Below are 144179 nucleotides of genomic sequence, written 5' to 3' on the forward strand. Positions count from 1 at the left end.
ACAGGGCTGTAGCTAATGCTTTGGCATTCCTAAGGACCTCTACTGCTTGCTTAAGGCCTTGAGACCGAATTGGCAAAAGAGGCTGTCAAATGCTTTGGTTCTCTGTTCTCACTGAAAATACAACACTTTGCCACAGTGGTGAAATCTCTGCTGGATTCAGTGAGCTGAATCTCACCTGCAGTTCTCCAGGTCTAAGGGTGGTCTGCTTGGTTTTTGTAGGGAAAGATGAAACACACAATGTTTTCCCCTCCTGAGATAGAAAAATTGATTTTATCATAGGTGTAGGAGCAATTTATGCTTTATTTTTCTCCTGAATTCAGCTTGGTTCTGCAGAAGCTATTCCTCCTTGCCTTTCTCCCAAAGGCTGGAGTTCAAAGCTGACAGCTGTTTTAGCCTTGTAGCCTTGCCCTCAGCAAATATAGTTCAAGTTCAAAACATAGTTGCTCCTCTTGAGCCTCATGAAATGGCAGAAATCCCACTCAGAAAGTGTCCTGCAGCTTTAGAGAAACTTCAATGCTTAATGAGATGGGTTTTAAATGGGGAGAACAGTGGTGTTGCTGGAGTCTACTCTGTTGTATATCCACTATGGGGTTGGTGCCCCCCTGAGTAGGTAATTAGAAGTGTTCAGCAATACTGTGCTTAATTTGAATCAAACCAAACCTCAGATATGAAAAAAAATCTGTTCCTGTGTATGTATGTATTCTTCTAGCAGATTGATGCTGTTGCCAAGAGGAAAAAAACACTGTAAAGTTTCTAACAGCATTAGACTATTCAAATGGTATTGTTAAGGATGGAAGTCATTTTTTGTCATAATAGTATAATAAGTTAAAGAATCCATTCAGACTACAGAACACAGCAAAAGGCAAGAATTTCAACAGTCAACAACAGGAGAGAAAGTTGACAAACAAGCAAGACGGTACATCTCCTGTTTGCATTTCGGAAATGTCTTTGTCAGTTTGTGTTGCAGTTGAACACACAGCAAATGGGCCTTGGATCTCAGCTAACACAACGGCTCTTAAAATATTCTCACTTTGGTATCATCTGAGCAAACGCAGCCTCAACTCATGTGAATGAACTCTTGAGTTTTTAAAGAGCAGTTTTATTTTAAAAAAAAAAAAAAAGAAAAGAAGAAAAAAAGTAAATGTCTTCAGATGGCAAACTGCATCAAGAGAGCTAAATAAGGAAAAAATATTGTTACAGTGACAGTAATATTAGCTGCCGCAAACAAAATCAGTCAATAAAAGCACTTTGGAAAGTTAAAAAGCCAAATAAATGAATAAGCCTCTCCCTAAATTCAATATTCTCTTGTATAAAATATTAGCACTTGAACTAAAATCATCTCCTGAGTACAGTATTTTTTTCTGTTTTATCAGCAGTCTCTCTTTTCCTCCTAGTAGGTTCATTTATTTGTTCAAAACAGCAGTGTGTTGCCAGCATTTTCCAATACAGATATATAAGATAATACACTCTTCATCCACCCTAAAGCTCTCATTCCACAGGTTATTGATTCAGCTGTACTTCTGTAAAGACAAACAGCCAAATTCTCTGCCTTCCTCTGACACAAGTGACCACAGTGACTTCAACCAGCAGCAGAAAGTTGGAGAAAATCTCTGATAATGAGCACACTGGGGACTGCGTTAACACTTGGCCAAGCATGGAGCCTGTGCTCAGAGTCACTTACCACTGTCCCAGTGGCTGACAATTAAGGTTATGCTCTGATGCAGGTTCAGTTCATGCCATGGAGGCTTTCTGAAGAGGAAAAAGCCTGTATCTGTTGGTCCAAGATCATCATTCAGCTTGAGTAGAGGCAGGGTAGAGCTCTTCACCAGGAAATGTATCCCTATTTGTCTTTTTCTAGGGAACAGATGTAATAAGCTTCAACAGTGTAGGCTAATAATCAACATAATGGATAATGAAAAATATCGAATGAACTGAAATATTTGTGTTTGCTTTTGGGTTCTGTTTCTGGTACAAACACAGAAATCACACTTAAAACCATCAATTCTTTGAAGATGAGTTCACATACTGTGTATGTGAAGGTAAAGATTTTCTATTATAGTAGTGTGACAAAACACAAAGGAGATATGTCTGACCCCTCCTGTTGCCATTGACTCCATCCAGGACTGTGATCCAGCCAGCTCATCTTCCAGCCTCCTGTGTTTCATTACCCTTAGCTTCTGGGCTGCAGGAGATTGCAAGGTCTGTATCTTCAGGCACTTTTGAGTATACCTGGATCATTGAGGCTTATTGCTTCACTTTCTGTCTCCAAGTCAAATTGGAATTTTAAGCTAAGTTTAACCTAGTTGCTTGGGAAACGTTGACCCTGTCTTGCAGCTAAGAAGCTCGGTCGATGATCAAGGCCTCCTCCACCTCCAGGGAGGACTTCCAAGATCCAGTGTGTCAGAAGGTGAATTCAGAGAAGGTGCCTGGGATCCTGGTATCAGAGACAGTGGCTGATTCAATAGGGCATCTTTCTTTCATCAGCACACAGGCTCTCCCCCTGTCATACAGACCACATCTGCTATTTATAGACCTCTATGCTACACCCACTTCATAAATTCTCTGGTGATTGCCTGGAAATTTACACAAATGTGCCTCCTTGAAGTATATAACATGAACATTAAGAATTAACTGCAAAATCTTTTGGGGGCTGAGGGAAGGTAGAGAAGAGAGGCACTATGCCTCTCCTTAATGTTTCAACTCTTACAAGAGAAACCAGAAATGGAGCTCTGTACAACAGATTGACTTTTCATAGAAACATAGAATAATGTTGGAAAACACCACAAAGATCATCTAGTCCAACTGTCAACCCATCCCCACCCACTGAACCATGTCCCTCAGTGCCACATCTCCACAGATCTTCAACTCCTCCAGGGATGGTGACTGAGAAGGAGAGCAACTGGTCCTCTGGAATACATCACATGCCCTGAGGCATATGTTCTACATGGCCACACAGATGTGGTAATTTTCCTTTATTTATCAGCAGGTTTCCACTCCTGGATCACAGAATTGTTTGAGTTGAAAGGGAACCTTAAAGGCCATCTGGTTCAGCTCCCCTGCAGTGAAAATGGACACCTACGGCTCCATCAGATGCTCAAAGCCCCATCCAGCCTGACCTTGGGTGTCTCTATAGATGGGGATCCAGTGCCACATCTACCCATCCCTGCAGCAACTCAGAAAACAGAAAACCGTTTCCTATTCATTTCTAACTGCCAGATAGCACCAAGTGTAATGTTTATTCTGTTGTTGTTTATTTTCTCTGACAAGGACATCTGTTTACTAGAACTCATTTCCAGTTTTAGTGAACATCAAAAAGAATGTCTGTGTGACTGCAGCTGGATTTAGATGGTACAGAGCACTTCATGCAACTCTTTAAAATATATATATGTATATATGTATATATGTATATTTTCATCTTTTTATCCCTATCCGCAGATAGAGATTAGTTAATTTTAAAAGCACCTCCACCTTTTTCAAACTAATATGCGTATTTTGTGACTTTAACTGATCTAACCCTGCCCATGTCAGGGGGTTGGAGCTCAATGATCTGCAAGGTCCCATCCACCCTAAGCCATCCTATGATTCTATGAATTCATATTCCAGGATCACCTTTGGAATGAAAGCAAAACAAAAAGAAACAAAAGAAAACAAATGCAAATAAAACAAGCAGAAAAGAGTAACTGTCCTAAAATAAACACATATGTGCATTTTCTTAAATAAAAGTAGACGTCTGGGGAGGTCGGGAGAAATGAGTAAATGGAGAAGTATTCTTCTCTTATTCCTTCCCCTAATAGCAGCCAGCATACACTTAATCTTGGGAAAATCTGATTTGGAAGTGCTGTGCTTTCATGCTGTATGCTTATATGACTGTTTATTTAGTTGTGAGTTGATTGATTAGGAAATAAGTGCTTTTCAAGATGACAGTATAAATAATGAAACTTTATTAGCGATATATGTGACACATTTAACAATGCTAATTTTCCGTACCACTCTGTATAATTCACTTGCTGTTTTCAGTAGGCTGTAAACAATAGAAGTTTTGAGGGAAATCGCTAATTTGTTGGCTTTTTAAAAGGCAACAGAAAGGATTCTAGAATTTAGGAATATTTCCAGAGTGCCACCTAGTGGAAAAAGAAGTGAAGCCGCGAGAAAACTTGGACCGATAGATATTGTTTCAGACAGTACGTCTTAATACACGGAGCTGTCTCTTCATTGTACTCAGCAGCTAAACACAGGCAGCTGCTAATGGCTTTTATGCAGATTAGTGGTCATTTCTACACTGTACTTACTATTTTCTTTTTGAATTAAAAATATATGTGTGCCAGAAATGACAGAAAAGAATGTCTTCCCTGTTTTTTGCTGTTCTGAAACAAAACAGCCACAAAAACCAAACCAAACAAACAGAAAACAACAACCAACCAAACCAACAAACAACAAATATCTGACCGGAGCACAGACTTCAGGTTTGATTTAATCATCTCCTATTCTTCTGTTTAGGGGCTGCTCACATTTCGTATAAGGAAAAACTTTTCACCAAGAGCCGTGAGGCAGTGGCACAGCTGCCCAGGGAGGTGATGGAGTCCCCAGAGACATTCAAGAACCATGTGGATGTGGCACTGAGGAACGTGGTTAGTGGGCATGGTGGGGGTGGGTCAGTGCTTGGGCTGGATGATCATAATGGACTTGCCCAACCTTAACGATTTCATGATGATATAATTGTCATATCTCAAAAGCCTAAAATATCATTTAAAATATCGTTTCATTTTCACTCTTTTAACTAAAGCACAAATCTTCAAACTTTAAACGGTCATAACACGTTAGGAAAAACATGTCAGAGCTGATGCCTTCAGGTGTGTTTTTTATCACAGGTGGTACTCGTTAGTTGTTAGTAATGCCACGGCACCTGGAGCCCCGTGGTTATAAAAGGGCTCCTTGCAGCAGGTTTCTGTGACCACTTAGCATGTCATTAAGTGGGCCATCTCAAGGGTACTCAGAGAAAACTTAAACTCTGCCATTTAGTTTGTAATTGTGGCCCTCGGCTTGATGGGGGACAGTACCAGGGACTCATCGTTAAGTTCTCCTTGACTAAAGGAGGCATCTGTGAGGTGAGTGGGAGTTGTTATGGGTGGACTCGAGTGTCCGGAGCGTAGGGGAAAGCTGCAAGGAAGCCTGTACGTGCTAACACTTTAGAGTTCGTACGCCATGGGTAGATCGAGCGTAGTATTTTGTAACCCAGGCAGCTTTTTGTTATTGTTCTTGTGTAGTCCTAGTTTTTACAAGTAAGCCTGAGCCAGTCTAGGGTTGCAACTTATCTTCCCTTTTGCCCTGAGGGTTTGTAGTAGCTGGGACGTGAGGAAGTTGGCTTTTTTAGCAGGGATCTACTTTGTGCGTTGCCTTTCTTATTGTTCTCTGCTGAGAGGAGGATTTAAAGAGCTTAAAATGAGTTTCAGCTCCTACAGCTTGCTCTTAGGACAACTGCTAAGTGTCTTTGAGTGAAGCTGGGTGTGTTCGTTGGTCTAGTAGGGACTTACAGCAATACAAATCTTCACAGATATGTTTTGTCCTGGCTGTTTCCGTGATAGATTTTCTTGTATTTTCATTTAAGAACAGGAAAATGAAGTCTGCTTTTCTTTTATTTTAACACAGCTGTTAATGATTGCTTCTCTAATTTGGTTCGCACCTGTGATGCGTTGCAGGGAGCCCCGGCAAGGGGACTTAAAGGCACTCTGCAATTACTTTCATAAATAACACCTTTAGGACCTAGAAATAGTCTCAGTAGATGTGTCGTTTAGGTGGGGTGTGGGTCTGTGAGGGAGAGGTTGTTATTTGTGTTAAATGTTTACATTAGGGAGGCTAAATGAGATGTGTTGTCTTGTCCTTTTCTGTTTACAGCATTGGTAACTTCGTTGATGTTCAAGGTGAGAGAACGAGAAGAAGGAAATAACAGGAAAACTGTCAAGGAAAGCAACCTGAGGCTGAGGTAGGATTATTATTAATTTTTTTTTTTCTAATTCCTACATGAGCTCTGAAGGAGGAAACTTGAATCGGGCGTCATGAGTGATTAGCGGATAAAAGGAGTAAGAGGTGGCGGTGTGCTTAGTGTTGATTTCTGCCTGATTGGATCAAGCTCTGCTTTTGACTTTCTTGGGTGGAACAGAGTGAAAAACGATGTGGAAATCTCCCTTGTGGCGTCGATGGTTGCAGTGCTGGAAGAACAATTTGTCAATGAGAATGTTTGATGGTAGGGGGGAGAATTCTCTTTTGAAATGAGCATTAGCAGGAGTGAGCGAAGAATGGAAAGGGAAGGACTAGTAAAAAGGAGGGAATTTTGGTACTTGGGATGTGTGTTTTAAAAGGCCGTCTAAAAAGCAGGTCAAGCGTTATCTGCCCATAAAGCTGATAACGACTGCAGTGCAGACATTTTCCTTTGTTTAAGGGCTTTTGCATTCTGTTGAGAAATTAATCTGTTTGGAGGTATAGTCTGAGATATTGTCCATTGGTAGTGGTGTTTCTAGAAGGAAATTCTCCAGTACTAATACTATGTATTTTTATGGTTCCGTTTACTATGCACTGTAGGTTTGAGGTGTGTGTTATATCAGTAAACTGAAATCTGGAAATAAAGAAAGGGTTTGGAAAGGCAGCTGTAAACAGTGCAAACCTGTCTCGTGTGGTGCAATTGTGGAGGTTAAAAGCAGCAGTAAGCATAATAATCTTCTGAGAGTCCAAGTTTGGCTCTTAGTTCCCTGACCAAGTGTGTACGTGAGTAAATAACTGCTGGCAGGCCCCCAAAACAGCTTCTGTGACACCAACACAGCCCTTGCAGTAACTCTGTAAGTCTGCAGTTTTTGTGTGTGTTTTATTTCTGTTTCTCCTGATGTTGTTGATTCATTCAATTTCCAAAGAATGTGTTTGTTACTTCTTGGGTTGAACCTAAATTGTTAGATAAATGTTTTCAGTTTTCACTCTGATCTCCTACTCAGGTTCTGCCAAGTTTCTGATCAAGGTGTGCAGGCTGGTGGTGGTCTTGTGGAAGTGGGAGCTCAAACTTTATGCTCCTCAGTGTAAAATATGTAGATTTCAGCTTGTGACAAATGATTCTTTGAATCCTAGAAGATCCTCTGTTGTTTGATTCAAAGTATTTGATAGTGGTTTTATAGTAAGAAAACACCCTAAATCATGTCTGGAGATGTCTCCAGATGATTAGCTGTGGGTATTCTTACTCCCTCTGAGTCTGGTTTTATTTTGCTCATGGGAACTATTTGTACAAGCAGAACAACATGCATGCTATTGAGTTATTTTTGTTTGGCTAATATGTCTAAACTTTTCTTTAGTGTTTAAAATATGTGCACTTACTCAAAATGTATTTCTAAGTACGTTGAGATAAAAAGGTTTGTGTATTATATATCTTAAACTAACTCAGTGTGACAGAAGATGCTTTCTATCACAGCAGATATTCCTACCATTTTCCCCCCTTCTCTCACTGGTCATGGTCAGTGCAGAGGAATGCTTCCTCACTACTGAGTCTCTGCATCCAGTTGCATCTTCTCAACATCTTGTTTCTGATATTTTTCCAGCATACTCATATTTGCTGATCTTTTAACAGTTGTTTGTTTTTTCCATTTTAAGTTAGTCAGAATTATATTTACTGATGTATTATTCACTGGCAATTTTTCATAGTTGTCATTAAAGAGTGATGAGCTCAGCCCAAGACATTATGAAGTTAATGGAAGTCTTTGCATCGATTTTTTATTTTATTATTTTCCCTCCATACTTTTCAATGCTTGTGCACATACTCATTTTTATCTACTTAGGATCAATTCTCTCGAACTCTTTAAGGTTCTCCAAGAGTGGAAATAATATTCTGCAAAAGCCAAAGAAGCTTACATACAAGCCACACATAAGATTCTCATGGCATAAGTTTACATAGGCAACTTTTTGCAAGCACAAATATGAGAAGACATGTTAGTCCAGGTGTTAATGTAAGAGTTGTATCTTTTTTAATACTCTAGAGTGTGGAAGAAAATGAGTCTGGTAAGTATTTCATTAGTAACTGCAATAAAATATTGATTACTGTTTCTCTATTAATCCATATTACTTTGATTTTGTACATTTTACACTTTTAATAATTAAGTAGAATTTTAGCAGATGCTTCTTTAAATATCCCAGCACAGGAGGCAGTGAAAGTAAGCATGGAAACAGAGCACTTGTTCTTCCCCCCTGCCCTGTACCATCAGTTCTGATTCAGTTAATTGCACATCAAACCATAACCTCTGTTTTTGGTCTCTCTTTGTTGGGTATTAATACGAACAAAGCAGTTAATCTTTACAGTGGAATTTTTTCTTCAAGAACTTTTAAGCTTCTGAAATGACTGTTCATAATATAAGCTAATTAGGACAGCAGTACTCCTGAATGTATGGTATGCAAAGGATCTCAACCATTTTTAAAGTGGAAAATAGTTTATATTTCACAGAGAGGCTGGTGTATTTTGGTGAAGTTAAAATCTTGAAAGGGAGTAAAAAAACACCAATGAAGCAGCAGACAGGGACAAAGGATGATATGGAAGAGGAAGGATATCAGAATTCTTGTTCCTTTGCAAATTGCCTTGTAAATGTCTGTGCATAAGGGTTAACAATCATGATGCCTGATTATTCCCACTCCAGTCTTTTCAATTATAGAATTTTTTTCTTTTCCCCTTTTAAAGCAGCTGAAGTCAAAGCAGTGCTAGCCATTTACCATTACTTGTAATTGCAAAGGAATGAGTTTAATCTCATGGTATTTTCAGTAGTGCATTAGCAAAGAATCTGCAGCTTGCTTTCAATTTCTTTTCTTCTGGAAGTCAGAAAACCAGTTTCTCAGTGGCAACTGTGCTGTTGCCTGTTAATAAACATATGCATTAAATGCATTTCAATTGCCAAATAAACCTCTGAAAAAATGTATCTTCAGTGTGATCTTGTAAAATATAGTGTAAATAGCCAGTGGTAATTTACTGCCACGTGCTTTCCTTCAGAGTATTGAGGTTGTTGTTCAGTTCCTCTGAGTGCTGAAGTGGAATACCTACAGTGGATGCATCATAAATACAGCAACATAGGCATTCACTCTACCAGAGCCTAATTGGTGGACTTCTGGCACAGAGTTCATGGTGTGCTCTTGGTCATCAAACCAACGAAAGTACCAATTAATGCCCAATGTAGCAGCTAATTTCTGTCACATGGATATTTGTGTGAGAAATTAGCCTGGGACTGAGCCAGCTGGTGTTGCAGTTCCACTTGCTTTGCAGCACTATTAGTTTGAAATCAGGGATTGAAATGTGGCCTTGACAAGCATTTGATTCCATGCTGTACTGCCTGTCTTGGGTAGCTGCTCAGTTTTTCTATATTTAACAGATGAAAATGTCTCCAGAGTTCATCAAACATGTACTCAAGATATCACAAGCTGCAGCTGGCAGCTGTGGGCTTTGCAGTTCAAGGTGAAGGGGGGTACTGCTTATAAGTATATAGAGTTATTGGCACATGCAACACCTATTTCTTGGGTAGCAAAGAAAGATGAATTAAATCAGAAGCTGCTTCTCGCTCTGCTGTGACTCTTATTTCTGCTGTCTATCCACATACTGCCAGGATGAAGGCTAAAGAGAGCTTGTAGAGCTGTGAGCACCAGGGCAGCCTTTCACAGTTGTTTCCATGCAGAAAAGCCATACTACCCCCAGGAGATAGTCAGAGACAGACTCTGGATTTCTTTGTCCCATTCTAACCACTTTAAACACGCTGTAAGGCTAGCGATGTGGCAGGTTCCTAAAATATCAAGCAGCCCTGGATGTTTTGGTCCCAGGCTGTAGGAACTCTCCTAATATCAGTAAGACCTATGGGAGAGAAACAAACTAGCTGACAACTGACCTCTCCTGGTATCAGCAATAATAGAGGGTAGCAGAGGAGATAGGACTGAGATTTGCTGAAATGCAGAGTCGAGTAACAACCAGGGAACGATCTCTCTTTAAGTGAGAAAGGAGAAGATTAATGTGCATTTTACCAAGAGATAACATTTTTTGCAATTACTATTAAGTATCTAGAAGTTTCTAATTCAAAATACAGATAATTTACTGTAAATCTTTTCACTGGCTGCCGTATTTTTCAGCAACTCTTGGCTGTGAATTTAATAGCTGCAGGAAACTTTCAGTTCAATATATGTAGAATCACACACTTCTCAAATCTTTCCTTTCCTTGTCTGTGGTTCAGTAATTTTCCTGTTTCTCTGTGTAACTTACTGTTTCATTCTTACCCATCTGATTCTCCATTGCATGCCTACTACTAAAGTATATCTTCTGTGGTCTTGCAGTCAATGTTTGTAATGAGTGGGAGAGGAGGTGAAAGCTTCATGCATCACAGAAGTAGTACTGGAAAGAATAAGTTACTCAGATGTCAAAGCAATAGTAGTTCTAACAAAAATGATAGTACTGTTATCTGGGAGTATTCAGGGAAATGTAAAGAAAATCACAAGCCTAAGTCCTGCTATGAATATGTTTCTCTAACTGAAGCTGTCTTATGAATAGTAATGACTGAAGAATATGGTTACACCATTGATTCATGAATTATTTCAGGTTCTACTGTTAGTAAAAGACAGCTCTGCTCTCTCAGAGTTCTTTTGTAAGCCAGGAGCAGAAGTTGGGCTCTTCAGTAGGTTGCATTCAAAGGTAAGACCAAAAGGTCTTGGTATCAGGTAGGACGCATACAAATTTGAATCTTCTGACCCTTGAGAATTTCTGCCCTGGTGTTGTGAATTGCACTGAATCACACTTATGTACAGGTTTGCCTCTGGAAGATAACACCAGTTTCATGCTTGTGCTACTGCAGCACATGAGCACACCTGAGTTGTGGACCATGGTAGTCAGCCATGAAGAGCTGAAAGGGAAAAGGGAGGTCAAAGAAGCTTTACACAGTCACAGTGACCAAATAATAGAATACATAGACAGTATTCTGGGTCATAGGGTTCTGAGAAGTATGGATGGACTCCAGATATTGCCACATCATTCTATGTGGGAATGATATAGCTTTGAGCTTGAGTTGAAGAAGACTTCAGTCCAGTTAGAGGAAAAGGCTGAAACTACATCTAGTGTTTGATAAGCATTTGCAAAAATGCAAGCAGTGAAACTCAAGCCTGAGTTGGTTGCTTGAAAATCCTTTGGGATGCTGGGATTTGATAACTGGAATAACTTAGTGACTTTACAGAGATTTTATTTGTTAGAAAAATAGAGCCACAGTAGTCTCAACGTATAACGTTCTGCTGCCTTTTAGAATGTCTCTCTAGTTAATACCAAAGTGCAAAGTGGTGTTAACCACAATAATAAAATAGCAAATACTGATGGAAATTTGATTGCAAATGAGCAATTTGTGTAGCAAATAAGAATTAGATACCCTAATGTTTTAACCGAATAGGAGTTGGGAAACACTTGGGAAATTAATGTGTAAAGTAGACAAAATAAGCATTCAAAGCATGCTTTAAATCTGGTACCTGGGACTTTCTTCCGCTTTCCGTATTGCCAAGGCATAGGATGAATGTTATAAGGAAGGGAATATAGAGCCCTCTTTGTTTTGCTTCGATGTTGTTATCAGGAAATTAAAAGTAATTTTAGAAATATTCTGTACATGAATTTCCCGAGTAAGCCTGTGGTCCTCATAGCCATATCAGACAGATGTGCTTGTTCAGGCATTAGCTAACATCAACCCTACAGCTGCTGATGTTTCAGCAATTTTTCCAGCTACATTACCCAGTCTAGTATAAAATATGCTGTGTTTGAGTGCCTGAGAATCTCTTCATTGACTCAGTTTTGGGTAGAGCTTTCATTATCAGAATACTTTCTTCTATCCTTCTCCATTTCTGACTTTGTCCTTTTTTATGGTATGGCTATTTTGAATCCTCTGAATTATTTAGTATTGTTATTTTTGTCTTCTAATACACCAGAATCCTACCATATTGGTAGTTGAAGAAGGTGAATGTTCTACTGTTGTAGTTGCTAGATAAGTAGAATCAGATGCTGATCTCTCTAGAGGGGCTACTATTGGAAGGAAACCTGTTGTAAGCTGGATGCTGCATGCAAACCTCCCAGACTCGCAGACCAGAATTTTATCTATTCTTATATTAGGCATCTTATGCTGTCCTTTATCAGGGATCTTTGTTAACTAACAAAAGCTCTTTGTAAGAGGAGTTTCCTCAACAGAGGAGGCAAGTAATAAGGTTCAATTTATGACTTCCCATTCTTTTATTCTCCTTTTATTTGATAGTACATTAAAATTGCTTCAGAGCTTCTTACTGAATCCAGTGCTTTATCCTGTGCTGTAATTACTTTGGAAGTGTCTAAAAACACAGTCAATCTGTATTGTACGTTGTTTAAATGCAAGTAAAGCACTTATTTCTCTAGTAAGTCTGCTTCTCTAGCAGAAACTAATTTTAAAATGGCGGGGAGGGGTTGGAAGGTCACTAATATTCTTATAAGCTGTCTGCAAAGTACTATAGAAATAATTTCCAGCTAATCCAAGTTGTGTTTAGGAATACTTGGACTGCAGGAATTACGCATTAGAACTCAGATCATTTAAAAGCTGTATACTGGGATGTATAGGATCTTTGACTGAGACCAGGGCATGCCATTTAGTACAACAGATTCTTATGTTTTTGGAGCTGCTTTATGAGAAGTTTTTTCCCTTTCACACCTCTCCTGCAGCTAGTTGTTGGTGGCTTGTGGGGTGGGTGTTAGGGCAGATAAACAGTAGAATTTAATCCTGTGTTATGTTTAACAGATCAGCAGGTAGACAAAGTAGAATTAATGGCTTACTCCTGAAATACTTCAAGAAAAAGAATTTTGTAAATGTTCTATATAATTATATGCTCTCTTTCCAAAGCCACAAGAAGGCAATTGAAGAGTCATCACCAGGGGTTGTTTTTCTTTTTTGCCAGGACCAGAGATCATTTAAACTAAAGCCAATCAGTTAGTTGACCAAATCAGCATAAATATGACCAAAAAGTTCTGCAGTGCTGGATGTGGCAAAATTAAGAGACTTGTCTCCCTCGCTGCATTTGGTCTCTGGTGATTTGTGTTCAGATGTTCAGACTTTGGGACAAACCAATAGAGAGCAACTCCATATTGTTTATTGTTTTCTGCACCCAACTGGTCTTTAGAATAAACTGAGTTGGAAGGGACACTTAAGGATTGTCTAGTGCAACTCTCCTGTAATGAACAGGTATACCTACAGCTTGATCAAGGTACTCAGAGCCTGACCAGCATGCTACCGTGTTGTTTTGCCTGGAGATTAGCTTCTCCTCAACAGATTTCAGTGCAGGCATTTCCAGTGATGCCTTCTATTCAAAGGGGAGTGAACATTCTAGTGCAGAGTTGCTACTTGCTTACCTTTGGATTAAGCTCTGCTGATAGCTCACTTGCTCTGAACTGTAAATTGTAAATCTACTTAACAACTGGAGTTAATTTTGCGTTTGTCATCACCTTCAAAAGTAGCTCCTTTAAGCAGTCTAAGATTTTCGTTTTGATTATCTGAAGGGCTTTGGAGGTGGTTTTGACTGCTGTGCTGCTTGAGGTCTTTTGCTGTGCTGAGCAACACTTGGTGTTTCAAAGAGACTGGAATATCCATTTTCAAGTGGAAAATCCCCTTCATGTGGTGTTAGTATCTAAAGAAGAATCTGCATCATACCTTATGGAATTTACTGGGATCTGAACTTCTGCTCTCTGTGCTGTTATTTCCTATTAGTACTAGAGGACGTGATTTGTATTTTGCCTTCCTGTTCTCATATGACTAAAAAACACGGAAACAGGGAAAATCAGGGTGAGCCCTAGGATTTTGCTATCAATTGAACTGTGGAAGTACTTCTATACTTAGTTTTGTGTGAACTGTTTAGCTGCTGGAATCTCTTCTTGTTTGTGGGTGTTCCAGTGATCCTGGGCAACCTGCTGTAGATAGTCCTGCTTGAAGAGGTGGGTTGGACCAAGAGGCCTATGGAAGTCCCTTGTATGCTTAACAGTTCTCTCAGATCATTCCAGCTAAGCTTGGTGCAGTATAGAGGCCGTATTTTCTGTGTGATACAACCTTGATGGAGGGATAACCCTTCACAGATGAAGTGAAAGTCACTCTTGAGATCAAGAAACTGAAATCTAAAAGCATAAAGTAGTATTAAGACCAAAGGCTTTTCTTCAGCTTCTGGGGCTCAGATGTGAGACATGGATGTTCTGCTGGTGCAGGTGCATCTGGAGGGATGTGGGCAAGAAGGGATATGTGCTGGGCTATGCTCTCTTGGGGGTGCAGCCCTAAGAACGAATACCTTTGCTACATCACTGTTCTCTCCTACTCAGACTCTGCTTGTATCTATTGATCCAGTGGACAGGAGGAATGTGTTGTACAAAAAGTAAATTATAACAAATATGAATTCAGGTGTTCTTGGGATAAATCAGTTGGGAGATGCTTCTTTAACATATAAGATCACCCAGGTCTATATTTTTAGCACTCAGTTCTTTCTGTTGAAGAAGAATAATGTCAGTCCTGAAAGACTTCATGCAGGGGCTTAGGAAGTATCCATATGAGGGTAGATATCTCCTCCTGGGTTGAGTTTTCGAGTAGAAGCTCACTCTGGTATCTTCCTAAAAATACAGTCAAAAGAGTGTCACTTGCTTTTATCTATAAAAAGGAATCTGTGATGTTTTGGGGAGGGGAAGATATTTTTTTTTTCTTTAAGATTTGTTCCTTGCATCTTCTTCCTTTTGTATGAATCAATAAGTAATTTGAAAGCTAAAGTACAAGATCTGGTTGAATGGTCTGTATACAACAGCTGTGACAAAAGACAAAGGCATGGAAACAGCTCAGAAAATACTAAACAATAGCTGAACCTAATTGATTTGGTTGGGTCTGTTTGATACAGTTTAGCACTAGAACTTGCTATGAAAGTTGGAGAACTCCCTGGGATGTGTGTTTTAACCTTATAAACATGATTAGGTTGTAAAAAGACAAGCTGATGTGCAGAGGCTGCACTGCAGGAAAGGAGACAAGTTTCCTTTCACAGGCACAGATTCATCCATTAATGATCCCCAGCACATAGTGTGTTTGTTGCTGGCAACCCTTAGGTTGAAAGCCACCCACATGGGCAGGAGTATGGATTAGTTCTGGGGCTGAAACGTAAACATTCTGGTGCTAGAAATCCTGAATCTTCCAGATGATGGAGAAGCTTTTGTAATAAACTGGCTTAAGGATTAGGAATTTTTTTTTTTGAATGTGTTGGTGTATTCAAGTCTTTTAATTTGTCTTGACCTGGAATAAAGTAGCTGAGCCTTCTGCAGGTATTGGTGTGTTTTTCTGTACAATTTAAGCAAGTTCTAAATGCTTCACTGTTTGTTTTTTTTTTTGTTGTTGTTGTTGTTTTTTAAGAAGGGGATGTAGTCAATGCATCTTATCATATATATAATATTAAAAAACATACCTCTGATTTGGAAAAGTAATAAAGTTGACTAGGTTGGCAGGTACTAAATTTGCCAAAATCTGTCTCTTTAATGTAGTTCAAACGTTTTCACAAATAGCAAAGTAAATACTTTGGAAGAAACTTAGATAACACAAAGGAAGGGAGAAAAGAAGAAAGGGCTGCAGTGATATTTCTGTGTTTAACCTGTCAGCTTTTCAGGATATCACTGAGGTTTCCAATCCTAAAATTGTTTTGTTTAACATAATCCCATTTTATCCACAAGTTTGCTTTTCTTGTTATTGTCTGTCAACCTGCCATTCGTTAGTTCTGCTTAGGAAGGTCTGAGACTGGGACACCTGCTGTTGGCTGCTACTGGATTACTTTTTGTATTCTGATCTGCCCATGCTTTACAAAATAGATGATGGAAGTGTGAGATGAGAAAAGTTAGTCGACTTGTTTTTTTCCTTGTATGGCCTCTGCATGTCTGATAGCATAGGGTAGAGGTAAGGCCTGTTTCATTGTCAGTGCTAGATAAGCATCTTTTAGCTTTGAGAGCCTTTAAGGGAAATTATGCATAGAGGCAGCTTTATGATGTCCATATCTCTTGTATCAGTCCTACAAACCTATAAGTGGAATGTATGTTCTGGAGCTGAGGTCACTGCCTTGTACTTTGTGGTCTGACTTGAGGCGGGCATAAAGTTAAATGTGTGCTTCTGCAAGTGTAAAAAAAAAAATCATTAAAGAGGCATTTGCTCATGGTTTTGTTTTTGGTGTGATGGTTGTAGGTGTCTTTTTTTTTGATTGTTTTTCATTTCTGGATAACTTGGATAACTCTACTCACAGTTTGCAAAGCCACAAAAACATGTCACTGTCAGCACTTTTGAAAGTCAGTCTTCTCTCACGTAGTCTCTTTGAGAACAATTCAATAGCCATAGCTTTCCAAAGCTAACTGAAACCAACATTCCTGTAATTATTGCCAGTGTAATGGAATTACAGACTTGGTTTCAGTAGATTCCTGCTTTTGTGCCATGCTGGAGGAAGAATTGTAGCAACTTGCTTGCTAACACTGCAAGTGTGTGAATACACTTAAGTCTGAGACTTCTTTGTGAGGTTGCAGTCTGGCATAACAGATTCAGTTGGTGAAGAACCCACTGGCATTTCTTTTCCAGTGTAAGTTGTCTTTTTATAACCACTTATGTTTTCCTATTTTTCTGTTCTCCTTAAGTCTTAATACAGGTGAGCAGCCCACCTTCAATCAGAATGCCACCAGCCTGTAACTGAACTCATACATCTTAATTTTCTTTCTTTTTCCTTTCTGTTTCTTTTATTACTTTTTTTTCTTCCCTGGAGTTACTAGCTGCCTCTACTCCCTTGTGCTCTGGGTTGAAGTTCAAGAGTGCCCTAGAGCTACTTAGCTGAATTAATTACCTGTGATATGGCCTGTTGGTTCAAGGGTCAGAGAGGGAATTTTCTAAGATAATGTATAGTAAGCAAGCATTGTTCTTTTTTTTTTTTTTTTTTTTAGTGCCCCATTATTATCTTAATTAAATGGTTATAACATTCTGGCTTTAAGAAATGTACCCTATTACTGCAATGTAAAGATTATTCTTTCTTTATATCTCTGCAAATTGGGAAATGCTAAAGAACTCCCCTGCTGCAGACCTTGTAGACATATTTGTATGGAACTTCTCTTGACTCAAGAAAGGGTGTAAGCAGTGATCCAAGGAAAGAAATGGTTCGGTTTCATTTTAGTATCTTCTCTCTGTGAGGTAGAGTGGTTGTTTTTACATTCTCAGTATGACTGTGGATAGAGGTGCCAAGTGTTAATCTAAATGTCATTCAGAAGCACCACACCTTTTACAAAGTAGGGGAAAAACAGATAAAAGGGATATGAGGGGGGAGGGGTTAACAGGTTTTTGAATACATGTTATTCATTGCAATATGAATGGATACCAAAAAAGAGGAAGCCATAACTTGAATCGCAACAAAAAGGTCCTTGCATTGGAAGACCTATGACTCTATCACAGGAATACGTATCTTGAGTTTTTACATAGGTATTATTTACAGAAAGATAGTTTTCCTTAAGTAATGGAAATGTTGTGCTATTCCACTTCTACTGGTAGTGGAAAAAAAATTATAAAACCAATGCTATTACAACACCTACTGACTGAACAGTGGATGTGAGCACAGTGAGGTAGTAGGTGATATGTTTCAGCTGTGGCAGTTCGGTCACTTTGACTGGTGAAGGTTTTTAAGACTATGGCGTGCAGACTCTTGTTCATTGCTGGTGAAAATGTGTAGCTAATGGTGGTGGCTGTTTGAAAGATTGTTACTGTGTTCTTTGTATTTGTTATAGCTTTCAGGGAAGTAAATAGGAGACATTGCTTTCAAAGTGACCTAAGTACTGTCACTACCTGTCAAATCTAATTATTACTTTTTTTTCTCAACACCTAATTGTTCCTTGATTGAGTCAGGTAATCATAGAATGGCTTGGCTTGGATGGGACCTCAAGGTTTGTTGATCTTCAATACCTCCTGTCACACACAGGGCCTCCAACCTCCATATCTAATACTAGACCAATTATTTTAACACTAGAATCAAAAGTGTATTCATCACAAGCACTAAACAGTTTTGTTACCCCAAGGTAGTCTAAAGTTGGACAGAATTCTCTCATTCTAGATTTTTCTTCTCTGGACAGCTGTAGACTTGCAATGCAAAATATGCTCTAAAAATCATGTATGTACAAGATGCCAGGAGAGTGAGGGAGAGGGAGAGAACAATGAGTGGTTTTTTGGTAACCAACAGTACTGTAATGAAATACAGTTGAATTAAGCTGTTAAGTCAGAATTAATGGATAAAGTGTAAATCTTTAGGATGAAGGGGCAGACTTGCAGCTTGACACTCTAAACCTATTTTTATACCCTTCCACTCCTCTGAAATCATTTTGGAAGTCAACGCACCAACTTGGTTCAAGTGTTTAAGCATTACTGCTAAGATGGGACAGGTACAATTTTCTTCATTTGGGAGAACTTGAATCAAATCTGCTTTAATCAGATGTGTACAAAATAAAAGAAATACAGAACTCTAGTTTTGGATAGACAGGCAGCATTTCTACTAAATTCAGTGGAAAAGGACTCGTATTTACAATTGTGGAGACTTTTTGTGTATTGCTGACTTTCTCTGTCCAGTCAAGTGACAAACTACTGATCAAAGTCAGATTCAGCTGCTAGGAAATGCTCTTTCATGTCTTGAGAAAGATGAGCTGATGACAAATCATGGGAATGGAGGAGATAGTGGGATTGTGGAAAGCTGCTTATTAGAATCAAGCAAACCCAAAGTCCCTTTTTTCCTATTGCAAATATGAAAATGGAGAAGTGTCGGTGAATGCTAACAAATGTTAGTAAAGGAAATTAATGAGGATTTAGTAGGTCAGTCTCCTACCAGGACTTGCAGTTTTTTAGTCTTCTACCAGAACTGTCATTGTTAACAAATCTTTATTTTAAGTGTCAAGGCTTTGATTCAGTGCACCAAAAGGTGTGCATTATCTGCTAAACATCTATGTGGAAATAACATTGTTAATAGCAGACACAATAGAATAAGTCTCTCACATAACAGACGCAGACTTGATTCTTTCCTCTTCTGTTATAGAAATTCCTGTATCATTTTGCTTTAATCATGTAACAATGATAATGAAGTAGTTCTGGTGATCTGTCTTTCCAACTGCCTGTTTAGATTTTTTGACTTAGGGTACCCAGCTAGAAAGAATTGATGCACAGATCCACATAATAACTGATAAAAAGCATTAGCTCCACACAAGCGTTGGGCTCAATATTGCAGAGTAAAGGTGAAGGTAGACCTGAGTCAAGTTAGAAGCACAGACAAACTTGTTCATTGGTGTGTGCTGAGAACACTGAAGTGCATATTCTTCCCCATCAATTGATGGTCCTACGTGTTTATTTGGGGTGTGAGGACTCTGAAATCGAAACTATTAAGTGAATCACTTTCCCTTCTAACTACCAGTGTAATAAACAGTTTTTTGTTTGATTGTTTCAGTCACATAACCAGAAGAATTGTCTTTTCTGTTTAAAAAGTCATTAATTTTCCCTGGATTTTTATGTCTGAGGCACTGTTTATTTAATGTAGGCTGCTAAGTGCTTGGTGCAGAGGAAGTAGCTGTGTGTGCCTTTGGAAGGTTATGGTGTCATCTATGAGGCTGCTCCTTTTGCTCTCTATTTTTCCTCTTTTTAGCTTATAACATAATGGGAAAAGCTTGGGGGGAAAAAAAATTACTCTGTAGGAGAAGGTATAGATTTTGTTTGTTTCTTATTTAAATCTTCAAAATGTAAGAGAGAGACAGCTTAATGGTTACAATGACACTTGAACATAAAGCTCAACAAATAAGATACTTTTTTTATCTCCAATTTTAAAAAGAATTACACCTGGCCATTAATAAAGTAAAATAGGTTTAAACATGGCTTGATGTTGCAGAAATCACTTTTTGATGGCAATCCCATTAAGCCCAGATAACTTTTGCTGCTTTTCTTAGCTTTCATTTCTGAGTGCAGATGAATGAATTTTCCTCTGATTAGAACGCTGGCATTAAATAGCGTAGCACTCTGAACTCCAAAATTTTGAATCTATTTCCAAAAGAATTTTTTCCATACAAGTGTGTTTTGTCTGGCTGTGAAATCAAAAGATCTTTTTGTTCTCACAGTTGTAATTTGGGCTGCTGGTTATTATTGCTGAGGAATCTTATCACTGATCTCTTTAAAATGAGTGGTTGGCAGATGTGTGACAAATGCCAAGACCATCTATATGTACATGCAGAATAAGGGATCATGAAAATAACTCATAAAAGAACCTGCACCTTTGCAATGTTCTCATTCATTTCACCTTAATGTTTTTATGCACTTCCCTTTAACTCAAGGGAATCATAAGGATGGGTTTATAAGCATGCAGTTGTTTTTGTGTAGCAGTGCCTTTTTGGGGTTCAAAAGGTCTATTCTAATACTTTCAGTCTCTATAAAGAACATCAAGCTCACATCTTCTGCACAGCTGGCAGGTGCACAGCTGCAAGTAGGGAAGGGCTTGATGCCTCTTGCCCATGTGTCCTTCAGCACTGTGGTGGCCTTCAGTTCAGGCATCCTTTCTGCAGAGGAGGAGGAAGCAAACAGGCTGCCCAGGCCCCATCCACCCTGGCCTTGAACAGCTCCAGGGACAAGGTATCCACAGCATAAAATACTGAGACATAACTGATCTCACCTGTGCTTAAAGCAGGCACTTGCAGCATACTGAGAAGTGACTGGAAAACTTTGAGGCTATGCTCTGACCCTCGTGTTAAATTCCCTGTGCTCTCTGTCATAAAAGCACTTTCTTCCTGCACCCATGTTGATTCATTTCTGCTTGGGTGCTAGTATATTTGGAGGTTAATGGCATGTATAGTCAGAAAGATAGAAGGGGGTGGAAAAAGAAGAAAGGAGAAGAGGGGTGAGGGAAAATTCAGGATCAGGGTTTTTTGTGTGTGTTTTTTTTTTTTTTTTAAATCCAAGTTCTGGTGTTAGACTTCTTTCTTTGTTTGCTCAGCTACTTTTTACAACCACCTTATTGGCACAGACAAATATGAACAGCTTGCAGAGCCGAATGACAGGAAGACGGAATGGTAATGTGTTTTAAATATCAGTGACCAGCCTCTTCCATGTCACTCTCAGCATGAGGAAGCCTTGTTACATACTACTTCCTTTAATCATTTCAGACAGGCCTTTTCCTCTTGCCAATCAAGAAGAAAGAGGATCTTCCTCCAATTCGTAGTTAGCATGATGGGCAGGTGAATTATTAATAGTGCTTGCCATGGATTTTTTTCTTTTGTTATTCTTATTTGTTAAGTCCCCAGCCAGTGTGACCCTGAGGTTTCCTGGTCAGCTGCAAGCCTGACCCCTTTATCATGTGTAGACAGCATCACCAAATGGGTTTGAATTTGAGTGGCTTTGAATGAGTGCAGAATAAAGGAGAGACTTTGGTACCTGGAGCCCAGAAGCAAAGAGGAGCTGGAGGAAGGCAGATAAAGCACAGCCTCCAGTTAACGAACTTGCTGACAGGAAATGCTGTATCTATTTGATCCCTGGGGTACTGATGATTGTCAAAGTAAAAATCATGCACATTCTTACACCATCGATAAAATCAGACCTTTATTAGAACTGTCAGAGATTACTAAAATTTAAGCACATCAGTGATTGAGAGAAACAGAAAAGAGCCTTGCATTTAATTGGACACTATCTTTGCCTCTTGCTTCCTGATAAAGGAGGTTAGTTATTTTCTCAGGAAGGTTTTTCTGTGTGTAAGGATATACTTACTCACCTGTGCAGACATATACAAAGTTGGAGTGCTTGGCTCTAAATCAGGAACCATTGGCTGAAGGCTGCATAAACAGGCATAATTTGGCTCCTTTCATATCAGCATGAAGGTAGTGGTTTTGTTCTTCTATTTTAGAATTGGATCCAGTCTCAATTCTGAAGTGCTGATTTAAATGGCACATTTCTCAAGTAAGAAACACCGTTACCTCCAATTTACCGTAAAAAGAAATAAAACTGAGTTATGGGGAAATCATTTTTAACTTCATCTTAAGAGTACATGAAGTGAGTGCTTTTGTGTTCATACATTCAGGGCTGGACTCATCCATCCTATCATCCCAGAAGTTGCAGCAGAGGCCCCAGGCAGAGTGCTTAGGAAAGCCCTTCGAAGTAGTGGTCATTTATTTCTGCTATGAACCAAATCACCCTCCACTTATCCCAGAGCAAACCTCAGCTCCTCCAGGTGGGAATTTAAGGTAGCCATCTGAGAAAACTGAAGTGTCTATTCCAGAATTTTGAGCCACTGTAGTTTCCTTTCCACATGTCTGTGTGAAGAAGGCATTTTGTTTTAATATTCATTTTTGACTCAAACTATTCTGTCACCAGAAAGACCAGTATAAAGTACATTTCCAGCCTTAAAGTACTAAGGCTGCTGGGTAGGGAAGGCCTTACCTCTGTCTATACTAAGGCACGTACTTTAGGTAAAAGCATCAACTGAATTTAACGGTTATTTCTATTTAGAAAAGCACTTAACAAGCCTAATGTTAAGCGTATGCTTATGTAACTTGCTGAATGAGAGACTGTGCAATGTAAAACGCTCATGGAATAAAGATGTGAAGTGGGTAATAACCATAATGAACATCTATACAGCCTTCTGTACTTTCAGAGAGATGTAGGAGCTGTAAGTGTAGAGCATCAGGGTGGGAGGAGATATGTAAATATATGGTTGTATATTTAGCTTCCCCAGCTAAATCCTACTTTCAGTTACAAAACACAATCTCAGTAAATGCTATCAAGCTGGATTTACTAGCTATGCAGGAAGAGTAATTCAGTCCAGGGTTATAGCATGTAGATGAAGAGCTGCTTCAAAAAATGAAAGCCTCCTCTCTCTTATTATTAGTTATTTCAATTTTCCTATTAACTTACTACAAGAAATATAGCTTTACCATGATGATGTTCTGAGCTCTAATATAGATCAATCAAGTCAACCAAAGATGGTGTTCCTGGCCCTGGAGAGTAATTCACACAAATCCATAAAGGTACAAATCTGGAAGCAAAGGAGAGGGAATTAAAATAAGAAACCCACAACAAAAACAGTAAAGATTTTTAAGGATATAAGCACATAAATTAGCTTTCTTTTGGACTAGTAGCTGTATACTGCAAACCTTAAAACCAGTATTTAATTAACCTCTTTAAGAACAACGTTAAGCTCACTGGTGTGTGACAAACAGACACAGGAATGAGTGTTTGGTGGGATGCCAGGCAACAACAGTGGAGAAGCTTTGGAAAGAGGAGGTTGAAATTAAAGAGAGAAGTTTGCTTTGGGAAAGCATCTCATTCACTCTTCCTATTTTCATGGGCATCATAAACATGAGGCCGGGAGCGGTTTCACTGAGCCAAGTGCTGGGAGGTTCATAAATTGCTTTGTAGTCTAGCTGGATGGCCTGAATGACTCTCCTCAGAAATTAAATGAGGCAGCTCATAGTATCTGCTGCTTGAGGTAGAATACAGGGTCGGTGTGCTGGTGTACTTTAAGTGGAAAGCCAGAGCCTGGAGTGGATGGACCAGATCCTGCAGCTCTGGAGAGGCTGGATGCTTCCATGAGCCACAGCCGTGTTTGTCACAGTCCCTGATGGCTAAGCTTCATTAGGAAGAGTGAAAAGGATTTTTAAGAGGGGATTCATAGTTTAGATTATTTATATGGCTTTCTAGGATATCTTTGGTTTGTCTCCTGGTTCTGCTGAAGTCTTAATCCACCTTCCCAAAGTATGTGATTGGACTTCAGTTGTAATAAAATGAGGTAGTGATGGATGTGGAATGTCCAAGTCTCAGCTGTACTATGTAGCAAAAGAAACAGAATCAAATCATTGCTGTCAGCCAAGTCTGTCTGTCCAGCATCCTTCAGAGCAATGATGCTTGCAGAAGCACAACTTCCTCATTGGGAAACAAAGGACTGAACAGGTTTGTGCTGTGCTGGGCACATTCATGAAAAATAAATCCACTGATTGCTATTAAATATGTAGAAGCTATGTCTGGCTCAATAAGATTCCAACTCCCTAATAACTAGAGACTTGCTGTTGTTTGGGGGGTGGACCCTGTATACTTTCCTTGCTCCTTTGCTGTTTTCTAGGAGTCTGTGACCACTGTCAGAGATGAGAGCAGTCTGTGTGGGTCCCTGCTGTGATTCAGGAGAGCTGTTCTGTCCACTTTTCTGCCCTCATCTCAGGGCAGGTGTTAGCAAATAATACCAAACTTGTTTTGTAAACACTGGACTACCTGTGTCAGTTAACAGAAGGTAGCACTCTCAAAAGTTTAAGGTTTTTCAGTAGAGACATCAAGTTCAACTGAAAAGCAGCAGTGTGAGCTAAGCTCTACTGAAGTCATGGCTCTGAGGGCAATTCTGTCTTCTCACTGTGCCCTGAGAAATAAAGGGGCTGAACAATTGCACAGCCAAGGGAAGTCTGCTGCAGACCTGTAGCTCTCTGTCAGTTCTTGGAGTGGAGCCATGTAGTCCACAGCAATTTAGCAAAATGGAAAGTGGTGTTGCAGACCCTACGTCTCCAGAACAGGCTGTTTGTGGAGCCACTACTCTGTTGTAGATGAAAGTGCAACCGGCTCCATTTGACACATCAACTGTGCACTTGCCCCTGCTGAGCAGAGACCCTGTCTGCTGTGATTTGATCTTCTGTCAAGAAGGAAGGCAGTTTTCTAAAGGAGGCAAATTAATTAATCAGGTAAACCCTGATACATCTAATTGGCGCTATTGTATTTAACCACCAGTGAATCTAGCAAATAGTAAATAACATTTGAGCTCTCACTGTTGAAGGAAAAAAAGCAACACAACAAAACACAACAGTACAAGAGAAGTTGATTATGCCAGTTTACATTTAATTAAATTGGAGGGAAGAAGTAGCTGGAATTTGTAATGACCGCAGAGATGAAGCAGATAGGAGAACATTGTGCAAAACTGTGAAGTATACCAGCTTTTAATTAAAATTGTGGGTTTTTTTGATGTAACACTTTGTCAGATGAATTCCGGTTAATCTCTGTCTCTGTGGTTATATTGCCTGAAGGATTCCTCAGTGACTTACTGTCCTTAATAGAAGTCCGTGTGTCAGGGGGCATCTTTCTGTAAGGATGTATGCAGGATATATTGTGTGAGGTGCTACCTAGAAGCCCTTGCTGAAGCATCTACATGATGCTTCACATAGTAATGATGATATTGCAGCTGACTACCTCACAAGAATGTACAATTTGTAGACAGGATAAAAAAGAACAGAAATAAGCAAGCTCAGTGTCCCTTCACTTAAGAGCTTATACTTGTGAAAGCAAAAGTTGTTTGTGCTTGGTGTTGTATCGTACCAGTGTTTGTGTATTCCTGGGGTACCAATTTGGGAGTCAAGTTCTCAACTCTCTCATAGTTAATCTATTAATTTTATATCAGCTTTCTCATCCTAATCATAGAATGGTTTGTATTGGAAGGCATATTAAAGATCATCTAGTTCCAACCTTGCTTTTGTTGTCTGGGTTGTCAAACACTAAATCAAGCTGCCCAGGGCCCCATCCAACCTGGCTTTGAATACTTCTTGGATGGGGCACCCACAGCTCTCTGGGCAGCAGTGCCAGAGCATTACTGCACTCTGAGTAAAAAAAATTCTCCCTAACCTGTAATATATATTTCTTCTCTTTTAGTTTAAAACCATTCCTGCTTGTTCTGTCACTATCAGACCATGTGAAAAGTCAGCCTCCTTCCTGCTTATTAGCAACTTTTAAATACTGGGTGGCCATGAAGAGCTTTCTCTCTAGGCTTCTCTCCACTGAACAAGACAAGCTCTTTCAGCCTTTCTTTGTAGGAAAGGTCCTGCAGCCCTCCAAGCACATTCATAATCCTTCTCTGGACCCACACCAACCTTTCTTGTGCTGGGTACCTCATGTCTAGATACAGAACTCCAGTTGGGGCCTTACAATGATAGTGCAAAAGTGGACAGCCCCCTCCCTCGCCCTGCTGCCATACACTTGTTGCAGCCCAGGAGACCACTGGCCCTTCCAGGCTGCAAGCACAAGCTACTGGCCTATATCCAGCTTTTCATCCATGAGAATCCCCAAGAATTGCATTTGAGCTCTAAGTAAAATTATCGTTCTAGTGAATCCGTCAAATCTGCTATGTTCTGCCTGCATGTACACACAGAAGACGTGAGAGTATCAGGTGAATCTGCTGCAGCAATAAGCAGATCATGAGCTCCTTATGGGATTCTCAGAAGTTTAAGCTACCCAGAAAGGTGTTTGAAAAGCACTGACATAAACATACTGTGACATATGCTGACAAACATATATAACAGAATCCACTTGATTATTTCACTATCATGCCCATTCAAACCAGGTCAGAAAAAAACACCAGAATTTTAGCTCATGCTATCTTCCTTTAGGGGCAACTGCAGATTTTCTTAAGCTATCCTTAGGAGTTTGGTGGGTTTTGACATAAAATCTCTACCATAAATCTTTTTTCTTGGGCTGTCTTTGTACTTTCATTCTTTCACCTCCTTGATGTCCAGTTTTTCACTAAGAAAATAGTTGATGCTTTTTAATATTTATTTGTATAGAGTCTCATATTCTTCAAACTGTGCTGGAATTAGGGTATTTTCTTATTACTAGAGACAGAGTATACTCTGGAATTATTTAGCCATTGCCCTGCCAAACTCAATTACTTAATTTCTCTGGGGGTCAGTCCATGTCTGTGATATCACAATTTTAGGATTGGCTGTATTTATTTTTTGTTATTCCAGGCAGTATTATTTTGTTATGCTGGACCATTGTTATATACAGATAAAGCAATTAACCATTGTGGGTTGTCTTCTCAGTTCGCCACTGGATAGAAAATTGGCTAACAATTAACTTGTGTGATAAACAAGTGAACAGCAACAACATGAATGAATATTGTCAATTAAAGTATGAGAGTCTAAACTCTGAAAGAGTCTTCAGACTCAGTAGGTAATGTTCTCATACAGTATTTCATATGCTTACAAAGTTGTCTTTTTCCTATTTTGGGAGGAAACTTCTTTGAGGGAAGCTTAGGTCTTTGGTGTTTACCATAAAGAAGCCAAAAATGAAAAAGTAGGCCTGCATGTGTCTTTAATGTGCTTTTCTGACCATAGAGATTACATGTGCTTTTATTTATATAATGCATTTTCTAAGGAGCTAAAAATCCACAGTTAGTTCTAGGGAAACTTCATTAGCTTCCACTTTGAAATCCCTTGGTCAGATTATGCTCCTGCAGTCACAGCTGTAAACATGTTGTACATACACGGTAGTGCCTGTTTGTTCAACTCAATCTCAGGAAGACAGAACTGGACACCACATGATTTATTTATGGATATCACAACCCCGGCGTCACTTAAAAGTAGATGTTTGTATTTCATGTTCTTGATTTTCTTGATTTTTAATCATTCATAGGACATTATCAAATATTGATGCTCCATCTATTAAAAATGCCATAAATAAATAAGTTTTGTGTGCAGGCCTGACCAGGAACAGCATGGTCCGAGATAATACAGTTCTGTACACCAGAAACTGTCTTCTGTTTGATGAAGTATTCAGCAGAGCCTGGAAGGTTTTGGGTAGATGGCACTTTATTGGCTGCTGTGTCATAAACATACCTGAAATAAGAGATTTGTCTTGCTTCTTGGTTAAAATAACTGAAAGCATCTCTAAAAAGAAACAGGAATTAACATGCTCGGTTTTCATTTCATGAGCGCAAAATGAAGAAGTACTGATGGTGTTTTCTTACTGCTTTACTGCAGTCTATGTGCTGTTTCTTCACTTCCAGCTTTGGGGAAAGTGAAATCCGAAAGCATGCAGATCTCAGAGGCTATTTGAATGTCCAATTCTGCATTATTAATTTTTAAATCCAGTAATTAAAAAAATATCTTCATTAAAAATCAACAGTCTTTTTGGAGTTGGAAGGGACCCTTAAAGGCCACCTAGCCCAACTCCCCTGCAATGAACAGGGACATCTACAACTTGATCTGGTGTTCAGAGCTCTGTCCAGCCTGACCTTGGGTGTTTCTGTGGCTGCAAGGCCTTGATGCTGTCACTAAAATAATATAGTGGAGATACATAATCACCCATTGCAGTCAGCAGGGGAACAAATTGTCCTCTAAGTGGCTGTGGGATGGCTGCTTGTTGTGCCTGCATTCAAGCAGTACAATTTGATGTGAGGAATGCCGGTTGCCATGGGTTCCTTGTTAATTCAGACATGAGGGTCAATTGCCTTCCTCTATTCATATGAGATCACCTGAGGGCCTTTGTTGTCAACTCTGCTTCTGTACGTAGTTTTACATAAAGCACAGACAACGTTATTGCAGCTGGGTCTCAGCTGAAATTAAAAAAAAAAAAAAAAAAAAGGTCTAGACCAAAGGAATAGTTGCTGCTGTAGAGATCCACATGACTTTTAGGGAATTGGCTTTGCGGTAGAAACCTCTGCTCTTGTTAGTGTGAACAGGGTCATTATGACAGGGCTTGTGGGATGCAGGCATCTGGGGAGAGGTTGGCTGAGGGGGTTCACCAGCTGAAACAGGCTGATAGCCACGTTTCCTAAAGAAGCAGGCTCATGTATTTGCTCAGTGCTCATGGGTTTGGTGATTTTGACATCTCTCTGGACACTTCTTGCCTCCTGGCCTTCATTCTGTATTAATGAAGCTGCTGGGCAGTTTTAACCACGCTTGACAGGTCTTGGAGAATCAATTTCTTACAAACTTAATATGAAAAGGCAGCTGGGCAAAAGAAGTAGTCCAAAATTTGTCTTTTCATCCCCTGCCTCCAAGGAGGCCACAAAGTGGGTCACTCCAAGAACAGCTCATTTGCTGACATGGCTCCAGGAAAGAGCAGTGCCATGGGCTTTGATGTGCCCTCAGTTTCCCCATTTCCCTCTCATTATGGAGTGGCTCAACTCAAACCGTGGAGAGAAACTGAACGCTGAGTTTTCCTGTTGGCACGTTCTCTGAGTTCATGGGCAAATAAATTAATAAATCAGTGAAAATTCACACAGCTGGCTATGCAAACTCCCTCTCTGCCCTTTGATCTGTACACTCGTGGCTCCGTGGTGATGCTTACAGCTGCTGACAGGCGATTTGCTGGGGTCTCTGTTCTTTGTCTACTTGGTCCTCGCATGAATATTTCACAGTGGTTAATGAGATCCATTGGCCGTGGCAATCTATCCCCTGTGCATCGAGTGCTAATTAGTGTCATCCTGTCACAGTAGCAAGATGAGTTGCAAAATAAAACCATCAAGTGCACTCTGATTCTGATTTATTACTTATTTTCCTGCCACCGTGGCTGAACAATAATGTTATAAGAGAAAACATTGGTCAGGCCTCTTCTTTGGCTTCATGTGCAGTGGTGATGATTTCGCTGTAATTAATGAGGTGCATTATCTAACTTCCTCACCTTGCCGGGGGAAGAAAAGTTCTTATTTCACTCTTTCATTATTTCCAAAGAGAAACACTCTGAAAGCCTCGGGAAAATTATGCAGACTGTATGGCCTGAAAGGCAGGCTCCATTCATGTCCCTGCACATTCCAGAGTCCTTTTGTTCATCGATTTAATTAGATTTCGCGTGAAGTCCCTACCCACACCAGTAAACACAGCATCTGCGTGTTTCATGTTAATGCAGAGAAGTTTGTGAGATTTTGGGGGGCTGATTCTTTGACATCTAGCCTCCTTTCCACAGCTCTGTCCTCAGAATGCTGCACCTTTCCAAAGTGGCACTATTTTTTTTTCCATACAGAGGCTTCCTTTAAAAACAAATTGCATGTGTGGAACAATCCTGGGGCATGGACCCTCACTGCAGTTTTATCTCTGTAAGCCTGGCACATCTCGGTGACAGCTGATCGGAGATCAGCCTCACTTGCTCTATACATTACTGTGCCAGGCACTTTTTTTCTCCAGGAATATTCACTTGCAAGAATTTACTGCTGGAGGCAAGTGACTTTATTCATATTTATTATGTTTTGTAGACTCAAAACTACTCAAGAGAGTAGTGGTTGTGAAAAGAGTGAGTATCCTACTATTAATAAGCAAGCAGCAAGATGGGTGATGGCATACAATTTATGCATGTCTGTTCATCTGTGTGTCATGAACTATCTGGCAGCAATGAGAGAAATACTTTCCTTGCTGCCATTTCTCTCTTTTTTTCTCTTATTTTCTTATTTTTTGCTTTGAACATTATTTATGAGGTGAGAAATTTGTGTAAAAAATTGTAGGAGGGAAAATAATAATCTAGGTCATAAGAGTGGTGAATTATCTTTTAAGACACTCCTCTAGTTTGTTTTTCAAGTTTCTTTTCAGCAATACCGTGTTTAGAACCACTGAATAATCAATATTCTGGCTGCTAATTGGGCTTATATTTGAAGCCTGCTTCTTGCATTGCTCAGCTTCCTTTATACCACCAGCTTTTGTGATCAACTCGGTAGTAACAAGAACCAAAATGCATTCTCATCTGCTATCTTGGAATCATCCTGACTGTAATGCACTTAAAGTGAAGCAATTATAAATTACAGCATAGAGCAGGCCTCCTGGCTTAGGATGTTTCTGGCTTCCTTGTGGCATCCCAAAGTCCAAACTAATGCTGCTGTGATTTATTCTTTATTTACTAAGTTCAAAAGCTTTAATTTGGTGCGAAATCTCTGAATTTGAACTTTAAGTCGGGCTACTTGTTGGACAGTTTGCCTTTCCTTCTTATCTGCATTGAGCAATTTAGTATCCCGACAGCTTCTCCGACTGTTACTTTTTTGCAGCTTCCTGGTCTTGCTTTGCAAATAGGTCACTTCTCAGTCATGCACCAGCAGGCTGTCAGGAGGAGCAAAGAACTCTGTTGAGCCTTTCACATGTAAACTATGGAAACAAAACAGCCTCTCTGAAATGAAGAGATTAAACGAGCACAGTGGAGTGGAAGGTCCTCTGACTTAGAATACTGCTCCCATCCCTCTCTTTGGTTCCTTCCAGGTCCTTCTGTGTGTGATTTTTGTCTGTTCCTTTAGTTCTGATCAAAGAAAATGAGTTCCATTCTCTTTTTGTGTTATTTATGACTGTGAGGGGTATCTATTTGAGTTTTCTCAGTGGATATATATATATATTTGTTTCTTTGTTATTGTTTTTCTCCAGAAGGCAGACTGTCAGTTAACAGTTATGTTAACATCTAAGAGAACAAGCCCATGACAGGAAAATGCTAGTGTGTCCACGAGCTTTTCCTTACTAAGCTCCTTTACATCTCTGTGCTGTGTATTGCTGTAACAGCTAAAGAAGGTAACACCTTCCCGTGTTCTTTGAGTTTTCCTTGATGCAGCTAAAGATTTTACAAAAAATTGCCCTAAATCTTCCCGTCCCTTGCCTTGTATCTAAAGCCCGGTTTTGGCTTGACTGAGTCACATTGGGTGAAGATATAGTCATTCTATTTTCTTACTAACTATCTCATGAATAAATAAGCATAAGAAAGGGCTATAGTGATGAGAAAGTGAAGTAATGCATGGATTAACTGCAAAAGAGGCACATTGCAAATTAAGTACAGTCATCAAGATCAGTTTTATATAATTTGATATAGGCGAGATTTCAGTGGGGTTTATTATTATATTTTTTTTCATCTTTTATCTCTTGGCCTTTGAGAAATGACAAGACCAAGGTCACAAAATGATAATGTAGCATAGCCAGGTCATGAAATGAGATTATTTGTATCCCTCTACTTTATTTCAACAACAGACATATGACTTTTCAAGTGTGTTGGGCTATTGTGACTAATAGTTTCAGTTTTGAGTGATTTTGTTTGGTCTATCCTGAAACTTAAAAGATATTGCAAAGAACGTCCTCAGGTTCCTTTCTGAATCTGGAAAGTTTAGCAAATCAGAAGTGAATGACAAAGTCCAGTGCCCTCGTTTCTGTAGAGTTGGAATATATTTTAAATGAAGACTAGTTTATTATTGCCTGCTCACCCTGCAGGCTGCACATAGCAAGTATTTTATACAAGCTTAAATATTCAGAGCTTTTCTGTGCGTGACTGGTAATTTTACAAAAGGCATCTGTGCAAAAGCTGTGAAATTTTTCCATAAGTAGGTCAGAGAAAAGAACAATCCCATGTGACAAATTTGCTGTTTGTTTACATGTCCAAGAGATATCTAATTGTTTAAAAGAATGAGAGCTTACAAAGAAATAAACCCTATATGCCTAAACAAATAGCATTTGAAGGAAAACACTATTGTTTTCTAATGTGAGCTTTAATTTTTATCAGTTACGGCCCCGCATGTTCTATGCATTTTAGTTAATATAGTCTTGGATGAATGTAACTTGTTTTCTTTGTTTTGCATGGATTTAGACTATTTATATAAAACACTCTAGGAAAAGAGATTGGCAGAGTTTGTGTTGTAAATACAGGGATATACACAGTTAATTATATGCAAATAAGCTTTGTTAGCAAACACCCAAATAACTCTCCCTTGTCTTCATTAGCCTGGGAGATACAGTACATTTCTCCAGGAATTGGACAGGGAGTATTAATCAAAGTAACTTGTAAGTTTTAACAAGCGTATTAATTGTAGATTTCTGCATTTCCAAGATGCGGTATTAAAAGTGAAAGATAAGTAATATTTTTGTGTGAAAATATTATACAAGTATACATGGGAAAACATGTCATGGCTACACTTGGGTTGTGCACGGTGAAACTTCCTTTTCATAAAACATACTGATAACTCATCTTTTTTCTAACAAAGGAGATGTTGGCTGGTGAGATTTTAATGATAGTAACTTTCTTCTTTAGTAATTTTCAGAGTTGTAAAGTACCTTGAGAAAACTTGGAATAACGTTCAGTCTTACAGATAGTTTGGGTTTTGTGCTGGTGTTTTTGTTTCTTCGTTTTATTTGTTTTTTATTATTTCTTAATATACTTCCTGAATGCCTTACTTCTGGGTTTGGATGATTTCTTAAAGCAAATGTAAACTTGATGTATGCAAACAGAAAGTGAACATGGCAGCAAGGCTGGAAAAGAGCCCTACCCTGCATGGTTGGCTGCCCTTGTCACACTCTCCACAGCAAACCCATTAACAATGAGTGGAAGGGTGAGACAGCCTGAGGACTCTGCTAGTGAAGTTCTTTGATACTCCCTTAAGGGGAAGCTTTAGGTTTGACCCTCAGCAGTGATCAACCCTCACTACCATCCCTCCTAATAGAAGGAATGTACTGCTTTATAAAGCTGTCTCAATGATGTGGAAAAAGACAAAATCCTCTTGGATTTCCTCCTACTGTTTTCTTGACCTCAGCTGTGGAGATACCCTTCAGTGCTATATGCAGGAGTAGTCTTCGGTGTAATTAATCCTCTAATTGCTTTCTAATAGCCGTCTAGCCTCCTGTCAATAAACAGGAAGGATACATGACAATAAAACATCTGTCACAGTAACATGCAGTGTTGTTTTGGAGGGAGACAGGCAAGAAGAATGGAAAGTAATTAATTAAGCAAGAAAGAAAACAGGGCAAATCATGGACTGAGATTAAAGAGTCTAAATGAGAGAGACCAATCTCCTCTTGTTTCCAGACGATTTTCTCTAGTTTGATTTGTTCACTTCTAATTCTGAATGACAAATAAGTTTCCAGGGTGGAAGGATGACAGACAGGTGAGAGTTCTGCTGTACTTGAGTTGCTCTGGTCTCTGACCCTCCCGTGCCAACAATAGATAACACTGTCTCTTTACTTTGTACCATTGCTCTCCGTGTGAAGTCATCCTAAGTCCTTATATAAATGTTTGCTAACCCAAGAGGCAGTACCTGTGTACAATTACATTTGTAGCTGGCCCACAAAAATACCAAGGACAGGGTTGCAGCTCATTACAAAACTTTTCCATCAAAGCATTGTGGGGTGGAAAAGAATTGTGATCTTTCAGTGGTTTTTGTTTTTTGACCACTTTTCAATTTTGATAGCAGACAATCAAGCTAGAAATATTTTGACCAGTTCCACTGGCATCATTAAGGATAAAAAAATAAACAAGTATTGAAGAAAACAATTTACTGAATAATGCTAGAGATCTGGAAAGGCTCAGATGACCGTCCATCCAAAGATGACGCTGCTCAGAGCAAACACAGATACGATACAGCCCATAATATTTCTAATTACTCTGATCTCAATATTTCAAATCTTTCAGGCTTTAGATTTTTTCCTTTAGCTTCATAACATGTGTAACCAATCTTGGTTTGATGTCTGCAAAGTGCTTATGGCAATATCTCAGAGTGACATAAAACAGAAAAGTTACTTGTGGTCTTTTTTTCCTCCTTTTTTTCTTTTTCATTTATTTATTTATTTATTTCCTATATGGAGAAAAATAATAATAATCAGAAACGTTCTGCTCTCTACCAGCCTCAGAGTCTCAGGAAACTTTAAAAGGGTAATTCAGTCTCTTTTCCATTTTAAAACTCTTCAATCATTTCTTTCTTCCTAACATCCTTACTGCTATTGATTGACTTCAATTAAGATTCTCCTGTTCAAGTACCATAATTAGCCCCTGTCACTACTAATTCTCATGCCCTTGGATTATATAGATAGATCTAAAATCCTTGTGGACTAGTTCAGTGGCAAGAGAAAGAGCCCAGAATTTGGCAGTGAGGCAGACCCAGGGATATGAAAATGTTTCATTGCCTATCTCACTAAATTGATGAGTCTGCTTGGTTTGATAGGTTTTACGCACTTTCATTCTGATGTTATCTTCTGCAGGTCTTCCTGAAACTGTTTGTAAAGGATAGAAATGAACCAGAAAACAGCTCTTTCTATAAGGTCCCAAAGATGTCAGATATAGATCCATTACACAGAAGTGTCTGAGAGTTTAGAAAAAATGGGGGTTTTAGAGTGACTTGTTAAGCATTCTTTTATCTTCAGAAGTAAAGAATATGGATAAGTATGGATATGCAAGTTAGTGTAGGTAACTTAGGTATTTGTTAAAGTTGGCTTTTGCTCACTTCTGCAGTGGGCTGGTGTAAAAGGACATCAGTGAAAGGAAAGCCAAAACGGACTTTGCAGTACCATGAAGTGGACATAAAACACATAACATTGAAAAAAAATAAATGTAGAGATGCATCATTTTAAGTATTTCCTGGGTAATTTTAGGAGTTTGATTTTTATGTGCTGACTCTACTGGTTGATTTTTATCTTCTCTCTGCTTGCTAAAGCTTGGAAATATTATCCAGAATGGTATACTCAAGCAAAGTGACAAAAGATGTCACTTGCCTGGTCTAGAAGCCTACACTGTTTGAGATGTGACCTGCTTCTCTTGCTCTGTAACAGAAATCTGCAAGAACATGGATGCAACGAGGGAAAATGTGCGCCTCAAACTCCTCATATGCAGACAATTTATTGTAAAATTGTTGTTAAGCTTTATAAACATGGAATTCAGCCCTGTTACATCTGAGTCTTGCATAAAATGCTTTCAAAAGAGTCTGGTAGTCTTCAGGGAGAAGGCTGCGTTCATTATAAATGGTTAATGCTTCATAGGATAGAAATTCAGTGAAGCAGGAAAATGCTTGTTCGATTATTATTTTTTCTTTCCAGTGAGGCTCTGGAGGCTCACTCCTGTAGGAACTGAAGAATCTGGGATTTGTTGAATCAGAACCCGCTTCAGACCTTGAATATTCAGGTTCAGCATCAGGAGGGCTTGGGATGCCTTTTACTTTAGCAGAGCAGGCAGCATGAATCTTGCACCTTAAGTATTTATCCAGACCAGTGACTGACTCAAGAGATAAGGAGGCCTGTGATATCGATTGGATTAAGAAAATGTCAAATAGCCTTTCACCTCTATCTGATCAGCTTTCTACATCAAAATGTGAATGTGGAAATAAATGTGGAATGAAAATCTGAGCCTTTCTATCCATGTTCTGGAAAGCCTGGATGCACTAAATCCAGCATTTAGTGCCACAGGAAGCAGCAGGAATATCTGAACCCAGGACATATGTTTTTGGCCTATGTCAGAAATCTGTGTACAGAAATCTGTTTTTCTGATTCAGAAAAGGAGAAAGGCTCAGTTTTTCCTCTGAACTCAGAAATACATAAACGAGAGAATTGTGGAAATTATTTCTCTTGTTTTTGTTTCATTTCAGTTTCTCAAGGTACAAAATGAAGCTGAAAGTATTTGAAAAATTTAGACAGGCAAGAGAGGTTTCATTGCTTCCACAATTTGTGTGTCAGTTTCACATAGAAGCTACAAATCTTTAATTCAAGTGAATGCATTCAACACATGCATATATACATATATATATATTCACAAAATATTTCAGTTTTTAAAGAATTTGACCACTTCAGTGAGTAAACAGGCACAGGGTAGACTGGGTTCTGGTTCAACAGGCATCCTTTTGGTGTGACAGATGTTTAGGAGGGGAGAGCAAAGAATGTCCTTAACTTTGTCACTAAAGAGGGCAGTGAGTTTTTTTGGAGGGGATGGTGGTTAAGTGTACAAGGACGTGGGTTTAAAAGGTATCAAAGTAATGTCAGGTGAAAAACTAGGAGATCTTCATCTGAGGGGAAAGGTGGAAATGGATTTCCTGGGAAGGCTGGAAATCTCCATCATTGCAGGCACCAAACAGCTGCTTATACTGCTTTGTGTTGTGTTCTGTGCATGGACATACGTAGGTCTGATTTCATGAAAGTTTTAAGCTCTGCTTCTACAAACTCAAATTTGCTTTTGTCTGTGCATGATCACAGAATCACAGAATCACAGAATTATAGGGGTTGGAAGGGACCTCTAGAGATCATCGAGTCCAACCCCCCTGCCAAAGCAGGCTCCCTACACCACGTCGCACAGGTAGGCGTCCAGGCGGGTCTTGAATATCTCCAGAGAAGGAGACTCCACCACCTCCCTGGGCAGCCTGTTCCAGTGCTCCGTCACCCTCACTGTAAAGAAGTTCTTGCGCACATTCGTGCGGAACTTCCTATGCTGGAGTTTCAGCCCGTTGCCCCTAGTCCTGTCCCCACGCACTACTGAAAAGAGACCAGCCTCGCCACTATAGCTCCCACACCTCAGGTATTTATAAACCTGGATCAAGTCCCCTCTCAGCCTTCTTTTCTCAAGGCTAAACAGACCCAGTTCCCTAAGTCTCTCCTCGTAGGGGAGATGGTCCAGGCCCTTCACCATCTTTGTGGCCCTCCGCTGGACTCTTTCCAAGAGATCCCTGTCTTTTTTGTACTGGGGAGCCCAGAACTGGACACAGTATTCCAGATGAGGCCTCACCAGGGCAGAGAAGAGGGGGAGGATCACCTCCCTCGACCTGCTGGCCATGCTCTTTTTAATGCACCCCAGTATGCCATTGGCCTTTTTGGCTACAAGGGCACACTGCTGGCTCATGGCCAACCTGTCGTCCACCAGGACGCCCAGGTCCCTCTCAGCAGAGCTCCTCTCCAGCAGGTCTTCCCCCAACCTGTACTGGTGTATGCAATTATTTCTACCGAGATGCAAGACTCTACACTTGCTTATGTTAAACCTCATCCGGTTTCTTACTGCCCAGCTCTCCAGCCTGTCCAGGTCTCTCTGAATGGCCGCACAGCCTTCAGGCGTGTCAGCCAATCCTCCCAGCTTCGTGTCATCAGCAAACTTGCTGAGGGTGGCCACTATCCCCTCATCAAGGTCGTTGATGAAGATGTTGAACAAGACTGGACCCAGCACAGACCCCTGGGGGACACCACTAGTCACAGGCCTCAAATGATATCAGTGTAAATGGCATCATCAAATGATGCCTTTTGCCAGCCATGAAACGGTGCTCTCCATATTCTTTCCCAGTTGTGTCCTGTGTGTGGACATATGTAAGCTGAATCTTGGAGAACCTGCTTTTCTTTCCACAGATGTTAATAAGTGGTTTCATTTGCTTTCAGAAATACCAAATGTTATTTCGGTGCAGCTGTTCCAAGCCTTATGTACAGCCTGTGGTATGGCATTAGCTCTTTTCCAGCTATGAAAATCATATTTGCTGTAACTGAATATATATTTTCCAGCTTACCTTTGAACTCATGAGCTAACTTTAATGAAATGATGATGGAAGAAGGGTATCTTAAAGACATTGGATTTTTACCTCTTTAGGTAGTACAAGCAGTGTAAAGAGTATAGGAAATCCCTTTTAAGATGTGAATCCACAGGAAACTCAACTTCAGTAGTTCTATCAAATCATAGAAACTGCTCTGTAAAATGTTTAGTGCTATATCTGCTCTATATTCCTCTGCATGGAGAAAATAGACTTTACCTTAACTACTAAACTACAAAATAAAAGCAATCTCTAACTGAAAACTTTATAAGCATCATATTCTTTTGCTTCCCTCTCTCGAATTCTATATACATGCTTATAAGGTTTCCAGAAGAGTTTCTGGAGGAATTTTCATGGAGCTGTTGCTGGGACATCTTTCCAGTCTTTGTGGAACATGAAGAATTGTCACCATCACCCCTGCCTTCACAAAAATCTTTCATGGTGCTGTGAGAGAAAGTAGAAATTGCTTTTCTCTTGTTTTTTCTTGTCTTTTTCTTTTTCCCATCACTGCAGTAACTGCACAGTTTCCTTTTCTCTCTTGGCTTGGAGCTTAAGAATAAGGGTTTGCCTGGGATTTACTGGCAAATATGAGAAGTGAAAATGTTTTAATTAGCTATTGAAATGTACACTAATGTCAGGGCTCTGGAGGACCCGCTCCTGTGATGTGTTAATTCATTTTTAATATGGACAGTTCAGTGTTGTGTTTTTGATTTTTTTTAAAAGGAGGTTTGTGAAGTACTGTCTAATGGTTTGGCTGGATGCTTGGTCATCATATAATTTCCCCTATCATGTTGCTGGACCCTTTTCATATGGCTGAATGTGAATGACAGCAGTTACAGATGCATTGTCCTAGAGCAGCTTCATCATACAGAATTCATGTTTTTTCTTACCTGACCATACCCGTGTATATTGCAGGCCAGATGGCACAAGCTTCTAACATAGGGCTTGCTTTCACCCAAGTGCAACTGATTGTAAGTGAGGTGAGGATCAATCCAGGCCTGTCAGAGGTGCCAGTAGCAGAGAAAGACTGATTCTAGCATTGTCTTTCACTTGAAGTGCTTCTTGTGATTGTTCTGCCCTGTGTGGATATCTCCTCTCCTAGGTCTATACTTGATTACAATAATGGGTTAAGTAACAGCACCAGATGCTTTTCACTTCCCCAGTATCAGGCAGCTCTACTATCAAGATGGCCTACTTCAACTTGATTTTTTTTTCCTTTGTTATAGGGCTTTAGATACAGTCCTTGTTGAGCAGCTGAGCTGCTTTTGTTGCCTTCATGCTCCAGTGAAGTTGAGACTCCCACACAGACCACTGAGAGCCATAGGCAAAGTTTGTCCTGAGGTGAACCCACACTGGTTGCCACTGAAACAAGTTCTTTCCATATCAAGGTAGCTCTTTGGAAAAGAGAAACAATATGCCTTCAAGAACTGGATACAGCAACTCATAATGAAGTAACAGAAGCCTCTTTGATGCTCAGCATTATCATAAGAAAATGACTGAGTGAATTTACAGTGCAAACTTAATTTGATTAGGTTTGTATCCTTCCATGCTATTTTAAATTTCTTTACATTTCAGTGTTGCAAGAGAAATACTCTGGAACATTTCAGTAGCATGAAAAACAAAGCATAATGTGCAGCGCTTATAATGATGAAACCCAATGCAGTAGCATTATTGGTTTGATTATTAGATTTTCTTTGTTTTAATTTGTGTCCTACTCCTCTTCTTAGTGATACAGCCTTTGTCAAATGTCACTGCTAATATTGTTTCAGCCCACACAGTTGTGCAACAAGATCAGAGCCTTGTTGATGGAACTGGAATTTGTGCTCTCATTCATATGCATGAAAACCTAGAAGATTAAATTTTCATATCACATGTGATTCTACTGATTGAAGTCTACAGGGGTCAAAGAGTAATCTGCAATATGTGTATTCTGTGCCTACATTAGAGGCCTGTGTATTGCAAAGAGGACAGTGGGGAGTAAATAATTGCAGCAGTTGGTGGCAAAATCCTGAGATTCTTCCCAGAGTTCTTCATTTTCTTATTTGTTTTTCTTTTATTCTATTTTTTTTCCCTTATCTTTGATCAGTTCATGCCCTGAAACTGGGAGATATCAATCATTTCTGGATGGGTAAGCTTTCTAATTCTTCAGAACCATTAATGGTATGGTAATAAAGTGGTCTGTTTAGATTGGCTGTGTGTGAGGAATTATATCAGACAAGAAAATTCTTTTTTTCCTCAACAAGAAGACTGAGTTACCCTCTGAGCCTTTAAATCTTATCTTTGCTCTAGAAAAAAAAATGCAGACTGTTTAGGTTTCTGTAGCTCTAATTGCTCATGCTGAGTTCTCACCCCATCTCACATGTTTAAGTTGAGTCACATAGAGTCTGTTCCTTGTAATGGAAGGACTGAATTGGAAATCTAGGTGATTTAGAAGTTGTTTCTCTTCTTTCAAGCTGATTGCTGAACTAACATACTAGACTGCAGAACTGGAGATAGTTGCAGGAAATGGTGTGTTTATCTAATAGATGGATGTAATACTGAATCCCTGTCTACTTCCAACCATCATTGTCTCCATTCTTGTCTTTCAGACTTGACCTGTTCTTCTGGGGTAATGGCAGAACCTTATTTTAATTTCCCCTTCATTTCTGCTACTGTTTATATAAAAATTTGCTATTCAGTTCCACTGCAGCAATAGCAACACTTCTGTTCCAATTAAAGTTTTGTATCAGCACCTCAGTGAAAAGCATGACTCATTGGTTCTGCTGTATTTTCAGCCTCCTGCCGATTTTCCAGATTTTTAAGGTGTAGGGATCCTGGAGTTTGTGGATACCTTGACCTTTCTGCTTTGTGTTGTTATTTCTCCAGCTGGCTAAGGAAGAATGAAAATAGAAAGCAGGGCTCTTTACTCTTTGCTAGTGATGCCCTTATCTTGGGACAGAGTGGAATTGTCAAATCTTTGCACTGAATATTCCCATCACTTCGAAATGAGAGAGATCTGGCCCTTGGCTAGGAACATGTATAAGCACCGCAAAGATTTCAGAAATAGCTTTTTCTATGAAGAGATGCAATGTGAATGTACAGACATTGATGAATATTTAACAAACTATATTCCAAGACTGGAAGAAGTTCTTCCATATCTTTCCCTCTATCCTCAGCCTTAACTCACAAGTAAATAACTCCAGAATATATTTTAGTAATGAGTTCAATATGATTTTTGCTTCTTTTTATTCTGGGTGAGAACTTTTAGAAAAACACACCGCCATGGCATTCTATGAGTGTTTATTGGCTTATCTTATTTTATGCTAATCCATCAAGGTTGCCACATAAACATAATCTTGTAAATGAAGTAGCCAAGGCAAAGAAGATCAGTGTCAGACTTTGACATACATGACGTGCTTTTCTGATCATTCCTCTTTCATAGAGATCAAAGACTGGAATATACTGCCAGATTAGCAAGAACCATCTGTGGTGGTTGGGGTTTTTTGTTATTATTATTTTTTTTTTTTTTAACAGAGAACAGTTAAAAAAAAAAAAAAGTTGCTTGGAATGGCTAAAAAAAAGTCTTTTTTATATAAATTCTTGGTTGCTTTTCAGAGTTTAGGTGCCCCATCATGAAATGCTAATGCAGGAATACCAAGGCATAGGACAGGGACTGTCTAACACAAAGGTATTTGATACCTGTATCAAAACAGTTCCTCCCTGTTTAAGAGAGGGTACTGCAGTGAGATGCTGCAAGAATCCTGCAGCAAGATGAATTTTGCAAACATCAATATTTCAATGTTTTCTGTCTCATTTTGTGATTCTTTTGTTGTTGTTTGTTTGATTGTTTGTTAGCTTTTAGTTAAGGATACGAGTGCTGCTTTTTGACAGGATGTTGACCAGTCACAAGTCTTTCACATCAAACTGGGACTTCCATTGTGAACTCCCACCTCATACTACTGTGTGTTTGTAGTCCAGTTGCTTGCTTCTCTGTGAAGGCAAAACACAACTGGTCAGTCTGACCTGTGACTAGTTAAGCAGCTCTGAGAAGTAAGTGTGGGCGTGAGTGATGGCGAGATGCCTTAAATACCCATCTGATCAACAGATGACCTGCCAAGTCAGTCCAGTGATCATGCTGTATTCTGATTTAGCTGTTGATTTGCTGTAGAATCTGGAAGATTTTCTTTTTGGCACTGTGTAGCACATTAGAAATAACTATACCTGAAATACTTGGTTATATCTGTACATTGGTAAACATCATAGATTTCTTGCAACTATATATGCAATAAAGTGGTGTATATATTCCATGTGTAATGGTAAGAAGAAGTACGGCTCTGAAAAGTGCTATTCTGTTTCTGGAAGAGAACAGCTGAGCTGGGTTGGCTTTCTGTTCTTGTTTATTTTTTTCTTGGGATAAATTTCATCCATGCTGAGAAAGCTTTTTAGAATTGCATTCTTTGGAAACCTTTTAAGTTCAGATAAGACCTTGGAGATGCATCAAAACTGAAAACTGTGAAATGTACAGCCTGTCATGAAATCAGATAAATTCATAATAATGCACACAATTTATATAATATCTGGGATGTTCAAAACTCTGTACAGACATTAACTCATTAAATGGGAGAATGGATTCAAGCTGCCACAGCCTTGATTTGTAGACCTTGAAGCCACACTCAGTTTAATTCTAAATAGACCAGAATTTCGATTTTCTTGCACTGTGCAAGATGCAGGCAACGCATCATGGTGTGTGAGAAATATGACCAAGTGCTTTCAGACTCTGAATGAGAAAGCTGTACAAATAAAATTCATAGCTATTTATTTCCAAATAGACCCATAATTGTTTGAGAGTCACAATAGAAAAAATGCAAAATTCTCTCTGCACACGTGCTGTGACTGGATCACAGGAGGAAGTCAAAACACTTGCATTCTTGAACCATCAAGAGATGGTTTTGAGGAGAGAGGCTGATTCTATAGTTTGCTTTTTAAGCTCAGGTAGTTGAAAATTATCTTTGAAAAATCAAATGTCTAATGTGATCATGTGATCCCAAGACTTTCTTGTTGTTCTTTTTTGTTGTTGTTCTTCATTTGGGTTTTTTTGTTTGTTTAAAGACAGGGCAGGAGCAGAGGGAGGTTTCAGATGCTACACAATCTCTGTTGATTGTGTATGCTCACAGTGTGGTTACTGCCATTTGAGCTGGTCTTCCCAGACTCACTGGATGTTAATGAAATGAAATAATGGCTTCTTTGGACTCCTGTACAACCTGATCTGGCTGCTTGGAAACATCTGTTTTAATTGTGTTTTTATTTCTCAAAGAGCCCTGTCTTAGGAGATTTATTTGCCTATTATATCTAAATGTATATTGGAGAAAAAAGCTTAGACAAATATGTACTTGTCAGGCTCTGGTGGTTCTAGGTGATGTGGATTTCTCTTCAGCTTACTCACAATGTAAAGCTTGTTCCCTGACTTGTTCTCATATTGTTTATAAAGCTGACTCAATTCTCAGCACAGAATAGCAGTTTCTGCTGCTGAAAAGGTGTCTGGTGCTTGAGAAGACTAAGAAAAGTAGCTGAGGATTTCTCATAGTGCCAATGCTATTGTTGAATGAGTACTGGGATCCTGCTGGATGGTCCCTTGTAGCCACAAACTGCCTATTCCTGCTCTGGCAACTCTCATGCACTGAGACCTGGGGAATGTAGTGATAAACCAGAGGTCTTTTCCAATCCCTACTTTTCTGAGGTCTGTTGAGTGACCGAGGGCAAGTCATGTCCTCTTGGTTTTTCTGAGACAGCAGAGCATATCCCATTTGTAGCTGATGCAAAGTAGGTTAGGGTAAAACTGACCAAGAGGAAGCGGGAGAGACATAGATGAAAATTGCTAGTGCTTGGAGGTGGTGGTGAAGGGCATGGGAAGAGGGAACAAAGCTGAAGGTTAGTCAGGCTGAAAGGCTGGTTTGCTTCAGGCAAAAATCAACAGAGTGAATGGAATAGTGCTTTCTTCAGCCAGACTGTCGGCTCTTCAGAGCTCCTGGCCTCACTCTTGTACTGTGAAAAATGTAGTGAATAAATCACAGAATCACAGAATTGTAGGGGTTGGAAGGGACCTCTAGAGATCATTGAGTCCGAACCCCTGCAAAGCAGGCCCCCTACAGCAGGCTGCACAGATAAGTGTCCAGGCGGATCTCAAATATCTCCAGACAAAGAGAATCCACAGTCTCCCTGGGTAGCCTGTTGCAGTGCTCTGTCACCATTACTGTGAAGAAGTTCCTTCACATACTGGTGCAGAACTTCCTATGCTCCAGCTTATGGCTGTTTCCCCTTTTCTTGTCCCCAGAGACTGTTGAAAAGAGGTTGGCCATGTCTCTTCGTCTACCACACTTAATATATTTATAAATATTAATAAGATCACCTGAGTCTTCTTTTCTCGAGGCTGCTCAGATTCAGTTTGCTCAGCCTTTCCTCATAAGGGAGATGCTCCAGACCCTTTATGGTTATGATCTTTATGATCTTTGTCTGCTGGACACTTGGCTGGCACTGAAACATGCCTATTGTTTCTAAAACCTGACTATTATTATAGTTACTGTTACTTTTAATCTAGTGACCACCTAATCCTTTCCTGGGAAATACTAGTTATCATACATGGTGCATCTTGTGAAAAGTGTCTCTAGAAATTTTCACTTACATACAAGTTAGTTTATTCTTCTGTATTTATTTCTTCTTCTCCTTGTGCCTGTAGGCCCACTATCCATGGAGGCATGGCTCCTGTGACAGCCTGGTTGTAACAATCATACAATCCTGTAAGCTTCTTTTTATTACCTGACTGAGTTGAAAGAATCCCAGAACGAGCTGCTGAGGCAAATAAATGACAGCCGTTGACCCTTAAGGACATTGACAGCATGGCTTGATCCTAAATGGCAGGAAAATATAGTAATCTGTCTTTGTCATATCAGGATTTTTTTTCTTGACCTTTTCCATTCTTCAGTTGAGAAATCTCAAGAACTTGGGATTTTTAAAGAGAATTGAATGTTCGTGTGGAGATTAGCCTCTGCATGCATCCTTCCTCAGCATGCTAAGCAACCAAAAAAAGCATTAAAAAGCAGAACAGTCCTAAGAAGACTATTAACACATTGTTTCACCAGAAGTCTCCCACTGTATTTTGTTTAAGAAATGAAGCACTTATTGGGAAGGACAAGCCTTGGTCCCTACTATATCACATGCTTTTGGAAACAAGGCATCAAGCTGGATATGATAGTGTCACAACTAGAGAATAGCTTCTCTTGTATGACAGTTTTGGTTAGCACAGATATAGCCAGAAAACATGGAACTTCTCTTATGCTTGATGTACCAAATTAGTGTCACAGAATATTCGGAAGGTTCCAGGAGAAAAAAAAAGGGCTTGTTCAAAGTACTCCATGTTTTGCTTTGGGTCTGCATGCTGAAGAACATTGTGATGTCTGTGATGAGAAAGAAAGCAGTGATGATAAATACCAAACCGTGACACTGTTTCTACTTAAGAGATGGAGTAGATGTGTGTTCCAGCAACATCTGAGAAAACAAATAAGCCTGATGCAAATAAAATGGCTACTTTTCCCTTTTTGTGTTGGCTCAGGGAGTGAGGGCAGGATCCATCTATGCTCATCTTCTCTGGAAACTGCTTTTCATTTGCTCTTGCTTTCTTGGAGGATAAAATCCCTTAACTGCCTTTGTTTTCTGAATTGCTTAAAATGGTTGATAAGAAATCCCCCAATCTCCTGTTTTAAAAGCACTCAGTGCTGCCCATAAAGCAATCTGGTTCCTCTGAAGTTGTCTTCTCAAGCAGCTTCGTATCTTGTAGCATCAGTGAAGGGAAGAAAGTTATCTGCATTATGTTCCTACAGATGACTTTGACTGAAATTTCTTGCTGTAGGGCATGACAGATACAGATACCACAAGAGGTATCTGTTTTACCCAGCTTGTTTTGCTTTGAAGGAATAGCATCTTTGTGATCACTTTAGCACACAGAATTATTTGTTCCTGTGGGCTGCACAGAATGTGACAGTGGGGAATAGAAAGCCAGGTTCTGCTTGCTGCAATAAATTGTTCGCTGTTGTGGAGGAAGGATTGTTCCCTCATATTTACTGAAGACACGGGAAGATGGAAAAGAAAGGTAACTCACATTCTATGATTTGTTCCCTGCTTCTGCTGCTGATTCAGTAGCACTTTGGGCAGTTCCCATGGAGGCTGCTCTGTGGGTTATTCCTGGCACTGCAGGGCTGCCACATCCAGCCCTCCTGACATCATTTTTACACAGCAGTGTCGTGAATGGCACTGGAGGGTATGGGTGGTTTTATCACTGGAATGGCCCTTGCCAGCAGTGGGGGAAGGATGATAAAGGTGAAGAAAGGAAGCATTTTATCTCAGATGGGACTAGATTTTCTTCCATTTATACCCTGTAAGCCCTCCAGCTCAGTTAAGAGAAGTAAAATGGTGGTGTTTTGTTAACTTTCCCCCACCCCAGAGATGAAGTGGGCAGTAAAGTAAATTTGCAGTTGCTCTTTTTCTTTCCCTTCTAGATAACAACATAGAAACACTACTCTATGGCTGGTTGCTTCAGTAAAGTCACTGTCATATTGAATATCTGGTCTTAGGAGTGGGATTTCGTAATGAGGAAATCCAACCCTCAGGTTTTCAGAGACTGTCCCTCTGTGCATATGTCCATAACTCGTACATTTAATCTGTGTTCCTTCCTTGAGTGCTTCACTTCTGGTTATTGATCTGTGCTCCATTTGGTTTTAAAACTGAAATAATCAAAAATAAAACCTGAGAGGGTTTTGGAGAGCAAAGGGGAGAAAGTATTTACTCTTGGTGAATACGCTGCAAGTCTGTGCTGCTGCAGGGTTTCCATGCAATTTGACTAAGCAGTAGGGAACCCAGGTGACTCAATGGCCTAAAAATATTTACAAAAACCTCCCTTGCACTTCAGAATTCCTTATGATAATATAAAATATTAAAACATCAGTGTTAGAATTCTTCAAAAATAGTTCTCCTTCTTCCCACCATATGTTAAGTACATTTGTCGCTTCTTTCCCAACCTTTCTCAACCTTTTCAGGTAGCTTTCTGCAGCCACTTTGAGTTTGTAGAGTAAAATATAGCACATTTCTGTTCCAGCATGGGTTAGTGATTGAATATGCATGTGTCTCTTGGGTACTGCAGCAAAACACAACCTTGAGTGTTTGCTTGCCAGTGACGTCTGCATGCTGAAAACTGAAAGTTCCCACTGCATTCATTAAAATACATGTTTTGGGATGAGGGCATCATTAACAGCTTGGTACTGCTTGGCTCAGAGTGGAGCCTTGGGCTGCCATACGGTGTGTCAGTGGGGATCACGTTAATGATCTGGAATGGCAGGGAGAGCAGGGCACTCGGAGGGACAGCATGTGTCCTGGGCAAAGCTTTGGGGAAGCCTTGCTTAGAGAGGAAATGCTGCTGCAACAGTGACCCTTGAATTTTGTAAATACACTTTATTTCTGAAATCTGCTTCTTGCTATTTACTTTCTAATACGCATTATTATGATTTGCATACGAGTTTTTATTTTTTATCTTTTTATCTTTAGCATGGCAATTGTGTAAGAGCTCCTTAAAATCCTCCACCTTAAAATTGTAAATTTGATGAAAATTGTCTATGGGTGTTCATTTAAACGAGTTTTGTGTGGACTGGACTGCTTTGCCTCCAAAGGTATTGGGTGGGTGATGGGTGAAACAGTTGTGGACTTCATTGTCGCTGTTACCTGTAATTCAAGGATCCAATGAGGAGCCCCAGCAATCAAAGCTAACATTTTCAAATGTCTTCAGATGTGTAGAACTCTAACGAAAATGAGTTGAAAGAGGGAAGATTTAGGTTGGATGTTAGGGGGAAGTTCTTTACTAAGAGAGTGGTGAGGTCCTAGAACAGGCTGCCCAGGGAGGTCGTGGATGCCCTGTCCCTGGAGGTGTTCAAGGCCAGGTTGGATGGGGCCCTGGGCAACCTGATCTAGTAAATGTGGAACTTTGGTGGCCCTGCTAGGCAGGGGGGTTGGAGCTCTGTATGGGAGATTGGTAATCACAGCCTGAACCTCTGATTAATCAGCTGAGGCAAGTATGGGGTCAGCTGTGGGAGCACAGGTGAGAGTGATGTAGCTGTGCTCCCGGAAGGGGTGGAGCTCGACTCCATCCCCTCTGAGCCCTCATTTAAGGGCTGACTCCCACTGAAGCAGTATCTCTTGGAGATCGCTCACCAGTGAGGACTGCCCCAGCTTCTTCAGCCAAGGCACCACCACTGGTGAGTTTTCCTTTACTTATTCCTTCTGTACATTTGCTACCATTTGTATATTAATAACCAATACAGAGCTCCATGATCCTTGAGGTCCCTTCCAACCTGGGTCATTCTGTGATTCTATGAGTTGGTATGTTGACAATAGGGACGGGAAGAGGAAAATATTTCTACTTTCAACCTACATGTTCTACTTTTTAGGAAATTTTGTATTGTTTTTCCTTACTCACTGAGAGGAAGAAAGAACACAAAAGAATCTGTCCTATTCAGCCCTACTTTATTTCTGGCCCTCTGAAAAAACAAAACAAAAGAAAACAAAACTGCACACACATTAACAAGGAGACATAAACAAAAATTGGCAATTTTCAGAAGATTATTCATCATTTCTTTTCTTTTTTTAGATCAAACTATGAATCTTAAAAGTACCAATTGTGATTCTCAGCAGGAGGTAATTAAAAATTCTGTGTCACTGCAAAACTCATCAGATTCACACCTTTGTCAATTGGAAGCTGGTCTGTGAAACACATGTGAGGGAAAGCTTCCCTGTTCCAGTCATTCACTTGGGCCACAGAGACAATTTCCTCCACATTTTTCTGTCCTCTTTTCTCCATCCAAGCAATAATGTGAAATGGCAAAAAGGGAAATAATGAAGCAAATGCCAATTCCCTCCTAACTAAGTCAACCTAGTTTGATTTTTGAGCCAGTTTATACCAGAGCTATCTTCTGAGGTAATGTAAATCCAAATAGCTTTAATGAGTTCAGTTTAGGATCTGGCCTTCAGTTATTTAATCTGGAGAAGCCAGCTTGTCTCTACTAATTACACATTACAGATACCTTGCCGTGCTTTGTTCATTAAAGCAAAGTGAGAAGTTCAGTGCATACAGGCTAATGACTTTTGGATCAGATCAAAAGTTTGTCCTACTAATTCTTTGAGGTCAATGGGAGTTTGCTCCATGCAATCAAGTTTCCTGGGCTTGGACTCTGAAGTAATAAGCAGTACGAGTAATTAACAGATTACCCAAACTAGCAAAACAGGGAAGGTTCTGAATCTCTCCTTCCCTATCAGACCAGGAGTGATTTGGCATGGGCTGGAAGCATTAGAAACTGGCACCACTTTGTCATCTGCTGCAAACCTGTAGAGCAGCAGCCTTGTAAACAAACATGTTTACATTGCCACCTTGCAAAATAAAATGCTGCTGGCTTCAGTTTCGATGTCATTAAATCTTCAGCTGGAGGCTGCTGTGTGACATTCTTGATTTTGCATGCATAACATACTGTAACTGAATGACAATGTCTGCTCTCCCTATCATTCCTGAGCAAAACAGCTCTCTTAGCTGTGCGGGTGTTGATGACAGATGTTTCAGATCAATTGCTGGAAAGAGATAACAGGAGCGCCTTCGATCATTACAGGACATGAATCTTTAAAAGTAATTATAGGTGGTAAAAAGTGGTATGGCAATTGTGTCCCTCCAGTCTGTGTTTCACTATAGAAAACAACTATGTGTGATATTTCCCGGTAGGAATGTGCTGCTGACTGCCAGATCCTGCTGCTGTTTGATGGGAAGTTATATAGTGCATGCTAAAAAGCAGAAACGTTCTTAGTACAAGTTTCTGTTAGTACAGCAGATCTAATTGGAATCTAGCAAAGCAATTTGATGCTGATTTTCTCCTTCTTGCATAACTAAAACAGAATTACTATTCTCTTTTGTGTTATACTATTGATTGTCATATTTAGCACATCATACACCTATGGTGTATTTTACATAATCTTTCTTTGTAGGGATATAATCTATATTTATTCTTTGATGGTCTAAATTCTTATTGGCTTCATCTGGAACTGAACATAGATTAAGCAGTAAGGAAATACAGTAGGATTTGGCCTTTTCATTGGAAAATGTAGAAAGACAATACTAAATTGAAACGGTTATGCATCTCAGTCAATAAGTTGTTCTACTCTAGTTTGATCAGTGCAAATTTACTGAAATAGTGTAGCATCTAATTTGTTCCTGGTATGCTTCTGTGTATGCAGAGGTTGCTGCTGAAATCATCTGTTCAGTTTATTTTTTCTCTCTTGTATACCAGCTTCAAGCATAAGTATGTTAGGGTAGTGAGTTTACTAGAAGAGGTCCAGTGCTCCAGCATCTCCAAATGAGATGAAGCTGAAGTGAGGAAGCCATGAACTGATGATAGCTTTCAAAATCACAGGGGACAGGATAGCTACAGAGCTGTGTAGGCGATGTGTGTAATAAAGAGTTGAGTGATATTGTGGTGGGGATATTTGCCTCAGCTGTGAGACCTACCATTAAGAGGTAGGGCCTACAGCCATCTCTGAAGCAGAAGTTTTAGCACAGGCTAAAAGGACCAGGGTAATGTGTCAGACAGTGTTGTCTTCGCTTGGAGCGTGGGTATATACATGTGTGCATGGAACTTGGAATCAAAACTGCGGCAGCTGATTTAGCATCTGGTAGCTCAGCTACCAGCCCTGTTTGCAGCACGAGAGACTTTGCTGCATTTCATTATACTAATTTCCACTTCGTTTGCCCAGTTCTTGAAGTCATTTTGGATTTCAGTCTTTCTCTGCTTGGCAGCATCCTTGAGAGTTTAGTCTATCCTGTGTTCAGTGTATTTTCATAAAGAGTTAAATGGAACTGATCAGACAGATTACTTTCTATTTTGTTTGAAAACCTGTCATAACTGCTTTCTGAGAAGTATTTTTTAACTCTTTGGGCAGCTGTCATAATCATATAAATTTCAATACATTTCCATGGGTTCCTGGTGAAAATTTCATATGAGTCTTAGAAAAAGAAATCATATTATGGTTAATTGGTACACTGCATGATATCCATTCACTAACAAGAAAATTACTGACAAACAAGGATTTGTCGGATATGACTAAATTTTGATAGAGCCACTAGGGCAACAGGTTTCACTTCATTATCATCCTGGTACTTGCAAGTAGGTTGTTTAATAATTAGTTCTAAAATCTTTCCAGATTTTTCAGAATCTGTCAAAAAATAGCACGAACAGTTCGTAACTCTTTTCTCCAAGGAAGTTTTTCAGTTGCCCTTAATTAGTCCTGTGATTCCTCCTCTGCACTCCACTGGCTCTTAAGCTAATTGCTGAAGATCCATTCAATACGCTCCCAGTTAAGTTGAAGTTATTTTTGAAGTCGTTGATGACAGGTATGGCTGTCAGTTACCTAAAACAATCTTGAAGTTTTACTGCTGTTTGGCATCACTTCTTATCTGCTTATTGTATGGTGGGCAAACTAACTTCTAAATTAGCCTTAGTATTACATTTTCTTTTGTTTTCTCCTCCTTTGCTGTTTATGTTAAAAGTACATTAGCTTAAGAATAACTTTTTGACCTTTCAAGCAGTCTGCGCATTATTGCAGCCCTCTTGTATTGTAGCACATCTAACATCTGGAGCAGGCTCATTACTGTTTCTGCTTCATCCACTCTTTCTTCTTTTTCTGTTTTTTAGCTTCCCTGGAAAGTAGTTTACTGCTTCTCTCTTTACTCTTTGCTTTATTTCCCCCTCTCTTTTAATATGGTATTATTAAGAAATGTTATTTAACATGTAAAATGTACTGGATTTTTTTTCCCTCTTGACGGGGAGCACGATTAAGCTGTATGTCCTGTTGAACACTGGTGCTAGGGATCTATTATCACTCCTTTTAACCTTATAGAGCTTAATGTTAAACTCAGGATATATCAGATAGACTTCACTGAAGGAGCATCTTAGCTGAATTAGTAAAGCTACAAAAATCCTCATGTAAGACCGGAAAAATGCAAGAGAAAGCAGGGCCTTGTCTGAACTTGCATCTTGAAGAGAGCTGATGGCGTTGCAGTAGCTGTAAGCTAGTGATTTGTTTACAGTGGAGCACGTGTTATCATGGGCTGTTTGAGGAAGGCAAATCCTGAAAAAGATTACGAAGGGAGATCCTCAGTCCTCACACAGTACAGGTTGGCCTACTTCTAAACATGGATTGGGATCCATAGAGGAAGACACAGTGGAGCCTTGAAGCAAAATCACTCACTGCAGCCAGTGCCGCAAGTGCAGCCACTGCATGTTTTCTCCCATATTGTTCCCTTTTTAGGTGCCTTATGGAAACAAAGTGCTCTCATAGCTTTGTCTAAATAAACAGGTTTTCTTCACACATTGAGTCAGCTTACTACTAGTGAAAATCAGACTAATTTGCAGGAAATTGCCCGTTGCATACATTTCCCTGTGTACGTCTTCCATTTTCAGAGTTTGCTCACTTCCCTCTGGACTTTGATCTATGTTCCCTACTTTCTTCAGTGCAAATTACCCACCTTATTTATGTTAATTATTGTGCAGCCATCAATTCCAAGCTTTTAATTTAACCTAGAAAAAGAAAGAATAAAAGGAAATATAATGGGTATCTAGAGAAGTTCTGTGGCAGGCTACATGTAGGAAAAAATTACAAAAAGGCAATTGGAGGGTTTTAGGAAATATCTCTGGGCCTAAATTGTGCCATTTTTCTCATTCCCAGTGAATTCAGCCTACCAGGAGTCTGATAAGGGGGAGTTCTTTGAGCATTTAATGAAATGCTTCAGCATGTGACTAACAAGGAAATTGGAACTTGCTGCCTTAGTTTGCATGAACTGATTGCCTGAAACATGTTATTGTCATGCTATTCAGCTAATAACAATCTAATATTTTATTTTATTGGATGTAATACTGCCTCATCGTACTTTCGCTTCCTATCTACATGAAATGGCTTCTCACACAGGAAGATATATGTGTCTTTATGAACACATAAATTTACCAGCCTTATGTTTTATTCCTGGGAAAATGTTTTGTAGCCTAAGTGCTGTTAAAGGAATTTTTGCTGTAAGCTCTTTCCCAAACAAACAAGGCAGATCCATCCATCTCACTAACCGATATGCAAAGCCCACAGCCTTTAATAATGACAGGCTACAGTTGAACCAGGTTATTTTTTTTAACACCGGAATATAAACTGTGGAAGATAAGATTCCTTTATTTTTACAAATGAATATTTTAATGAAGTCTCAATCAAAGGCACATTTGGCAAATCATGTTGGATATGCTAAAAGTATTACCTGCCTGTAGTTCTGCCTATTATAAAAATGGCAAACATAGCATGCCTGTATGCCTTTATTGGATGCATTCCTTTCTCTGTTTCTTGTGGTTTTCTGAATCTGGATGTGATTTTCCAGGTGCTATTTGCAGCACAGGTGTCACTAGAAGGAAGAGAGAAAAAACAAGAACAATCATAGAAACAAAGATGGGGTGCAGAGCACAGAAAGGGAGAAAGATAGATGAAACAAGAGATCTAAAGCTGCATACCCACAACAGGAAACTAAATCAGAATTCAGTTTCAATTGAGTAATAGTACACACTTTGCATTTATAGGTTTTAAATTTATGGGAATATATTTTCTATATATATGGGTATGTTCATTTAGAGTACTTGGGAGACTTCTTGCCTTAGAGTACCTTTGAAACTTTGTGCAGAGTTTCTGCCTAGAAATGTGTGGGTTTTTTTTTTTTTTTTTTCCTTCTATTTTTTCTCCAGCTGTCATTTTTTGCTTTGTTTTATTTATACCTGACTCTAGGTTACATCTACATCTTAGATAAATGTCTGCTGTACTGTGTGAAAACAGCATTGTGTGCTCGCTGTGCTGTGGTTGTTAACAGTGACTGAGGAGCAAGAGTTTTTCATTCCCAAAAGCCATAATAGTATGTATGTGTCATGAAGTATGTCAAGTACTTCATTAATATGAAGTCAATGGGTATTGAACTAAGCATGGCCTTGCATAGAGGACAATGGTCTTATAAATACCACATAACATGGAGACAAACAGGATATGGAAAGACAAGCAAAAACTGATTAGATATACCAGCCTCCTAATGTGCCCCATTGTTGGCACTTTGTATTTCTGCTCAGGTCTAATTATTTTTACCAGATGAATTGTTCTGTGAAGATTAAGAGAGATGAAGGTGGGCACAACTACATATAGAGCTGTACTGGTGGCTATTCAGGTTTTAATGGCCAAAATCAAATAGATCTCACAAACCTGGTAGGTACTCAGTGGCCAAAGCAATTAAATAGCAAGATGATATAAATCCAGTCTGATTCTGTTCCTGATATACAAATGGCATGTCTCCAAACTCAGAAATATGTACTCTGTACCAAACATCTTCAGTCACAATATTCTTTTGCAGTTACTCTAAGAGTAGATATAAGCCACCTCAGGGAATATAGTAAAATAATGAATTAGCCTGAAAGGAACTGTTTCCAGGAAAATACAGCAAGATGATGATAGACTGCTAATCAAGCTTCTGTTGAGAGCAACCCCCAGAGGTTCTCCAACATCTTCTTGTCCCAAGGGCTGAACTCTGAAGAAAACCTTTGAAACTCTGCAAGAAGTTATCCTTTCCTCATATGGCAAAACACTTTTTTGGAGTGTTGTGCCAAATCTTTTCAGGTTGCACTTCCAACCTGAAGTCTGTTTTGTGACAGATCCTTGCTCTTCATAATGTTAGGGGTTTTCACTTCTCCAAGCTGGGGTTTTCCTTTCTTTCTTTACATACAAAGTGCAGAATCTATTAAAATGATCACTTCCATGTAGCTTGGCTCTGGATATATATTGTTCCACGATTCAACCGATATCAGCTTAGAGTCATTACTGACATGATACTAAATGCAGGAGTCAGTAGACAATGAAGAGCAGTTCTCAAAAACTTTCTCAGCCTTTTCTTCAGCCAAAGCTCACCATTTAATCAGCTTCTTTCTATTGCAGTCAATCTTGCCATCATGGATAAGCTTTTGTAGAATTCTGTTTTCAAAAAGCACTGCCATGTCCCATGCCCAAAGCTCAAATGAGCGAGGACAGCTGGTAGCACAGCTGACTGGATCATTGTCAGAAAAAGAGCTTGCTGCCCAATTCATTTTCCAGGAATTTGCAAACACTGTGACATGAGCATGGGAGAAGGGTTGTATCTGGTGATAAAATGAGCCAGTTCTGACACGCGATGTAAAAAGGGTTATTCAAAGTTGAGAGTATGTTTCAAGTTCAGTTGCAGAGGGAACTGAAGTTCATCTAGGTTGATTATCAGCTCCAAAAGCTCTCAGTATGGTATCTTTGGAAGTGAGAAAAGGTTATGAAAAAACTTGTAAAAAAAAAATAATATATATATATATATATATATATATATATGATTTTAGAGAAGAAAATGCCTCCTAAAGCAATGCCTTCTTAACATCATTGACTTTATAAACACAGTGTTTCATGCCTACTCAGCACCGTAATCCTTTGGTCACTGAGATCAGGCCTGATTATTATTGGTCTTCTCGCTATCAGCTTCCTTTTGAATCATGAGGTCCTGTTCATCTAAGAATGTGACAAATACAGACTGCACCTGTGTTAAGGAGGAAAGATTTCTGCTTTCACATCTGGCTAGAATTAACAGAAAGATGAACAGCATGTATTTGCGGTAAAATACGAGCTTCTTAGAGCCTTCTTCTACACCATCTTTGTGCAAGCCATGCTCCAGATATGGGGCTGGGTGCTATTCTCAGTGCTGAGCTTGAGTCAGTCAACCCTGGATGTATTAATTTGGGTGGCTGAGTGTACTATTTTGATATTAGCATTGGGTAAGTGTAGGTTTGCATGTGGAGGCTTACAAAACAGATAGAGCAAACATGCACAGGGGGAGAAATAACTGGTCACTATCTCAGAAGTAGGAGCTCCCCGAAATAATTTCAGAGAGAAAGTCAGTATAGCATTGAATTATTCTGTAAAATGAATCTGAAAGTGCCAGGAGATTGATATTGAAGCACAGCCTCATTTTAAGTTTTTAAAATTCTTTAAACTGTTTTCTTCTATTTTTCTCATTTGGATGTTGTCTGAAAATAGAAAGTAGGTATAATTATGAGACAAAAAATGGTATAACCCCTTTTGTTCTTTTATATATATATATATATATACATACATATATATATATTTCCATTTTTTTTGGCAACATGCACACATCTGGGGAAAGTTGTCATGTTGATGATCAGGTCTTTCCAGCAAAGAACAGCTGAATTTAAATAAAGGTGATTTGACTACTTTAGGACTTAAATTCCTGTTCTAAGAGTCATCTCCAATGTTTGTTTGGCTGGACTTTGTGACTGAACAGAAATGCAAGTGACTCGTGGGATTTGGCACTTTAGTGAGCCTTGTTTCTTTTTTTCTGAGGGGGCTGAGTAGTTGCAGTTTTTCAATTTTATTAAGATCTGGAATAATCTTCAAATGTGAGGATCGGTGCCATTAGGGATTTTATTTGGCTTCAGTTTTAAGAACTTCTGTTGGATTCTCAAATGCCATGTGTCTGCTTAGTTTTTATAATCCTTTGTTCTCCTGTTTGTGTACTTTGAGATCATTTTAGAATCTCTTTGCATTGAATTACTGATATGATGCTGTAGTTTACTGTGGCATCATGTGGCGTCATACATTTCTGACAGCTCCCTAGATATGCCCTGTTTTGTCTTACCCAATCGAGGGGTGAGTAATTTACAGCCTTGGGGTCATCTGTGGCCTGCAATTTCCTTTCACAGAGCTTGTGGCAGACAGTCATTTTATTCTGAGTAACACCAAGATGTGCATTAACGGAAGGTCTGCTGAAGATATTTGAAAGGCCCCTCTGGATGAGGAAACATGTTCTCATCCTAATCCAGTGTAGTATTCAATGAGACAATAACAGTAGGAAAATAAAATTTTGTTTTGTGCATCAGTGGGCTTTGATGTGGACCAGGTATAATCTCCGTGGTAATTTAGACTAGTTTATTTTCTGTTATGGGGCTAGCAGTCTACCAATAAGGAGACTATTAAGATGTCCTTGGAGCTGTCAACAGGTACCATAATGATTAAAAAAATAAAAATAATGAGTCTGATGGGATGGATGGTATGGTAGGATTTGTCCCAGTTGAAGAAAAAAGATAAACACATTTCATTTAATTTCTGCAGTGCATGTGAGAATGCAGGGACATAAATACCAGTATTTGCTCCTATGAAAAGCACACATGACAACAGTCAACTCTCAGTAATATCAGAAAGAGCAGCCAAATGCACTGACATGGCATCCCTGCTTCACAGCCTCACGAGTTGGGCTGTGGTTGGAGCATTATCAGGTATTTGCTAAATCACTTACCCTCTCATTTTTTTCCCTGTCTTCTTTCCCCTGTCTCCACACTGCTCTCTCACAGCAAACCTACAGAGGGGAAGCTATGTATGGTGAGAGTTTCAGATGGGAGCAGAGCAGTAGAAAAGAACTCTCAGAAATGACACAAGGCATTTTCCATTTTCCCCTTCAATGACCCCTTAAAAAGGTATTTTTTAAGCAAGCTTTCAGTTAAGTAGTGGAAGCCTATTCAGTCTGCAATTATCAGAAAAGGAATGGATCTTTTTTTTTTCCACCCAGTAATTTCCAATTGTAGTAGCAGCTACAACTTCAACAGATGGTTTGGCTCTTAGAAAATCTCTTAAGAAATTAAAGCGCAGGTTCTTGAAAGACATAATTGTCCCTTGCAGATGATCATTAGGACAGGCTTAATGAGGTTTCCTTTGCTAGTGTCCATCAAAACACCTGTCTCACCTATTGCAGTGCTTCCAGAAGTTTCTTAATCTCCTACTTTTATCTGTTTTTCTAATCTGATACCTTGGCACATATTCCCTTCCCTACACCAACCTTGCTTTTTTTCCATAGTGATCCTGCATTCATTCCCCACTGGTGTATTGCAAAGCACAGTGCTGTAACTATCTGTGTTCAGGCCCTTAAAACAGACAACTTGGTGCATTGCAAATCAGTTTCAAACTTCATTTCATTAGCAGCACCCTTGGATTGCAAGTTATAAATAATTCCAACAATTCTAAACATCAAGAATGCTATGAATTATGAGCTTTTCATCAGAATAATGTGTAGGATCAATAGAAACAGAAGGTGTCTAGATAAGCACATTTCATAATTACTGCTTAGATCTGCATAAATCAATTTACTAGAACACTTCAGGAAAAAAAAAATCATTTTTTTAAGGACCTTAAAATAATGATATCTTGATGGAAGGTTACCTCCCATCTCCCCTTTAATAACACCTTTTAAGAAAATTTAATTTCAACTTCAAAAGGAGCTACATAAAATATCAATCCTCTGTAAATGAATCTGATGCATTTATGTTTCATTATTTTATTTCATTCCTGCCCCTCCCCCAAAGGAAATGAATCAATCATTCTGTTACTCTTCAGTTCATCTTACTCTTTCTTGTGCAATGCTATCTCCTTGAAATAATCAGACCTCTTTGACAATCAATTAATAAACAGACATTTAAATATTCTTTTCTTGCAGCCTAATATGCAGGCAATGAGGTTGAAAGACATTGCATTGTGCACATCATACTTATTCTTTTTTTTTTTTTTTTTCTTCAGATTAATCTAATAGGCCCTCAAGCTCTGTAGTACTTTAAAGAAGATTTATTTCAACTGTCTAATCAATCAGTTAAAAACAAGATATGAAAATTCAGTAATTTAAATGCAAGGTTTCTTCTCTTGATAAGTTTGATCATTCTTTCTTCAGATAAGTCCCATTTGAGTGGTTTCAAAATGAGGAAACGTCATTGTATCATTCAAAATGGAAGTGACCATGACATTAAAAGCCCAAGGACTTTAAATTTATAGAATGTTATTTTCATCAATCTGTTATGTAAGGGAGTGGTAGAATAAGACAGGAGAAGACCAAATAGTGCGTGTGTATTTTAAATTTGGAAAATTATGTTGCAGGACCATTTATCAGTCCATTGTAGCATTCAAAAGTTTAAAATGTATTTGAGGAGAATGTAATTAAGGATATCAAAGTAAGTTAGAAACTGCATGTAGTGAAATATGAGTTTCCCAAAGGTGGACCACACAAATAGCTATACTTGAAAAGGAAATTGCACTTTTTGGATAGGCAAGCATTGTTATCTTAAGAAAAGTGCTCTATAGGTTCCAAACAGGAAAACAGTGAAGGAAAAGAAGATGAGACATAGAAAAGGAGCATTATGTTGGAGGAAGGAGCAATTAGAAGGTGATAACAAGCAATGTTGAAACAAGATACATGATGCTTGAGAAAGGCAAATAGTTCTGTTCACGAAAGGCACATTTTAGAATTGACTAAACTTAATATTTTCAATAATAATTCTGTATTAAACCACTGCCACTTCTTAGGTCAATACTGTGTTGAAATGAAAACCGAAGGTATTGTTAACAAAGATGGTCAGGTTATCCTACAGAAAGAATTTACAAACTTGAATATTAATATTGGGATGGAATCAAGAATACAAAATATATTCTGAATTGCACATAAAATCTATGTGGTTTGAGACTAAGAGCAACAGAAAAAGAGTTTGCCAGCTGGAAACAGCAATCAAGATTCAAGTATGATTTTTACATGAAGTCATGCTCTTCTTAAAGTCAAACACTAGCATAGAAAGACTGAGGTTAGGTATCAGTGCTGTCGCGTGGGGATTGCTGTTGAATCTGGGATATAGGAATACTTGACAAAGTGTTCCTTTTTGCACGTGCAATATTTAAAAAATAATGTTTACGTTTCTTCTTTCGTTCACTCAAGACTCATCAACTGAGAAAAGTGTTGGTTTTTTTTGTTTTTTTTTGTTTTTTTTTACACCGAGTTTCCTTCACAAGTTCTAACTCAGTGAAGAGAAAGGATTGTGTGAGATTTCTGATGTGAAATTAAGCTTTCCCTTGTTATATAATGTACTCCTCTACTGCAGGTCAGCAATTTTTCTATGAGGAGGGAAAAGGTCTCAGCTGGTATACATTGTTCCTGGTTGTAGTGAATTTTAGCCCATTTGGTCTTTGATCTTAACTTAGCAAATGCCTCACTTGGCCTTTTTAAGTGTGCTGAGTGTTTCTCAGGGTCAGGAAAGAATCTAGACGGTGACATCAATGTCAAGCAAAATGTATGAATTCAGATAGTAAGGACAGAAGTTAAAAAGACCCAGAACATTAGGCAACAATTCTATAAAGTCTTTCTTTTGTCTCCATTTGTTGTCTGTCTGTCCTTCTTCTACCTTGTGCATTAACTGTTAGCAACAAGGAAATAAGAATCTTGTTAACTCTCCCCAAAGGTATCTGATTTATAGCTACATATAAGCTAGGATTATGAAATAAGGGTTCGTACTATTCTTCAACTCATGCCTCTTGGCAATATATTGTCTCAGTGACATTGAGTATGGCATTAAGAAACAATCAAGTTAAAATTGAGATTGGCAGAAGAGGCAGTATGATGCTGCTTGTGGGGTTATTTGTTAAGCATTATCACTCCAGTGAAGGTTGGTTAGCCATTGGACTAGACATATTTCCAGCCATCTAAAGCTGAATTACAGTTTATAAGTTACAAGGCCCAATTTCAGCTCTGAGCTGCATGATTATTATTATTTTTTGAAAGTTTTCTTGGGGGAGCTGTAAGAAAGAGATAGGAATAATTAAAACTTGTAGTTATGTTACTTAGAAGTGTGCATAATGAGGTTGCATCAAATCTTAGAAGATTATCTTTAAATTATCATTCAGAAACATCCGTATCATTAGGTAACAGCCTCTTGTCCCTTACCTCTTAGTAAAAGCTCTTGGAAAAAAATGCACTGCTCTTGAGAATTATGCACTCCTATTAAATATGAATACAGTCTGTGTATATATGTGTGAACTCAGCAAGCGTATCAGAAAGTACATACTTTTCTACAAGATTGCTTTGAAACAGACAAAAGCAACACAACCAAGGTGTTTGCAAGGCCTTTCTCTGTGCCTAGTGAGCAGAGAGTGTGCAGTGAGGGCGGTCCTATCCAGACACTTTCTTTACTTGCTGTATGCGTATGAGCTACTTTGTATGAATACTCAAAGTCATCAGGCCCTCGTGGTACAAGACCTATCCCATTTTGGCAGGTTATGGTATCTCTGTGCTGTTCTTTGCCATTCTGCACAGCTCTCCTGCAATTTCTTGGAACCAAGACTGAAAACACCATGCTATTTTGGGAACTGTAATTCAAAGAAGTGATACAACCCTTGTTCAGTTGGGAGAATAAGATGTGAGGCTAAACTAAGGTTATTCTAATTTGATAATGTAAAAGTACCTGGAGGATCATGCTCAGAGGCATTAGATTCTTTGGTGTCCTTAAAACGGGGCATATTAAGTATCTACACACATCTGATAGTTCCACCCACCTAAGATTACAGGAGAGCTAGTGTTTGTCTCACAAATCCAGGCTGTTACTTAAACCACTCTTACTGTGTATGGGATTTATTCTCTTTCTTTTGGTTTGTACAGGGGTGAAATGAACCTGTTTTACTCAGATTTAAGACTGCAGGAAGGCCATTCATTTCTCTGTGGACTGTAGCTCAGAGGTAGAAACAGTGTACCTGATTCTCAAAGGCTCCATCACTAGTATTGACTGCCTGCAAGCAATACTCCACATCAGTGCACTTTCTTATCATCTATGTCATAAAGAAGGCATTCAGATTTTCAGATTACAGAGAGAGTTGTAACTGTTCTCTGCAGGTGCAGCTGGAATGAAACTGTGCACTTCCTTCCTAAAAGGGCCATTTTTCCCATTGATTCAGCTCCCACCATGTTTGTCAGTGGGCATTATGTGATAATGACATCCTGCAGAAACACTATAAAGTCAGAGAAATCACAGAACAAAGCTTTTAAGCTTACTTTGTAAGCTTAGATTCTGCTAAATTCTTGTTTTATGTTTATTTTTTTACAAAGAGAACTGTTTCTCTTGAGCTCTGAAAAATGTGTGATGTGTTATTTGGCTGGCATTTGGAGCAAAATAGTAAACATCAAGACGACTTCACAAGGACAGGGAAATGGTGGAAACTCTAGTGTGAATATTCTGGGGGGATCATTTTCAGGCAGGAGATGTACGCTTCCATTATATATAACCTAGTATTCTCCTTATTCAGTGTAGAAAATGACCTTCTCAAATAGCTCCTGCTGATGACTTTCATGAAAATCTGATATATATATATATACACATATATATGTATGTATATAAAGTATACATATATATATGTATACAAAAAATGCACCAGTGTGTTTTGAAAACATTCTGTCTGAGCCGGTCTCAGCTTTCCGTAGACTTCAGAGACAGTCAGAATGCAGTTTTGTCTTCTCTGAGACATTCTGATATCAGAAATTGGAGGTAGAAGGCAAGAGAAGGAGAAAGAAGGTAAAATGAACAAAAGTGAATAAGAAAACAAAGATGATGAACAAAGCACTCAGCATTAATGCACTGAACCCTGAATCTTCAACCAGAAGAAATATTCTGCCAGCCAATCAATAAGTTCCTTCTCTAAAACCCTGTTTATGTCAGGCAAGCCCATTCATTTTTCATCAGCTACTGCAGGCATCTATTTGTCAAGAATGATTTAGTCTTACTGAAAGACATGCTGAGGTAGGGGTCTCATACTGTAAATATTAGCAGACCAGGATGTGCCAGAACATGAATCTTTGCAGTGGATGTTTATTTAACACAGTATCTGCTGTGGTGGCTAGAAAGGGAAAGAAAACTGGACTGGAACACTTGCAGCCTCTGTGATCCAGGGCACAAATGGGCAGATAAGGAAAGCTGTTTACATACTGTTGAGGGGTGGTTGCCCCCAGTTGGCTACTCAGTGGCAGGCTGGATGAACACATGGCAGTGTCTCATTTGGAATGGCAGCCCAGGTGGTATCAGCTCCCTTGGGACAGAGAGGACTTAAGGAAACATTTTGGCACTTACGTGCTGACTTAGGACCAAGGAGAAAAACATGATGTCTTATCTGTTTCTGTTAAACTGGATTAAGTTAAACCTCATGATCCCTTAGTTTTACGGTTTCTGTGATGTCAGGCAGAATTTAGGTTGGCTATTAGGAAGAGTTTCTTCAAAAGAGTGGTATGGCATTGGAACAGGCTGCCCATTGAGGTGCAGTGCTCACGGTTCCAGGATGTGCTCACAACCACAGAGATGTGATGTTTAGAGACATGGTTTAGTGGACATTATTGGTGGTAGGTGGATAGTTGGAGTGGATGATCTTTTTTTTTCCAACCTTAATAATTCTATGATTTCTGTGATTCTGTATTTTCCGTGATTAATGTGTACGCATGTGCAGGAGTGTATGTGTACGTCTACCTGTATGTACAGGTATTTATTTCTAACTTCATTTTGACTTTTCAGGATAGAGACTGTTGCCTACTATGACTCTACCAACAGTATTTTTAATGCAGTATTTCCTACTATGACCTTTGAAAGTCTTTGTGGTTTGTGAGATCTCCTGAAACACAAATGACTTTTTTGATATAGTTTCAGGAGAACTGGTACCTGTATGTGGTGCTTCAAGTAGAGACTAGTGCCAGAGACATCTGCACACGGTATACTCAATTAATAGAAAGAGAGCTTGAATCTCAGTACTGTTCAACAGGGAACTTTAACTGAAGTTTAACAGTCTGGGACTGTGTTCATCCACAGTTTGATTATGATGAGCTGAGCAGACGTTCAGCACTGAGAAAGAGGCCAGTGGTCTGCCTGACTGGTTTTATGGGAAAAAGGTATGTCTCTCCTGTATGCCTAACCCAGGTCTGAGTAGGTCTGAGTCAGAATTTGTGCTGGCTGATCCACCCTTTATATAGTTGCTCATCTCTTAAGCAGGGTTATGGCACTGTCATGATCTCTATAGTCAGAGTAGCACTAACCTGTTAAGAAGAATAAAGTTATGGGTTTTTCTGGGAGTGAGTAGATTGTAGAGACCAAAGCCCCGACAGGGTGACTGAGATCTCTTTTATATCTGCTTTTAGCAGGTCATTTATTTCCTTGGGAGAAAGCCCTAGACCTTGCAATGTCCCAAAAGAAAAGCGCTTTCCTGTGTCATTACTGAGTAGGACCATGCAGGTTGTTAGGCTCCTGGGGATCAAGGCCAAAGCTGAGTGAGACTTCTCATAGTTGTGGAGTACACTCCTCCATGGCCCTATCTGCCTGAGCATCATACACCATCAAATAACGGCATTTGCAAATATAATTATGCTTTCAGACATCAAGTCTTACAAATGTAAATTTACCCTTTACAGCTGACTTCTACAGAGAGAGGGGAGAAATCTTCTCTGTTGTTGCAAAGAGCTGAAGTCTGTGGATGGCTTGATTTTGCAAGGAGCCTGTTATTACAGAGATTATAGAGCTCCTTTCAAGTTTAAGAGCATCTGTGCATTTGTTTCAATAGCCCTGAATATGAGGCTGTTATCAGAATGTGTGTGTAGTACTTCCCAGCTGGGGCAATAAGTCCTGTTGAAATCACAGGATTATTGCTGTAAATATAGGCAGAATTGATTGCAGTTTTCGTGCAACCTGTTGAGATAGTAGTGATTTTCAATGACCAGCTGAATGTTAATTTTTACTTGCAGTTCAGATGGGTAGATAGTCTTCTCATTGCTACAATTGTACAGCTTTTTCAATTTGACAAGTATAATATATTTTACTTAGGCACACATGAAAGATACTAACATCTAGGCTAATTTTACTTTAAAATTATAATGTGCCATCCTTACACTAAGACAGGGCTTTCACTGAGGGACCAGTCTGCAAAGAAAATGCATTCAAATGAAGCACAAGCTGATTTTTTTATCAGGAATCTTCAATCCAGATAAAAAAATCTACTTACCTTTTAATTTTTCTTTTATTTATTTATTTAGTCATTCTAATATTGAGGAAAGGTTGCCAAAATATGTGTTAATCATCAGAATGTGAAGGTATAACCTCATCAATCTGTTTTCAGTGTTCAAAAGAGTTATCACACACCTGAAATAATGATATGCTATAGAGTCCATTTCCCTGGAATGAAATATGGAGGTATATATAGCCACTGCAGCAGATCAATAGAAACATAGTGATTTTGAAGAAAAATGTCTTTTTAACAAAACACATTATTACTTTTCCAATAAATCAACTTTTTAGCTAAAAATGATCATTTTAGTTTAATCCTCACAACAATTCTTCTTCTCCCATCCCTCTCCCAAGCAATTTTTATGTGATAGAAACTGTCTTCAGAAAATATTGACAGTGAAAACAATCTTTGGATATAATTTTAGTGACGAGAACACCCCCACAACTTGTCAAGTAGTTTTAAGGAACTTCTTTTCTGCATCAATACTCAAGCTAGCAATGGAGGTAGTAAGGACACAGCAATCAACATACAGAATAATATGAATTCAAACAGTCACTGAGCTGAATTTATGAAAAAGGCACCTTATTTCTCAGCTACAAATTTATGACTTACATACAAGTACAATGAATTTTGGGGAGGTAATTTAAATACCAAAGTGAATAATCTGTATCTAGAAGCAAGACAGTTCAGAAACTGTGAAAAGTATATTTTCTGTTTTCTGCTGTCCATCACTTGAATGGAAATGAGGAGGTTAAAAAATATCAGACTAATGTGGTTTCTATTCATTTCTGAACTGGGTTGAGAAGACGGTTATATCCAGTACTTTATATACCTGTAAGGCTGAGTGCCGTCAGAAGACTGGCAGAAAAAAAATAAAGCCTGTTTTGGCTGTTTTTCTCAATGGCAGGTGAATAGTGTCTTTTAACTGAAATGAGTGGGTTGTCATCTTCCCTGCTTCTTGCAGCATTGTGTTTGTGTAAGGAAAAGATCAAGGATATCAAAAGGTGACTCATTATCTCAGCCTGGATATCATGAACAAAGGTGCAACAATCTAAACGAGCTCTGAATAACATTCCTTAGTACCGGCTCACAGTTGTTTCATCTGTTTTTACTGATGGGAAATGGAGTTAATGAGAAATATTTGTCTTTTTACTTCTGTTTCCTGCTCTGAAAAGTGACAACAGGGAAACTCCTCCCTGGTGAAAGGATGAAATATAAATTTCTTCTTTCTTCCAACAAACAAAAAGCGCTCGTGGCATGTTCTCACATTGGTGACAGTGACAATTCTATAAAATACATGTTGATAACCATAATATAGTGTTTTTTAGTTTACATGACATTGTATGGATAAATACGAATAAAGTTTTACCATGGTAATCCAGTTGTAAGGCTCAGTATAGTGCAGCTGTATTTAACTAAGTCAATTCTACTGCCATTGTAAGGAAAGGAGTGGGACATAAGAATGGTTGCCTTAGGTCAGTCCCAATTGGGCTCTCTCATGGCTGCTGACAGCAGGGGATGCTGGATGCTTTTGAAAATCTTTGTGACATACCTCTCCAGTTTATGGAGACCTAGAGTTTATAACCAGATCAAAGAATTTAACAGGTAACAGTGAGGCTATATCTTATTCAACTTGACCATCCACAACATACCGTGTCAATGAGTTCTATGATTTAGTTATGTGCTGTTGGGAAATGTTCTGTTCTGAGCGTTATATGCTCTGACAGCCAATAAAAATACTGTGTGTCCTCTGCTCTTAAACTGTGAAAAGCAGCAGTCCATCATCTTATTTCTCTGTCTTCACATCATATGTGATTTTTGAGAACTAAATGTATACCTTTGATCCTTGTCATCTGTTCAGATAGTGAGGTTTTCCTGGCTCTTTAATGTGCCTATGCCTCATTGTCATTCTCATTCTCCTGATTAAATTGTCTTTCTCCTTTGTGCCCTATTGAGCGTCACTGCATTTTGACGCAGAATGAGAAAAACTGCCTCAGGGTTAGGGTAGCAGTGCCCTGCAGCTTTACGCAGCAGAACAGTGGGTTTTCTGTTTAAATTCTCAGTGATTTTCTTAATAATTGCTTTGTTGGTTTCCACTACGTATCTGATGATTTCAGGGAATGGTGCGCACTCCCTCCATAGTCTTTTTGCAGAGTTGTGAACCGTTATCATATCAGCAGATTTATTTTGTTTGTTTCTTCACAACCCTTTTCCACCCACTTTGATTCATCCCTGCTAGAAGTTACTTCTTGTTGCTTTTACTGCCTGAAGTGTTCTTTGTGCACTCTGGTGCAAGTCTATGAAATACTTGAAGGTTTTTAAAAAAAAAAAGTCACAAAAACTCTACTGTTAAAGAAGAAAACATAATTGTTTTTCAGACTGACAGAAATGTGGAGGTGGATACGATCACCCAGGGGCAAGTTTTGGACACTTGGCTTTACTGCAACTAGGATAATTAGTCAAAAGCTTCCTGGCAGCTAGAATTAGTTTTTCCAGGTACATTACCTTCCTTCGCCTTCTGCTGCCTTTTTTATCATTGTCTCAGTATCATGAAATATCCCACAATTTCTCCTGATCTACTTCAGATCTAGATATCTTTGTTTTTTTCTGTTCACATTTTCCTTCCTGTGAGTACTTTGTCCCAACATTATTCACTCTTTTCCAGGTTACTTATGATTTTTTTTAATATTGCGGATCCTTGCTCAGATCCTGACAGGATCTCCATGGAAATATTTGTACCTTCCTTCAAATATTGGTATCCTGTTTATTCTCTTGAATCACTGATTCATTAATACAAGATCATTCCCTCTCTTTTCCAAGTAATCGTTTTAAAGCTTGATTATGAAGGCTGACATAAGGCACCAAAGGTATCACCAGGAATTTGGTGAACTCTGGTAGCTTTAGGAAGAAAGACTGTGTAGTTGTAACTAAGTTAAAGGATTGATGTCCAACCTAGAATGAGTACATAAACTTGATAGCCAGATTAGTGTGACAAATTGTAATTCTATTGAACTAAGCAGTGTGTAATCCCAAATTTATGTCTTAAAGAATACTTACATTAAATCAAGTAAACAACAAATTAACATGCTTTTCAGAAGAAAAGCAACAGCTTTTTTTTTTTGTTCTTGAATTTGGTGTGTTATGGTCATCTGTTGCAATCTGAAAAGTTGTGCTACAGAGTTATAAACAGTCCTTATGAAGAGTCTATCACCTAAATAGGCATGTGAGACAAAGGAAAGAAAAGAGGCATCACCAATTATCTTCTTTAGTCATGGAAATGAATGGAAGTGATTTTTCAGACATATTTAAGTCAGAATCAATAGCTGAAGTCTATTCTCTCTGTTTAGTAGTCTCTCTTCTTACAATATATTCCCATAGTACATCTCAAGCTAGCTCAGTTGTAGGTGCCTCCATTGTTAATATCTGCAGTCATAGAGTACTACTATCTACTAGGTAATATCTTATATATCTTATCTTAATATAGACATCATACTCTGCTATAATGCAGAACACATCTTTAAAATGGATGCATAGAAATTGAGTAAGGGTCAGTGATGGAATACAAGAAGCTGAGAAAAGGTGTGACATTTCAGTGCTCTGTAAAAAAAAAAAATAAATAAAATAAAAAAAAAATCTAATTAAAGCTCCAGGGCAGTCATACTGAAAACTGTCAGCATCACTAATGTCATTATTTATTTATTTTAATAAAACCTAAACAGAAAGAAATCTAACTAATAATTTTATCTGGATGCAGTTTCGGACAATAATGTTTGTTTCTTTGCTATCCAAGGTGTTTTAAGACTTATTTTTCAATATTTTTTTTAGAGATACAACAGAAATGTCATATCTAAAGAGTGGAAATGCAATTAATATACACTGATTTGCTAGGCTGAGTATCATTTCATTATATTCTTCCAAATGCAAATTTCAAATGCTTAAATAGAGATGGATGGACAGATTAGGCATATTTGACAGACAGATAATTATTGGTTATGATTATAGCATGGCAGTGAATCATTTAACAAGCCAGTGTAACAATTTTGCAGATGATGTCATGAACTTGCTTTAGAAAAATAGTTTTCTTGTTCTCTCTCTTCCCCCCCTTCCTCCATGGCCCTTCTGTTAGAACCAGTGGGCATGAAATGGTGTTCCTCAGTTAAATGAAACAAGAGCAGCTTCATCCTTGAAGCTTCTCAAAAGTAAACATTTTAGATTTAAACCATGTTTACCTTGAGAACTAGAAGTAGTTAACGTAATTTAAAGACTTGAAATAGAAACCAAAATTAAATGTACTGCTTAAAGGATTAGACAATCATCTTCCTGTACAAACAGCATAAACAAGGAAATCGTATTAGCTCTTAATGCAATTAGCTGAACTCAACCGTCTATGGATAAAACCTTCCTGTGTACTTCTTAAAAAATCAGGGCAGTCTTGGGAGGACTTAAAATTTGACAAATTGCATGAATTTATAATGACCTAAAATTCATTGAACTGATTAAATAAAATTCTTTCTGTGTTCTAATCCACATAACTGCTAACTCAGAAGAGGGGGGGAAGCTTTACTACCTCCTCCACTCCCCCATCCCCCCCCCCCCCCCCCCCCCCCCCCCAGCACTGAGAAAAGACAACAAAAAAGAATTCAAAAATTGTAACCACACCATGACCTGACCTCATTTCTTCCCCCCTCTGTTAAGCTACATAATATCTGGAATTGAATTACTTTATTTCTCATTCACTGCAGTATAACCTTGGGAACGTTTTTGAGCTCAGTAAATACGCTAGGGACCTGATCCAAAGGCCACTGAAGTCAAAGAGAATATACAAAGATCTCAGTGAGTTTGCATCAGAAATCCCACTTCATGGTATTTCTGCACTTGTAAGATGGCACCATTTGTTGTTATCAAGAAATTTATCTGAAGAAGAGGATGTGGGTTATGAAATGACAAATGGGCAAATACAAAATTTTAATGAACAATGTAGTATCCAGGAGTAATAATCACAGCTAAACTCACTCAGAAATTGTATTTCTTTTCCTATATAAAAATAGTAGATTTTAATTCTTTTTTTTTTTTTTAACATAATTACATTTAGAAAATTAATTATTATTGTTTCTTTGTTGGGTGTGAGTCAAAGGTTATTTTATCTCATCTGTAACAGCACAGTGTGTCTGGAAGTCACAGTGGCAGTGAATGTTCATGAAAAAGGCAGCATGACCATAAAATCAGTTCCATGGAGGACAGTGCAAGGAGCTTTTATGTGAAATACAGTTTCTATTAGCTTAGGCAAATTCAACTCAAATTAAAAAATGTTTTATTTTGTTTTTGTTTTGCTTTCCTACCCGGGGGAAAATTGAAGAGTCATAACTAATAACATTGAACAATAAGAAACAGCAGTTTTGCATATGCCAGAATTTGTAATGAATTAGTTGTTCCTATAAGCAGCAGAACTAATGAGGTCTGGCTTTCTTTGAGCTTTTTATCTGATTGTGTAACACTGGTTTCCCCCAGTATCCTTTATAACCCCACACCCTCCTCAAATCAATAGATGTATCTCCATTTAGACTACCTGAATGCTCTCAGTTTCCCTACTTGATTAGAAAAAGCAACCTGTACAAAACCAATTTGTATGGATATTCAGAATGACAGATCATCCTTTGAAAGTATTCCTGAGCAGCACGCTGTAGGAGTGCTGACTGTAGGAGACCTATGTCAAATCAAATTAAGTTGAAGGTGGACAGATGATCAAAACTTATGTAGGAACAACAGAAACAGAGGGTTCTTAATCTCATAAACTGTATGAAATTTGGGGAACTGAGGTGAAAAATAGACTTTTCTGGAAAAAAAATTCTCCAGAAAGACAAGCTGATATTCTGTTATCCACTAGCTTGTAGAACATTACTCTTCTGGAAACACCGATGCAAAGAGCAGCAGTGTAACTCAGGGTAATGTTGAGAAAAATATTGTTGTCTTAGCCAGGATTCCTTCCTCAGCAGAACAGGATGGAAACTACGTGAGCTCCAATTGCAGGGAGAGTGATGGTCATTTTGTTTAACTAGACAGTTGTTCCACTGTCATTGCCTAATGCATTGCTTTTGTAAAGTGGTTGGAGTAGGAGTGACACAAGAACTATTCTTAGTTGTAGAACTGAAGATGCTTATTACCCACCGCCATGCAAAAGCATCATATTTCAGGGAGCCTGCTTGTAGTTCAGCACATCCTCCTTTTACAGTTTAGTCTTGTATATTTGATGGCAGGCAGTCAGTTTGATGCGAACAAGCCTCTTGAATTTACTCCCACTTGCAGCACCATATTGCCCTTTGTAGAATGGGGCTGGACTTTAATCACATTCTTCTCACAGGAGCTGAAGCAGTGCTAGAGGCTGCTGTTATCTGTTTAGATGAAAGGAACATAACCAGATGGTAGCTTAACACCAACACCTCAGCACCTCTACCTAAATCTCATGGGTTAGGCAGGATTGGGTGGAAGAGGTCAGTGGAGATGGGTTTGCCTCAGAAGGGAGAAACTTGGAGTAAGGGAAAAAGGGAACAGGAACAAAGCTTGGAACAAACAGCCACATCTCTGTCACTAAAACATGAACTTTGCACACTGGAATGCCTATTGCAAGCTGAGAGAGACTTGGCAGAACTGTAACTGGGAGTGATGGTTTAGCATGGTACCTCCTTATCTATACACAGTGAGCATGGATTCTGACATAACTTGTGTTGCTCACCTCACTCCCAGCTGGGGTCTGTAGACTTCATGGGCTTGAGCAAAAAACCGGGGACTGAAACCACGAGGGAGCACCTACATTTCCTAGGCCTGTCTTCTGATGCACAGGTGGCCTGAGACAGTCAAGTGACAGCTAGGAACTTTCTCAATTGCTATGCAGAGCTCAGATCTTCACTCAAGAGGGAAGATGTGTTACACTTCACTTCTTCATAACAGTTTAATTCAGCCTAGAAGATGGAGCTCTAAATAGACCTGACACTATTATTGCATAGAGGTGAATGTCCCACTTTTATTTATTAACCCTGTTGAATTTGCTAAATTTGATCTTAAAACTATCATGATATGAAGCCTGTTGTTATTACTCACTACAGATTATTAGGCATTCTGTAGAGTTATTACAGGGCAACCCATACAGTGCTGAGTGTAACACATTGCCAAGCAGAGTGAGATAAAGCATGCTGTGTGTCCTGGATACAACACTGTGGTCATCACCTCAAATTTAGCATGGCTGGGGACAGCTGCTTTTCCTCCCAGTGAAAATCAGTCTCATCAAGTGAAAGAACCATTTAAAAAGATTCCATTCCAGTGAGTAATGACTAATTAAAAGCATTATGACAAGGATGTAATTCCAGTTGCTAATTTGGCATTGAAGTAATTTTATGCTCTGTGGCAACTATTGCATGAGCACCGTATTTCCACTTTTAAAATAAATAAGCACGTATATTTTAGAAATGCGGGAGTCTCCCCAGTTGAAGTAGTACTGGCTTTTAAATACCAATACAAATAAGATTCCAACAGGGAGAACATAGAAGGGCACAATAAAATAAAATAAAGGGTTTAAATTGAGCCCTATGGTATAATAGTGTGCAAAATCAATAAAGATACAGTACCTGTCAGTGGTGATGGAAACACATAAAGATTTAGATCTAAGCTAAAGCAGAAAGAAGCGTGCACAAACATTCTTTGTGGGGATAGCAGAATGTTAACTTGAATAATTACGTCTGGCTTTCTGTGCATAGTTCTTTGGGGTCCTTTCCTGCTTCTTCCCAGAAATACATAGTGAGTTGTTAAAGTAAGTTTTAAAAACAGTGAAAATCCTGCCACTGCATCCCACTAAAGAAAGATATCGTGTCTGGTAGGCAGAAAGTTATGCTTATTATCTTCAGCATGTTTTTCCTTTGTATTGCAGAGTAACAAATTTATCAGCCAATTCCTCCTCTTTCCTGCCCCAGTGAAGCACAGTGCCGCCAGCTTAGTTAATACATCTCACTGAAATAACACTCAGACTTGATTTTAAAATTTCCAGTGATGGAGTATCTGCTTTTCCATGGTAAACTGTGTAAATGATTAGTTACCTTGACTGTTATAAAAGGTCTGTTATGGGAGTGAATTTGCCTGGCTTACATGTTTGATCTCCAGTTTCTGCTATGCCGTTGTCAGAAAGTCCTAGAACTCTCAGGTACAAGAAAGGTCAGACTCCCCTTTTCTGTGTAAGTGGACCACATTCTTGGGTGCCTCTGTAACCACATTTGTGATTTAGCCACCAGAAACTAAAACTAACCATATATTTAAATGTACCAAGATTATATAACTCACGTTGCTTTCATCCTGTGCAGCTAATAATTAAACGAATGACTGCTTTTCCCAATTGAGCTTCCTCTCCTGCTCATTTTTCTGCACTAGGACATAGCTACTGTTCCACAGCTATGAGTACAAATTCTTCTGTCAATTCTTTTAAAACTTGAGAGAAAGTTTCCCAAGTGTGAAAAACAAAACAAGGATGAAGCATTAGGACTTGGTGCTTCTCAGGTCACTCATAAATATCATCAGCAACCTTGCATAGATTATATATACTCTTCTTCTTCTTCTCTGGTGTATGAAGATAATCATCTTTCTCTACTCCTTTAAGATGTTCTGACAACATTTCTATAATTAATCCAAAGCTTCGTATTAATCAGGCTCATAAGATAATCTAATCAGAGACTCATTAAGGGGTATTGCAGATTACAACCAACAAGTAATTATTATTGTATACAGTGAAGTATGTACAAACTTTTTTAACCGTGGTTTATGATTAGTCTAGACAATTCTGGTGAAAGCAAGGGTGAGTAACTATTGGCTGCACAGTTTCAGTAGTAAATCTAGAAGAAGTATTTTTTTTTTTCTCCTTAAAATGGTTCAATGGTGGAAGGCAACTGGAGAGCTATAATTCAGCGTAACTCGGATGTATCAGAAAAACTTGTCTAAGGAAGTCCTGAAGGCCCAGTGTATTGTTCTAAACAGTAGGTGGAACAAGGCTATGAAATTCATGGCCTGTTGCCTACTCAAGACATTATTGACTAATGGCATTGATTCTTGGCTTAAAATTCTCACCCAAATTCTGGAAATCTTCCTATCCAATCTGAAATAAATATCCCTATACAGAGCTTTAACTTCCGGTGCTTGGCTCACTCCAGCAGCTAGAAAAAACATTTATAATGGAAAACCTAAGTAGCAGTACCCAAAAACATTCAACTGAGAGTGAAACTCTGAACAAAAAGTGTCTTAAGGGGACTTAAAAATGGTCCCAAGACAAGTTTCTACTCCTTTAAGGGTGACTAATGGGAAAGGAGAAAAATCCACCTCTGAGTGCTTGTGTGTGTGTTGTTTTTTTTTTTTTTTAACCAAAATTCATATTTCGTCAGGCTCATACTGTATTGTAAGAAGATCCTTGTGTTATCAGAATAAAATAATTCACATCCTTGTTCAGCACAAGTAGTGAAAAGCTGGTACTGCCTATAAATCCCTTCGGATTACTGCAATGCTTTGAGCAGGCAGTAAATCTTCTCTCCTATCCCATCACCTCCTAATCTGCTAAAAGTCTTCCAAAAGATCAGAACCATTAAGATGACATTTCATAATGAAGGAATTACAGCCTAATTTAACAAACCCTGTCCTGATGTCTATAAACTAGGACTCAACAGTGAGAAAGAAATCCCATACTGAATTCAGTCTCTGTGTGGTATTCATTACCATGAGAGCTCATTCATTGGCTGACCAGTGTTTTGGTTTTGCTTTTTTTTGTATCCCATAAATGAAACAAGACACAGATCAACTTTGTAAGTTTGTCTCTACTAAATAGTAACAATTCCCTGTTTAATTTATTTTTTCTGTATTTGTATTCAAAAAATCCAAAACTTGTACACAAGGGCTTGTAATCCTAAAAATGGTTGTTAAAGCATTAGCAAGTTGCCTTCTGTCTGAGAAATTCCTAAATCTTCCCTTTCCTCAAGTGCTCTGTCACATATATGTTGAACAAAAGTTAGTTCATCAGTCCACAGAGGTGGGGTGGCTGAGCCCCAGGTACATTTTGTGTATCCAATACTCCTTCTAAATAACTAGCTGGGCTCATCTTCTACACTCTCTGGCTTTTAGAGTAGTTCTACCTCTGTCCAGTTTTTAGTTTCATTAGAGCTAGCTGGCTGGGCAGGAGTGTAATCAGAATGAAAGTACCCATGGTGGTTAATGAGGGAACTAGCAAGCCCCTGATGTGCTAAGAAAAGCAGATTGCTCCAATATCCCTTTTCCATACACAACCCTTTCTTGTACAGTGGCATGTGCAGTCTGACAGTTGGTCAGGTTTCCATGGAAATTAGGGTTTTCCAGCCCACCAGCAGCTGCTTATCGAGTTTGATTTCTTGTCATTTGCAGATTCTTTTACCTAAAGTGAGAAAATGGTAAGGATCACCCCTTTCTTCACTCTTCCTCTCTGTCCTCCCATTTAGCACCGTCTCACCTTTCAAGAGTCCGCAACAAATTTGTGCATGTGTGAGGTGAAGTCTCTGAAGATTTTCCGCTATAGGAAAATCAAAGAGAAACCTTTGGTGACTTCATGAAAGACCGGGTCGTGGCTGTGGTACTGCTCACCACATCAGAGGGTGCCTCAGGCCAGCCCTCAGCATCAGTGGTACAGAGCAGGCACAGTTCCAAATGCCTTCTCACCACGATGAAAGCTTTTATCTCCAGAGTGTGAGAACTGACTGCTCATACTCAAAGCCTGCATAGCTATAAGCTATGGTAGCGGTTATGTGTTATTAGTCCCTTTTCAGATTTGAACTACTATGTTTGACTAACTGACCTCCTGTGAGACAACTGTGAATTATTACTTGAGCAAGTGACACACAGCACAGAAAGTCTCCCTTCTTAATCTCTTCTAAATTTACCAGTCATTAATTCCACTGAATAACCTCTTTATTACAGTATAATCTTCCCTTAAATGAAAAAAGCCTATGCAAAAAAGCAGAAAACGAAATTACAGGTCCAACCTATAAGTTAATCTGCTTGAATTCCTGCATTGTCATTTTTATTCTGGTTTCACTGCCCTGTTCAGGACCTGAATAAAGACTTATGTGAGTTTATTCCCATTCTGAGGAGAGAAACTGAGGCTCACTACTTAGAGAAGTAGCTCAGAAGCTGAGAATTCTTGGTGGCACTTTTCTCTGTCCTACTGGCTTTTCTGTCATTTTACAATGTGACAAAATCTTTCTTCTGATGTAACAATCTCTTTTTTACCATAAGCCACAGAATGGGTTAAGACCTGCATTTACTGTTCATTGATGTCTCCTTTCCACATCACTGATGTTAGGGCATGTGCATTCTAACAATACACTTTTCCTGCAGTGCTTTTCACTAGTATGACATGGAATTCTTCAAGATGGGAGACCAAATAACTGGCATGCCCTGTTCATGCTGTACAAAGTAAGAGCAAAACACCATACAATTTACAGTGTCTCCCTCCGGTTGTTCAGATCCATCAGGTGAAGGTCTGAGGTGCCCATTAGTACTAACTGAGGTTTGAGAGAGCAATTTTCTCCAACCCCATCTTCCAGAGCCTGTAGGCTGCCTGGGTTGGAGCTGAGGCACTCTCTCTAAAGGGGCCCCAGTTTCACCTTTTATTCACAGATCGTGAATATATTCCCACCCTGCTATTTTCAGAGGGAAAACAGATAAGACTTGTCACGAGACGCTGTAAAAGCAGTCAGGGGCTGTAACTGTATAGAATACGTTATGGGAAAGATACTGTATGTTGTCACAACAAGGAATGTAATTCAGAACCACTTTTAGGTTTTGGATGCAGAGGTGTTGTCAAATATGTTTGAGGGTGCAGGGAGAAACGTGAAAGGGGACAGGAGATCTAATTCTGTCCATCACACTCAGGACAAACTGCTAGTAGTGACAGGAAGCTGGAGCCACCTCCTCTGATCAGTAATGAACAGCTCATCCACTTAGCGTGATTGAGTGACATTCTGATCTTTTTCTGTACTATCCATCTATGCTAGATTCAATAATTTCCCTCCTCCTCTAAGGATTTGCCATAAGGAATTGGTAATGACTCTTTTGTGCAAATGATGGGCCCTGAATGATGTCATTATTATTTTTACTGTTTTCTGACAGGGACTTTAATTGAAGTTTATGGATCTACTCACCATAAACTCCTGCCATGTGGCTCCTGCTACATGGAGTTCAAGCTGCCATTGTTGGTGTCTGAGCAATTAATAAGAAATTTGCTCAGTATTTTTGGGACAGCTGGCTGGCACTGCTTGATGAAGGGTCAATTACATGAGGCCTACAAAAGTACATTTTTTCACATAAAAAATGATTATATCCAGATATATATTGCTGTAAAATAAACATCATCAGAAAACTGGTGATTTCAAACCATTCCATTACAGAGCTGTGCAATATAGTTGGGTCATTTGGCTGGAGTCCAGACAAATGTTTATGAGTTTAACTCTTGGGAACTATTTCTGCCTTCCTTTTAGGCATATGAGTGGTCTGTAGACTTTAAGACCCTAGAAGTCCGCAGCTGGGCCAATTACCGAAATAACACCAAGAGGGTGAGTGGTAAAATGGCGATTTCTTAAAGCAAACACACACTTATATAACCTATGCCCTTCGTGTACGCCTCTCTTGTACGCGTCATCGATCCTTCCAGAAATTAGGGAGGGCCTGTCGCGTGACAGCCCGAAATCCCCGTATTTCGCCTAATACAACATCTCCCCCTCCCCATGCTAAGAAAACTTAACCCGTTACAATACGCAACACTATAAACCTAACCAATGCTTAAAGCTTATCCTGCATTCTATGGTATTCTATACTCTAATGGAAATACCTAAAGAAACTCTATTGAATTATCCGTCTTATTTGCTATACCTTAACATACTATGCATAACCTTAACAAACTCTCTATAATATAATTAGTAGCATAAGGCACAACCATGTTATGAAAACACCACCACAACTGTGTGGAGCAAGTGACTGAATAGTCCTCTTGTTGTCAGGAACCTTTCGAGAAGCAATTCTCGTCCGCGATGTTTTCCATCCCTCTTCATTCTTCTTACGCCTGATGTATCTTCTCTGTATGGTGAACATCCGTCAAAGTCTTTCTGTCCATATCCTCGATAGCGTCCATCAGCTCATCAGCACACGGCAACATGCACCATCATTGCATTAATGCGTACTCGATATGTAGTGACTAGGTAACTAGAATCTCAACCTATAGGATAAGAAGATCACACCTTAAGAGATAAGTGAAGTTGCAACCACAGATTGTGAATCTACTGTTGGCTGAGACCCAACAATTCCTGACTGAATCCCAAAGGTCCCTGCACTTGTTGTTCGAGCGATACTTATCACTGAGACCAACAGGAGCAGAACAACCTCAGGTACCAGATTCCCCATTGACTGCTCCTGTAAAGAAAGAACTCTTATCCCACTTCCCATAGTCAGTAAAGCGAGAAATGAAGCAGGACCCATTGTGAGTCCTAACGTGGCTGGATAAACCAACCACAGCAACAGCGATTGTCCAATGGTATCGAACTGCGGTCGAGCCAGACCTGACATACTGAGTGGCCATAACGACAATAGAGGAGGTACTCACAGCAATAACCCACCATTGGCAGGGAGACAAGCAAGGCTCCCAGGTGACATCCATTTGCCAGATCTGCAGCGATCCCAGGCCAATGACAGGTGTGCTGGTAACTTTATCTGCTGTTGCATTACCTGTGGCAAAAAGGCTTGGCACCCCAGAGTGATCACACACACGTAAGGGTGCAACAGGAGCTGTGCGGAAGACCAAGGCCTCTTCCAGAGTTCCAGCAGCCTCTGTACTTGAGATACCCTCCTGGCCCATCCGGGCCAACTGCTTGACTGCAAAGATGGAATCTGCAACAATGTTAGAGGGTATCATTTGCCAGAGGTGCACTGCAGCTGTTACAGCCATCACCTCAAGCATCTGCACGCTGACCTTTCTGTTTGTGAAGACAGCAGCCTGCCAACTACTGTTGGAATCCTGCCAAACCATCGCCCTGAGACTCTCATGCTGCACAAGCGATCCTTCCATGCAGCTCTGTACGATCTTTTGCCAAACTGCAGGCCTTTCGTTAGACCGTTTTTTGGGCTCTTCTGCATCGGATCCCTTTAGCTGACCATACAAGGGTTTCCTCAATCCTGAAGGCATTCCCATAGCACTCCGAACCCACTGGAGGGTTCCTACCATATTCTGCACATCCCATAGTGTCTTTACATGTGGTTGAATATCAAGACCCACCAGCTGCATTATCTCAGGACTAAACTTATATCCCAAGCACTCTGCTCTAATCCTCCCCTGCATGTCTGTACCATGCACAGGGTGAAAGGAATCATCCTGCTCAGCTGCCAACACTCTCCCAAGCTCTGTCATCCACCCTTCTTTCCAGAGTGTGTATTGCACCCACTTGAGAATCACGCATGCGAGGCTTTCAGTGTCATGAGAGAGCACAGGGCCATGCACCGTCAAAGTTTCCGCTGTGTTTAAAGCTAGAGGCAAACAAAACTCTCGGCAGCAGCCAGCAGCCCGATGCCGGAAGGCGGAGCGGCTCCGCGCCGGCGAATCGAGCCCCGGTCCCCTGCATGACAGGCAGGCAGCAGGAGTCACAGCGAGCGAACTACTTGCAGCTGCGGGCCCTGTCGGTCCCCTTTGGACCTGGCTGCTCCCCCCCCCGGGATAGCACCACGTTTGCGCTCCCCCCGGGTCTGGAGCACGCCTACTTCTCCAACCACTTGAATTAACCGCGCGCCCGCACTCCCCGCCCCCCAATGACAAAGGAGAGGGGTCGAGAGGGGATGCGGTCGACTGGAATTCGCCATCTCCCTGTGGGGGTGCAGCCAGCGCCCTTAAAGCAACAGCTGACTGCAACTTTTTTCCCTCTCCGGGAGGTGCAGCTAGCACTGGAGCAGCGACTGGCTGTAATACTTGCTCTCCCTGATCCAATCTCTCAGCTGCTTTTCCCGGCTGGTCCCGGTCAAGTACAAGCCCAAGCGACAAACACGCTTCAACAAGCTTCCCCTCCATCCTGGAGGCTTTAAGAGAACCCAAAATCAGACCCCAGGTCGCAAAACTCTCACTAGTCAGTGGGGTGCTTTTCTGATGGTCTAACACATACTTAATAATTTGCCCTGGGGTGGTCAAAGTCCCAGGCGCCGCTCTAATTATCTGTTGAATCTCCGGAAGCGATCTTTGCTTGAGGCAATCTATCACGACCAAGGACTGAACGTCCTCGGGCAGGTCAGACCCCTCAACAGCACGAAGCAAACGATTTGCAAAATCAGAGAATGACTCAGAGGGCTCCTGTTTGATGTCAGTCCATGGGAGCACAGGCTCTGCGACCTTAGCCACTGTCCGCAGGGCTGTGAGGGCTGCAGTTGTAAGCGCAGCCAGCTCCCCTGCTCTAAGCGTCCTTGCCTGGCCATCAGGAGATCCCACCATACCATCTGCTAAACCCAGAAGGCGAGGGAGAGTGGTCCGGGTGACTCTAGCCCCTCGGCCCTCACCTTCACGTTCATTGGCTGGGTGGTCAGCATTGCGATTCGCCTCTGCCACCACAACCTGAAGCAATCTATTCCATTCATCATACCACAGAGTATACTGCACGGGTTCAAGAATGACCCGCATCAGGTTGGTCACATCATACGGTAAAAGACTTGAGGCCATAAGAGCCTCAGCAGCCGACATAGTCACCGGAGAACGCAGACCCTTGCTCTTAACTAATTCAGCAAGGCGAGTAATCGCCTTGGTATCCAGAGGGGTCCACGCTGAACCCTCCTGCTTTACAACTATCGGAAGGGCAAACGTTGTTGTTGCCGGGTCAGCTGCCTGGAGATCTTCTGTCGCCCGAGCCCAATCAGTGAGTGTGGGCGGGCTCACGAGGGGGGGTGCTGTGGGGCCACATCCCCCCTGGGCGGGCTCTTGGGCTGCCCGCTTCAGATCACCACACCCACAGCCACGCTCACTATCTTGTGGGGCGGAGTGATCCACCCCCTTTTGGGAGGGAACACTTTGGCAGGCAGAACCTGACGGTGGGGAGGTACCGCCCACCCGCTGCCCGCTGTTATCATCTCCATTACTGACATCACCACATTCCTCAGGGGGCCGCCCTCCCCCTTCGTCCCTAAAAGGTTTCAAGGAAGGATATAGGTTCCGAGCAGGATAAGGAGGTGGGGGCTGGGTGTCGTCCTGGTCAGAGCGGTCTTGCGCAACTTCCTTCTGGGTTGTTCTCGAAGGTGAAGCATTGGGTGGAGACGAGGAGGTCGGCGCCATCTTGGCCCCTTCCGAACCTGCAGAAGAGACAAGATTCCCCCCCGCCTCCAACCCCAATAGCTCCCTAGCACGCTGGATTGCGAGTTTCTCCTCCCGAGCCGCTTTCAACGCCTCTAAGATAAGTCCCCAGACCTTGAATTCCGACACCCTACGGATGGCTAGCGTTCGCTGAGATAACGCGGTCGTAATTCTATCCCAGTTGTCAGGGTTATATAAATCAGAGGGGGATACTAATAGTCCTTCTTTCTCCAGCAGCAAGAGGACTGCTGTAACCTCCTTCTTAGAAGGAGTCTGTTTTCCACAGTGAAGTTTACAGGCATGAAGAATTACCTTAATAACGGCTTCCATGTCGCCCCGGCCCACGTCTCCGGCCGCCCCCGGGCGCTTCCCAGACAGATCCTGGGGATTCTGAGCGCTCTCTGTCTCTCCCCCGACGAAGAATCTTGGCCACGATCTCTCCGTCCCGGGCTTCTACCACCCACGGCAAAGGGAAATGAAACCGCCGCCCGTGGTAGGATCCTTGCCGTTATGCTAACAGCTGCCCCCGTCTCTTCTAGGTCTTCTAAGTTTCCTTATCAGTCTACACTGTTATAAATCGCAGCTTATCACGTCGGTGGGTCACCATTTGTAGATTTTAAGACCCTAGAAGTCCGCAGCTGGGCCAATTACCGAAATAACACCAAGAGGGTGAGTGGTAAAATGGCGATTTCTTAAAGCAAACACACACTTATATAACCTATGCCCTTCGTGTACGCCTCTCTTGTACGCGTCATCGATCCTTCCAGAAATTAGGGAGGGCCTGTCGCGTGACAGCCCGAAATCCCCGTATTTCGCCTAATACAACAGTGGTCCAAATCTGTTTAGAAACATGAGTTGTCCTTAGTAACAGGATTCAAAGGTTTTCAGGCAGTGCTCTCAAAAACTACTAGCTCTTGTGATGCATCAGAAGTTTGGTTCCCCTTAACTATAACCGTAAGAATAGCTGTATTGCCTTCATAAAGCACTTCTGCATTTTCTCTATATTTCTTCAAATATCTTAGAAAAAACAAATCTAGCAGACAGCAGATTTTTTTTTTTTCAATTTACTCCTTCGAAGGACTTTCACTCATCCCTACCCTTAGTCCTCCAGATGGAAAAGTCAAGTTGAATGACTTTTGCAAATATATTTAAATTTTAGGCATTTTAACTTATACTTTCTTCCCGAATCTAAATATCTGAATTATTCTTGTGCATTTTACTAGACTCAATAAATAAATAAACGAAAAGTAACAAAGATTTTCAAACCAAACATAAAGCAGGCTAGGCCAGTCAGTGTTAAAGTTTAGTGTTTGTATTTGATTTCTTGATTTGTTATCGAACACTAAGTCTGTCCTCCCTTCGTTGATAAAGTACTGTCTTTCAGTGGAGAAAGGCACAGAGAGTGGTGATGCACTGGAACAGGTTGCCCAAGGAGGTTGTGGATGCCCCATCCCTGGAGGCATTCAAGGCCAGGCTGGATGTGGTACTGGCCAGCCTGGTCTGGTGGTTGGTGACCCTGCACATAGCAGGGGGGTTGAAACTAGGTGATCACTGTGGTGCTTTTCAACCTAGGCCAGTCTATGATTCTGTGAAATGCCTGCTTGGATTCTTGGGCTGCTTGTGTCAGTATTCTTCAACACTTTCAAGAGAAATTGAACAATTTAGATTGACCTCATCTGAAGGTTATTTATGCTAGCCTTCATGACTTTTAAACACCACCAGTTTAAGTGTTCACACAAACAGCTCTTTCCTGGCTTCTTAAACCAATTCTGAAAGTTGAGAAGAACAAAGCTGCTTACGCTGGCATAATTAAAATTAAGCAAATACACTGGGCAAGTGAGTGAAATTTATGCACTAGCATACAAAGGGCAGTTCTAAAGGTGAGCTTGTGTCTGTTCCTGAATCTGTTCTATAAACAGAACATTCTTTAATGCTATGGAGAGAGCCTTCAGGAATTGTTAGAGAAGCAGAATTACTGCTGTGTGCAAGAGAAAGACAAAAACAGGACATCTTGAGGGCTGGTGGGAATTACGAGCATGGTAAACATCCCTGCTGATGTACAAGCATATGCCATGACTCCCAGGTGAATACACTTTGTCAGCTGCTTCACATCTATCTCAACAACAGTGTAATAGTCTGCAGGTAGTCAACTTGTGGTAAATGTTAGAGGACAAGGCCCTAGAGCAGGGCTCTTTAAACTAGGATTGGAAGGAGGTGTTTGTTCCATTTGCTTCCCTGCAGTAGGAAACACACATATGCTTCTGTAAAAGTTCCTGTAAGCCATACTTCATCTCTTAATTTTAAAATTGAGCTCCAGATCTTGAAATCTGATTCTCCCTTTACCCCTCCTTCCTCTGGCTAGAAATATTGTAAGGAAAGATCATGATCCCAGTTCAGCTGACCAGTACAGCAGTCACCAAACAAAAAAAGGGTTAATCAGAACTTCCATAGTGAAATAAATGACTTTCCACAATGTCTAGAGGAGGTTCATCTTTGGTCTGAATCTGAAACAGAGGTCTTGGGTTGGTTCTTCCTCTGAATGGTCTTAGTTACTCCCTTACAAATGATGATCTCACAGCTTCTCTGGAAAATCTTTACATTGCTGCAGAAACTCTTCTGTTTTCCACTTGCAAACAGAAGACATCAGCAGTGCTGCATAAAATATCAAATGAATCCAGGCTCCCACAATAAAAATAGCATCATAAGAGACACTGGCAATGCAGAACTCTTAAATATGTCAGAAAGGGATAGCAAATACAGCACTCCTCTCTCATTACTCTTCATCAGGTCATATAGTACATACCTTGCAGGCTTCTTCTGAGAGTAGCAAACAAGCTCCACCTCAGTAAACTTGATTTTGATTGTAAGGATGTCTGACGTGCTGCAATAGAGGTAGCTTACCCAGGAATACTGGAATTTTCCAGCTTTGTTTTACTTCTGGAATACTTCTTTCCACAATGTCCCTTGTTCTTTTTTCTCTCTTCTGAAGTTTTAAGATTTCTGCTTTGATATGGGTAGGGTTTTGTTTTACTGTTTGTTTGTTGTTGTTTGTTTTTTTTTTTTTCCTCCAAAAGCATTTGAGATGGGAAGAGTTTGCATTGTGACGGCATTATCTTCTCTTTTTGGTGGTACTGGCCATAAGAGAAAAAAAGAGAAAAAAACCTGCTCATCCCTATGAAAAGTTTTCAAATGAGGTTATGTGGCAGGAGTGCAAGCAGGCTGTCTATGAGGTAGTGTTCAACATTTGGACCTGGAGTGCAAGGGCCTTCCAGGGAATAGAGTTCAACTTTTGTCACCAGGCTGTGGGTGGGAAACTAAGTTGGCAAACAGTGGAGCTGAGAAGTAGGTGTTCACAGCTCGAGACATTCCCTTCTCTTCATCTCTCAACGTAGAATTTTCTTAGTCTGGAAAACTGGAGCTGGTTCCCTGTAAGCCAGAGACCAAACACTTACAGAGAACAGAACTCACAATGTTCCGATCAACTGTGTGCCTACTTTCCTCCACCTGTGTCAAGATCCAAATGATAATAGAAGGCCAAGAGCAATTTTTGCCAGTAAGAGATAATGACAAAGAGAGAAAGAAGGTGAAGAACTGGGCCACTCCTAAAACTGTTCCTTTTCCAGTTGCAAAGCAGTATAATTAAGACAGATTCCATTTTGCTTGCTGGTGAAAACTCGTGGGAGGCAAAATTCACATCACAGCTTTCTGGCAAGCTTTAAACAAAATGCATCTGAAAAAAATAAAGACAAGAGCTTGTAATGCTCTTCTTAGCAGTGTGAAGAGTAGAGTCTGATCCTGCTTTCACAGCAGGAATTTGTTCAGAGTTTTGTTTAATTATTGTCAGGAGCTGCAGGGATGTTCTTTCAGAGAATTAGCAAAAGAAATGTCACAGCTGGGAAGTCACATTGAGAATTTGACGAGTCTTCTTTCACCAATCTAGATGTGAAAAAGTGCATTTACCATAATAAACATAGAATGGCTGAGAGAAGGTTAGATGCCAAGAAAACCAGATTTTCTTCTCCTATGGGGATAGCTATAGATCTAAAACTCTGTTTTTAATTAGTATTTGAGCAACTTCCTGAACAGACTATTATTAGCTCTTGCCCTTTCCTGCCCCACATGTAGCCCCAGGAATTCAGTGTGCAAGAAGTAAACATGGAAAACATCCTAAGACTGGGTAGAGGGCATTAGGAAAGGTATGAAGGAAGGCACAGTAAAGACTGAGTGTGATAAAACCCGTAATATGGAGTTTTCAAATATTTCCTTCAATTTTTGAAGTCAGTGTGAAGTTGATTTTTCTTTCAAAAAATGGCTGCAATTATTGTCACTTCTTTGGGGGGAAAAAATCCTTAAAAATGCTTTCCGTGGATTTTTTTTTTTTAAATTGAAAGTATTTAATGTGAACAAAAATATTCTATAAGAATGTGAACATCTAATAGAATGAACTGTAAAGGCACTAGAAAAAACAAATCTGTCTCCCATCTTCCTAGCACCTTTATTACTCCAAATGAGTCAACTTATGGGAGAATGTTGTAAATGTAGTTCTTTTCATCACCTTGAGAAGATCCTTCAATTCATGGAATAAAAATCCCTGATAACCATTCAGGCTTATGCCTTTTGTTCCAGTACGAAATGTCCTTCTTCCATGATTATATGGAGGTGGATCTAGAGGCTAAGTGGCTGAGAGTACAGAGATCAGACATCCTCTTATCCTGAGCAACTAAACTCACATGAGGTCATAATTAAAATAATATAACTGTGAGCCAGTTTAAATGGCCTCATAGATGGCATGTTGCCTATAGGGCGTTCTTCTGGTGCAAAGGCTTAGGAGCAGAACAGTCAAAATAGCTTATTTTGTCATATTCTGTACAGTCTTATCTATGATCAGCTAACACTGCCCAAGCTCAACCAAAATAGCTTTACTAGAAGCATCTCAGTGATGATAAAGAACAACAAGTTCAGCCAAGAAATTGCAGGTGCTAGGGAAGCATTTCTGCAGCAGAAAGTCAAGCTGTCTTCTTTGTTCTGACCTATTTCATGAGTAGCTAGAGCAGCCATTAAAATAAGTCTCAGGAAAGTACTGCATATGTCATAAGTCTTTGTCTCACAGAACTTAAACAAACAGGACAAAAAGGAAATGATAGGCATCTAAAGGAGAAGCACTGATATGCTGCTACCACCCAGGGAGAGTATAGAATTTGAACTTCCTTGAGGTTTCTTCCGGATCACCACTACCACACAATGACAAAATGTTCTATTTGTTGGATGATCATTAGATTGTATGGGAAGCCTTGATTATAGTCATTTCACGCGCTCATTGGAGATAGATGAAAAGATTCTGTATAGACAAGACATTAATGTTTGTGGCTAAATTTTGCTTAGTGGATTGATAGTTCATTGATGGCTCTTGGAATATGGTGTAAGGTGGACTTTTTGATAGTTTGGCTGTGTCTAGAATAATAATGTTATTAAATTGTGATCCCACCAGGTCTTCTGTGACCTCTATTAGAGTTAGGAGGCTTAGGCAGAACAGTCAATATCATCCCTCAGAAAAGACAGATGAAACCAGCTGATCTCTGTATCTCTGGGATTCAGGGAGACTTTGGAGAAGTCCTGAATTTCTTTTATTTTTCTCAGTCTTTCCTCTTTCATTATTTTCTAACCTTCCCATTTTGCTGCTATTCCAGATAAGAGATTTAAGTCGTGTGGACTTCCAGCCACTGAGCTGAGATCAAATGGCATTTTCCCTCATCTGACAAGAACTGAATTAATACATGATTAAATTATTTCTTTGTAAAAAGAGCAGCCGAAAAACTTCCAGTATGTTATGATTATGAAAACCAGTGTGAACTAGAATGAGGATCTGTTTAAAATTGGCAGAGATTATTTTCATGTGGGACTAGATACAACCTTAAGTTAGAATGTTGCTCCGTTCAATTTACAAATGTACAGTGTTATCAGAGAGTGTGATGGTGAGTAAAGTCCCATGACAAACTTTTTTATTGTGCTTGCCTGATGCCAGGAGTGCCTTGCATTGTAGTCTTTTCTTTTTATCCTTGTACTCTTACTGCAGTGAGACTTCAGCCAGTTTAAACTGTTCCTAAGATGGGACTGCAATCATGTGATTCGAGGTACAGCCCAGGCAGTCAGCCTTTCCTCTTGGAAAAAAAAACAACAGCTTGAGATTATTCCACTGTGATTCTTATGGGGCCCCGAGATATCCAAGACTGCCTTTCCCTAATAGGAAACAAGGTGTTAACTCATCTAATCAAATCAAAATGCAACATCAGAAAAAAAAAAAAAAAAAAAAAAGAAAAGAGAAAAAGAAAAAAAAAAGAAAAAAAAAAGAGTGTTATTTATTCGTTTGTTTGTTTATTAACAGTTTAGGACAATAAAGATGGGGGGAAGCAATTTTCAAGAGGAAAGTGCTGACTTATGAAACCTTTCTTTCTATCAGAAGGTATTTTGTCTCAAAATTCCCAGCAAGTTCCACTACACAGGCTCATGATTTAGAATTACACCTTAGCCTTGGTCAGCGGTTGTAAGGTTGTAAATTAGCTGTGAGTTCTTCCTGGAGAATATCCCGCTACTGGTTTTCAATCTGACTCTACTTTATTAGGAAGCTATTTTGAACCAGAATCCTAAGTAGCATAAATCAGCATAATTCCTGTTGGGATCCTACTAATGAACCCAGTTGAACTGTATGAACTTGGTCTTGCTGTCATATACTGTACTTCCTGCTTTAAATTTTACATAGAAAGTACTTTTTATCTTTTGTAGAAACAATGGCATCAAATAAGTGCATTGTCCAGAACATTTAAGTGTGTTTATCCTCAATTCCTTAATCTTCTGGTAGTAGTATAGATGAAAGAAGTGTGTCTGTGGTGCATTGAGTCATTTGCTGGGATCCTACCGCTTACATATTTTTACTTGAATTTGAAATCTGGAATACTTTGCTCTTAGATGCAGAGGAATAATGTATGCTGAGAGTGTAGGAGAATGTTGTCTCAGACTACAGCAGCTGGGGTAATAGCAATACGATGCTCAGAGCAAGCTCCTTGTTATTGCATGACTACTTCTGGTTGATGAAAACATGAGCATGGGGTTGGATTAAATAACCTTTCAGAATTGTGTTACCCGTCTTTTGTGAATCTAGCCTATTTTCTGCTTATCACTGACTTTATTTTCCTCCTCTTTTTTTCCCCTTCACTACCAAGTTTATTTCATTTATTGACACTGTTCCATAAAAAAATTAACTACAGCAGAAACTTAAATATTCTAGACTGTCCCTGTATAATAAACACTCAAAAAGAAGTGTTATGAAACCCATCCTCAACAGTCAACAGAGAGAAACAGGGACTTCCACAGGGTGACTCATTCCACCTTGAGATTCTTAAGACAGAAACAACATGTCGCCCCGTAGGGATTCCCATTACTCTCGCTGGCAACATAGGTAGTCTAGTTGTTTCTCTTCTAGAAACCCATGGTTAGATAAAACTAATCCTAAATTTATCCTCTGAAGCTAGTGGTGGAGAAAAAGGAAGTGTGTTTATCAATTGACTTAGTCTGAAGTGGGTCCTAAGATAGGACAATTGTTTTCTGCATGTGCTTCCTGTCCCTTGTTGGCTATAGCAGCTCAGATCTCTGACTTAGACTAGAAACTGTTTTGCAAGCTGAGCTGAAATTAGGTGAGCTTTACCTGAGAAGGAATGCATAATCACACAACAGCCAATTACAGTGCTTGTAATTGAACTAACAAATGTAACTCTTAAGCAGTTTTAGGCACTGGACCATGGCTTACATACTGAGAGAGATCAGGAATATCACCTCATAACTTTTTTACTGCTATACTTAATATAAGAACAAGAGTAATTTTGTGGCTGAGAGAAAAGATGAAAAATAGTTACAGATTGCTGTGAAAGCCAAAAACCAAATAAATCCTCTGGCTAAAAAACTGAGACTGACAACAGCCTTTAAAAGCCCCTTGGCCCTCGGTGAAACTCACAGTGTTTGACTGTCCTGCCAGGCAGAGCAGTACAGTGAGAAGTGTTAATAATTGCACGTCTCTGCAGTGGTAAATGGGAACACGCTGAGTGATTTCTCCCTACAGCCATGCAGATCTTACTGGTCTAGAGTTGAAAATACTTTATCTTTGGGGCTTAATGGCTCCCTCACTTCTTAGCGCTGGTGAGCCCAGTTATTTCAGCTCTGTTCCTGCTACTTTGCTTATTGTTCTCCAAAGTATTATTCATTCATATATTTCTATAGACCTATAATGGAGTCTCAGAAATCATTTCAGGAGGGTAGGGATTTGATTAGGGTGATGCATTGGAAATGTCAGAGGTCTCTCCACCTCATCTAAAAGAAATGGGTATAGTTGACAGATGTGCTCTGTGATAATGGGAACAGCATTATTCTTACAATATTTTTATAAGCTACCTCTGTATATTCTTTTTCTCCTCCTCTCCCCTTGCTTTTTTCTCTACTGAAATAAACAGAAACTATACAGGGAAGCAAATAAGGAAACAGACTTGACCTGAGCTACCTAACATAGTTTTGTATTACTATTATTTTTTATTTATTTACATAATCTTTTCCCCAGCCATTCCTCTGTTAAGACCACACAAATTATCACATGCATTTTCTAGAATGTTCATTGATTTGTAGAGCCGAAATTCTAAATTCCTCATTAAATAGTAATTATAATATATATATATTTCCTGTTTTTCTTCTGAGTGGCCAAAATCTGGCTGGAAAGCAAGGAGTATGAGCAGAAAAACTGCCCTTGAAAAGGATGCAGCCAGGAATTTCTGGGGATGGGAAACTGGGAGACTGGAATTTCAGAGATAAAAGTCAATTATTGTGAAAGCTACATTGCCCAAAGCAAAAGGAGGTTTCTATAGTAAGAACTTTATAGAGTTTTAGTTCTATTTTCTCCTTTGATTTTCCAAATGGAATCCAGAGTCCATCTGATAGCTCCAAGAATTCCAGCACAGAAATCTGATCTGTAAGCACAAAAGCTGTGCATTTATTGAGACTCCTAATTCCCTTTGATTTTTAAATACCTACTTACCGCCAGGGACTTGGGCTTCATACTCTAGCACTAATTCTTTTAGTAGTTTATTAGCCTCATTTGTCTTTCATACACCTGCCAGCAGCTCCAGGCTTCCCGTGGTTCCTTGGCAAGGTCATGTCTGTATTTCTGCAGCATATTGTTCTCCACAGGGCTGCGCTAGGGACACTCGGAGGTTACCGCTGCTCAGGGTGAAAGCAGAGACTCTTACCTTCTCTGTGTAGATAGACATCATAAAGTAACATTGCTGAATTCTCCAAACAGCAGATATAGGGCTATATGTGTGGGTACAGCCTGCCCATGTATTAACTGTTAGCAGCTCCATTAATCAGTTCCATAGCTGATTGTTACAGTAGGTAACGCAGCAAAAAAAAATTACAGCAACTCCTTTAGAGGTAAGAAACATTTTAGCTTATCAGATAAGCAAAAATCTATTATGTATTCCTTGTTTTGGATTCCTTGTTTTGGAAGGAAGTTTATCTGTTTCTATGAACCAGCTTTGCTAAAAGCATAAATGGGCTGCAACTGGAAGCTGTAACTTGTTTGATAATCAAACAGGTATGATCATCCTTTTTATCTTGTTCAGGGTGTGCTCCTTGTAAACACACACTCAGAACTATCTTGTTAACCTTCCTCGGGCTCTTTCATAGTCTTCTCAGGTTTTAAACAACAGAAATATAAAACCTTTCATTCCTTGCTTTTCATAAGCAGCCTGTTGTAGTATATCAGAGTGAATCTTAATCGACAGCTAATATCTATTCCCAATGATAAAACATTTTGGCAATGAAGACAGTATTTATCCCACTCCAGCCACTCCTTCTGCCTCTTCTCTCTCCTTTTATTAGCTTAACTATGAGGACCAGTTGTGTAAGGGATCTATGAAGTTTGAGAAAAGTGGCTGAGTTCCTGCTGTACTCCTGGTCCCTGTGGGACTGTGACTTCCCTCTGCATATTTTCAGCCCCTTTCTTTCTCCTTCCAATTGAGAACTTTAACTGCTTTACTCAGAAAGTGTGGTAACTAAGCAGTGTTCTCATCTTCCCCTTCTTGTATCTCTTTAACGCTGGAAAAGATGCTTCTCACTTGCTGCTGTTGTTACACATCTGTGAAATGGATTCTTCTAAATTTTAATATTTCAAACACTGAGCTTTGATTAATACAGTAAACACCAAGATTTCAAAGGCAATGCTTAAGCTAAGCAAGCATGTTAGAAAGCAGGCTGATAAGATTACTTTCCTTTCAACTGCAAAAATACAAAGACTCAAAGATACCTCTGTAAATTTCAGTGCTATTTTAAAAGAGGTTTTGACCCATTCTTTGTCTTATTTTGACCAGTTTTTTTGGCTAACAGCAATACTGTACTAATACCTGGCACAGAGACCATCTGTGTTGTGAGGACTGTCACTCCCTATTTGGATTTACTTAATTTAGTAAAGTTTAGGTAAATATAAATATTCCAGACCTCCAATATTTGTGTTACAGTTTTATTGAAGCCAAGACTGTATGATGATATAAATTCTGTTAATAGAACATTCTGCTGTTAGACTAGCAGGTATAATCAGAAACCCAGATATGCTTCTGAGTTCAACAGTGTGTGCCCAAGCTTCCTTCAAATTCAAGATGAAATACTGTTTCCTAATACTTGCCCCGTGTTTCTTTTGTTTACTTAAATTGTTTTTTTTCTGGGAGTAGGTGCTGTCCATCGTCACAATTACTTTTGGTGGTTTTAGGGAGGATCAAGGCAGGTAGGAGACAGATATAAACAGAAAAAGCTTGTATTCTGATTTTCAGGATACTTATACTTACCCTTGGCTTTCTGCCATTTGTCTCAGTGATTACGAAGGGTGCTTTCATTTGAGGGTTTTCTGGAGGTTTGTTTTCAGAAATTTGATATGGAACCTTTAAAAGGAAGGAGGTGTTAAAATAAGGAGTCAAGCTGTCAGGATGTTCTAGACAAACCTGCAAGGCTTGTCAGAGAAAACATTTGAATTTCTCTTTTCCACCAGAACATATAACACTTCATTAGGTAACTGCAGCCCTGGGGCTTTCACTGTCCCCTTGCTTCAGCGTGTGCTTTCTCACTACTGGAGCACAACACTGAGCAACAGTGTGCAACATGCAATATATAGCAGCCACTTCTTAAGTATCTGCTGGCCAATTGAACAAGCAGGGGATTTAATTAACAGGCAGGGGAGGGACACTGTTACTAGTCTCAAAGTTAACAGTCAGATCTGTTTTGGCAGGATTTTTTGGTCTTCTATGGAACAGCATTGTAATTATTTCTGCGCCGTATGATCTTTAGGGAGGCTGCAGCATAAAGTTTCCTAATGGAAAACAAACAAAATGCAATGAAGGGCAGTGATATGGTGATGAATGTAGGATATTTTCCTTGGAAAGCTTCTAACCTCCTCTTTTGTCAAAGGACTTCTCCCCCATCTTGCCATCTGTAGCTGTCTTTGGAAAATTCCTTTCTGTAGCAATATCCAGACCTCAATCCAAAAAGGCTTTGGAATAGTGGACTTCCATTGACTGTTTTTAAGCTGCTTATCAATAGCGCTTGAATCTAGAATTGAGGTAAAAAGTAAAGATAAAAAAAGACAGTTAAAACCTAAGCTTGATGTGGTGTTTAAGGCATTTTACAACTGTTGAGAGCAAAGGGTAATTTTAATCCGGTTGTGTATTGCACTCCTATGTTACTGTTAGGATGATAGATTACAATGAGTATTAAATCACTTGTGGGTTTGCTTGGGGAGATTTCAAGAGGGTTATCATACAGTGACCCCCAGTGGTGCAGTCTGTATGGGGCTGATGAGTGAGTAATGCAATCTTTTTTAACTGTGAGGACTAAAAGAAAGCTAAAATCTTAGGTTAAATTATTGGGGTTTGGATCTGAGTGGTTTGGCAAAAGCATTGAAATAAGCGCTATAGAAAACACAAGAAAATAGATATTGAGTGTTTTGGTATACTAGCAAATGGGTTAGATTTCCCATCAAGCCAGCCTCCAAGAAGCAGGAAGGACTGTTCTGCTCCTCCCTAAAATATTCACCGTTTTGGAACTTTATTGAAAAGACGAATTTATGATTTTTAAATTGCAGTGTTTTGCAGAGAGTGAGTGGAAATAGAGCAACAGCTCAGACACTGGAACAAAGGTACTGTCAAAGACAAGTCTTGAATGCTTTCATGGTCTCAAAAGAGGTGCCAAATGGACCTTCCATGAGAACAAAACATGTTCTTTTTAGCCCATCTTTCTCCTCTCCATGCACGGGTAATTTTAGAAACTTGAGTGCACTAAGTCTGCTTTGTCTGATAACCCTCCTCTATGGCATTGCCAGGCTCGGTTTCTTCTTCCATTGTTTAATGCGCATATGCAAACTTTGGCCATACTCCAGAGATCTCCGTGGACTAAAGCTAGAGGATGCTTAGTGCCTTAAAGCACAGTTGGGGAATACAATGGGATAGATCAAGACTGGGAGAACTGACTTCACTAAACTCAGCCTGCTTAGGAGGCTTTATTTCTTCCACTGCACTGTGTGGATATGTTGATTGATCCTGCTTGGAGGGTAGGATATTGCTAATAGAATGGGCAGCTGACGGAACACTATATACTTACATTTGGGTTTTCAGGCTAGATGTAATTTCAGTGCTCGTAAAAACACTAAGGTCATATTTTCAGCACATAGAGACTAATCAATTTCGCTTTTAAAAACAAAACAGAAAAAAACATAATCTAAGCCATTTTCAGAAGATTTGACTTCATGGTGTTTAAGCAGTGAGAATATATAATATATTTTAACTAGATGGATGAAAGCTGAGGAGGCATTTTTGACTTTCCATTGATGATCATGGAAACAATACTGTGAGACATCTGACTGTGCCTCATAGACTGGTTTGGGAGTGCAGTAGTCTCTGTAACCAAATGTGAACTGTGTAGGAAGCCAGACGTAGCTTAGACATAAGGAAACGACTTTCTGAAAGTAGAGAGCTACTGTGGTTTGCATTCTGTCATTTAATGCTTTCTCTCTCAATCTGCATCCATGCAGTTCAGTCAGCAGTAAGTACAAACATGAATGAAAGGTGCAAAAAATTATAGGTGGAAATGTTGAATGAAAAATTAATAGTATTTCTACTGATGATCTCCATAAAAGAGGTCATCTTCCAACTATAGCCCACTGTTCTTCTAGAATTCAAGTCACCTTACCAGTTTGATCCAGACAAACAGATCTCACATGTCAGAGCAGGCAACCCATCAAATTCAACAGATCGCAAAGAGCTGGTCATTTGTATGTGTTTTTGTTTTTCAGTTTAGCTGCTGAAAACTAAGTACAAAAAGGAAACAAAATGTATTCCACCTGCCATCTACCTTCCTATTATTCTCCCTTTTACAGAGAGAGTGAGATGGCTTTGAAAAATGTTTTATTCAAGTAACTGCAGTAGAAACACAAATGAAACGAAGCAACTGTCAAATTTCCAGCAAAGCAAAAAGAAAAAAGTCACAGAACTAGCATCAAACTGATAAATACAGTAGTTTTATTACATCCTGTCCACTGGGATAGTAATGATAGCGTAAGAGAAATGAAAATAATATAGGTCTAATTCAATGATGGATACACTTGGGGATATTAAAAGTAATTCCAATAGGTGCGTGTTCAGAAAAGAGTTGGATTTCAATCATGGATATTTTTAAGTGACTGTTTTCCATGATTTTTTCATTAAAAATTTAAATGGCCAAAGAATTCAGCATTTCTTTTTGTTTACACATCTGTGGTTATTGCCACCACCTTCTTAATACTGTGCAGTTCTGTGCCCCATGTCATGCTGCAGCTGAGGGTTTGGTGAGTGCTGGAAACATCACCTCTTTGGTCAGGGTGATGGAGGCCAGCATCCCGAGCTGCTTGGAGAGATGACTGCAGCTGCTTGCAGCTTATAACAGGATCCAGTGCTGCTGGAGACTGATTAATATGAGTTCATAATATCAGGTTTCTGTGTCTTGAAAAGACCAACAACATGGACATGAAAAGGAGATTGATTTGAGTTTGCAGTCCATTCAGTGCTCACATCTTTCAGTGTTCTTTGTGATAAATATATCTTTAAAGCCTGTAGACCTCTGTTTGCAGTTGCTGGCTCAGGATGTGCTTTTGAAGATCTCTGTCTATCAGCATTTGGAAGTTAGAAAATAAAATCTCCAGAACTTGAAGAATACTGGTGTTTGGATTTCTTCAGGCACTCTGGGACCAGCAAACTTAATGTACCATCTCTTACAGCTATAAAACTGGATAGATTTATTCAGCTTCCTAAATGGCCCTATAGGTAGGAGGAAGATCCTAATGATGTATGACAAGACTTTCATTACAAAATAATTTCATTTGCTTCATGTGTGTTAAAGCACCTTATAGTGGCTCTGGAAACTTGAAAATGGGTTTTAAGCAGGTTTTAAATTAAAACAGATGGGGGATGGGTTATTTCAAGTATGGAGGTTCTTTATAGCCTAATCCCAAATGCCCTGAATTTTTCTTCAATTGCTGGAATCCTTTATGACAGGAATGGAGAAAACATTTGCATTAAGTAAAACTTGTTGAATTTACATGTAATATATGGGAAGGAAGTTTAGACAAAGACAGAGTAGGAGAAATGTCAGACTTAACTGCAGTACAATTTCTGCAGCATCTTTCAGAACAGTCCGTAAAGGATGTGAGTGTAGCTGCACGTATTTAGCTGAAGGGCAAAGATGAGGTGCAGGGGATCTGAAAGCTCATTTTGGGATTCAGGAGCAGCAGTCAAGTCTTACAGCATTGAAATGCCAGCCCTGGTGCATGTTGCATGCTGTCCGTGGCATTGTGTGCCATAGCTAGGATCCCATATCTAATCCAAAGGACCAGTAACAGTAATCATGTGTACAATAAAGGAATAAAGGTTCTTTCTCTGTGGAATCTCATAGCTACTAGCTAATTTTTTGGGTTTGAGATGTATTGTACATTTACTAGATCAGCATAGAAGGAACAGACAAACCTCAGTCACTTTGGGGTATCTGATTTTGCCCTGTAAATTGTCTTGAAAGACAATGCTGACACAACATGGAAGTTTCAGAGTCCTGCAGAGTTTAGCTAGTGGTCCTAACTCTGCTATGCCTTTATTCCTTTGTGATTTTGAAATTCCAATCCATCCCTTAACTGGCACAAATCTCTGTCTCCTTGGAAATGAGGAGGGATGCTGCTGCTGCTACACAGGTGCTTGAAGAGCAAACCAGGACAGATCTAGGAATAGGTTTTTGGTTATAATTAAGCTGGCAAGTTGCCACTTCATCAGTCCAATGATTATTGGAGTGTTATTTTTGCTTAATTAAAAATAGCAGTCAACAAGCAATGCTTAGCTGGCTTCCAGCGAGCTGACACCAAGCTGCTCCAGTCATTGTAACAGGTTTTCTCATTCACAATGGTGGCTCTGATGACATTCCTCCCTCTGGCGGCAATCTTGCAGAAGAGACAGTCTGACAGATTTGTTGGCAGCAGTTCCCATTGGCAGAGGCCTTTCTGCAGGACTGAGAGAACAGACTGCATATAATCCAGCAAGACTTCACTTCAGATCCTTGCCAGAGATGCAGCAAAAGGTGGCCTAGCCATGAAGCACAGGGAGGTAGAGAGTGAAAAGGGCTTTGTGTAGAAATTCTTTTTGGTACCTTAATTAGGCCTAGGTCATCATCAGTGTGAGAAGCTGTTAAAAAGCCTCAGCTTGGAGTGGTCCTCACTGAGAAAGAGGTAGAGATTTACAGTGCCCTATGACCATGCAAAGAACAGGGGACCCACCACAGCACTTGTACTGTCTGAAATGGTCTGCTCTTCATTCTTTGCTCATAAACCCACTGGCTTATCTGGATAAGTTATTAAGGGTGTACTGTTATTACAGTCAAGATTTCCAGGTGTCTTATCAAAATGTTCACCGCTATTACCATCTGGGAATGAGTCTGTTCACATGGTAGTCTAACATGCAATTACATCTTTATAATTCATTACCCAAATAGTTTTAGTTTAATCTCTCTTTCTTAATTAGCACAAAACTACATTACCTTGTATGAGTAAGAAATTGATTTACTCATAATTCATTTATGTGTGTCACACAGCTCCCAAGGAGGCCTAGTAAAGGAAGAGGTTGTCCGTTGCCATTCTCTTTGCATTGCAAGATTTGGTCTAATTTAGCCATTCTCACTTGCTACCTTAGTGATGTTTAAAAATCACCTGAGAGCTGTTTGATCCAATGCCTCACCTTTGTTCTGGTCATCAGCAAAAAGCTGATGTTGGAGAAATGTCTCTGATCTCAGGTGAAGAACTCTTAAGAAGTGGCCTCTAGTATAATTCTGAGGATATTGTTTGCAAATTGGAGATAATTTTTCTGAATCAAAATAAATGAACAACACAAAGAGATACCAGGATCAGTTCTAATTTCTACAGATAGTCCGTGTTTGATTCAGAGCTCTCAAGAGAAATATAGGTAACAGTGCAGCTGAGCCTCAGTTTCAGGCTAGGACAAATGTTCACAGATGAGCTTCAGTTTTGCCTTTTGACTGTTTCTTTCCTGGGTAGTCTGGCTGGCAAGATACTTCTCTTTATTTTCAGTTAATAAAAATGATATTTTTCTTGTTTAAAAAAGAGAGAGAGAGAATGCTTTGAATCAAAAGTATTTTTGTTTGAGATATATTCTATTCTAAAAATAAAAATTGTTATGTGCTTGAAAGCTGAGGTCCCAAAAGAAATATTTTACTCAGAAGTAAATGAAAAAGAAATCTACTCTTCATTGCTCTGATTTTTTTTTTTTAGCATTGCAGAATGCTGACCTAAAATGAAAGGCTTCTCACTATTGAGTCATTAAACCAATTATTCTGCTATTTAAAATATTGGAAAATTCTATTTTCAGATATTTTTCATGTAGCTTTTTATTTTCCAGTGGAGTGTTTACCAGTTTTGAGAGGAACTGATTTTGGTGTTTTAGGTATTTCAAAGCAAACAAACAAAAACAAACCAACCAAACAACAACAACAACAACAACAAAAAAGAATCCAGCCAATACTGGTGCAAAAATGCAAAATGCAAAATAAGACTCTAAAGTTCTGTATGTCTGACCCACCTGTAGCTGAAGGGAAGAGAGTTTCTACCAGATGTCAGCCAAAGTCCCCCACTGTCATTGAAGTAAATCAAGTGAAGCCTTGAAAAGCCAGCAGGCAAAGCTGGGCATCTTTTCAGGCCACATGAAAACCTGGCTCAAAATGGACTTGTGGAAATGAATAGCTCATATTCTGAAGGCAACATATATTTAAAGAAAATGATATCCTGGTTAAAACACTTTTTGATTCATGTTGAAATGTTCATTGTAAACTCGAAAGGTCTTTCTTGATTTACTTGGCTCAATTTCTAAATTTTTTTTTTTCCTTCTGCTAATGGCAACTCATCGATCATTGGAGCTGTAATCAGATTTTACAGAAGGCCACAGGCATCATTTTCAATCATTTAAACTTTGCCAGCCTGCCTCCATTTCTTATGAATCATGTGGATTATTGCCAAAGGATTTTTTTCCTCTGAAAAAAATTAGCAAGTGTTGATCACGTCTTTCCTCTTACACCTGACCCACTTATCATCAATTAACCATTTCACTACTTGGCAGATTCATGAGAATCAGTCCCATCCACCTCTGGCCTTATCTCCTATGAAACACTCTATGGGTCAGAACTTGGGAAATTATTTGGATGTCTGAATGCCTTTCAGTTTCATAGAGGATATTTGCCTGAACTATGAATGCAGCAGCAGCAGATTCAGTGTGAGAGAACAATGTGAATTCAGAGGCAGTGGAAAGTGCATCACCTCTCCAATAATAGTTAGTAGTAGTTGTTGCATTAGTTTGTTGCTAGCTGATTTAGACATAATTTAAATGCTTTGCTTACATTTTCGAGCTAGTATAAACTTACCTCTGGAAAAATACCATTAGAGTCTTTGCTCACAAGTTTAACTTCATGCTGCTACTCCTTTCAGATTTGTTGCACAGCTAACCCATGAGAGGCTGCTTGCATGTAATGCTCATGGCAACCTTAGTGTCAGCCCTCCTTTCATAAATCAGAAACAGCATAATTAAAATAGTACTTTTGTGTGAAACTGTCTCTCTCTCAAGTGACTGATACTGAAGTTGTCCATACAAATGATCATGAATGGCAAAGATTAGCTGTTGAATGTGCTGGATCACCAGGTAATAGTGAAACAGAAAGGAGGACCAAAACAGAAATATAAGGAAATGCTTTTGAAAATAAAATGAAGGCTGACTTAGACTTTCTTCTAAACAGTGGGTATGTGAACGCACTGTGGACCAAACCTTGAGATTTGTTTATTGGCCACTTCTGCCCAGTTTTGGTGGTTGCATATTTTGCAGTCTTATTTCTGATTGTAGAGTGATATCACTGAATTGGGTGAGTGGCATTCCTCAGAAACAGCAAGATGATATCTCTGCTGAAAGTAATTAAAACTGGGGGAAAAGGTATTTTGTTGTATTCTCCATTACCATCTGCTTAAAGACATCCACCATCTCCCAGCTATAGGGACAACATATCAACAACAGGGCCTTTCTCCCAGGTAGCTTGTGATTTCAGACATTCCCATTCTCCCATTATATGGGGGGAAATTATAACATTTATTTCTTATCAGTGTGTGATTCTGCTACTCTGTGCTGAAGGGTAACTACTCAGATCCTGAGATATAAAGCTGTGTTTAAGCACAGTAAATAGAGATGACTTGTTAAATCAGATTTGAATTCCTCTGGTCCTACAAGGACTGGACATTTCTGCCCTGAAACTTAAGACTTGGATCTTGATTTTATTTGGTTACTCCTGGAAAATCACATCCTTTTTATCAAAAAGCACAACCAAAAATCAGTTATTTAATCCTGGACTTTTTTACTGGGTTTTACCTTTCCAATAGATAGTCTCTGTAGTCAGAATCCTTTTAAGTCACACTACATTTAAAATATTAAAATGATTACAAAAATATCTCTTTTTAGTGGATCTGTTTTTAAGGAATTTGAATCAGGTGGCCTTTGCAGTGGTGAAATGAGAAATTGAGGCAGTCAGCCAACACATGACATATTTCCTTTTATTTGCATGTGTAGAATTATGGTTGCACAGGTAGAATATCAGCTGTGAGCGTCAAGGTGATCAGTAACAAAATCAAATGCAGGATCATTCCTTACCATAAATATATTAAAAGAAAATCATTCACATAGGTTTGGCTTTCAGCAGAGCAGCAGGCTGAGATCTATTCATAACAAATCAGTGCACGCATTGGGGGAAACTACAAATCACTCCCACAGCATTATTCATTGGATTGTCCTTTGCATTCCTCCAAGGAAGACCTAGTTTGAATTCTTATGTATTCTCTCTGCCATTAGACTAGCAATGGCACTGAGGGAAGGAAAAAGGAGGAACAATCATCTTGCAAGGACAGTTTGATTTTTTTGTGGGTGTGGGAATACATTAGTGAGCTGGTTTTTGCTTGTCATGGCAGGCAAGCATTGTAAAAGAATGCATGGTAGATTATCCAGTTTTAGGTTTATTGAGCTTATGATGATTTAGCTAGAAATCTCTGCCTTCTATTGCTGTGAATTTGTCATTGGTATTGCTAAGACAGCTTATATTAGTGATGGTGCATAAAACTCCTCAATGAATTGGGGCCAGTTGCACCAAGTACTAGGCTGCACAGTGTAAAAAATCGTAATAAATATTCAGTAGGCAGTGAGGGTGGTCAAGGCTCACGCTGTGCCTTAGGAGAAAGAATCACAGGAGTTTAAAAATTCTTCCCAAAGAAATGGCTGCATATAAAAATGTGTAACTCCACCTTAGTTCTGCACTCCCTAAAAGCACAGCATGCAGGACTGGGCGGTGACACCATGAGCACTGTTCTCTCCAGGCTGCATGATATGCTGTGTAGCAATTACCCTCTGGGAAGGCTGAGCTGCCTCTGCTGTGGTGCAGCTCCATAAATCTCCACTTGCTGTTGAGGGGCTGGGATGTATGGACAGGTGCCTGGGCCAAATGTGGCTATCTCTTGTCTGTCTCATCTCACTTTCCACAAAGCTGCAGAAACAGGCAGCATCTCTCATTGTTTATCTGTCTCCAAGCCTTCACCTCAGCCCTCCTTCCTTCTCCTTCCTCCATGCTTCCCAGGACAGGAGTGGGTTGGCATAAGGTTTTGGGCCTGAACAGGTCAAGATAAATCTTGAACTGCATCTGTGAAACCTGCACTGTCTTTTGGAGGGATAGACTCATAGAATGGATCATAGAATAGTTGGGTTGGAGGGGACCTTAAAGATCTAGTTCCAACCTCCTTCTGTGGAGGTTGTCACTCACTAAATCAGGCTGCCAGGGCCCCGTCCAACCTGGCCTTGAATACCTCCAGGGTTGGGGTACCCACAGCTCACTGGGCAGCAGTGTCAGGGCCTCACTGCCTTCTGAGCAAAGACCTTCCTCTGACTTCTAATAGTAATATTCCCTCTTCTGGTTTAAAACCATCCTTCCTTGTCCTGTCACTATCAGCCTACGTATAAAATCAGATTATCATTATTGCTACAGATTTGGGCACATCTCCAGGTAGATCTTGAAGGAAATGCATCAAGCATTTAATTGCAGGGGCTTGGAGGTGGGTACATCATTTGTTCTTTTGTGAGGGTGACGATTTCTGGCAGAAAAGTAGAGTGGGTAACAGTCAGCACTTCTCTCGCTGTTTCAGTGTCAACTGCCAGAAACTGCAAGTCTGAATCAAACTGTGCATCAGCTACTTTCCAAAAGATTTTAGGTCAGTTCATTGCAGGTAATTTAGTGCTTGCTTAAACCATGCATCTAATGTGCACTTTAGGTCCTGACCTCAGGTTTGTGGTCCTCGGGAGGGAACATGTTTAATGCAAATTTACTGACTGAGAAGCATCTTCTCATCCCACAGCTTGTAACACAGATCTCAGAGGCACCCATCAAGAGGATGTATTTAAATCATAGCTGTCCCATATGTGAAGTGGAAAGTGGGAAATAAATATTTTCTTTCTTGTTCCATTTATCATGATATCATCATTTTCCAAGTAGTTCAAATAACTCCTAAAGCAAAGATCTTGCACTGTAGATTGCACAGTGCAGACAGTAGATGAAAAGACTAAAATAATAAGCAACTTGTAGAAGAGGAGCTGACCCATCAAATATGTGCCATCTGCACACAGGATGAAAATTCAACATTATTTTTTTATTAACTCTCTTTACAACATCAGTAAGTATGAGGCTAGAGCAAAAATACTGTTGACTGACACAACGAGGGTATGGATTCAATTATTCACCAATACCCTCTATGAACTTCTGGAACCTGAACTTTAGGGAAAATGACTGATAGATCTAATAATGATGCTAACATAAATATGTGACATTAATCCACACACTCAAAATGATCTCCATTGAGCATCCAAATAATGAAAATATAGATTTTCTTCCAGATGGTTCCTGACTCATCAGGAAAAATGGTAGCATCAGAAAATCAGGCTACCACTCCAAACCGATAAATTATTGCAAAAAATGGAAAGCAGTTAAATGTCAAACTGCCTCAAAAGGGCAATTTGTTGGAACTGCCAATTTAAATGACATGTTTAGTTTTGGGAATATCAGAACATTTGACTTTTTGGTAAAACAGTTGTGTCATTTCCAAACTTATCTTTTGTACATTTGCATATATCGGTTTTGTACAGATACTTTGATTTTCATACCCTCACACATATGCATACTTACAAATAAGAAAGAGAAGAGTCTGTTTTTATTTGTTTAAGAGATTAAAAGAGATCAATTGGGAGTAGACCATGTTTCAAGGAATAAATATTTGTCCTTCATTGGCACTAAAACCAGAGGTATGGTGTTCCCATTGTGGTTAAGCCTTTCTCCAAAGTGTTTAGACCTAAAGACCAAATGGAGCCTGCCAAAAGTTAACTTTAATTTGATACAAGAACACAAACAAGGGAAACCCAGTCTGCTTGTCTGTCCACATTTCCTACTGAATATGTAGGAAATGCTTTATTATACAAAAATGCCCACATAGCTGTGTAGTAGAAATAGTTGGCTAGATGATTTATTTAGCGTTAGAATTTCTTCTCAGTTGAATCTTTCTGTGTGTGTGTGATCTCCACAAAACATCTGTGAATCTAAATTTATCTCCTCAGGCATTGAAATGAAATCAATCTCCTACTGTGTTAACAGAACTAGCCTAATGTTGTGATTAGTTAAAACTCTTTTGAAAGAGAAATAGATTGTAAGAATTCTGGCATCTGTAGGAGTTAATACAAGCTTTCTTCCCCTTTCTGTGATTCCTAATTGAGTTGCATATAAAGCAGGTTGTAACTTTTCTGTATCATTGTCCTATTTTGAAGATCAAGATACCCACCTTCTGCTCTATGATTTAAGAGCGAGTAACAAGGAGAATGAGTTATGAAGTCACAGGAGCTGGCTTGACTAATGAATTCTGTTGTTGTCAAAGTGTTCCTTTGGGTGCTCAGCAGGGAGTGGGAGTGGGGCATGAGAGGAAGAGGGAGAAAGAAAACCATATCCATTGAAACTCATTGACGATTGCTGAATGTTTATGTGGATGTGAGCACAGTGAGGTGGTGGGTGATGCATTTCAACAGTGGTGATGAAAGTGATGTGAAAGACATGCTATATTTTGGACGGTCATGCAGATTTTTACTAGCACAGCATGCAGGCTTTTGTTCATTACTGGTAAAAAAAAAATACATAGATAATGGTTATGTCTGTGTTGAAAAATAATGTTTTGTAGCTGAGAATTTGCTATCTCAAATAGTGTTGCTCTGTTCTTTGTAGTTTCCATAGAAATAAATAGGAGGCATTATTTTTGGAGTGATCTCTGTATATTATTGCTTTAGAAATAAGAGAAATCGTAAGAGGTTCTGAACAGTTTAGTGGAGGGAGATGGTAAAACAGACAGTCATTTCTAATATGAATGAAAGAAAAAAATCCGGAGAGAAAAAAGAGAGAAAATCCACCTGCTTAATATATACAATTTTTTAGGCACATACATAGCCAATAATACTTGTCATTTATTTTGGATTTCTTCTCCAGTTCACAAAGGCTTTATGAACAGTGAACAGTCATACATTAAAATCCTGTTTTAGTAGCATAAACTAGAAGAGAAACTGAGCTCCCAGGACACTGTTGCTAACTGTCTGAATTGCTTCTGGAGAACAAAGTTTTATTAAGGTACAGATAAGAGCAAAATGGACTTGCCTTAAACTTTTCTGCTTTGCCCAGCTTATGAGTAATCCCACACAGACGTACTCAGTTGCATTGCTGCAGAGTCACCAACCACTGCCAACCTTCACGGTGCTGGCTCTCAAAGCCTGTCCCGGGGCTGTCCTGGCCAAGAGCCTAGCCCTCATACAGGGCTCCTGCAAAGTCTGGCACAATAGGAAGTCTGTCAGGCCACACAGTGAAAATCTGGAAGCTCTGCAAGACCCTATCTTTAGTGACTGTAATGTATTTTGCTGAAGACTGACTATGTTTTGGAGACTGGATGTTTGTCGCAATTCTCTGTGGCTAGGTACTGGTTTGAAATGAAATGCAGTTGCCTCTTTTTTTTTTTTTTTTCTCCTGCAAATAGCTTTGAGGAATAGTGAATACAAAGAGCATCATTAATTTAATGTTCCCAGACACAAATGCTTTAGACAGGTTTCTTCAATGCCCATGATAACGTAAATGATCCCTGAAGATTTAAATCTTCATACAGGACGTCAAAAGTTAACTTAACTTGCCTGTTTTTCCTCTTCTTTTTGACATTTGTAACTTGGAGGACAGAGCAGTGTAGATGCATGGTCAATTCTTTCCTATTTCAGAAATTCAAATGGGTAAAGCTGCTAAAATGCAGTACGTTTTTTTCTTGTTTGTTTGTTTGTTTTTTACGGGGACAGAACAATGTGTGTCAAAGCAATTCAGAGGGGATTTCTCCATCCACACTACAGAAACATGTCAGGCAGGTCTCTGACAGCAAAGCATAGCAGGCTATGTTCACATTTCTCCTAACTTTCAGGCATCAAATGTATTATTTTAGAAAAACATAATAATCATAAAGATCTTCTTGTTCAAGTTCATATCCTGCTATGTACATTCATTATCCTACAAAATGTACTGAGGACACTTATTTGTGTGCTGAAATGAATAATTGATTTTTAGTTCAGTACACACACTAACAAATCAAAGTGAAAATCAGCACTAATAACATTTAATTGGAGGGGTTGTTATTGAAACAAACAGAAAGCAAGCATCATACAAAATGTTCTCTTCAATCTGGAATATATTTTTCTTGTTCTGTGCTTTTATTAAAAGCAAAGGAAATAATGGGACATATTGTTACTCCATTAGAGTTAATTAGATTTTTAGAGCTTACCCAATGTATAACCAAAAGCAATATTTTAACATTGCAATGCAGTAGATTAAGATAGATAATGTATACTGATCTTGTGGAAATATGAGTTTGAGCATTCTATTTCTCAGGATGACCATGCTCTAGATGACATAGCTTCTTTTTCTTCAGTATCACAACTCTCCTTTTGAATCAGACCATTGAAGTCTCCAAATTACAGATGAAAAGTATCTCTGTTGTTTTCTGAGAGCTTGTATTCTTACCCAACTTCTCAAAAAAAGTACTACTGAAGCCAGTAGGATCGTAGTTGGTAATTCTTTTTTCCGTTGGATGTGGGTTTTATTTTTGCCATTGTGACAGATGTACTCTTCAGACAGATACTGACCAAGAAATTCCCACAGATGTATTCTAAACTAGATCTTTGGCTGATATAAATTGTCATATTTCCTTCATAACTTCTGCAGCAGCAACAGCAGCTAATCTGGAGCAGAACTGGTCCTCATCCTTCACATCCTTTGCAAAAATCAAGCATAATCATATTTTAAAGAAAACATAGTTTTACAGCTAAAACTAGCTGTCTTAATGTTTTCATTAGGGTCCCCACATCCGTTTGTTTATGTAACATTACAATTCCTTTGTTCCCTGGCAGCATTTATCCAAATAGGGCTGTGTGGGTTGACACGGAAGTTTCTTACCTCAGTTTGTGTTTAGGGTCTTGAAATTCTTCCTCATTAAAAACTTCATTGATCTTCTGCATGTAATTGCATCTGTCTTCCTGTAATTATTAATTTCTTAATAGCTTTATGAAGGGCTTCTTATTCCTTCTTAAGTGCCATTTGGATGCCCTTTTTCCTCTTACATAGGCTGAATCTGTAATGATGAAGCTTACAAAAGTTCAGCAAGTACTCTAGAGATATTGCATGCGGTGATCTCTTCACTCACCTGTGAAATGCAACCGTCTCCGGTGTGGAAGGCACTGCATATTTTAACAGGATCTCCTGAGTATGGCATGACTTTACCAAATTAAAATGTGTAAATAATCAATTCATATTTGAACAAAACTTCTCAGTTGAAGAAGTTTCTAGACTTTTTGTTCCCAGCTCTGGAAATACAAAGTGGACGATTCTTTTCAGAAGTATGCATTGAAAGTGGTCAGAGAATCTGTGAAATTTCCTTCTCCTACATGGGCATAATACTTCTCCAGTGACTGAGAAAGGGTGACATTTTCTCCGCCAGCGCCTCCCCCCAGGTCTTTTGTTTTCAGTAACAGGGTACTTCCAGTTGCTGGCAGGTACATCCACAGCTGTCAAATACATTGTGTTGTGTCACTCCCAAAATCCTTACCGCAGGCACCAGAGAGAAACTCGCACCCTGCCAATGCCTGGCTGCAGAAAGGCTGTGTGGTTAACTTGATGTGACACAGTTCCTCTGCCAAGGCACTCCCGTTGTAGAACGGTGTCCCTTGCCATCAGGCAGACAGTTTGGATGGGCTGTCACAGGCACTGGGAAACCTCAAAAAAAGTAAAGTCTGAAATGGAGAAGGAAGTAATGAGCTCTGGGTCAACATGCATAAATAGGGTTGGAGGGAGATGATCAATGTTGTATTTTAGATGGTGCTGGCACAGAGAAGCTCAGGCCATGGATGTGCTAACATCCATGATCAGATGTTTGTAGTCAGTAAAGGTTTGACAGGCATTAAGGTTTTTGGTCTTGCTGTTAAATCAGATTTCTTCTTTCATCTCAGTGGCTTTCACTCAAATGGCAGATAGCTGTTGCTTCTTGGGACCCACTACTTCTTGTTTCTCCAGAGAGGTATTAGCTTCTTTGTCCATTCTCTAAATACTTGGAAAAAATGAGTGCAAAGAAAGCAGCACAGCACAGGAGTGTACCTGAAGGAACACATCCTCCAGTTGAGGAAAGTTTTTTATCTTGCACACATAGCAGCTACTCAGCATCCTGGTTCAGAATGATCACAGAGAGAGCGTATGCCTGCAAAATTTTTTTCACCTTATTACCCATTCCCATCTGGGTCACATCTTACTGTAGCTGTTGGTCTTGCAGCATGGATTCAGATAGGAGTCACACCAGTAGTTTTTCATGCTAAAGTGTGCAGAATAATTGGCAGTAATGATATGGCATTTGTTAAGACCCAGACTAAGATCCCTCCTTGCAATGTTCTGTTCCTCCTTCCTGTCCCTCTCCCATGTTGCAGGAATTTTTATTTAACTGTTCCAATAAATTTCAATATAGAGTGTTTTGTAAATTTCAGAGTTGTTTGTTGTTGTTGGTTGTGCTGAGGCTGATGCTTGGATTAACATTAAAAAATAGATATTGCCCTGATTTATGCCATGTATACTAATATAATTCTCTAAAAAATATATGCTTCTAATTAGATCCAGTGTACAGCATTGGTTTCACCATTTGTTTATATTGAGATTGTGTCCCTGTGTGTTTGAAAACAAAATGGAAACTCTGCTACACCTTTTCATTATACGTTACTAAACTGTCTCCATACCTTTTCCCCCAGTGATATCTCAGAGAAAAAGGGTATGGTTTATTTCCATGCAGAAACAAATTCTAGTCCCACAGAGCCCTATTTTGCAATTACTACCTTATATCATCTGTGTTTTTCTTGAGCAGAACTAATCTAATAACAGGAATTAGATTGACAGGATCTGCAAGTGGTGTAGTAGTCGTAGCAGTAACTGGTAGGACTGCATCATGCATCTCTACTTGTTTGGCTCCACAGTTCTTCAACATGTTTTAATTCTATTGCTGCTGTCTCAATACTTTAAAGCGCTAGAAGGAAGAATCTGCAACTAAATATTACCCAGCCCTAAAATAAATTTCATGGAGTGGAAAAGTAACCCTGGAAATAGTCATTCAGATCATTCTTCAGGGCTCTATAATCAGTGTTTCATCACAAAGCTTTTTGTATTTGCCCTCGATATTATTTTGCTTTATTGTGTTCTTGTCTTCACAGTTCCGATTCCATTACATTTCTGATGCTTTCCTTGGAATGTAATCCTCTTCTGCGTGGATTTGCGCATGCAGGCTTTTGCAAATGCAATTTATATTTCAATCGGTTTATCGAAGAACACAGTCATCCACCTGGATTAAATGAGCTCATTAGGAAATTAAAACTTTCAGCTGCTTTTATAAAACAGCTTATATTATTTTTAGTCAACTCTTTGATGCCAAGCTCATTGGTCTATAACATAATAAATTATGCACACAGACAAATGAACTGGAACAAAATTACCTTTCTCCTGTGTAACAGATTAGTTTTACTTTGTGCATATAGTGGTCTGTCTTCCTGTTGATGTGTCCTGAGTATCAGGAAGAAATTTATGACAGGCCAACTGAAAAGGCTAATGGAAGGTAGATGCATTTTCCTGCCCTCTGGCACATAGCTTGAAACCAAGAGCAAAAGTGGAAAACGCAGTGTATTGTAACTGTGGACATTTAAAGTAAATTCCTATGAATTTACAGCCAAAGAACCGTACTCTCATTTCTGAAACTCTGATTGATTTCAGCTACTGTGGGAGAGTGGTTTGTATAAGAGATCTTCACCAGGAGGGAATTTGGAATTATTTCATTAACAGAACTCATCTAATTTAGGAATTTATTATCTTCATAAATTCAACATTTTTGCTCTTCTTTTTTTTTTTTTTTCCTTATCTTCTTCCACTGTGATATTAACATACTTTTGAGAATCTACCTGTCTTATTTTCATCTTGTTAAATTTCCTCAGCCCTGGAGGAAAAATGTTAGATCATCTGTTGTAAGCTCATACGTTAAACAAGTGGTTCACTTTTTTCTTATCTGAAGCTCTTAGATTTTCTAGATTTTCTTCTTCTAAGTTTGTCCTTCCTCTAATGAAGTAAGCAAACTGTATCCTATGATGCCAGTTTTGGTGGGTTTTCTAAATACTTTGTCAATATGATGACTTAATCTATGTGCAATTTTACCAGCTGTGTTTTTCTGGGCCAAGTTCAGACTGACTTATCAGGAACATGATAGCCTATGGATGACACTTTGGTGACAGTCAAAATTGGAAGCTCAGCTGTTAAGAGTTTTGTTTACCATAGCCATAGTAAACATGTCCTGTATTGCAAATATTTGAGTTTCACTTCAGATTTGTTTGACATGTGCCTACTATTGGGATAACTGGGAATTACATCACAAAGCCTTTTGGCTCATATTTGCAATAATAATTCAGTTTATTTTGCTCTTAATGAGCAAAATTGTCCCAGCGAATTAGGTAAATTCACTTGATCAAAATCAGTTTGTTACTGAGAGTCTACACAGTTTGAATGGCTTAGTCTTTTTATCCCTGTTCCTCAACACCCTGTTTGGATTTAGGCAATGAAGGTAATAGCAGGCTTTTTCTGCTGCAAGAGCACTGTGAATGTAGATACTTTAAATATTATGAGATGGTCTCAGTGAAGTGGGCCCTACAAGTTTCTTCTCTTAATATAATTAACATATTCTTCATGTCAAGTATGCATATGCTCACTTTAAAATGTTTTCCAGTAGGAGGAAGAATTAAATGTGTGCTTAAACTGAAAGTCATGCTCAAGTGCTTTGTTGAATCAGGCTTTGTAATATCTATCCAACCCCTTCTAAATAGCATTTCTTTAGTCCTATGTTCCTGACTAGATTGAGCAATGCACTGTTTAATTACATCAGAGCCAGTGAATATTGGTATTCAGCTCAAAGGTAGTGCTTCCAATCTTGTCCTCTTGTCTAACCCATGTGACTGATTTACATTATGCATCTTAGAATCTAAGTAACAAGCTGCCCTTATAATTAATTATATATGAAAAAGCAAGAAAATATGGATGAGAAAAGTATTTTGCCAATGAAACTGTAGGAAGAGAAGAAATAGCTTTTTAGATTAGTACACAGTTACAGTAAGAATTATGCAACCTCTCACATATGTAGACTACGATGTGAAATTAGTGGAAAACACGGGTGCTGGAAACTAAGTTGGTTTGTGGGCCTGGAAATCATCACATATTCTGCTTGTAGACATCTTCAGGTGTCCTAACACAACACTGCTACAACAATGAGGTCTAAAAATGTTAAACATCCTGCTTTATCACCAACTTTGCAAGTCCTGCCCAGACACTGAGTATCTGGCATTGCTCTCCTGTTCATGTAAACATCCCAGAAAACATTTAAACAGGAAAAGAAAGATCTCATACCTTCAAAACTAACCAGAGAAGATAAGGAGTACAACAAAAGCAATATGAAAGCAAGGTTTGAGCAAGCAGTTTGACTCTAACCTGACTTTATCTATAGATGAATGCAAATTGGCATTCTCTCCTTGATAAATTAAATCAAGCCTTGATGAAACATACAAATCAATCAATTTGTGTGTTTAAGGCTTTTTGTATAAGCAATGTCAAACAAAACAGTGTAACCAGGCTCACTGTGTTCTTCATAAATCCTTTATCTTGTTCCTACTTGGAGGTATGCATTTTATGGGAATTGATGATTTGGAATAGGTTCATCATTCATTTCACTACAAAGAGAAGCAGGGGGTAGAGAAGATAAATTGATATCTACAGGCATTCAACTAATTTTTAATGCACTTGATCAATTGTTTCCCTCAGATTTTGTCTGCAATGCAGGGTGGTTGTGGTAGTTTACTGTCTTTAATAATACAAATGTATTCAAACAAACAAACAACAACAACAACAACAACAAAAGTGGTTTTTTTCCCACATATTTTACTAGGTAGATATAGTTCATTTTAAAATGTGATTCTTAGAGGCCATAGAGCCTGCATTTAAGCTGAGAAAAAGAATGGTGTGCGCGTATATATTCCCAGTGAATTTTCTGTTTGCATCACTCCATTTCTTCTTCACATCTCCCCTCAGCTGGATTTCTACTAGTGTTATTAGGACACGAGGTTTGCTGAAGTGAACAGACATTAATAAGCTTTGCATTAGCCCCTTTTCTTCTGGGATAACATTATCCTACCTGAACTAGGCCATGTTTGCTTCAGCCAATGAGAGATGATCAAGGAGTAGCAGTGGTGCAGGAGATCACACAGTCAGGTTAGGCGACTGGGATTAATTAGCCTTCTGCAGAAACAGAACAGAGTATTTCAGGGACAGCATCTTGTAAGTACTGCTGTACTGCTTTGGGAGCAAGTCTGTATCTCTGAACAATGCCAGGCAGAGGTACTGGTGATTATTAGTTATTTCTAGCTCTAGCATTTTGCACATCGCATATGTCCACGAGGTCTTCCGAGGCCTCTGCTTCCATAACAGTTTGTTTCACTTTTTGGAGCAAGGATAGCAAAGTACAGAAAATACTGAAAGTGCTAGGTTCTGTTTCTAATGGCAATGGGAATTGAAATAGGAAATGATAAAAGGTATTTTAGGTAAATATTCCTAATTATAACTTTGATCGTTTCAAGTAATATTATTGTTTGATCAAAGCGGTAAGAAAGTGTGCTTTGCATGAAGAGAAAGCTCAGTTTCCCCTTTGAACTCCAAACTCTCTTGGAACAGTTTCAACTCAACTATATTAGTCATGTTCTAGTATGACTTGTTGCTAGGGATGTATATTTTCTGAAGCATCACTGCTACGCTCATGATAGATTGTTGTTTGTGACTAAGAGATCTTGTGGAGGAGGTACATACAGAGAAAAAATACTAATGTTTTCTTTTGAGCTACTCACAGTTACAGTGTTGTGAAGGCATGAAAGTGTTGCTCACATCAATGACTACTTTAAGATTGATCTGCAAATAGTCTGTTCCTCTCAAAAGTACTGAATGCATAACTTAAAAATAAATGTTTTTAAGTTCCCCTGCCATTTACTTGATACAGAGCATTGCATTATACATCCTGCCTAAACTACACAAGTTTGGAAGGTGAACAGATATTCTTTCATAAGAATTAAACACCTTTCCTTTTCCTTTGTCACAAGATCTTCATTTAACTCATTTCTTAATAACCCCTAGCCAGACACATGCCAAAGTGAAATGCTTGATTCCATCAAATATTTTTTATCAACTTTACTTCATAAACTCACATGTCTGAAAATAATGTCAAAAGGTAATTTGATTCATCTGAATGTGCTAGTGATAATCCTCCTGAAAAGCTGAATAGTCTGCTCTGAAAGAATTTCCCATTGTCATCTTCCCAGGTTGTCTACCTTAGTCCTTCACAACCATTTCTGTTAGAAAGTTCCTCTCTAAATATAACCTGAATCTTGCTTACTGCACACATTAACCTTCATCTTGACCACATAAAATATGGAGAACATATTCTTTTCTTTGTTAAAACAGCCCTTTGGAGACTAAGAGTCTATTTCGCTCTCAGAATTTTCCAGCTTACTTTTTCCTTTAGAGCCATATTTTTTGTTTATCTTGTTATTTTTCATGGATTCTTGTCAGATGATAAACATTATTTTTTCATTCATTGCTGAAAAATGCCTGAAGGATTCCTGCTGAGGTTTTACCTTTGTTGAATGATAGAGCATGCCTTCATAAGTGGTGGGCTTTGTTGCTTTTGTGTACTGAAATGGTACCCACTTGTGGAAGGACTCAGTCATAAATGATCTAAGAAAATATCTTCTAGTTAAAAACAATTTTGAATTTAATCTTATTTTATCCTATTCTGAAATTATTAAGCATTGGCAGCTTTCTTCAGAGTATCTTGTGCCTGTGTTCCTGTCCATCAGTTTCTTTGGGGACTTATGTTGATCTGGAATTTTGCTAACTGATTATTGTTCTCCAGGATGGCCTACTCCAGCACTTGAAAACTCCTTGGGTTTCTTTGGTGAAGCAAAGATTTAGGTAGATAACATACAACCAGTAATATATGTATGAGCTCTACCAGTAGTCCAATGGTACTTTAAAATCAGCAGTGTGAGCAAGGCAGGGAACAGAAGACTCTGAAAACTTCATCCCACAGAGTAGGATGCAGATGCAGATGATTTATTTGTCTCTGAGGCAAGGGCTGGAGGAGAGGAAAAGCTCAAGGAGCACACAGGCCACCAGCATGTGATGCTTAGGGGCCTGCCTTTCCTTTTTGCACTACTTAAGGTCTTTGTATGCTGCATGCAGCTGAAGAAATGTGTCTCAAGTGGCATTGGAGTTCAATGGGGATTGAAATAGTTTTTAACCTTTTTAGTATAACCCCTAACTGAAATGACTTGCCAGTGTGAAGTGAGCACATTTGTCATTTGTTGTTGGCCATTCGGATATCTGTTCCCTCACTGCTTTGACTAATAACTGAAACATGACATGCATGCAAGGAGATGTCGGTTTTCTTTTCCAGTCTGGAATTGCTACCATTTCTCTTAGCTAATTTGTTTAATTTATGTCTGGAGAATAAGCAAAGTGGAATAGGAGATGTCAACCGCTGGTTGCAAGTCACTGGTCTCAGGATAAGCAACCCTAAAGATTTTCATGGTAGGCAGCCCAGTTCTGCTTCAGCCTATGATGCTGCCTAATGCTGAGCACCTTTTCCTAGCTACATCCACTCATATTTTCTACTCTCTGTGTTTTTGACACTGTATGGGAACTGTTGAATCACAACCTGAGCCATTGATTGATCACCTGAGGCAAGCACTGAGTCAGCCACAGGAGCTCAGATAAAGGCAATTCAGCTGTGTGATTGGAAGGGGTTGAGCCTGGCTGCACATCTCCTAGACCCCATTTAAGGGCTGACTGCCACTGAGGAAGGTTCTCTTTTTGGAGATTGCTCCTTTTGGAGGTTTTCTGTAAGCCTAAGACATGGGTAAGCGTTTTCATTTATTTTTTATTTTCCTTTTCCATTGTGGTAGTTATTTTAGTTATGTGATCTGAGGAATACCAGGTTAACCATGTCACTCTGTATATTTGCTGATTGTACAGATGCTCAGAATGGAGTGATGTTTGGAATAATGGGCAGGACAAATACTGAGAAAGTTGGAGAAAGCACTATAAGAAAAATTTTGCTGAGTTTTTATGAAGGAAACTTGCATCGCATCCCACAGTCAGCAGGTGCTCTGCTCATTTTCATGCTTTAATCTACACAGGTTGTTTCAATATGTACCTGGATCCCAGAGTTTTAAGAACACATCTAGTACTTTGTGTCCACGTAGTCTAGTTGTGTGTTGTCTGAACTGGTTTTTCCTTGACATGAGAGTGAAGGTGAGCTCACAGCTACTTGTGTCATGAAGTATTTGATGGCGAGGTTAATATGACTTGTTTGCATTGGAACAGTTAAACCAATCACCAGACTTAGAGTCAGGAATAAATTAATCCCTGAGGCAGATTCTGTGTGGCCATTGGAGGTTTTATCTTGTCTTCTTAATGCAGGAAATACTGATTTGTGCTTCAGTATCTAACTACTTACTCCTAAAAATTGTCCACATCCTTCAGCAGTTGTCTTTGAAATGTCCTGTGATGCACAGTACTTTTGGATCTTTATGGCGTTTGTAAAGGGTTGCATAAGTAGTAGTACTGAGCTTGTGGGAGGAGAAGCCAATATTTTGTTGTTCCTCTGGGATTAGTTAGTAGATGACCGTAGCAATAACCCATGTGGCTGATGTTCTCATATCTATGTCCTAGCTAGTAATTACAGTAATTCATTGGTCAAATGCATCATAATGATTCCAACAAGACTATGAATGAGGAACTCTGAGTCTTTATTATAGATGATTTTTAAAAAGAATAAACCTAGGATGTTTCTATGGCAAGTAACAGACAATTTCCTTGATATGCAAAGCATTTATTTTTATGCAAGCTATGTGGTTTCTCTGGACAGGAATTCAAAGCAGTCATGTTCTTCTCACTGAGTTCCTATGCAGGTGTTATAATGAAGTATGCTCCCAAACTACAGAACAATATTTAGGGGTCTATTTTTAATCTTACAATTTATATCTTGCTCCAGACTGTCCAAGTTTACTGCCTCGTGGGTTGATTTGTTGCCAGACTCAAAAACTACTATTACAAAGGAAAACTTTCCAAACTTTCCTATTTTGAAGGGGATGTTCTCTGAAAAAAAGCATGTTGTTGTGAAAGAGTCTGAATACGTCATTTAGAAAAGGCTGGTATGAGATAGGCTAGATTTACTAACTCTGAATATCTAATGGTGGGAATATAGAAATATAGGAAATACACAGGCCTGTTCCTCTGTGCATAACCATGATAGGGTTTGAGAACTGACCATTTTTCTTGAAATATAAATAAAAACAATCTCCCTGACCTGGGGCTGGGTGCAACCACAATGCCAAAGCAGGTCTCAGGATAAGCAGATCTTGCAGATTTATCCTTGTACCATGGACCAGGACTTTTCAAAGCATTCTGTGTCCAAATCCAAACAGCGCCAAATCAGGAGTTACGATTTCTAACTTTCTCTCTCACTGCATGGAAAATCTTGTAAGGGAGCAAGGAACAAATACAGCTCTTCGCAAGCTGCTGCACTGTGTCAGTATATGTCCTTTGGTAGAAGGAAGCCCAGGACCTCTTGGTGCAGGAGCACTGTCCGCACAAGCCACTTCCAGAGGAGGTCCCTTCATCATTGATGTGTCTCTGTGTCTCAAACATTTGCTTTTATTCAAATGAAAATTAGTTCCTGTTGTAGCACCAAGGACTGTAACTTGAAGGTCATAAATTAGCATTTTATCATGCTTACTTGCCATCCTTTACCTCATAAAAACTCCATTTCTTTATAATATTTCCCTTCATTTTAGCAGCACTCTTCCCTTCAATAGACACAGGTTTTACCATCACAATATCGTATCTTATTCCCTGAAGCATTTATAGAGCATGTGTCACAGGTTTAATGGATCAGGAACACAGTTATTCCTTATCATATTAAAACTTTGATGGACAGCACTTGGATGTTTTTATTCCTGTTTTCTTTAAACAATGAATTGCAATACTTAAAATATTTTTTAAATCTCCAAATGCCATCAGACCAGAATTCTCCTTTCAGCCTCATTTCAGAATCTCAAACTTCTCTGACGTTTTGCTTGAATCTCTTGCTGTGTGAGAAGTGCCTCGGCATGAAGCACTGATCTCCTAGCAGGAAGTGTGAATTCCCTGCTGGGATTTGTATTTTGGGGGCGTGTTAATCTAGTATACTGTGTAATCTAACAATTTGTTTCCATGTGAATGTAGAACTCACTTGGTCAGCTGGAGAAGTTTCCTAATGTGTTTTGTGCTAATATGGGATCAAACTAGCTGACACATGATTCTCTGGTTCTGTGACACAGTAATTTCCTTGACTGTGTGAGAATACATGACTCTGAAGTGGAAATCTTACTTGTAGGTTTTTCAATGAATATTTCTTTTCAAATTATGAGCTAGGCAAGTTGAACTGGTGATATCACGTGATAATGAGCAAAACCCTTCAGTTAATGAAAGTAAAGAGAAAAGTAAAGCAAATGACGCGTGCATGTGATGTAATCAAATTTTCAAACACATAAGTACATCTTATTTTTTAAGGATTGTATCCAGGTTTGTTATTCAGAAGAGTGGTAAGAAATGGGTTGAAGACAACTCCCTAAATATAGGACAAAAGCCTATTTACCTAGAGCTGATCATATAGTTATCATTTCAAGGACATTTTTATGTCTGTTTGTTTGCTTGCTCTACTGCATATCATTAATAATAACTGGTAATCTAAATATACAGAAGCTTTTTTTTATTTTTTGACTTCTTACAGTTAAAATCAATTATTTTCTGAATTTTCCTTTGGAGATCAATGGATGGTGTAAGCCTACCAGTGTAGCTGCAGTCATGACATATTCCTTAACAAATGAATTTAATAAGTATGCACTGATACATCAAGATTTTCCCTAAGGAGGCAGCCCCATGCTGTTTCCCGTTTTCTGTATGTATTGCCTGCATGATTGAATGTTGCATTACTCCTTAGGTTTGCAGGGATCAATTCAAGTATGTATGATAAATACCACAGATAATGCATGGCCATGGACAATATTTTACCACCTGAAGGATATCTACCAGCTAGTGAAGGGCTGGGGAAGTTAAATAGAAAGCCAAACCCAGAGGAAACTTTAAAATAATTTAAGAGCATTACATACATTCATCCGTGTACTCAGAAGACATTTATTTTTCCCCACATGCCTCCTGATATAGTTTAGAGAGACAGTTCATTCTGGCTAACTAGGTGAATCCATCTCAAAGGAGGTGGATATTGTTTATGAGTAAAAACTCCTTATGTGCACCAGCCTTCTCCTCTGAGAAAGCCATTGGCAGCTTCCAGAAGGAAGATATTCTTGGAGTGTTGTGCTAAAGAGGAATGGGAGTAGGGTAGGGTTTCTATCTTCTGGTTACAAATGAGAAATTTAAAGAAGCACCTAACCCGACCCAGTACTGAGATCATATTCAAATCATTTTGACAGATTTCACTGCTTTAAGTTTTAACAGGCAGACAGAAACCTCTGACTTCTGTTTCTCTGGGGGCAATGGTGGATCACATTATACAAAGCAAGCAATTCTGCTTCAGTTGATGACTCGATATAGTGAGGTTTCTTAATAAGCTTTAAAAGAAAGGAATGATAAGACTAGAAAAAGAAATCCTGTTATCGTACCCCTCCCCGTCTCAATATGATTTATTTTATGGTCTTTTCAACCTGGTGTCGCCATTTGACTATCTACAGATGAACCCAATTCTTGTTTAAAAATGAAAGTGTTGCCTTGCCAGCCAGCAGCTCACAGACAGAAAAAACTGTTGTAGTTTTCATGTCTCGTTAACTTTGTAAATGTAGGCATCTGGGCTTTTTCATAGTTCAGTTTGGGGGAATCTTTTAACAATCCTCTTTATTTTTCCTTTTGCTTTAGCTAAAAATTTCAGACAGGGATTTATTTCTTCTCTTGTCCAATTGAGAAACGTGCTGCAGTTCCCTTTCAAATGATCTTTAGAGGTATACAATCCGTGCTTGAGACCCATTGACGGCACAGCATTCCACAAATATATGTGTGTATATTTGTATGAGAAAGTTGTTTGGAGTATGGCAGTTCATAGCAGGGAGCAAAAGATTCTGGCTGGATGGCTCAAGTAACTAACCTATCATTTACTGCATAAAATATTGGGCAGTAATATATCCATACAGCCCAATAAGATGGTCAGATTTATTACTTCTAATTTTCTGTTCCCTTACTGCAGAATTTCATTTGTAACAAACCTTTGTTTCACCACTTCAGCAGCTCTGCCTTCAGATGGCAGTAACTGGAACAGTAGTATAACACAACTGGAAAGCTCATCAATGTGTCAGCTAGCCTTAGACCTGGGAAGCATTCTTCTGCTCTGCTGCCTTTCCACAATTGTAGTGTATGGGGAACACAGCAATCCTCTGGAATTTACGCATCAATCCACACACCCACATCAACTCACTCATCAAACACTCTGAAAGAAAGAACCAACTTAATATAGCTGCTGCAGGTGTCTGAAGAAACTCACATGCCTAAATTATTGATATGGAACTGTAGACCTTTATGTAAAATAGACACACATACATTTTTAAGGTTTATTCTAACTGCTAAATATTAATGTTTTTTGTTGTTCTTTTTTTTTTTAAAAAGTAAAAAGGCTTCTTTATCAACTTGGCTCTAGTTAGAGAATCCTGGATGCAAGAAGTATGAAGTTAACAGTTTTGTAGTCCCAAAACTCAAACCCTTAGAATAAGAGAAGAGGCCCAAACTCTACTTTTCCAGCCACAGCATCAAATGAAGAGGGCATGGAGTCATTTACAGAGTTCTTAAGTGGTCTGCTTGCACAGATGGAAAATAAGGCGTGTTACAAACATCACTCATTTCCAAAGGGGAATGAGTCTTGCCGTCTGTCCTAGTGTAGTGGCACTTTTAATACCTCCCTACCTATAAAATTGGTTTGGATCCATTCAGAGAAAGAACAATCAGACTCTTTATGAGTTTAGCAATTGTCAGGAACCTGTAGATCTAATCAGCCCCAGGATGACATTATTCCTCAACTGGTCCTCTAAAGTTTGTAGCAATGGCTCCGGAGTATTCTAGCCAAATTTTTTTTCTAATGCAATTAACACTGTTATCCATTTGTCCCTGGAATGTTTTCCTGCATTGTACTGTCTCCTCATCTTGTGGGTTTTTTTTACTGCAGTGTCTAGTTAATTAGCACTTGGTCTATCTTTCTGATACTTTGATTCCAGTCTCATTACATTATGCAAATCTGCATCTTGCTGAATCTGCTGCAGTTTAGGCCACATGCTGAAATAATCAAAATCCCTCTGCATCCCATTGTTGTTGTCTTCTGTCTTTCTGGTTTTTATTAATTTCTGTGCATGTGCTCGTGTATGTGCATGTGCACTTCGTAATATAGAAGCAGTTGAAACCTTAACTTCAGTTCTCATACAAATGGTAACACTGCCATTCTGAGTAGATGACGTGAAATTACCAGGTTTATTTCCTAGGTATTTTTTCCTGAGTCTCCTATTTTGCAGTATATTTATGAGTCTAGTACTGAGTACCTTTTCCCTTTATTGGTGCCATTCTTTTTTGTTCAGGACAGAAATATCTGAAATAGACTGTGGACTTTATCTCATGAACTGAAGTATGAAAGTTATTATTTCAGGATTTGTGAATTAAATATTAAGCTGAATGATAAACCTTAATCTTGGAGTTTGAAAATTGGGCTTAAATAAGCAACTCAGGGAGCACAGCCACATGCTGACACTCCATCATCTGAATACAGTAAGAATGAGAAGAAATAATAAATAATGTAATGATTTACAGTAAAATCTCCAGTGTGATGGGAATGTTCAAAGTATCTGAAAAAATAAATTCCTTGCTTAAGATTATTTCTGGTGAAAAAAAATCATACAAAGAAACTTAATCATACAAAGAACTGTAACTGAAAGAGGAAAATACAGGGGAATTTTTAGGAAAACAAACTGCATGACTGATTACAGATAATGAGGCAAAGTGACCTGCAAAGACAGAAAGGTATGTGTTCCATAGTGGCATATTGGCAATGTAGGAAGCAGCCATATCACCTGCAATGGATCCATTCAGAGCATGAGAAGCCAAGACCCAGTATCATCAGTAGGTCTACTCAAGTCCTCTACTGTTCCCTGGGATCTCTTTGGTACAGGGGCAAGTCAGCCCCTTTTCTTTCTTACTGCAATCTGCACTGGCTCAGCCAGCTTGAGCAGGGGGTCTCTGCCAACCTCATCCATTCCTGTGAAAACAGGTTCTTGGCAGTCTAGTGAACTGTAGGAAATTCCAGCCAGAAAGGGTCATGCTGGAAGCTCTTTCCAGGTAAAAAAAAAAAAAAAAAAAGTCATAGTCAGTGTGATTCACTTATGTATAGTCAGGAATAACTTTTGGCATTGGTAAAGACTACTTGTTTTCCATATGTGAAATGAGGGCCAAGCAGACTTTTGGTGCCTTTTTTTTTTTTTTTTTTTTTTTTTTTTTTTTACTGTACCTGTTATGCAACGAACTGTTAGTTATCATTCTCTCTAGACCTTTGTAATACTGAAGTAGTATTCTACTTCTCCCTTTGAGCTGCTCTAAGAGAAACAACATTTTGAAAGCAGAGATTAAACAGCTTTCATTTTCTTACTTGTCTTACTAGATCCTCTATAAACAGAATGGATCACAATGCTAATTTCAACAAGATGCTTTACTTGCTGAGATTAAAGAGGAAGTGTTGCTGGAAGAGGAGATTTTTCGCTCATCTCTCCTTTCTAGAAAAGCTGGAGGGCACAATTAAATGAATAAAATGGAGTGAAATGACACCAAGTATGCTACATGTTTGAGATTCACAGTGATCTGTGATGATAAAAGCAACAAGTTCAGTGGCAGTCAGACAAAAAATGATCATTTTTAATTCTCTGAACTGATATGACAGGTTACCCAACTCCATAGCAGGTAATTCAGGCATTTCAAAGTGCAGATAATTCAGGCATTTCAAAATGCATATAATTCAGGCATTTTAAAGCAAAATGCATCTTATGCTACCTCAGCACAGGAGAACTGAAATTTGAATCCAGACAAGAACTCATAAGGTCACTCTGAGTTGGTCATGAGTAAACGAGGGTGAGATTTGATAGGAAGCATGTTCTGTCTGTGAGATTTGGTTTGAGAAGCACAAGTTTGGTTTCTGTCTCTTACATCTGTCTAGGATGTCATGGAATCACTGAGGTTGGAAAAGGTTCATCTAGTCCATCTGTCTGCCTACCACCAGTATTTCCCCACTAAACCGTGTCACTTAGTACAAGATCTAAGTGTTTCTTGAATACAATCCTCAAGAATTTAAAATAATTTTAGAGGAGTTCTTATTTATGATCTCCACAACAGTCTTACTATGGCTAAACTATAATAAAAGCTTCAGACATAACAAAACCAGAGCAATTTCCTAATATGCTGTAGGCAGGGGACATGTTAAGCTGGAGATTTTATCTGATTTTATTAACCTTTATTATTGTCCTAATGCACATACCTAGTGAAGCAAATTTTCAGGGAGTACAGTGTTTGCTTTTCACATTGACTTTCACACAAAGGGAGGTCACTGTAAATCTCCTTCATCTTTCAGACCGATATAAAGAGGAATTCAAGACCAGGTGCCTTTGTACCTTAGATGTCAAAAGGGATGAACATGGCAGTCATTACTGGCCACCTAACACATTTCTGGGACGTGATTTTGACTTTTACTTATGACCTCTAAATCACTGAGCAGAATATTTTTTGTGAACTATCTCTTATTTCAAACCTATTTCAAAGAGAAGAACAAGTATCCAGGGGAAAAAAAAAGCACCATTTAATTACTGTAATTTTCCTGACTGTTTTCCTCGTGGGTGCCCTTTCACATGGGATTTCATCTCTTCTCTCTATGATTGCATAAAGCACAGTTACATTCCAGATGTGTTACAAATAACAATTATTTGTAAGGAATTTAAAATCTCAGGACAGATGCAAATAATACCTGAGAAGTTACTGAGAGTCATTAGTCATCAGCAAGCATAGGATAGATCCATGGAAAATGTTTAATTCTCTGGTTTCCATAGTCAAAGGCATGGTTTTATACAGCAAAAGCTAATCTGATGCTGAACTGTGGGAATACCCACGACTTCTTTAGAAGCGATTTTCAAGGATAAGATTTAGAGTCCACTTTCAGGCACTGTCACCCTGTTGTTTTCAGTGATGTTCTGCAACAATGAACTTGAAAGAGATGTAATTGCTGACAGTACAACTGACAGTATGAATTTGCTGCCATGGTCTGGGCAAGATTCCTGTTGTGATGAACAGTTTCTCATCATGGCAGATGAGAGCAAAAGAGAAGAGGCAAATGAACTCTTGGCCAACTTGCTTCTTGAGTGAAACTGGGATTCTGACAGAAGCAGTTAATTAGGGAATCATTTATGCACTGATTATCAGCACTGACTGCCTAAAAACACAACACAGCACTTGTACCAAAGGAAGCAGAATGCAACTTTATAGTATACTTGTGTTGTCAATTACCTGCCTAATAGGCTTATAATTGAAACCGCTATTATCATGTAGTTTCCATAATAAGCAATAAACACTGTAAAATAATTCATGAAACCCCTCCAAGTCTATGGAGAGCATGCATAAATCATATAATCAACAACAGCTTACTTTGTGAATCCCAAAAATTGATTAAAAATAATGACACTTCCCCAAGGAACTCTTCATAGAAGCATCTCTAAAATTCAGGAACATTTGGATGAGATTCTGGATTTTGAAATGATGGCATTAATTCAGGAGTTTTAAGATCTAATCTCAAGCTTGTCAATTCAAAGACAAGGTAAAACAAGAAACAGGTTAGGATGTAGAGTTATTAAGGCCTGCTGCTGACAAAAGAACTGAAGTTTTGGCATTGTGCTCACAAATGTAGCCACTGACTATAATTAACACAAAAAATTCCTTGAGGGAAATTGTTTCCTATGTGCTTCAGGCTTCTATGATTAACATATCCTTTTCAAGGGCTCTGACGTAAGATTTCCTTTAAGGTACGTAGATCTATAAGAAATTGCCTCAACTGAGTGAGGCAAACCTGAAATGAAGTAGTATTCTGGAGTAGTATTTGAGAGCCGCAGTCTTATCATTTTATCTCTGTGACTGTTGTACCCGTGGCCGCTTCTATCCACCTCTTCCCTTTCCTGCCCTGCTCTGTTTCAACAATGACCTTCAAAGGCAATTTTTCTCCTGTTAATTGAGAAATGAGCTGCATTTTTTCTTCCTGGTAGAAACCTTTCCGGCCATGAAGATAAGAATTATTTTCACTTATGAACCAGTAGGTGGAGTGAGCATTTAATGTCACTAAGAACATGCATAGATAATACCTTCAGGGAGCAGAGGAAAGGAAACATTCTTATCTCTCAAACAAATGTTAAGAAGAAATCCTGACCTTTCTTGGTTTATATGAATGATTTAACTATCCCCTTCCCACGTCATACAGCAGCTGACTTAGCTGCAAGATAAACTAAAGCCATTGTTCTCATGAAAAACCCAATGAGTTAGTTCTTAACTACTTGAAAGTAATCCTGATGAAACAGCGTGACCTCTTTTACTTTCTTCACTCTATTTTAATGCCTTCATTTATGTGTGGAGATTTGATTTTATAGAATATTCAGTCTTTCTCAAAAATGTGAGATTTCCCCCATCACCACCCTTGCTACCTCTCCTGGTCCTTATGATTAAACAGAATGCCTTATTCTGCCTCGGTCTAATTTATATAATAAATTAGACATTTCACTTTAGATTCTTAAATAATAGCTGAGTCAGTTAGCAAGTTCTGCTTCTTACTTCACAACTAATTCTTAACTTCAAATAACTCCTGGGTATATATATTAGGCTTTGATTTTTTTCCTATTTCTACTAATAACATGTCCTATATAATTCTCCTCCCTATAAAATCATAACAGTTTTATTTCATTTCTGTCCCATATAATGTAAGTCAGTGTCCCACCAGTGACCACATCCCTATATCAAGGACATTCATGTGGGAGTTGCCTATTTACAACTCATTTAGATCCAATTGAATTCTCAATATTGGTTTCTTCTGTAGTTCTGTAGATGACAGGGCCATGTGTGGACCTCTTGGTGGGCTCTCTGTGGAGGTGTGATAATCAGGTTGTTGTCCTTGGCTTCCAATGCTTTCCTTTCCCCGGCTTCTCAAGTATTTTGTCCTCAGGGACTCAATCAACAGCAAAGAAAATTAAGACAGAAAAAGGTCTAAACAGAGCTAGGTGTCCATAAAGAAGCAGAGTGCTCAGATAAGTGCTTGACAGTGTCCTTTTCCACATCTCCTCAGCAGGATGTGATTTACTGTGTTCACAGCAGATCTCATATGAACTGTGCACCAGAAGTTTTCAGCTCTTAAAACACAAACTATTTTCATTTTATGCATCCAGCTTGGAAACTTTATGTTGCTAGAGCCCCTGTCAGCTTACAGCTCCTATTGTCCGCCTTTTCATATGCAGAAATGCTGCTCTTCCTCAGACACATAGCAGAAGCTAGGAGAGAATCCCCCTGGGGTTAGGGCAACAGCCTGCTGTCTTCCCGGTGAGGTGGGGTGTGTCCTTTTGGGGGGCAAGTTGCTTTCAAAAGGGCAAGATATACCCTGAGCGGGAGCAGTGCAGGCATTCTCTGAGCATCATGAAAAGCAAATGTTCTGCATAATCTGATACAAACATATCACAGTGTCACAAAATGTTTGCTTAAATTCTTGATATTTCAAGGCTTTCCACGGTACATATTTGCACGACCAGAGACTATCTGGACCCTGATCTTGGCTGGGTTTCGCACTGCTGGTTTAATTTCATTATTAATCTTGTTTGTTCTGGGCTTTTATTTGACTATTGTCTGCCAAGTTCTGATGCAAAAGTGAAAACCTGGAGTAAGCTCACCCTTTGGCTTAGTCCCTTTGTGATGCTCGCCTCTCTCACCTGTGCTAAGCACGGGTGTGGACTCTATTGTCCTGAGAAGTCCAGGCTGTGCAGCTGAACAGAGATCTACAGCTTCATTGTTCAGTGGGTAGAAATTCTACCTGCTGGGAAGCAGTAATTTGCTTCGTGGCCTGGTTGTCAGAAAACTTAGTTTCAGAGAGGTTTATTCTGAGAAAATAGATGAAGGAGAAGGTAAGAGGTAGATGCAGACCTGCAGAGATCTGACCTGCCTTAGATGACAGCTTTGCATCTGTGTTCCTACAATAGTGAGTGCTTTGCTCCTGGCCATGCCGCTCTTCATCCTGTGCTGCCCAGAGAAGCACAGCTGCCTTATTTAGCTCATTTAAACTTTTCCCAGTAAATCAGCTGCCGTTGCTCTTCTTTCTGAATGCTCATCTATCGATATGTCTCTGCACTGGACTGAATGTAATATTCCAGGTGCAGTCACAGCCAAGCTGTACAGAGGAAAATTACTGGCTTTTCTTTGCTCCGTAATGTAATCTCTCTCTGCCTGTAGCCTAAGATTACATTGCCCTTCCTTTTGCTGCTGTATTACATTGCAAATTTGTCTGTGATTTCTCTATTGCTAGCCCTCAGTCTCCTTCAACAGCACAGTTTCATTCCATTGAACATAGCATTAATTTGTTGGTGTTTATAGACCAGTGAGGGCTATTGTGCGAGAAGCTGGAGCTGAGCTGACCGTGTGGAGACAACATAATATCGATGGCAGACAGACAAAGAGAAAATTGACAATTCAAAAATTGAAGGGAATGGATGAAGGAGAGACAGAGTTTCATTTCTGTGGCGCACCAAAAAGGATTGAAAAAATTGCCCGTGGCTTAATTGCAGTGATCTTATGTGACACAAGAGCAAAACCTAAAACACAGTAAATTATTCATTTTGAACATTACCAGTGTATTTTGTTAAAAGAGAAAGTCTTGAGATTTTTCCTTCTTCTGACTTGCTATCTTTTATTCTAATGTAGTAACTTAAAAAATATTTCGAAGGACAAACATTTTAACATTAAAAATCTTCTGTTTTCGTTCAACAAGAGAGAGAATGAAAGAAAAGGAATTGTGTGTACAGAGAAAACAGGAGATGGAAAAAAGTAAAAAGAAAAGGAAGGATTTGTAGTTTCAGGAAAAGATAATGAAGGATAATATGTGAGAAAATGGGAATGAAACAAAAATCATTGACCATCAATTCCTACATGGTTTTTGAGAATAGAGATTTCTAAGTGCCCAGATGTCAAACACTTCCACTACAAGGAACAACAAAAAAGAGCAAAAAGCCTAGTCAGAGGGAGCTGCATGTCAGGCTGATGTCTCTTCACAGAAGATACAGAGGTGATCAGACTCCCCAGTCAGACTTGTATTCTTTTTGCTTTATGGTCTGTCCCTCACATGCACACAGTGTCTGAGAAACGGCTGGTGAGATGGGATGGTTTACTTACAGTAATGCAGTTGCATTGTAGGTCATGGAAGAAAAGGATAAATTACACAGAAAATCTTCCTTCCCAATAAATTCCGCAGCTTGCTGGCAGTAACACTCAGGGTAACACTCAGGGTACTGGTGTGGATACCTGGGCCTGAAGAATCAGTTCCCCAGGTCTCTGCTTTCTTTTTGATCCTGTCCGGAATAGCATCCACCCTTCTTCAGGGTTTTGTAGCAGAACAGACAAACAATTCTTCTTCATCCTTAAAGACAAGACCTCTTAACCAACATGCAGGCATTGCTCATTTTAGTTGTGGATCTTGGTCTGCACAGGAAGACAACAGACTGTCATACCAGTTCTTCAGCTCTAGGCTATAATGTGAACCTGGTTTGGCTTAACTAACTTGGCAGTCCTTACACAGAACTGGAGCTCCTTCCCTGAGCAGTGGGTCAAAAACAAAAAGATATTTCAAGGTCCAGGATATTTTCCATATCCTCTTTTTTAATCCTTATGCCAATTGTGTTGAAACTGCTGTTTTCCAGGAATGCTGCTTTCAAAATATTTATCATGTGCTTTGCTTTGCCAGAAGAAGTCATGTGGCAAGTGACCACTGACCTCCCTAATGCCACCCAGCTGGCAACAGAAATAAGCAGTAGCTATTCTTTGTTTGGCCTTTTCCTTTTCGTATTAAAACTCAATTGCAGTAATTGCCTGATCCTTTTTATTTCCAAAAGAAAGCTGACTTCTAGAATAACCCTTCTGTATTACTCAGAGTTATATTAGAGTTGTCAGGCTGCCAGAAAGGTGACCATACCCCAGTTCAAACTAGAACAAGCATTAGCATGGTGTGAGGTGCTGGGTCCTTAATTTTTTTACTGTGACAAGATTAAACCCTACTACATTTTGCTAATGACTGATAACCTAGGAATCATTGCCTTGCTGGATGCCAACAAATGCCATCAGACCACCAATTACCTCATCAGGACCTACTATTCAAACACTGCAGACTCATGCTCACAATTCCAGCATGAAAAGCTACAGCTGCAGATTTCTGTAGGATCACCCTTTATTAACCTCCCACAGAGAACATGCACTTGCATGGCAGAATCTCTCCTCTCTGTCACTGAATAAGTCCACTTTCTGTAGTGACGTACTGACCATGAATAATACTATCCTTTTACTTTCCTTTAACTGACTCTGTGCCTGAAACAAGTCTCCCTTGTGTCTCTTCTGTGGATGCATTGCCAAGAAGAGTACTTTTGCCAACAGATATCAAACCAGATGATCTGAAGCTTTTGATTAAAACAAACTTAGAATCAGCTAGCCTTAATAACTAAATGGTTATTTTAGTGGTTATTATGCTGTTACAGTGAGACATCTCATCATAGAGGCAGATTGCATGAATCAAAGTAATTGTATGTTGTAGAGACTGGCGATGATATCTTTGTCTGCATTTGTTACACAAACTTCATCTTTCTGAGCTGTTGCGTGAAATACAGAGTGAGAGAACATCTCCATTGTGGCTGAGGCACTCTGAGTGAAGACTTTTTGTCTAACTTCTTCACTACCAGCAGTTCTCTCCTCAGTGACTATAAATACTGCCCTGCAGAAAAGTAAAAATTGAAATTAATAAGGCTACAAAGCACCAAATTATTTTATTGCACAATTGAAAATTTAGAAAAGGGGCACGTTTAGGTGCCCAAAATCTTGGATTCACCCCCCAGAAAGCAGTTTAGCTTCAGTTCTCATCAGCTTCAATTGAATTCCCAGTTGAAATTTCTTTGCTTATGTCTTACAGGTTGCAGTCAGGACATGAGCCTTGCCTCAGGCTATGGCATCCAACTCGCTCAGACGCTTGGAAGTCCATCAGGGCCTGTTTGCAAGGCAGACTGCAGTGTGGCTGTTTGGCTGTTGCACAGAGGAGAAATGGGCATTCCTATAATTCAGTTTGGCAAGAAACCAGGCAGAGATCTGTGGGACTTTATAAAAATGGATGCCACCAGGTAAATAATTCAGGTTTTAACAAATCGTTCTTTTCCAATAACAACTTCCCAACCCGATCAGTCTTGCAGTGTTTCACACACAGCTTTCTGAAATCTTTTTAAAGCTGCATATCTGCCAAACTGACATTCAGCTGTCCAAACTGCACTGTTTCATAAAGATCCAGCTACCAAATGATGTACTGTGGAACAGATGCCCAGTCAGCAGTGGTAAGTTTGATTGTTTTTCCCCTATTCAGATATTTATCAGACTGTAGCATCAATATATTAATATCTATCAGCATATATAACATCTTTTAGTTAGGGTTGACAAAACTTTACAAATATTAGGAAATTCTTACAAACTTCTAAGATTGTGGGATAGATATTTGTTATCACAGGAAACCTTAATACAACATGATTGTTTAATTTCAGTGGGACGTGAATATAGTCTAGAGAAATCAACTAAAATAAAACTAGAAAAAAAGTACTAGAAGTTCTCCTGAGTGTTCTTTCCTTCCATGTTTTCTAATATTTTTGGAAAATGTTAAAGCTCTTGTTGAATTCCGGATCAAATACAGCATGAGCTGTACCTTTCTTTCCAAGCATTTCAGTTCTCTTTGTTAAATAATGGATCTGAGCAAACCAAACCTCTCTCATGTGAAGATGTTGAAATTAGATGTAGTCCCTTATGGTTCATGTTCAGGCAAACTTAATGGCAATATAAAGTTAATACTGAAATTAACTTAGAGGAGAATATTTATTTTAATCTATATATTTATGATTGGACTGATTTCCTTTGCAGCTAGAGGAAAGAAAGTAGGTGGTGCTTTTCTTCCATTCTGGGTCTTTATATTCAATCCACAATACGCAGTGTTGCAAGATGGATATTTATAATTACTCTGATTTCATTAGCTAAAAAGCCAGAATTAGATAGTAAAAATTAGATTTTAATGAACAATTTCAACGTGAGGAAGCTATGAATTGGTGTCTTGAGGATATCATCACAACTTAGAAATGAGGCAAATTAGACGAGTCCAAAAGGAGAAAAAAAAAAAAAAAAAAGCAAGGTTGAGAGGAGATTAAAATAACTTCAAACAAAGCTGAGGGAAAGAGAGTGGAGAAGAGCATGAAATTGGCTTTGGAATCAGGGAGGCCACCTGCACTGAAACAAGCAGCCCTACAGAATGGATACACAGCCGACTCTGATCAGGCCCAGCTTCTGGCCTGTGAAAGTGATGACCCCCAGCTACGGCTTAGTGAGAAGGCAGAGATGTCCTACCAGTAAAGATCTGAAATTAATCAATGTTTTGATGACTGGGGATGGAAAGCAGCTGTTCACAGCACAGTAAATACAAAAAATAAATACATTAGTCTCTTTACTGCATACTCTGCAGACCATAACATGGAATACAGTACCGTGGTGGACATTTTATGAATGCAGTGGATGCTGTTGAGAAAGAAGGAGAAAGGAATCAGTGGAACCAAGAGGAGATCTGACTTCTTAAAAGGTCAAACACTTGGAAACAAATCTGAGGTGTCCTGAATCCTAATGCAATATCATTCTCATTAAACTGTGTCATGGCCTAAAGCAAATGCTCAGTATAACTGCGTTTTTACTGCAGCCATTTTAAAATGATGGCTCTTGTGGCATCCACATGTCTCATTTGTTATATACAGTCATGCAAGCCACGCAGATGACTGTTAATGTTACCCTCTCTCCCCCTCAACTATTAAATAAACTCAGAAATTACAATGACATTAAAAACACTTTGAGCAATTTTATGTGATCATTAAGTCAGAATATTCCACTCTGGAGGCTTCTGCTATTCAGCAGCCTTGAAATTACTTAGATCAATTAAGTGCGTTATATTTTATATGGAATATAGGGATTTTTTTTTTTTTTTCTTTTTGCCACTGTGGGGAAGTATAAATAATGAAAGAAGGTAAATCTCCAGCAATCTCTCTGTAGTCCTGTACTGCTTTTCTCACTTCTGAATGTTTTCACTTGGTTAGCCTTTCTTTTTCATTTCATTTGACATAGAGTCATATTTCAGTCTAATCTGAGCATTTTAGCAATAGGAAAGCTTATAGATTTCCCTTAATCTGCCATCTCCTTATTCACAGATAGCAGACAAATAAGCATGCATAAAACAGGATCTTTTCATGAATTCATAGTACTTAACCATAGTGTTGAAATCAGAAGCCCACTTACTATGTATCCTGGAAAAGAATTTCCAGGGGATTCTTCATTGTACTGTAGATCTGAGTTACCATCTCCAAACATTGCTAGTATCCACTGACATAATCTGTGTCTCCTTCATGGGATGGATCTTTTCATGCAGTGTTGGTGTCAGGATACTGAAAATTTGATTATTATGGAAGCTGGAAACAGCTAAAGGGCAGTGGATGTGTCAGGCAGAGGTCAGAGTGATTTGCTGATGCAGGTCACTGGTAGGCTCAGTACCGTAACCCATGTTTTTAATAGGCAACATCTAAAGTGTAACAACCCTTTGGAGGGAATGACATGTGAAAACTTCATCATGAAGTAAAGACTACGATAAATAATTCACACCACCATGAGTGTCTTGGTCAGTTCATCTACATGAATCAGCTAATGGTGGTGACTATTTTAAAAATGGTGTTTTGTAGCTGAGAATTTGCTCTATCAAATAGCGTTACTCTGCTCTTTGTTGTTATTTCCATGTTTATAAATAGGAGGCATCACTTTTGGGGCTACTTATTCTACTCCGAATAGGAGCAGTTTTCTTTGTAGTTGATCACAAACTTTGTTGGTGGTGATTACCAATTTAGGAGAATGTTTATAGCCTCCAATGTAGTCTGGGGGTATGACCTTGCAGGCAAGGTCATTTGTCATTAGTCAGTGATTACTGCCCAGGTTGAAGGATTAGCTGGTCAAGTACAATGCAAGTGTGACTTCAGGGATTCCATAATGTGCAAGAGCCAGAGGAGAGTTTTTTAGCTTACAAGAAAACCATCTGAAAGACTGTGTAATTAAATTCATTGTGTTCTGTATCCATCCTGCAGAACATAATAGGACTCACTCAGAAAATAGATCTGATAATGTGGTTTCCCATGCCGTGCCAATGCTCATGCTGTTGTGGAGCCCAGCCACTCAATTATAGTTGTGCAGGATTAATTAGTACAATTCTCCATACAGCTAATACTCAGTGTAAATGAGGAGGATTAGCAAGGAGTTATATGGTGACTTATGTGAAAGCAAACACTTTTTTCAAACAGGAAACTTAGGACATATGAATTAAAAACCAAGGGATTTGTATTCAAGTATCAGTGGCTCATTGCAGCAGGTATGGCTGCGCATTGCTTTGGCAGAGAAATGTGTTTGCAGAGATAGAGCTGTGCTCTGCTAGGTGCAGCTGAAACTCCTTAGGTATTTCCAGAATCATCACCTTCTACATTATAAAGCCCAGGAGGGGACTCACTGTGAGCTTCTAAGGGATCATTTGTAATGTGGATGTTCCAACTTGCTTGAACTACGTAGTTCTAAAAAGAATATTTTAGGGGAAAAAAAAAAAAAATAAATTAAAAAAAATCTGTGAGCATTTGGTGATAATCTAAAACTGCATAGCAATGCCATGAAAGTTCTTGTTGTAATATTCTAATGATTAAAATCTTCCCTATTAAAAGTGTGTACCTTATCAGACAGGCTGTTTAATTCTAGATTCTAATCCCTAAATATGCTGTAACTTTATCAGATCAGGTTTCAGTAGTGAACTCCCCCCCATCAAAATCTCTGTGAAAGTGGGATGAAGCCACTGCATCTCTTCTATAAACAGGCAGACCGAACTCTTCAAATATTTCTATCTTGGGAACATATTTCAGTACTTTACTCATTCTTCTTTTCAGACCAATTGTCTGCATCCTTCCTGAACTGCAATTACTAGACCTGGATGTGTTAATCCTGCAGCATTATCAGATGTTGAGAAATTGTAGCGTCTTGATCTCTACTCAGAATTCTCTTGTTTATATTATAACATACATTTCTCACCAGACTCTTTTGTTGGTAGCTTCACATTGACTTGATTCAAGAACATTTGAACTTGCTTTGAATTCTCTGTCTCATTTAGAGAGTCTATAGCTTTGTTTAACCATCTTCATTCCTCTGCAGTCTCTTCTAGGGTACATCAGTTACACATAGAGGTTAATGTTCAAGGACCTTTGCAGTAGAAACCAGGCTCCTATGTATGTTTATGTCAGGCATGCTGCAACTTTACTTCCTTCTGAACCAGTCACTATTTGTTTCCAAATTGGTTCATAGCATTTGCAATCAGAATCCCCTTATGATCACTTTGCCTCCATGTCATGGTACCTTTAGCAATTACTTTGTATAGAGTTACTATATTTTTCTAATAAGAAGTGCTATGGAAGCTTTTATTTTGTTTTCTATTTTTTATTTGGTTGATACACTTAGTGTGTGTGAATGCACGTCTGTGTAATGTTCTGTTAATGTGGCATTTATTCTCCTTTCCTTCCAACCCCTCCTCAAGGATGTCTGCAAATCAATCTGGTTTTGTGTTTAATGCAAGTTATCAATCATCTTTTCAGGAGAAAATGGTTTCATATTAAGGGGAAGGAAACATTCTAATGTATTCATTCTATTATTGTTCCTTGGAAAAGATCCAGATTTGCAATAAACCAGTGATTGGAAACGCACAAAGTATTTTAATATCCTAATTATTTTGATTTAAATTCCTCTAATAGTTTAAATTGATACTGAATTTATTTAGAAGCCATTACAAAGGGATTCCCCCCCTCCCCCCCAGCCAAAGTAGCTCAGAAACACAAACCTAGCTTAAGCTAAAGACAAAATACATTGTTCATATTCCAAGCTGCCAATTGTATGAGAGAGTTAGCTTTTGTGTGAGACAGCCAGGTGGAAGCAATAGTAGGGGGAAAAAAGAAGCAAACAAAGCTGCTATAAATACATTCCATTATTTTAAAATTCATCTGAATTAAAAAAAGAAATTGCTACAATGGCAATTTTTCTGTCTTGAGGAGATGTTAATCAGACGCCTACTGACTTCCTACATTGTTGGCACTAACACAGACTTGACTGTAAAAAAAGACCTTCTGAAAAATTCCATCTCTCCCTGCCAGCTTTTTTCCATGTTATCTCCACTTTTACCCTACTGTTACAGTCACAAACCTTTTTCAAAGATGAACGTAAGCAGTAGGATATGTTCTAGATTTGGACACTTTTCTGGTATCGGCCCCAGCAACCTAAGCCCTCTATGTTTGTCAAATGCCAGCAACAAAAACAATCCAGTGATGGCAGCTTAGTCTGCTTTTAAAGGAGGGCTTTAAAGCTGAATGTGCTAAGCTGGGGCTGGAGAGTTTCAGGTTCAAATACTTCCCTTGCTGAGACGGTCAAACCTACATCCCCTCTCATTCTGAAGAACTCTTGTCCATTAGGTTACTCAGAACTGCTTTTCCCTCATGTTGAAATTGCTTACTTGGAACCTAAAAGCAGAAAGAGAGGTGCTGGGTACAGGCAGGAGAAAGAAATGGGCCTAAGTTATTGTGCTAATGCCTCTCCATACACTTCAGTACCCAGGGAAACATTTTGATACCTTCCCCACATTGACGGCAACACGCTCATAGATCATGTTAATCTGGCTTATGTATGTCAGTTCAGGTTATCTTTTTTATATTCTAGCCAAATAATCTTTTATGTTTTATTCAGAACTTTATCTGGGGGCTCCTTCTCAAACTCCCTCCAACAAGAAATTATGACAGTTTTACATGCTCTTGACCCCACCAGAATCACTGGTGTAAAATCAAAGCAGTGAAAGATGGAAGAAAAGTGAATAGAATCTCTATAATAAGTTAAGAATTTATGCCCTGCGATTATGTTGAAAATAGCTGTAGCTTGACAATTGCTATTGCCTATAAATGAGCATCCATGGATATCACATTACTTATGAAGCTATTTCATTATGACCCAAAAAGTTTCTCAAGAGCTTTGGCTGAGCCTTACTTATAAAATTAATTTTGAAGTGCTAATTTGGCACAATTTTTCCGATACACATGAATTCAAGATATAAATTTTGACACGTTCAGATTTTTATAAGAAATTTCAAGAAATACTGAAGTTAGTTTGAGAAATGTGCTTTTAAAATATAAACATACTGTGATTAGATCCATCATAATTTTAGTGTTTTATGTAGTTGAGATGTTTCATGTCATGTTATGTCATGTTTGCTGTCTAGGGCTCCCTGAAAGGAGGTCATTGTGAGGTGGGGGTTGGCCTCCCATGTTGCAGCTATAGGATCACAGAATCACAGAGGTAAGAGTCACAGGATGAGAGGTAATAGCTTCCATTTGCAACGAGGGGGGTTCTGGTTGTGTATTAGCAAAAAATTCTCCTCAGAAAAGTGTTGACGCACTGCCATGGGCTCCCCTCATCATCCTTGGAGGTGTTCAAGAACTGCAGCGATGTGGTACTGAGGGATGCGGTTAGCAGGCATGGTGGAGATGGGTTGGATTTGGTGATCTTAGTGGTCTTTTCCAACTCAAAATGACTCTATGATTTTATAAGGTCCTGTGAATGAAGCTCTTGATTCTCTTTCATTGTACCATTTTGCCATCTAACTTTAGGACAGAAGTCTGCACTGCCTGCATTTGCTTGCTCTGGCAGTGAATGGGTAAGTGGAAGTAATATTCATTTCTGAAAAACAGTCAGGGAATGGACATTGTAGTTAATGAATATCCTCTTAAGGGATAAGTAATAAATACAAGACTGTACTTAATATATTTAGGAAGGAATCTACTATTATAATATTCTTTCTTTTGCATTATATCTGTGTTCAGATTGATTAGTCTGAAGATGAGGAATGTGGGCTCTGGCCTAAGAAGATTACAAATCTGGAACATGAATTATGACCTGGAGCATTCTGGAAATGGGACACTGAAACTGGACCACTCTAAACCTTGAAGTGCAGAAACTCAATGGTGAGTGTACATAAGATCAGACTTGACTATGGAAATCAGGACATAACACCTAGAGTAAGGACAAGGGGAATTCTAACATTTTCATTACTGTATAAGGAAATCACAAACAGGAGGAAGAACTAGAAAGAACATCCTTCACATCCTTCATGCATGCACTAATCATCAAGATATCATGCAAAGAGTAGGCAGTAAGTAAGCAGGTGACTCTGCTTCAGTTTGGACCATGCTGCCAACATCTGTGGTCCAAATGAAATGATTCCATACATATCCAGAGCTTAAATACGCACGTACAAGGAAGTTTTTTTCTTGTTGCCAGGGGAACAGCCTGTGTGCTCTGAGGTGCTCGGTAACAGATAGCAAACACCCCTCTGGACTGCAAGCTGCAGTTATACCATACCTGGAGCCATTTTAGAGGAGTTTCTGCAATTTGTCATTGGAATTTGTCATGACTGTTATTTTGTCTGTGATGCAGTCAAGGGTGAAAAACATTTGTTGCAACTGTGAAAGATGGTGCTGGTAGAGTAGTCTGATCACAATGCAAAAGCATTTAGTTTAATGGTGATAACTTGTGTTGTTTTTTATATATATATGTATATTTATCTACCTATCTACCTGTCAGATAAGCAAGTCTATGATTATCTGTATTTGTCTGAACTACTGAGCTATGATCTAAGTTTTCTATTGATGCAATCATCTTTTCCCAAATCACTAAACATTTTCTGAATCCCTCAGGATGTTACAACTCAGTTTCTTAATGCAAAATTTTCTTTCTTGAAGTTAACAGGGAGATAAAGTGTATCTTTGTCCCTCTGCTCAGTCCTCTATAAAATGTGCCTAATCATTGCAGTATTTTCTTTCTGACTGTAGTATTACTGCCTCATTTACTCCACATTCTCTCTGAAGAAATCCATTCTCACAAATGAGGCCACTGCAACTTTTTCAATGTCTATTGCCTATCCAAAAAGTCGATAGATTTTACAGGTGTCATGTTTACACTGATTAAAAAGATGGAAGATATTGGAAAGTACCCAGCCCATGCGAGATGTGGTTCTGAAGAAAGGGCTGCATTTGGTTTTGCATGAGAGATTAAGTATACAAGGGGTTTTCTTTTTAGGTGCATGTTTGTGACTGAATGTGAGTTTTTTAGTTCTGTCCTGTGTAAACAACTGCTGTACCTGAAGAAGTTTCCCTCCTCATAGAAACAAGGCTGAAGATGCTCAGCAGAACAAGAGCATCCTTCCAGCAAAGTGGAGGTAAAGATAGCAGCTGGTAGCAGTCTCCATTGCCAGTCTTCATGAAGTGTGGATTTGTGGTCCTAAAACTATAGCAGATCACAGTAAGTCAAACCCTTTGCGTCTTTCACCTATTACTAGTGCAGATGTATGTGATGTGTGTACACAAGATATTTCCAGTTGGAGTTGTTGTTTAGCTCTTTTTACACAGCAAACTGTTTGCATTTCTTTCAAAAGAGTCCTCAGATTCATGCCTAAAAACAAATGTCCAAATCCCTTCATCAAACTCCTTCTCTCCTCATTCTCTGCCCCTCCCTTCTTTTCAATAATAATGGAAACAATTTTCATCATAAGCTAAACACAACTTAATTTCTTTGCACTTTATGTGAAAAAAAATAATCGTGCTGCAAACTAGATAAGGTAGAAGAATAGTGCATGAACTGCTGCCATCTCTTGGTTATATTCATCACTCCAAGTATTCCAGAGGTATTCATGGAAATGAATAATATTAGGAAGCTCATAGTATTATTTTCCCTTTCACTTGCAACCTTGCAAACACAAATCCATTTCTTTTTTTTCATGTTTTTTCTTTTTTTTTCCTTTTTTTTTTTGTTTTTTTTTTGTTGGTTTTTTTTTGTGTGTGTGTGTTTTTTTGTTTTTTTTTTTGGTTTTTTTGTTTTTTTTTTTTCTCCTGATGCTATTGTTGAAATTGTTACAACTGTTAAGGTAACATTTAAAGATCTTTCATCAACACATTTTGTGTGTTTAAGCAATGATGTTCTTTGTCTTACTTTGATGGGTTTGTGGTCTGTTTTTATTTCAGTCTCTCTCTGTGTTAAGTTTCTGAGTTCAGTTGCAATTTTTGTACCACAACAAAGAGAGACAGCATTACTGCTTTGGCATTCTGACTATAAAGGGCATAAGAACAAATTAAGGGAAGGGAGCTGGTATTGGGGAAACACATCTGCCTAAGTGAAGCAAGATAAATTTGAAACATAATTTTTTCCCATGTCTGAAGGAGAATACGCTAATTTTATGCCCTCTCCAGATGTGTGCTCTGATTAAAAGCTCGTCAATGCTAATGGCATAACTCCAGTTGACTTCATGTGCATTCAGATAGTGAATATTTTCTGGTGAAAATCATCAGTTTTCCATCAAAGTTGTAAGTGAAATTACATTCTTCCATGCATATTGATCACCACAATTGCTGCATGTGAAATCAGTTCCTGATTATTTCAGAAGGATATCAGTTGGCCTTCTTAAGGTCAACTGAGATGCATGCACAGCTAAAATATTCTGTCTGAGCCCTCCAAATTGTTATATGGATACAGGAATACAATCCTGCTTCTCCCAGTGACCGTCACAGAGTCAGGATTTTCACCTGTTTCTTGCCTTTTCCTAGCCCTGAGTCTCATTTCTGTTGATGTCATTGTTGCTTATTAACACCACGTTTGCTACAACCATGACTCAGTAGGTCCTGTGGCTGTACCATGGCTCATCACTTCGGATAGTAACAGAGATGGATCAGGTATTTGTACCAAAAATACAAGAGCAGAAGGTCTAAGAATCGCCTAATTTTTGAATCACTCCTGAGTTAGGCCAAAGGTTTCATTAACACCAGTGCTACAATAAGCAGATACTCTCACTTTTCTGAGTGAGGATTATCCATGTTCTATTTTTTGGAGCAGAAGATATTAGGGGCTGCCATTAGTATGACAACCACTTGGTTATCGTGTGCAACTGAAAAGTTGAACAGAGGTCTCATAAAATAGTTTCTTTATCTGGAAGACCAGGAATTGCTTGATCTGCTCCCTAGATATCTACAGTCATAGCTGAAGATCTCCTTCCAATGGGATGTACATGATTCTGCAGTCCTGGTCTCATTTAACTGTCTTTTTGTTGTTGTGACTAAATAGTATGATTATATACACACTCAGCTAAAGCCCCCGGCATTAAGTTAGAAAGAACTTGTAGAAAGGAACAGCATCTCCCTGTGTAGCAAGTTTTGCTTCACTGGTTTTTATTCATGAGCTTTTACATGACAACTTACTGCAGCCTGATTTTCTTACTCACTGAAGTGATTAAAGCAGTATTGCCCTGGAGACTCCTTGTTTGTCTGCACATATCATCGCTGCTGTCTTATCTTCCTCCAAAGTAGGGGCAGAGGCCTGGTGTGCTGGAAATTTGGCATGATGAGGTTTGTTCTCATTTCATAATAGAGTCATTCTCTCTTCTAGGTTTGCTGTAGTTTCTTCCTCATAACTTTATTAAAGGATTAAGAAAATGGTAATTATAATCTAGAAGAGCATGGTATGTCATGGAATCATAGAATCACTTGAGTTGGAAGGGACCCTTAAAGGCGTATGGTCCAACTCCTCTGCAATAAACAAGGGCAGCTACAGCTCCATCAGATGCACAGAGTCTGATCTGAAAAGTGTCATAAAGCAGTACTTCACCCTCACAGTGGTTCAAAGAGAGCTAAATGATTGAGTGTATGAGTAGAGAGGTATTGCCCTATAGTGCCAACACATGCACTGTGATACTGAATGCACTCTATGGCACCCTCTGTTGCAGGGCATGCTCAGGTCTTTGGCACCTATGCCCAGCAATAATCATGGCTTTTAGTGCATATCACACATATGTTGATGGAGGGGGAAAAAAGGGCTGAAGTAATGCGACACTTACTTAGGTACTAGACAATACTGATGAGCTTCAGCCTGGGAGCTCAACTAAACCAGTCTGCTGAGCAGATACTTGCTAGAGTGAGTGAGCAGAAAAATGTGTTGTTTTTTTTCCCTAGCTTTTAATCTTAATTTTGTATTTGGTTGTTGTTGTTGAACAAACCCAGGACATTTTTAAAAAACTGAACCCTAGAAGGAAGTAAATTCACATTGTCAGATTATTTCTGGATGTGAACGCCTAAAGTGCAGCTTGCAAATTGCTCTTCCTCTGCTCTTTTTTCCACCCTGTCATTGGACTAAATGCTAAAAAATGTTATGTCATTACCTTTTGTGTTCAAGCTCAGACAAGTCCTAGTGTCTTCCAGAGCTCCTCTGGAGACTCATCTTTCCTACACTGCTGCAGCAGTAGAGAAAAGGAGAGAGCTGTGTTCTTGTTCATTAATCTAGTTATTGAATGAGATTTCTCTCATGAGAAAGCTCTGTAGAACCCTGTAGAATACTTTTTATTTTCTAGAATAATTCACTTCCTTCTGAAAGCAGATTGTCATGCCTAAAAGATACAAGTGCTTTAATTAAGGATGGATGTCTTTCTAAAGGAATTTCTCCAGCTCAGCTGGGCACCATTAAGCTCAAAGCAGGAACTGGACTGAGAACTTCCCACAACAGACCATGGCCTCAGCTGGGCAGCACAGCCTCACTAGAAGGACCTTCCCAGCCCCAGTGCTACAGCACTGAGTTTTGGAAGATTCCTGCTACAACACATCATTTCAGAAAAGGATCTGAGACTGAAAGATGAACTGTCTTTGCTGCTCTTTGGAATAGCAGGTACAGCATGACAGGACACACGTGAGGCATCCTCAGCCTTCTGTAGCAAATGATGCTGGCTGCTTTGGACAGCTCAGACATATAGGTAGATAGATAGATGGATTTTTTTGCTGTTGTCCATCCATCTCAGGTCAAAAAGAGAAGTAAGAGAAGATAGAGATGCTCATTCTGGTGAAAATAAAATATTTAAAACTAATCTAAAAATTAAATAAATAAAGGAGATGACAACTGGAAGAAATTCTTTCAAATCAGTTTCCAGTGGAGTTCCTCCTCTCCCCAGAAATAATTCTTAGAAATAAATAGAAACAATGGGAAGAGAGAGCTGTTTGGCCTCAGCAGTGAGGGAGCAGGTGTGAACAGCTCAACTTAGGACATTGCCAGTAATAGGTACATGGACCTAATTACATGAACGAGGCTTAGAACTTACAGTCTTCAGATAGATTAAAGTTGTTGGTTTCCTGAAGGCCAAAGAATAAAATAACATTTAGAAAAAAATAAATTAAATTCATATCTAAAAAAATGCTTTATTTACTTTTTTTTTTCTTCTTCTCCACAGCTGGGAGGGTAGAAAGCATTTCCCTGATGATATTATAATAATGTTGAAATGCAATTCCCTGAGTCAGCTGAGTAATTTCAAATCCTGACTAAGATATTTAATTTGAAGTTATTTAAGTGGTTACTTGGCTGAAAGGGATTCAGCAAACAAGATCTACTTATGAGTCTTCAGGCTAAGGAAACATTCTAGTGAATTTAATTAAGAACGAGATTCTTTACCAGCTTCAATCCATTAAGTAACCTGCAGGTTTGTATCTTGGTAATTAATGTCTGCTGGTTAACACAGTAATCACGGCCACATTTGAAGCAAATAAGGACTTTAATCAAGCAACATCAACATAGTATATACAGAGGTTCTTCCCCCCCTCCTCTTTGGAGGAGCTTCCAGGATGTATTTATACATTTTATTAATAGACCTGATGCTACTTAACTCATAAATCTACAGTGTTACATGCTGGTGTTGTAGGATTGAGCAGAATGCAGAAGAGGAGGCTGTCAGGCAATAGAAATAGAAATCAGTAAAATTTACTGATAAGGGAACCGGGCTTTTATTTTTCCTTCTTGTGTCTCCTAAAAGGCTTTGAGGTGCTATTTTTGAAAAAAAGAAATACAAAAAGGGAATGGTTTTACTTGGGAGTTTGCTTCATGGCACTGGTCTTTCCAAAAGCAATCTATTGACCCAACAGGGAAGAGTAGAAGGAGTACTGAAAAATGATGCTACAAAATGATCTGCGCTCACCACAGGTGTCCATTCCCTCCCTCTCACCACACCCACAGCTGGGAATTGCTCACGATGTCTGTGACAAAGAAAGCTGGAGAAAACAAGGTGAGAGTAAAGAAGGGGAAGGGGAAAAATCAACTACTGTATCAGGTTCCGTGCTATATCCAGCAATCAAATCAGAGCAAATCCTACCAAGAAAATGAAGAAAAGGTTTGTTCTGATGTCTCCTTCCTAATATATACATAGAGATATACGGATATAGATATGCAGACCATGCAACAGTTGAGCAGTGTAGTTCATTCCTATACTCTTCCATTCTAGATTCAAGCACTCAGGGTCAGGCTGTAAATAAGACAACCAGCCCATGGGAGTGGAATGGCACACAAAGTAAGTGCTTTCATCCTTTACATTTGCTGCCAAATTCTGTATGGCAATAGGCCTTGACAACTCTGATGGTCTCTCACGCCTAGACTTGTAACAAATCTTTTAACTTCATCTATTCTTCAGGAAAGAGAAAGCCTTTTTAGTTCTTCGAAAACATGATTCAAATGCACACAAGAGGTCCTCTATATGCTTCTAAAAGTCTCTTCTTCACTGTTACATTTTTCTGTCCATTGGAAAAACACTCAAATATTCAAAGATGCCACAATCAAAGGCTAGCTGGCATCCAGTTAATCCCACCAGCAGGTGTCTGCAGACATGATGTTTGTAGATGTGATGTTAACAGGCATTGTGTGGTGAAAAGGAAAATGTGGAAGAAGGAGAGCTCTTTTTTTTTTTTTTTTTCCTAATTATTATTTCCTTAGGCCATCAAGTTGTAGCTTCTTTATCATTTAATTTGCCCATGATTTTCACTAATACAAAGGAAAAGATAGTTCTGAAAATTGAATCTAGTTCCAGAGCTAGAAATACCTGCCATCTTATTTCTCCTCTTTGTGTCTCAAGACTGGAAAAATACACCTTGCTATCTTGCTATAGTTAGAATTTCAAAAGGGAGTCAATGATCTGTTTTTAGAATTTTGTTTGAACGAGTCAACAGAATAATAGTGTTGGTTTCTTTGTGTATTGTTGCTATTATTGTTGTTCTATATTGTCATCACAATTAGAAAGAATAAATAGGGGAAGTATTACATAGAGGAAGGAAAAGTTTAACGATGGACTGAAGGTAAATTCTCTCTCTCTGAAATCAGAAATCAAATAAGAAAGAGACAAATGTGCAACAGTTACAAGGAAAATAATAATTTAATAAAAAATGTTTAGATTAATATGGAAACAAAGTAAATTGCTGAGGAGAGATCATAATTTCATTCTTGTTAAGAGCTGCCGAATGTACTGTATCATAACATTCACCAAAGAGTACCAGCAATAGGGTCTTAAGTGTTGAACTCCCTTGATGGTTACCCTGAATTTTCCATAGAAGAGTTCATCCTTAATCTTCCTGTAGAAAAGGAAGATTTTATTATTTATTAAAGAGCTGAGGAACCTTAAAAATCACTGTAAAGAAATGGCTTCTCTTTTACAGATAAACACTAATAAACTCCTCCTCAAAACAAGCTGGTGCAAAGATTTGGCAAAAATAACCAAAAATGAGAAATAAAACAATGTGGATGATGGGTCAGCCTTTCTGAGGGGGTGTTGTTGGCAGCTTAACTTCAGAGCATTCCTTTGCAGACAGATCCAAGGTCAGATGGGCTCGTGGCTCTGCCTTTGATTTGGGGCCTAGCTAAATGTGAATGGAGATTAATATCCAGACTGATGTGTTTTAGGACTTCAGGTGAGGAAAAAAGTCTCTAGACACTGGAAAGTCCTTTCTCTTGCCCATGAAGAAATGTTTTACAGAGTCGAATCATCAGACTGAAACTAACTGCTTTCTGGAGCTTTGAAAATTTGCAGTAATCGTTTGGATACGTGTTGTCTTTCAGCTTGTGACAGTTAAGCTTGTCAAGATTTCTAGTCACT

Source organism: Excalfactoria chinensis, chromosome 6 (genome assembly GCF_039878825.1).
Source record: "Excalfactoria chinensis isolate bCotChi1 chromosome 6, bCotChi1.hap2, whole genome shotgun sequence".
NCBI classification, from domain to species: domain Eukaryota; kingdom Metazoa; phylum Chordata; class Aves; order Galliformes; family Phasianidae; genus Excalfactoria; species Excalfactoria chinensis.